Genomic DNA, 144,179 nt, shown 5'->3' on the forward strand with positions numbered 1-144,179 from the left:
CAGTAAATATTTAATTGACATGGATAAAGCATGTCTTAACACTAACACTTTCAGACAAAAACAGGCATTTGTTAAAAGAAATGTTTATTATAAATATTTTCTATCTTATATTTTAACTACATTTTCATAAAGAATGTATTTAAAAGTGCTGAATATGGTAGGATAGTCAGCAACGCCAGTGTAAACAGAATGCTTTGTTTTCTACTCTGCAAACTTTTTTTTTTTAATCCCATTTTGTCAAACACTGCAACAGTTAAAATATTTGCATAGGGAATAGATTATAGCCCTTTTAATCATGTCTCCTGAATGCTATACAAATTAGAAAATCAAATTCACATAAAAAAATTCTTGAAATGTTTAACTTTATGGAAAAAGAAAATTACGATGCCAACCTTTCAAGTAAAGTAAATTTTAAAAAGAAAATCCCAAAGTTGTTTTTCTTAAAAAAAGTTTAATAAATTAAAAAAATGAGAGGTAGTTAAAAAATGACAAAGGAAACTTATAATTTTAATATCATCCTTAATATAAGGCCAGTATTCTTAGTGGATATAAATATTTTTAAAAGTTTCATTTTAGGTTACTCAATATTATACTTATTAAGTTTAAGATTAAAAAAATAGCCTCCAGGGGATATTAATATTCAAATCTAACACTTTGATATAAATATGACACTGTTGTTTGTGTGTGCATGATAGGATACTGTTTCCTTGAATGTCAAAAGTACATGCCAAGGTCAGGCAAGTATTTTTTGTCTTAAAAGATTTAGTGGTACTTATAAAAAAATAATATGGCAGCTAAAACATTTGAGCACTGTTCTGCCTTTCAATTAGGGATGAGAAGTAATAGTTTGGTTTTAACGTATTTTAAATAAGTTATTTTTAAGATACTATGTGAAAACAGTTAAGGTCTGAAGTAGAGAATTATCTTCTAAAGAACCCCTATAAAACTTTTCTTCGTTAAAAACGTTAGCTTTTACTGGATTTCACTTTCAACGAAAATATGCCACAGTCCAGATGCTATTCATCCAAAGTTTTAAGATGCTACATATAGGCATTCCTTTATTAAATCTTTTCTTTATATTCCAAAACTAAGTTATCAAGCTTTTTTCTTTCTTGCTAAAGTACATACTTTATGCAACCATTTTAGAACTGGAGAGCCAGTCTTTAATAAATTAATTACAGTATTGGACATCTGATATATACATAGATTCATTTTCTTCTATTACAACTAAAAACAATATCACTCTTTGATTTGTCATTGAGATAGAATATCTTCAAATTGTTTTGTGCTTTTTCTTTTTTCCTCATATATTTATATATATTATTTTTTACATAGCAAACTCTTCTGTAATGAAAATGCCACAGTTTTGGCAGTGAACAACCAGAGGAATTCCCCATGAGGATTTTCCAACAAACAGAGATAAATAGCTCTTTTTTTCATGAACAGAAATATTGGCTTCAAAATTAGTGTACTGAACACAGTATATAGCATGTTGACTATCAGAGTTACAATTTTAAAATTGGCTTTTTCTGTCTTAGATTATATTTAAAAATGCAAACCACAGCCAACTTTTGGGCAATTATTTCTATAAGACCATATTGCACAAAAGTCCTTAAATACAGATATAAGTTATGCCATTTGGATTTAAGTGTTGCGACAACTATGTGGCAAATGAAGCGGGTTTACTTGGCACATGCAGTCTCTGGGTACACTAGGAGACTGTTCATAGGACTACAAGTACAGTTTGCTTGCAAGTAGAATGCGTGTTCAACAAAATAAACTTAATTTGGCAATTCATTGTTTCATGTGGTATTTTCTCCAAAGTAACCACGGATAAACCTTGATAAAAATGGAGACAAAGACCATATGGTTGTATTTTCACAGTAGCCTGAGGAATGCTAAACTGTAGTTCTCCAGGAACTCAGCTTCAGGTGTTACATAATTACTTTTATTTTTCATTGCAGCCCTCCAAAATGATTTTCTTTATTAAAAATTAAGATTCAGAAGTAGAGCTGGCAGTACTTTCAACAAATGACTTATAAATTTGAGAGTTCAAAAACCTGGGGAAAGAATCTCTGTGCATTAAGGTATATATCTGGAGTTGGGCATCTTCATACATGTGAGGATTAGGATCCAACAGATTTCTATTGATCACCTCTCTAACTCGAGAATCGAGACTGACCTAAAAAGAAATAAGAGCAGATACATTAAATAATATTTTTTCAAAAGATCTCAATCAAGTAACTATACGCTCATGACATTTCAGAGAAAGCTTAAAGAGTAAATCTAAAAATCATGAGGTTATGTTTTCAAAGGTTTCATAACCCTGCAGACTTTTCTCCTTCAAAAATGGAATTATACAAAAACCAACTTTTAAAGCAAAATTTGAGCTCAGATATCTTGGCTTACTTGGATATACCTCTTCTATGCATTCATTCAGGAGTTTTTGACAATTTCTCTCGTGTTACAGTGCTAGAGAGTCCCCTAGCTAGAATACAAAGTTTAGCGTGTGTGTGTGTAAGTTGCTCGAATGTGTCCGACTCTTTGTGACCCCCATGGACTGTAGTCCACCAGGCTCCTCTGTCCATAGAATTCTCCAGACAAGAATACTGGAGTGGGTTGCCATTCCCGTCTCCAGGGCACCTTCCTGATCTTCTCCTGGGTTTCCTGGACTGCGGGCAGATTCTTTACGGTCTGAGCCACCTAGGAAGCCCCTAACCAGAACAGAAAGTTACCTCCTCCTATTATGTGACTGTGGGCTGACTCTATTCTTTGAGCAAGATAAAAATCTAGCAGAGAGTAGTTCTCTGTCAAAGCAACATGTAAATTACGTACCGATGCCTGACAGTTTCACGTCCCAGCAAGTCCTGTTCTGTCAGGAGGACACTGGGGACGTGGAAGGGCTGAGCAGAGCAGACCAGAGCACACACTCTTCAGGTCTTACGACTATAGACCTGTCCACACAGAACACGCTATAGTCCTTCCCTAGGAATACATCCACATAACTGTACTAAAGATTAGAAGAACAGTTTCTTGCAACGCCATCTTTGAAAGGAGAAATGTCAGTAGGAACTCAGAGTACCCATTAAAGTAGCCATACAGTGTTATTTGAAAATTGTAAAGAAATTTTAAGAAATTAAATTCTGCAAGTGATTCAGGTTTTTTCTTTTTTTTCTCCCTGAATGCTAATCCTGTTGGAACTGGTAGGGTAAATTGGAAAAGGAATGGGGAGGATTAAACAGCAATAAAGGCATGCCTTGGGGAACAGAACTAAGCTCTTTCCTGAAACGAAAGAAGAAAACCCTCCAAGAGGCAAAACACCTCTGAGTCTGATTAGTGTCTGACGTCCTCACTGTTGAACAAAGGCTAAGGCATGGTAAGCCATAGTTAACCTGTTTCATGATGTACTTCTATGCAAACCCTTCCTATTTATAACTAAGGTTTTGTCACAAGCATCTTGCAAACGCTTTTTTGGTTCTGGCTTCATTTTCCACCCATTCTTTGGACTAAGCCTGGGATCTGAGACAGTCCCAATGAGAAAGCCACTCATATTCTCTCTGATGTCCCCGGATTCCTAAGCTTTATAGCTCATGTGGAGTTGAGTTCATAGGAACACCCCAGGATGACAGTGGGGGAAGATGTATCAGGAAGTGGTGACCCAGAGTAAATTTCTGTGGGTTTGCTAGACTAAGTTACACAAAGACAAAATTAAATGTTTCTTGGCTGAACTATGTAATACTCTCTAAATTCTAAGAAAAAAAATGTTCTGGAAATGGATCAAGTTTTATTCTCTGTGTTACTGCCACAAGGATCATCATCAAGTACAAAGTAAAAAAGTACAGAATTTTTAGCTAAACTTCTTATTTAAAAATATTTCTGTCTCTTGCTCAACAGGAGAATGTTGATACTGAAGCTTAAACTGATAGGTCTTGTTCTGAAATGTGGTATTATGGTAAAGTGAATCTTAACAAACATATTCTACTATTTTTTGCAAATGGTGCTCTTACTTTCAAACTTGCATACTTTTTGCTTCGTTGGAGAAAGGAACACTAGATTAGTGATAAAGAGATAAAAGAGGTCTTTATTTCGTAAATAATAGCATATTGAATATATGCTATTTAACACATATGTTCCCTAAACATATATATTTAACATATGATAAACTGACAACAGTTTATCAGTTGCTGGAATGATATTTGTTATCTTAAGACAGAAAGCAAAATAATTTGAATTATTAAATGTGTTGAGTCTTCATTGTATGATTTAAATTTTATTTTCAAACTAAAAACAGTAGTGAAATATCATAGAGAAGGTAGTACCATTCAACATTTAGTAATCAGTAACAAAAACACATTTGCTATTTCCATTTAAAAAATAAAATATTTACCTTAATATCTGGTGGTTTGTTTGAAAAGGTTGTCTGTCAGTCAAAAGACGTGTAGAGAGGTCAAATAACAAGGATAAAGCCCATGAGTGTGACAATCTATAGTTTCATCTTGTGGCATCTTTGGGCTTCGATTGTGGAACATCTATAATACAAATTAGTGCGGGTGGATCCCAGCATGGGCCTGAGCCTAGGCCCCTAGGATTCACCCCTGAGTAGCGCCATCTCATCTGGGGTCCAGTGCCTAAAGCACCGGCGAGTTTCCTGTACAGACTTATCTTAAGAGAAAAGAAAGTAGCTCTGAGGCAACCACTATTCTCAGGTAATGCAAACTCTTCTCTTACTCAATCTTCCCAGGCTCCCGTTTAGGTGGGCGAAGGAAGCAATGTGTGCTCAGTGGAGCCCCACTCTGCAGGACCCTTTGGGCTGTAGGATTTTTCAGGCAAGAATATTGGAGTGGTTCGCCATTTCCTGCTCCAGGGCATCTTCCCGACCCAGGGATCGAACCCATGTCTCCTGCATCTCCTGAACTGCAGACAGATTCTTTACCACTGAGCCACAGGGCAAGGGGCCAAAGCAGGGCTGCGATGCCAGAGTTAAAAGACGATCTGCTCCTGTGGGGCCGGGCACGAGACAGCCCTGATAGACCTGGCAGCCCTGACCTGGCCGTCTTAGCAGTACTGGAGAGGCTGGCAGTGTTGAGAGGTGGTAAGTGAAGCTAATGAACTTGGAACCCTCCATTGCCACAGGGAGGAGACAGGGAAGAAGAAAAGCACGTGGCTTACAAACATAAAAATGTCCACCAGCAACTCCATAAACTAGCTGGGAGGAAAATGAAATGACAGCTAAAGGTTCAACAAGAGTGTGGGGGTAAAATGGGGAGAATGAAAACAGAAATCTTGTTTGTGTGGCTGGGGGAAACCTGGGTCAAACTGAATTATATGCTATGCATGGAGCCAATTCAAGAGAAGTAGGTGGATATTGCCAAAAGCCAGCATACCAAGGGCCTGACTTCCCCTTCTTGCCATAAATATGCAATGAAAATTTTGATTCTTTGGACATTGTTTTGTGTCAAATTATACTGAAAATGATGAATTACCACTGAAAGTCTTTCATCCTCATAAAGACCCTCCTAGGTCAACTTAATTCCTTGAACATTTTTTTTTACATACCATGATTTAATTTTCCTCCATTTTTTCATTTTATTTTTAGTTTTACTGAAGCTGCTTTATTTACAATTTTTTCCTAAGTAAAATGCTTATTAATTTTTTTCCTTTATAAGTCCATGTTAAATTTTTACCAATTATAGTTTCTGCTACTGGAGATGTTCTTTATAATTTTAACTAACTTTGGTCTTCTCATGTAAAATTTTGTAGATCTGAAGGCTATCTGGTTCTCCTGTCTGTTTTAAAACACTTTTTACCACGTCCATTTTTTGTTGTATTACTTTCTGTCAGTTAGTTCTATGGAAAATAATTATAAATTACAAATAAGACTGATTATTGGGATGCATTTCTTGAAGCAAAGGTCATTGATACCATAAAGTGTAGTAACCATATTCCTGGTGACACTTAAGTGATGGGAAAGTTTATCTTGCTTCTGAGGGACAGTTCAGACATGTGGTTAAGTTGCTAGTTCTCATTGTGTCTTAAGTTTGGGTTCACAGAAGTCCAGAGTTGTGTCATGAATACAATACTAGACAATGGAATGACTAACGAGCATATTGTAGTTGCAAGAGCCGCACTTGGAATCAGAAGATCTTGGGTTTGTGTTCTCTCTCTACCAGATATAAATTTACTGTCCTTGCTTCACTTCTTCGAATCAATTGGTTTTGCTATCAAATGGTGCCATCTGTCCTAGAGGCTAAAGGATTATTGGATCATACGTATAACAACACTTTTTTGGTCAAACCCAATGCCTTTAGACTTCATATCAGCTTGAATTTTACCTTCTCAGAGTGACCTTACTAGACTAACCTTATTCTAATGACATCACTTGACCTCCACGCCATCATAATGCTTATCACGATTTTTAATTACCTATCTTTGACATGATTTGTCTGTCTTCCTAAAATGAAAGCTCCAGAAGGTTCACCATCATATCCCTAACATCTAGGCCAGTACCTGGCTCACAGGAAGTACTCAATGCATATTTTTGAATGATAACATGCACGCACAAAGAAAACTAGGAAGATATAATCAAATGAGCCCTGTTAGGAAAAACTGATTTAAATATCAAAACTGTTAAATTCACATAATTTTGCGTGAAGAGGCATCTGTCTGTGTGCACACATGGGACCATATGTCTATCACATATACAATATTTTTAGATAATTTTGGTTTTTAAATAGGCTTTCTGCTTCCTCCTCCTAGATAGCAACTATTAATAGAAGGCATTTAGGTGAAATCAGAAGAAAACAGTTTCTACTACTATATAAACTGTCACTCAGCAGAGCCTGAAAGTCATAGATTTAGTGGGTTTTAGAGCTTTTCCCATGCCATCATTCTCTAAAACGAGGAAGCTGAGGCCACAGAACACTGGAGTGAGTTGGTTAGTGTTCGACGGTTAAGTGGCAGGCCTAGATTACAGCATGGTTAAGGATAGCAGCATCGCTAGATATCCGAACACACATGGTTTTCTGTAATTCTGATAGGTCTTACACTTGTTGCAGGATTTACAATTATCTCTTTGTTCAATAGCTCAATGCTGCTTCAGTTGGTTACAACTTTTAATCAGACTGTTTTATTAGAGTGATTCTGCTGAGCTTGTCTTTTCAGTACTTAATATGAGCTGCCACTGGCAACTGCAGTGCTTAGCAAGGCTGCTATTCGTCTGCTGTTCCTCGCGGTTACTTCCCTTTGAGGTACCTTTGAGGACCTCACATAAAAAGAAAACTTACTTTTGAAAGAAGCGGCATTTTTTTTGTTTTTAGATTTTTTAAAACCTAAAATGTGGTCATTTCGCCTCTTGAAATGGATGCTACACCAAGAATGAGAGATTTATTGACTCCCGATTGTCAACATCTATCACATAATGTTTAAGTTGTTAAAAATGCATATAACATAATCTTAAAACCACAAAATGTAATTTTCAGCACACTGGCTTCATGAAGGAAATATGCCATGTTGATAACATTTTAAGAATGGAGGCCTCTACATTTAATAGGCTTTCCTGAAGACTCTTGAGAGCCCCTTGGACTGCAAGGAGATCCAACCAGTTCATCCTAAAGGAGGTCAGTCCTGAGTGTTCATCGGAAGGACTGATGTTGAAGCTGAAACCAATACTTTGACCACCTGATGCGAAGAACTGACTCATTGGAAAGACCCTCATGCTGGGAAAGATTGAAGGCGGGAGGAGAAGGGGACGACAGAGGATGAGATGGTTGGATGGCATCACCAACTCAATGGAGATGAGTTTGGTTAAACTCCAGGAGTTGGTGATGGACAGGGAGGCCTGGTGTGCTGCCGTCCATGGGGTCGCAAAGAGTCAGACACACTGAGCGACTGAACATGACTGATGGCTCAATCGGTAAAGAAACGTCGGCAGTGCTGGAGACCCAGGTTCTATCCCTGGGTTGAGAAGATCCCCTGGAGAAGGAAATGGCAACCCACTCCAATAATCCTGCCTGAAAAATCCCATCAACAGAAAAGCCTGGCAGGTTACAGTCCATGGGGTTGCAGAGTTGGATATGACTGAGCAGCTAACACTTTCCTACATTTAACAAAGGAGAACATGATGACCCAATCAAATGACAGTAAAATGAAAGTCTGGTGACGAAAACTGAGGTTCTGGTTAAGAATAAAGTCCTGACAACTTGCAGCTATTTAGTTACTGCCATTTTACAAATGATTCAAATGTTCACGTTCTTTAAAAATATTCCAAGTAGAAACCGTTTTAGAGTTTTAGAGGTAGAAAGGCCTGATTATCTAGCTTAAAAAATTCTTAGAAAAGGGAACTAAAGAATTAGGGCAATTTATCTAGCAATTATCTAGCTCCAACTCCATCTGGTTCGCAGTGGCTGCTGTGTGGATTGTGTTAAGAGAGATTCTGAGGTTGAATCTGGGTGCAACAGGGAGGATCATGGTATGTATGGGTTAGTCTCACAGTCGTGTCTGACTCTTTGTGACCCCATGGACTATAGTCCACCAGGCTCCTCTGTCCATGGGGTTCCCCAGGCAAGAATACTGGAGTGGGCTGCCATTTCCTTCTCCAGGGGAGCTTCTTCACCCAGAGATCGAACCTGGGTCTCCTGAATTGCAGGCAGATTCATCACCACCTGAGGCACCAGGGATGCTCAATGATGAGTAACTGACCATGTCATTTGCTGGGAGAATGCAGTGGTACCATAAGGGCCTGTCATTCTGGACTTGGTTCACGATCCTCTGTGTCCCTTTATACTTTCATTTTTGTGAACAAATCAGCTGAATACAGAGGCCCAGATAAAAGTGAATTAATTTATCCCAGGCCACGCAATGAAGTTGGAGCTGCGTCAGGACTAGAATCCTCTCCACCTGAGTGTTAATTTAGTCTTTTCACTACTCTATAGTCAGGGATTTCTGAAGTTGAAATTAATATGCTAGTAAAATTCAAGTAGAACTGATGAGATGCTGAGGTTCTAAAGAGACCAGAAACCTGGAGAATGTATTTTTTAGGATGCAGAATTTTAATGGTGTTAGAAATACAAAGTAATACATGTATTGAGGCTATAGAAAAAATTATCCCCACCTTGTTTCTATGAATACCTTTTTTTTATGTTAATGCAGGAAATAAAAAAAAAAAAGACAACCTTTTGGGTGTCCAATCCAAGATTTCTCATTTTGCAGAGACAATACTAGGGTACTCTGGAATACCAACGGCACTTATAGAATGACTGATACATTAAAAAAAAATTACTTAGGTATATTTGATTGGAAGTGAAATGCCTTATATAGCATTCTAAATAGAGAGTCAATAGAGTAGACACAGTAAAAGTGAAGGTTGCTCAGTGGTGTCTGAATCTTTGCGACCCCATGGACTGTACCATGGAATTCTCCAGGCCAGAATACTGCACTGGGTAACCTTTCCCTTCTCCAGGGGATCTTCCCAACCCAGGGGTTGAACCGGGGTCTCCTGCATTGCAGGCAGATTCTTTACCAGCTTAGCTATGAGGGAAGCCCAGAGTAGACATGAACTCATCTTACAGATTCCAAGGTAAGGTGTGTGAGACAGGTTGGGGCCACGTCCAGTGTGGCAGCAGGTAGATGCACGTGGCCTGTTTCCAGGGAACGTAATAAATGTCTGTGTGCAGGAGAGGGGAGTGAAGGATAGAGTCTGGGGGCAGAAAGTACCAGGTCAGAACGTTTACATGGACAGGTGAAATCACCGTGGATTAAGAGAGACAGAAAAGACAAGAAGAGGGTGACGCGCAGAAGAGAAGGCATTCCAGGAAACTCTAAATTCGTATTCTTAAAAGCCCTGGTGGAACTCACTTACTCAGCACTTCAGAGGCTGGGCAACTATGAGCTGCTCCCCCTCCAAGTGCTTGTAACTCTGGGAGCTGGACCCTTTCTCAGGAGCAAGTTGATTTTTTAAGTTAAGGGAAAGGTATTAAACTGGTTGCTTGAAATATTCCTTATTTATTGGGAACATTCTGGCAATGGGAAGAAGAGCTTGCACTTAACAGTAACAGGAAAACTAGAACAAGGTAAATGATTGCCATTACACATCTCTCCCCCAAGAAGAGCATCAGTCACTCACTCGTGTCTTACTCTTTTCAACCCCGTGGGCTGTAGCCTGCCAGGCTACTCTGCCCATGGGATTTCCCAGGCAAGAATACTGGAGTGGGTTGCCATTTCCTCCTCCAGGGGATCTTCTTGACCCAGCGACCGACCCTGCGTTTCCTGTGTCTCCTGAATTGCAGGAGGACTCTTTACTGCTGGGCCACCAGGGAAGCCCAGTGGGTCATAAAGGGTCATTTTTCAGTTCTATAAAAATTCTAATATAAGCATCTCATACAAGCATCAACACCAACGTGCTTTTTTGAAGCATCAACATTCCCCTCCCTCCCCAAACCAGAGGTTTTCAAACCAGTAGGAAACTGATTAAAGGTACAGATTTCTGGGCTCTATTTTCCAAAATTCAGGTTCAGAAGTTCTGAGTCAGCCTCGAGAACTTGCTTTTCAAACAAATGCTCTAGGAGATTCTCAGACAGGTGATCTGAGGACCACACTTTGAGACACATTGCCCCAATGTAAGCTCTTTTCCATTTTAGTTGAACTCTTGGCCAATTGTATTTACCAGGCTTCCTAAGGTTAGTTCTGAAAAGCAAGTAGACTATCACAGGAGTCAGCCAGAGATAAACAATCAAAGCAAAGTGGGGAAACCTAACCTTGAAACACTTGCTCAGGTAGATTCTTAGAATGGAATCTAGATTATCTACCCAGATAAATCTTCTAGCCTCTCCACACCCAATGCATTACTCAATTTGGACAGAGGTCCTTTTAGGTTCATCCTTTGTCTTAAGAAGCCCACATCAATCCTTTCCAGATTTTTACCTCTTTTGGTGAGAGTATAGAAATGTAATCGTCGTATATCATCCTGGCCTTCTCTTCAATTACTTTTTTGTTCTGCTCTTTCTTTAAGTCTTCACAGGCAAGCCAGAAAAGTAGGTTCTCTTCACTGTATTCCGTTCGCAGGAACTCCCTGAAGAGGTTTCTTCCTGCCGGGGCCTTCATCATCTTGTCAAAATTTTGAGACCAGGACAAGACTTCATCTGAAGTGGGGTTTTGGCTGCAGAGACAGAAGGGGGCCATTATCAAAAGCAGCTTGGGTGCAGGGATGAGAAGTAGATAGAAATGCTGCCATCTAGTGGTCATGTAGACTCAGTCCAGCCTGACCTGGCAAACATCTGCCAGGACAGGGCTAGTTATTTCTGCGTCATGACAAAAATTCTTGTAGGTATAAGCTATGTGTCTGGGAGCCAAGCATTCAAATAGCAAGGTGTGATACACACTTTGCACATGGTCATCATCAGTTCAGTTCAGTTCAGTTCAGTTGCTCAGTCATGACTGACTGTGACCCCAAGGACTGCAGCATGCCAGGCTTCCCTGTCCATCACCAACTCCCAGAGCTTGCTCAAACTCATGTCCATCGAGTCAGTGATGCCATCCAACCATCTCATCCTCTGTCATCCCCTTCTGCTCTTGCCTTCAATCCTTCCCAGCATCAGGGTCTTTTCCAATGAGTCAGTTCTTCCCATCAGGTGGCCCAAGTATTAGAGCTTCAGCTTCAGCATCAGTCTTTCCAATAAATACTCAGGACTGATTTCCTTTAGAATGGTCATCAAAGATTCCTAATGAAGCTTGGACATTTTTGAACTGTAACAATCTACTGCAAGTCTATTACATTACTTTGAAAGGCAAACTGAACTTTTTTGTTTGCATCTGATGTAGATTTTAGTTTCCAGGCCATAAGATACAGTTTCTCTTTTCATCTCTGGTCACTGCATTTTCACTTTTCACTGAATCAAAAATAAGAACACATTGTGTGCCCTTTCACATATTTACCTAAACTTTAAGAATTATTCTGGTAAACATTATGAGTGAATTGTTACCACTGAATGGAGTTACCACAGCTTTTGAACTGTGGTGCTGGAGAAGACTCTTGAGAGTCCCTTGGACTGCAAGGAGATCAAACCAGTCCATCCTAAAGGAAATCAGTCCTGAATGGTCACTGGAAGGACTGATGCTGAAGCTGAAGCTCCAATGCTTTGGCCACCTGATGGGAAGAACTGACTCATTAGACAAGACCCTGATGCTGGGAAAGATTGAGGGCAGGAGAAGAAGGGGACAACAGAGGATGAGATGGTTGGATGGTATCACCGACTCAATGGACATGAGTTTGAGCAAGCTCCGGGAGATGGTGATGGACAGGGAGGCCTGGCGTGCTGCAGTCCATGGGGTTTGCAAAGAGTCAGACATCACTGAGCGACTGAACAACAGCAATGACAATTAAAAACATAGACCATTTACAATGACACAAGGGACTTTTTAGATATCTGTATTCAGGTTTTTTAGCAACTATTCCCCTGCAGAACCTCATTTGCCTATACATCAAAGAAGTAAAGGAGAGAAGAAAGGAGAATTTTATGACTAAATTGATCCTGATTTTGCTTTCCTATGCATTGGTATGTTTAATAATTTTCCAACCTAAAATACATTTGGTCAAAAAAGTAGTCATATTTATTTTTTCCTTACTTTTTAGACCAAACATTTTAAGTTGGTTTGCTATTATTCCAAGATATCTGAACTTCCTCATTTGTTTAAAAAAATTTTAAAAGACAGAAAAATCACTATGAAGCCTCAGCATTAAAACCTTCTCCTGAGCAGCAGAAAAAGAAGGCAACTATCATTATACAAATAATCTACTTGCATTTTAATTCTATCCTGTAGATGCTGCATTTCAACTTCTCATTTTGGAGAAAATACTTGGTTAGAGTCTGTTCCAATGGAAATGGGACCAAGGACCAGCCAGGTGCCTTTTCTGACTTAGGTAATTTCACATATCATTTTTGTTTTAGACTCTACACCTATAAAGAGAATGACTTAAAAAATTCTTAGAAAAGGGAACTAAAGAATTAGGGCAATTTGCAGGGGTGGGGGGTAGTTAATTCATGTAGCAATCATTATTTTTGGAAAGAGAAGGATAAACTCAAGCAATGTTTTAGCCAATAGTTGAACAGAGCTAACAGAAAGAGTGATAAAAAGGAGTTGCAATCTCAAAACAAGATCTCCCAGACGGAGTGAGCATTCATTTCCCAAAACCGTTTTGAGAAGTACCGGGAAGTACCGGGAAGCAAGAGACGATGGTTAAGCCCTGGGCAGAGGTAAACAGTACAGACACACAAGACACAATTATAGCGCAACTCACTCACCATTCCTCTAGGACCTGGATACTCTCCATCTTTGTGGTGTGCGTGGGTCTTCCTGCATTTTCCCCTCTTTCTTCATTCCTAACAGTGAGGCTGTAATGTAGTATAACACTTTATTTTGTCAAGGGAAAACCAATTATTTAAAGAAAAGAAAAAAAAATGTTCTAGGAAAACACTTCATGGAAGAATTTTATTGTCAACTATGTGAGCGTATTCAGAGTGCAAAAGAAACAGCACCATTTTTAAATGAGAGCTAAGCCCACGTCAATGAAGGGAAAGAGAATTATCACTTAATAAAGCAAACCACAATCTCAAGAATGGGTGCTGTTACACCTTCTGACTTCATCCTTGCAAAATTTGAATTACTTAAAAGCTTTGTGACACCCTATGTGATTATATGCTTCAAAATTTGATGTATATCATTATGTTACTCTTTGGAGTAATGCTATTTTGACTTGTGGTTAGTTCTATTCTTGGTTTGATTTCAGCTGATTCTCCCCCCTTGACAGCTCTGCAGACCAGACTTTTTGTGATTCTTCCCATCATCACTCCATCCACTCAAGTTTGAGTGACAGCATTTGTATTTGACATTTTCTTTGCCCTTTCATCTCTTCAAGTAAAGCTACAATAATCCTAGAGGAAAAGCTGGTTACTCTGAGGGTCTGAATAGGAGAGCATTGGGTGGGAGGCCTTTCTGTGTCTCTGGGACATAAATTTGGGAATTCTATAGGATTATAGGAACTAGGTTATTGATATTTCTCCCAGAAATCTTGATTCCAGCTTGTGCTTCATCCAGCCCGACATTTCGCATAATGTACTCTGCATATACGTTAAATAAGCAGGGTGACAATATACAGCCTTGATGTACTCCTTTCCCAATTTGGAACCAGTCCATTGTTCCGTGTCCAGTTCTAACTGTTGCTTCTTGACCTGCATACAGATTTCTCAGAAGGCAGGTCAGGTGGTCTGGTATTCCCATCTCTTGAAGAATTTTCCAGAGTTTGTTGTGATCCACACAGTCAACTGAGCTGAACTGATAGGAACTAGGATAATCCCAGGGGCTTTACTAACCCAGAACAAGAATAAGAATTCTCTGATTCAGGTAAACTAGCCAAGCAGCGTCATGGTTCAAGGTGTAGACAATGTGATGGGGAGGTTATGGGCAAACAGGAAGAAGCAGGGTGGAGAGAATAACTCAGCGGCCTTGGAAAAGTCAAGCTACTGAATCAGCCAATTGATCCCCTCTGTCTAGAAGCCAAGAAGCTTCTCAGGAGCCTATTAGAGAGCAAAGGAAGTTGGGATGACACCTCATTCAGTCGTTCAGTCATTATTTACTCAATATGGGGAAAGAGAAACCATTATTTTCTAGTGCTTATTATGTGCCAGGCACTGTCTTTTTACCTTTAATTTTACTCTCCCCATTTTATAGATGATCAACGAGAGGCACAGAGTTGTCTGTTAGTCGCTCCGTAGTCTCCGATTCTTTGTGACCCCACGGACTGTAGCCCGCCAGGCTCCTCTGTCCATGGAATTCTCCAGGCAAGAATACTGGAGTGGGTTGCCATTCCCTTCTCTAGGGGATCTTCCTGACTCAGAGAACGAAGCTGGGTCTCCTGCATTGCAGGCAAGCTCTTAACCACCAGTGAAGTCCAGCTGGCTCAAAGGCAGGCACTAAATAGGCAGTATGATTGGAATTTGAACCCAATTCTCCTGAACAACCCTATAACTGTTACTGAGTGCCTGTATCTGTTATTATGAATCATGCTCTCTGATAGACACTACGGCAATAGACAAGTGAATGTAGAAAAGTGTCACTAAATACGGTTGTCGCTTAGTGCACAAAGGCTTCCAGTAATTAGCTGTTGTTCATCTGGAACATCTGGGAAAGGAAATTGAGACAATGTCTCATTAATTCATTCTCAGCTGCCAGGGTGAGGATGGGAGAAGGTAGCAAAGATTTGAAGGCAAAGGAGTCAATCTACAACTGAAAGTGAGACTAGATGGAAAATTGAGTCAGAGAGAACTTTCAATACCCTGAGATAAACGATAATGGAAAAGAATATAAAAAAGAATGTATATGTACAAGCTTACGTGGATGATCAGTCACTCAGTCGTGCCCAACTCTTTGCAACCTCATGGACTATAGCCCGCCAAGCTCCTCTGTCCATGGAATTTTCCAGGCAAGAATACTGGAGTGGGTTGCCATTTCCTTCTCCAGGGGATCTTCCTGACCCAGGGATCGAATCCATGTCTCCTGCGTCTGCGTGTGTGCGTGTGTGTGTATACATAAATCACTTTGCTCTATAGCAAAAATTAGCACATTGTGAATCAAATACAATTTAAAAATGTAATCCTCAAAAAAAAAAAAAAAAAAAGTGGACAATCTGGAGAAAAGAGAAACCTTATAGGAATTAGAAAGGACAGTCAGGAAAAGGACACCTCAATGAAAACAGTCATAATGAAATAAATTCAGTTCTTCTCTATCAATTTCTAGGGAAAGTGGCAGATTTTACAGGTGTAGAAAACCTCCTACAAAGGTAGTGTGGCCCAAGGAATTCTAGCCGATTGTCACTCAAACGTCCAGAAAACTGAGGCATGCCCTGCAGGGAGGCAGCAATTCTTGACAGATCTCAGCCTTCAATGTAGGGGAGCCCGAGGAAGTGGTGAGGTGGGATTCAGAGAGCCCCCCAGTTGGTTGGGGGCTGCCTGTGGGGGCTGTGAACAGGCCTGCAGGTCAGGAATGTGTTGGAGGAGAGAGTCATTCACTTCTCCAAGCGTCTTTGAGGAAGAGTGCCTCTCTGGAATTTGACAAATTTCCAGCAATGATGGGAAAGTGGGTGGGGGAGGTAGGAATACACCATCGGCAATATTACGTGGAATTTCCTGGGAGAAGCTAATGATGGGAAATGCATAAAATATGCAACTTAGGGTGAAAGTGAAGGTCGCTGTTGTGTCTGACTCTTTGCAACCCCATGGACTACACAGTCCATGGAATTCTCCAGGCCGGAATACTGGAGTGGGTAGCCTTCCCCTTCTCCAGGGGATCTTCCCAACCCAGGGATCGAACCCAGGTCTCCCGCCATTGCAGGGGGTTTCTCTACCAGCTGAGCTACAAGAGGAGCCCACAACTTAGGAGGTAAATTCTAAATAGAAAGATCACATTTAAATAGAAAACTAGTACTCATTCTGCCAAGCTTCACCGAGCTCTGACGTATGTGTGCACACATGGGGGGGGGGACTATAAAAATATCAGGACATGAGGTTGCTTTGCTGATTAAATAGTAAACCCCTTAAGAAGTTATTTTGGTTACATTTCCACACCGTGTCTTATGGAGTGTGCTACACCGATGCAGATATCCTTAATTTCCACAACATCTGTGAAAAAAAAACGTGTTCTCCATTGTGTCTTTGCTGTAGAGCAAAAAATCTGGACTCCACACACATGATTCACAAGTTTTTGAACATGAATTCTGGCTCCTGTGTCTGTTTCTGTGATATTTACAAACATCCCAAATGCCAGCATATTAAAGTGATCATTATGAAATATTGGGTGGTGTGTGTATCTTTTATTTCCACAGATGGTAAAATATGGACACACATTTATACTAAAACTACTTATAACAGACATTCCGTAAGTGCCTAACTGTTCACCATTTGCTCCGTATCTTTTTTTTCATTTTTATTTTAGTTTTGGCTGTGTCAGATCTTAGTTGCAGCAAGTGGGATCTTCCGTTGCGGCACTTGGGTTTAGATCCCTGGCATGTGGGATCCTAGTTTCCTGACCAGGAATCAAACCTGTGTCCTTGCATTGCAAGACATATTTCTAACCCTGGACCACCAGGGAAGCCCCTTGCTCCATTTCTTGATCTTGTATTGGACACAACATAGCCCTGCAGAAAGAAATTGACTTTTAGCAATCAACGTGTCCTTTTTAATCAACTGCCTTTTAGGACCGTTCTCTAAAAATTGGTTTCAAAGTTTCAATTATCAAGAACTACTGATAATGCCATTTTAAAAGATGAACAGAAATGGAGAAAATGGCAGAACTTGGTACTAGACTGTTTTCCATCTATGTCTTAGACATGTCTGTCCCAAATTTCACTAGGTCCTGCTCTAAGTAATACAGCCAGTGGTTTTTTTTTTTATTAAAGTAATAAAATACAGGGCATATTTGCTCTGAATAAACCATATGCGTATAATATGTGCTTAAAAAAGCTCTAAAAAGAAAAAAAAAAAAAACAAAAAAATACCAGTCATGAGGGGTCACATGGAGACATGTTCTTTTTCACTTTTACACTGCTTTTCACGTTTTAAACTAACATTTCCACTTTTTAAAACAACTTAAAGCCATTGAAGAGAACAGAATGCATAAACGATGCTCACCCCGGGAGTCTTGATCAAAGCTTAAATATTTTATGGGAGAAAATGCCGACAGTCTATGCTAAGAATGTTAAAATAAGCATATAAAATCCCGTTAAGAGATTTTTTCAAACAGTGACTTTAGGAAGAGAAATACATTTGGTATATTTTAGAAAATAAGGAAATATGTCCTTTTTATGTGTGGGTGGGTTTTTTGTTTGTTTACAGAGGCGTTTGGATGGTGGGGTGGAGAAAATATTACATCCTGCCCTTGATCCAGTTTACCTACTTGTTCTTCATCACGGCTATGTGTGGGGCCTATTTTGGAAGAGGATCTACTTTTTTTTAAAGAAAAACAACTGGTTCTTAGGGAGAATCCTTGAAATGGTTGTAAATAAGATGAAAACTTTATAGTAGCTCTGTTAACTCTGAGATAAAGGCTGACGACAAAACCACATACGTCTTTATACAAACCATCCACTGAGGAATTGATCAGATGTTTCAACTTTATAGCATGACATCAAGGCTCAAGAAAGAATCAGTCATTGGTAAAAGGAGCTCATTATTTTGATGTTCTTACACTGTGCTATCAGCTTTTTCTTTATGTGTAACACTTCTACCTGAAATTTCCTAGTGCAAAAAGGGAATCAACTTTCTTCAGGTTCTGGAAAAGAATTGGTAAGTTATTCTTTAAACATTTCATTTTTCTCCGTCAAAACATCAGGGTAAACCAATACTACAGCTTTCCTCAGGAGTCAAAGACGATTTACAAATGTCTATGAGACACCTGATTTATGCAAGAGCGTCTGAGTTGGAAAGTCAAGAAAGAGACACAGGATCTGAAACTGAGGAATCCGCCAGGTAAATGGGCATCACAGAGCACTGTAATGAGGGCTGGGATACAGGTGTTTGCCAGATGGAGACCGAGACGAAGGGAAGTCCAAGCAGAGGGGGAAGCGTTGTGCAGAGCTGTGGAAAGGCATGACATCAACACAGAATAAAGTCACAGATCAGGTGTTTCAAGACGGGAGCGATAAATTAGAACAGGCAGTGAGGCGTGATTAGGTGATGAGCCAAGAAAACAATGAGGTGGAATCCCAATCTCAGATAGATCTCCTTTAAGATGATTTTGGCTTTCCCAGCTTTATTTTCCCTACTCACAATGGGAACAAAGACTAACCACTTGCAGCACAAAGGCAAATTATTACACGTGCTTAATTCAGTTCAGTTCAGTTCAGTTGCTCAGTCACATCCGACTCTTTGTGACCCCGTGGACTGCAGCACGCCAGGATTCCCTGTCCATCAAGGGAAAGGCAAATTGACTGCATATTTAAATGACAATTAAAATGACCGCATATTTAAATGACAAGTGTATCCGAGTTTTTCCTTTCAACTTGAGAGAATAAACCCTTACTCTTTGCTGTCATTATACAACCCTTTCTCATGCAACACCTTACCATTTCTTCCTCACAATGGTCCTGGGAAGTAAGCAGGGATTTTTTTTTTTTTTTTTTTAATTAATCCTTCCCATACAAGTCAAGGGGGACTTACTGAATACCCACAACTAAAACATATCAAGCCTAGCGCTGGAGCTCAAGCCATCCACCCTGTTTCACACTCATTCTTGCTGTACAGAGTTTCTTCCCTTGATATGGAGGAATGAATCGTGGTATTTTACCTTTTCAGGTATTTACAAAATGGGTTGCTCTTCAATGTTTGGAAGGGGTAAAACCTCTTATCGCACACCCTCTCATCACAGCTCTCAGTCTCTAGGAGGTATTGCCCAGAGAACTGAATATGCAATAGATGTTGGCAAGGAGTAACTTCTCAGTTCCCTGGAACTTGAGACTGCCAGGGAGAAAGGAGCTGTTCTAGAAGCTCTGACAACAAAGCCTGACGAAGGAAAGAAGAGGTGACACCACTCGTGACTACAGAACAGGGGCTGCTCCTGCAAGGAGCCTCCCTGGGATGTATTGATACAACTCACTCCCAGCAGCAAAGACAATTTTGGGGAGAAGTAGATTGGGAAGGGAGAAAGGCACTGATGCATTGCTTAGAAAAGACTATTCAAAGGAAGAAAACTAATAAAAATAAATGGGAAAAAAAATGTAATTTCGGGGGGGGGGGGAGGAAGAAAAACGGGAGCCGAAGGTGCATAATAACCATGTACCCTCTACCACTTCAGACAAATACTAATCCAGTTGTGATCAAACCCATGACTTGAACCCTATCTCCTTCCTTTCTGTATTCTGGTGAAACAACTTGTTTTGAAAGGGGTGCGTGAGGATGGGAATGGTGGTTAGAAATGTGTGTCTGGAAAGGTTATACAAGACTTGTCCCCAAAAAACACTGCCCCTAGAATTACTCCTCCTATTTTTCATAATGAGGTATCATATATTATAAAACAAATGTTTCATCTGGCTTAACCTTTTATTTCATTGAGTTAAAAACCTCTCGAAAGTAAAATAATCTGCTACTAACACTCTGTCCGCTAGAGGGCAGTGTTGCCTTTATAAACAATGTTTTCATCAACTCAATAAAAAAGAAAAAAAAATGAGAAAGTTTCTGAGTTTACCCTTATTTGGGAAAAAAAAAATCTATCCTTATATGTATGAGGTTTTCATAATTACATCTTTCTAAGGATTTGAAAAGAGTCATCAAATTTTCTGTGAGTGAAATAAACTCAAAAGCGGTAAATTTAATCTTGGGAGGTGTGTATAATTACACCTAGTTTTCTTTTTTGCTACTTAGGAAGTGTTCTGGATATTTCCCACCCTAAGTCATTTAACTTAGGAGTATTTTAGTCTTAAAAAAGGGTAAGGCATAATGCTATTAACACTGTAGTTATTCTTCCCAATGATAAGCTGTTTGAACTCTTAATATGTCTCTTGCTGGGGTAAAATGGCCTGAAGATACATTCTTAGAATAAATTAATTAGAAAAGATCTTAAACTACCACCAGGCCAGAAATATTTTTTTTCCTTAAAATGTGTTCAAAGAACCATTGTGAAAGTGGATCCCAAAGGATTTCAATGCCAGTTTGGGCTGTATGTTCATCACTTCTTTTGCTGGTGTTTTAACTAAAGACAAAATCACTTCATCTTCTCACACTTGGTCTCTTTGTTACCAATTTCTCTCTACACCTGCTTCTGCTTGAAAAGATAGGTTTCCAAAATTCTCTTTTTCTATTGGTATTAAATTTTTGTTTCTATCGGTATTAAATATTTATTTCTATTAGTATTAAATTTTTATTTTATTTATTCTTATTGGTATTACATTTTTATTTCCATGTATTTTAGGTTTATGGACATTCAATTGGTTTAGGATGCCAACTGCATTTAACAAGTTATAACCTGGGTAAAATCTGGATCTATTATGTCAGCTTATGTTTAGTTAAATAACTGAAGCCTCCTATTTGGCATATATATATAGTTTCTTTTTTATCCCCCTTGAAATGAAGAGAATTACAGGACTGAATATTTAGGTGTATTTTATATAATATATGCCGATCATTAGAATCCTTGCCTTCAGTTCTCAGGTTGACTGAAACCCTATTTTAAGTTCTTCCTTCAGCCCACTGTAATTTTCGCTGTAAGTCATAATTAAGTTAGTGGATGCTTCTGTGGGAAAGCAAGTATCTAGGATGTGAAAATACCAACTGGACTTTTATTGAGTTAGTAGACCCTGTTATTAAAATGGCATGTAATCACCCATGTCCTTAAATGCTTCAGTTAAGTTGGAGTCAGGCTTCTCGTTTTAGTTAACGCGTGTGTCTATTATAAAAAGCAGAATGAAAAGGTTAAAACACCAGCTGATACTCAGAAAAACATCTGCTAGCTGTCACTTACCCATCCATGGCATTCATTCCTTCCCAGGGATTTTCCAATTACTGTGTGTGTGACTATGTGCGGGATGAGCATCCCTGAGAACAATTATGATTGAAGGTGAAAATCCTGATTTTGGGGAGACTTACTTAATCTCAGGATACGATAAATTTAGAACACTCTGGGTATCAGTGAGTGTGGGGTCCCTGCTCCATAGAACTCAGGGAATGCTGAGTTCTATCTGTACTCCTTTCTACGAAAGTTGGGGAGAAAGGACCAGGGATACCCAATGTAGAAAATAGATTCTGTTGCATTAACTGAGACACAAACAGAACATGCTAAGCACACAGTGGCCAAATTCTACGAAATCTGAAAATTTCCTGTCAGCTTGAGACTTGCAACTAATATCTATCAATAAACGATTACTCAGGGGTTCCCTAGAAAGTACTGAACCCTAAAGTAACAGGTATAGGTATGTTGTGAATCCCGTCTTAACAGATGAAGAAACTGAAGTTCAGAGACTGAAGTGAAAGTCGCTCAGTCGTGTCAGACTCTGCAACATTATGGACTGTACAGTCCATGGAATTCTCCAGGCCAGAACACTGGAGTGGGTAGCCTTTCCCTTCTCCAGGGGATCTTCCCAACCCAGGGATCGAACCCAGGTCTCCCGCATTGCAGGTGGATTCTTTACCGGCTGAGCCACAAGGGAAACCCCAGAGAGACTGAGAAACTTGCCCAATATTTCATAGTCACATGTTATAAAACCAGGATTCTTCCAGGTCTAATTCCAGGGTGGTTTTCTTCCTACTCCCATGCTGCTTCTTGAAAGTAGGCTTTATATGAGGAAGGCATGTTATTAGACTTCATGTGTCATCTTTATAAATATGGCCAGGCAACATCTATTTCGAATGAAGCACATGAAGTTATTATTAGACTATTACTTATGAAATTGGTCAATTAAAAGTTTCTGTGCTTTTTTTTCTTTATACAAAAAAGTAGCGATGAAATATACTTTCTGCTTAGGAGCACATGCTCCCAGGCATGAAAGTGAAAGTGTTAGTCGCTAAGTCGTGTCAGACTCCTTGCGACTCCACGGACTGTAGCCTGCCAAGCTCCTCTGTCCATGGAATTCTCCAGGCCAGAATACTGGAGTGGGTAGCCATTCCCTTCTCCAGGGGACCTTCCCAACCCAGGGATCAAACCCAGGTCTCACACACTGCAGGAGAATTTTTTACCATCTGAGTCACCAGGGAAGGCCCCCAGGCATGAGATGTATTTTAATAAAGACAGGAATTTTGTGGTATCGAAAATGATCAAATTTATGAAACCCAATGAAGCAGAATTATTACACAATCAACTTCATATGGGCAAGAGGTGGATTTTATTGTCTGACAAGTAATTAGGAATTCTTTTTCTTAGATTATTTTTTATGTGGACCATTTAAAAAATCTTGATTGAATTTGTTACAATATTGCTTCTGTTTTACATTTTGGTTTCTTGGCCTTGAGGCATGTGGGTAGGATCCTAGCTCCCTGACCAGGGATCAAACCTGCATCTCTTTCATTGAAAGGCAAAGTCTTAACCACTGGACTGCAGGGAGGTCCCCATTAGTCATTCTTGAGTGATGTCCTGAGACAGCAGGCAGATTTTAGTAGGTTTACCAGGCCTAGACCTAAAGAAGCTAAACCTAAAAGGAATAAGAAAGAGTTCCATTGAGAGAGACGAAAATAATATTAATTTCAATCAGATGTAGGGAAACTACAACATTTTCCAGATAAGCAAGGGGTAGCAAAAATGTCATGACTTTAATTTTCATATTATTATTGATTTGAAGAGGCTGGGGTGGGGTGGAGGAGACAATTCTTAAATATCGTCCAGGTAGCTAATAATATTTGGCTAGGATTTACAAGGGCTGGATTTCACCTTGTTTTAGAAATTGAATAATTTGATTAAGTCAGAAAGGGAACCCCGGCTTCCCTCAACTTGAGTCTTCACTCCAAAAGATTGGGGTGCCTCAGAGCCTTTGAAAAGGGGTGCACTTGGCAGCTTTTTTCTCCAAACGCTTCCTCCTCGTGCACCTTAAGGAGAAGTTTGATTCTCAGAGTTCACTGGTCACCTCCGGTCGACCAGACAAGATGTGTTACGATCCTTAACCCTTTAGACCGCCCTGCTGTGTTTGTAGCATCCGTCATCCCCCTCTGTGTGAAACTCCCCATTCTCTGGGCGGCTGTGCCGGCCCCGGGGCCGTGTGTTGTATGTTACCTCCCCGACCATCTCTTCTGTCTTCTGTGTTTACAGAGCTGCACTGCTCTTCCCCAAAAGGCTGGCTGGTCTTTCCCGAGGTTTCAGCCTGTAGCTCATCGCTCTTCATGCTAGGTCATCTTATCTCCTGTCTACTGTGTGCCAATGACTCCCTGCTCGTTCTATCTAATCAAGACCTGCCCTGTAAGCTTCAGCATCATTTCCACAAAGAATCCTCGGGTACCACCCATGGAGTGAGTCCAGCTGGGCCTAACCACCTCCTCTTCCAACATGCTCCCCATTCTCTGAAGGCTCCGTCTCTCTACACCGGCTAAGGCAGCTCCCCTCTACCACCACCACGGGGCCAGGTCAGGGTTGGCAGCCCCCACCACAAGCTCTGAGGCTTCTACCCTCTGACCCTTCCCACCCCACCCCCTCTTCTCCTCACTCCCCTCTGTGATTCCTCACCAGCTTCTCACACTTGGGCTCTCCCCTCTCCATCTTCCCTTCCCCATGACGGGAACCATAACCCAGGTGACCCCGCAGGCATCCTCAAGGCACCCAGCAGGACGCCTGTCTCTGGTTCCTCCCTGGCCTCAGGCTGTGAGCGCCTGACCTTTCTGGCTGGCTCTTGCCTTCTTCTAGCTGGAATTAATTTAATCTTTCTCCATTCTTTTTTGGTTCATGCTTTCTACTCTTTTCAACAAGACTGGGTATAATATTTTCATCAAGTATTTTATTTTCTCCATACCCATCTTTCCACTGACGGTCTAAGCACTGCAAATGTGACTCAGAAAAAAAATATACATTTATATTAAAGAAAGAGTTGAAAAGGAATGGATAAAGAAGATGTGGTTCATCTATATATTGGAATATTACTCGGCCATAGAAAATAAAAAAAGCATGCCATTTGCGGCTACATGGATGAACCTAGAGACTACCATGCTAAGTCAAGTCAGACAGAGAAACACAAATATTGTATGATACCACTTATTTGGAGAAATTAATTTAAAAAAATGATATAAATGAATTTATTTATAGAATAGAAACAAACTCACAGATTTTGAAAACAAACTTACCAAAGAGGGAATGAATGTTGGGGGAGGGAAAAAAATAGAGGAGTTTGGAATTAACATACACACAACTACTGTTAATATATATAAAATAGATAATCAACAAGGATCTACTGGATAGCACAGGGAATGCTATTCAATATTCCCTAATAACCTATATGGAAATAGAATCTGAAAAAGAATGAATAGATGCATATGTATAACTGAATCACTATGCCTCACACCCAAACTAATACAGCATTGTAAATTAACTACGCTCCAGTACAAAAAAAAAAAAGAAAAGAAAAGAATGGAATGCCTTCAATGGCAAAGGATCAAGGAATCCTGATTTGGGCAGTTTTCCAATAGATAGCACTCAGAGGTAACACAGATTGGGCAGAGGCAGCCTCAATACTGAATTTTTCTGGAGGGTGACCTGAGGAGTAAAACCAAATATTCATGTCTAGATTCAATTGCTTATTGAGAGTCTGTTCCCTGTCACATTGAGGCAGGGAAAGTCCCGTGAAAGCTAATGACGTCAACAGTACCAGGCAATAATCAGCCTTCAACTTTAAATGAGTGAATGAACAGGGGCATGACTTAGAGAAGGTCTATAACCCCAGTGCCCAATTTTTGGTTTTGTGTATATGACCTGGGAAACCTGGGTTCATTTTGGTACAAGTCTTTTGACTGTGTGTGTTTAAAGATCATGATAAGTTATAGAAATTTACTGATAAAATGTACCCACAACATGGTGAGACAGAGTCTCAAAACGAGAATTCTTTGCAAGTGATGCTTTTGACAGTCTGGTTACCAGTCCTTTGGAGGTCCTATGCAGTAAACCTGTGCTCCCATGGGAGATGAATCAGGTCTTTGGGGGTGACAGGCAGAGAAAAGGCTGCTTTTTCACTGGGGCCTCAGATGAAATGACTCAACTGGCATGTGTGAGCGGATTTATTTCCAGGGGGATGGTTTCTTTACCATGGAGCAGACATGGATTTTGTTTTTCCTTTCAAAAAATATCCTTTGGCTTTTAAAGCATGCTTTTTAGTATTTCCACTGGCAAAGAGCTAACGTGTGACAGCGCCAGAGGATAAAATAGGACATTATTTTTGCACTGTTTTGAATTATACAGGCTGTGGTACTTGTTAAAAATGGAGGGAGGGGTGACCAAAAGTATGTTGATGAAGTGTTTAAGGTTCCCTTAGTCAGATTTGTTCCATGGTCTGGAAACCAGCGTGTCAAATGGGATATAATTTTAACTTTCACAGGGCTATTTAACACATTCATGTTTTGACCAATTTCTCCTGAGAAGAGTGGAGAATATCCAATGCAGTGGACCAAATATTGTAGGCACTATACAGGGATTGTGAACTTCATTTGAAAAGTTTTAGTTAATATAATTCTTGAAGAGTTTACAAGGTAAAAAGCTTTGGAACTAGTTCATATCCAGCCTGGAAATGAAAAGTTTAGAAGTGTCATCTTAAAGTGGACAGTTTTAAACAATGGATTGGGATACGAAGAGACTTGCATTTTAGTTCCCCTGCTGGCAAGAATGGGGCTTCCCTGGTGGCTCAGAGGGTAAAGTGTCTGCCTACAATGCGGGAGACCTGGGTTCGATCCCTAGGTCGGGAAGATCCCCTGGAGAAGGAAATGGCAACCCACTCCAGTACTCTTGCCTGAAAAATCCCATTGACGGCAAAGCCTGATAGGCTACAGTCCATGGGGTCACAAAGAGTTGGACATGAGTGAGTGACTTCACTTTCACTTGCAAGAATACACAGAAGAACTGTACAAAAAAAGATCTTCACGACCCAGATAATCATGATGGTGTGATCACTCACCTAGAGCCAGACATCCTGGAATGTGAAGTCAAGTGGGCCTTAGAAAGCATCACTACAAACAAAGCTAGTGGAGGTGATGGAATTCCAGTTGAGCTATTTCAAATCCTGAAAGATGATGCTGTGAAAGTGTTGCACTCAATATGCCAGCAAATTTGGAAAACTCAGCAGTGGCCACAGGACTGGAAAAGGTCAGTTTTCATTCCAGTCCCAAAAAAAGGCAATGCCAAAGAATGCTCAAACTACAGCACAATTGTACTCATCTCACACGCTAGTAAAGTAATACTGCAAATTCTCCAAGCCAGGCTTCAGCAATATGTGAACCGAGAACTTCTAGATGTTCAAGCTAGTTTTAGAAAAGGATCATCGAAAAAAGAAGAGAGTTCCAGAAAAACATCTATTTCTACTTTATTGACTATGCCAAAGCCTTTGACTGTGTGGATCACAATAAACCGGAAAATTCTGAAAGAGATGGGAATACCAGACCACCTGCCTGCCTCTTGAGAAACCTGTATGCTGGTCAGGAAGCAACATTTAGAACTGGATATGGAACAACAGACTGGTTCCAAACAGGAAAAGGAGTATGTCAAGGCTGTATATTGTCACCCTGCTTATTTAAGTTCTATGCAGAGTACATCCTGAGAAATGCTGGGCTGGAAGAAGCACAAGCCAGTATCAAGATTGCTGGGAGAAATATCAATAACCTCAGATATGCAGACGACACCACCCTTATGGCAGAAAGTGAAGAGGAACTAAAAAGCCTCTTGATGAAAGTGAAAGAGGAGAGTGAAAAAGTTGGCTTAAAGCTCAACAGTCAGAAAACTAAGATCATGGCATCTGGTCCCATCACTTCATGGCAAATAGATGGGGAGACAGTGGAAACAGTGGCTGACTTTATTTTTTGGGGCTCCAAAATCACTGCAGATGCTGATTGCAGCCATGAAATTAAAAGACGCTTACTCCTTGGAAGGAATGTTATGACCAACCTAGATAGCATATTAAAAAGCAGAGACATTACTTTGCCAGCAAAGGTCCATCTGGTCAAAGCTATGGTTTTTCCAGTGGTCATGTATGGATGTGAGAGTTGGACTGTGAAGAAGGCTGAGTGCCGAAAAATTGATGCTTTTGAACTGTGGTGTTGGAGAAGACTCTTGAGAGTCCCTTGGACTGCAAGGAGATCCAACCAGTCCATCCTAAAGGAGATCAGTCCTGGGTGTTCATTGGAAGGACTGATGCTGAAGCTGAAACTCCAATACTTTGGCCACCTCATGCGAAGAGTTGACTCATTGGAAAAGACCCTGATGCTGGGAGGGATTGGGGGCAGGAGGAGAAGGGGACGACAGAGGATGAGATGGCTGGATGGCATCACTGACTCAATGGACATGAGTTTGGGTAAACTCTGGGAATTAGTGATGGATAGGGAGGCCTGGCGTGCTGCGATTCATGGGGTCGCAGAGTCAGACACGACTGGGTGACTGAACTGAACTGCACTGTCCTTAAGGAGCTTAGTAACAGCAAGCAAGTCCTCAGTTGCCTTATCTGTCAAATCAGACATGGAATTGTCCAAATACTAGTTTTTAGCAAGGCCATTTTTCTTTCAAACAAAATCTTGTATTTTAATCTGATGAGTGAAAAAGCTAAATAGAGAACCATTCCCTTGGATACTGTCAGTGGGGAGCTTGGAACCATAGCCAGCGACACTCCTCACCCAAACCCCCGGAATCATTGTCCCACCATCACACAGAAGCAGGAGGAGTCAATGGAACATTCTGGACACATCGTATCTGAAACCTGTGGAGTTCTCATCTTTTAGGAGTAAACACAGAAATCAGTGTTGCTTGCAAGGACACCCCCGGGAGTAAAGGAGAATTAAAACAGAAGTGGATTAGCACCTAGAGATTTCCTTCAAAAAAAAAAACAGTCTGGGTTATTTTAGTGTAGCCTCTGGAGTTGGGGGAGAGTTCATGGAACAGTTTGGAGGTTTACGCTTGCAGTGCATTCTGGAAGCTCTCCCTTTCTGCCTCCTTTTTGAGGTACCTCATTTTTTTAGCATGCTGCAACACACTTTCACAGGTGTCTGCATGATCTCATGGATTCACACTGTGAGTGGTTTCGTAATGAGTCCACATCTTTAAAAGGATTCTTTCTCATCAAGAAAAGGGAAGGGGGTTAACTACTGGAAGAGGCAGGTCGCTCTTTTTGAATCCTGATAAGGGGAAACATTGTTTTGAGAAATCTGAACCTCTAGACGTGTGGTCCTGACAACACTGTCCTGGCTGGGAACAGCTTGGTCTCCCGTGCAGAAGGGCTTGCAAGTTTATAGGCTGGCCGCGTGATGGCCAAGACTCGGACGTCTGTGACTTATTTGTGTAACACAGCTTCAAGGGGCTAAAGCTCATTCCTTTGGTTTCTCTTCTTGAAATGGTGGGCACTGGGGAGAAGAGGGAGATAGGTGGATTTGAGGAAGGAACTGAAGTGGTTCTCTGACAAGGACAGAGGACATTGTGAAGTAGTCCTAATTTTTGAGATTTTTGAAGGAAAATATGGGAATATTCAGTAGTCATGTATTTATTCTCTTGATCATTGCCCCAAACAAAACACAGTGGTAATTTATAAGGACAAAAATAAATTTAAATGTGAGAGAGGAGCTGATGATGAAACGCGAAAGAGAAATGCAAATCTGAGGAAAATACTAAGTTGTTTCAAAAAGCTATAACATGAAAAGCTCGAGTGAGGTATTTATATTTATTACTAGACAGAGAAATTTATTTTCTTGGCACTCTATTTCCTTAAAAGGAGGTAAAATCAGCTACATGACAACTGTTTCTACTTAAGAATGATGGTTACGTCAGACTTTGATTTCTAACCTTTTTGTACCTAAATTACATTTTTTAGTGTTTCTTTTTGTTCTACTCCTTTGACCTAGCCTGGAAAACTTAAAGAACATTTCTATTTTCCCTCTCTAATAAGCTTTGACAATTTCTTGCCCTAAACTCAAAGTATAAAAGTTATGATGTTTAAAGAATGGATGGGTAAAGGACATCTCCATTTGTGAAGAGATAACAGTTCCAATTAACATCCAGTTTAACTGTCATTCTTTTTTTTTTTTAAATAGTTTCTTACATTAGAAACTACCTGTGTGTGCTCAGTCACTCATTCATGTCCGACTCTTTGTGACCCCACGGACTGTAGCCTGCCAGGCTCCTCTGTCCATAGAATATTTTAGGCAAGAATACTGGAGTAGGTTGGCATTTGCTATTGGAGTGGGTTGCCATTTCCTACTCCAGGGGATCTTCCTGATATAGGGAATTAACCTGTGTCTCTGGCATTGGCAGGTGAATTCTTTACCACTGTGTCACCTGGGAAGCCTCCTTACTACCTTGATCTTAGCCAAAAGGCTGAGAAGCGATTACATCAAAAAAAGGAGACTTGTATGCTTATGGACTGTGCATTTTATGACCTAAAATTGGGTATCCGTGACTCACTGATAGCAAATACAGTTCTTGACAACAATGCTCTCTCATCTAAAACTGATAGAATGCTCATCCAAGGCACCATAGGTTTAGGGTCCAAATATCAGGTTGGCCAAAAGATTGCTCAGGTTTTCTATAAAAACCCAAAAGAACTTTTTGGCCAATCCACTACTTGTCACCCTAGAAGTGTGGAGAGTTATTACAGCTTCCAAAAACTAATTTGTTCTCCATCCACAGTCTGTGTTCTGAGATAATCTGATGCTCACAAGCTCTCATTGACTATTTTGCTTAATGTGCACCTGAAGAATTAATAAAAGCAAGTCTTGCTAAATATCTGAAGGACAGATAAAAGCAAACTGCACGAAACACCTGTTTGACAACAAAGATTATAAAACTTCAGTGTTTGGTATTTTAATCCTGAAGCAATTCAGAAATGAGTTCCTGCAGGCAAATACACTCAATTACTAATTAGTGGAACATGGCATAGAGCAAGTGAGAAACAGAAGTCTAATTCTCAACAGGATGTAATAAAATATTTGCAATGTTTTATACAGACTTTAAAACAGTTTTCCTATCCAAAATAATTTTTTGTGGTATTATATCCACAAGCTGACATTAAAAAAAAAACAATGCATTATTTGAAGCTAGGTCTTCTTTAAAGAGTTTTTATTCTTCCAATATGAAATGTTCCATAGCCCAGTAACCAACTCTTATTAAATGCACACTATGGGTTAAGCACTGTTCTCAGCTAGTATGTGTTTTATCTCATTGAATGTTTAAAAGGACCTTATTAGGTAGGGATTCTTATCACTGTCATCTGATAGATGAGAAATCTGAAGACACTAAGCAACTTGTTAAAGGTCAAACAGACAGTAAGAGATGAAGAGCTTGAACCCAGCCAGGCTAACTGATGCTTTTGAATGGTGGTGCTGAAGAAGACTCCTGAGAGTCCCCTGGACAGCAAAGAGATCAAACTAGTCAATCCTAAAGGAAATCAATCTTGAATATTCATTGGAAGGACTGACGCTGAAGCTGAAGCTCTAATGCTTTAGTCACCTGATAGAACGAGCCGACTCATTGGAAAAGACCCTGATGATGGGGAAGATTGAGGGAAGGAGGAGAAGGGGATGACAGAGGATGAGATGGTTGGATGGCATCACCGACTCAATGGACATGAGTTTGAGCAAGCTCTAGGAGATAGTGAAGGACTGGAACGTCTGGTGTGCTGCAGTTCATGGGGTCACAAAGAGTCAAACATGACTGAGCGACTGAACAACAAGTCTGACTTCAGAACCACCATGTTAAGTCACTCCCCCATAATTCATGGATTAAGGCCAGAGCTAGATGATCTCTTGAGGAACGAGACAGAAAAAAAAAATTACACAATTGCATTGAAATACTTTTCTCTTCTAGAACTCTCTTTCTTCTATCTGAAATACTTAATTTAAGGCTTAAGGATGAAAGAAAAAGGAATCGTAGCATGACTTTTCCCAACAAGGAATCATCATCTGGGAAGCAATTTTGATATTTATAAAAACTATTTTAAACCTTCTAGATTGCTGCAGTATCGGATAGTTTTCTGGAAATGAAGTCTCCTAGAGAGCTGGGCAATGGCACCCCACTCCAGTACTCTTGCCTGGAAAATCCCATGGACAGAGGAGCCTGGTAGGCTGCAGACCATGGGATTGCTGAAAGTTGGACATGATTGAGCGACTTCACTTTCACTTTTCACTTTCATGCATTGGAGAAGGAAATGGCAACCCACTCCAGTGTTCTTGCCTGGAGAATCCCAGGGACGGGGAATCTGGTGGGCTGCCATCTATGGGGTTGCACAGAGTCGGACACGACTGCAGTGACTTAGCAGCAGCAGAGAGCTGAGAGTGTGTTCAACACCAAGGCTGCCACTGGAGCATCACATGTTTCATCTTCTGTTTTGGCCACTGTGATAGATTCTATGCCACTAGATTACAGGACCAACCTCCAAGGATGTTGGGAAACTGTAGCGATCATGCACAAGATGAGTCCAGCAGCTGGGCCTTGCTTTGTGGTTTTGAAACAGGTCGGGGAGATCCAGAAGACCACTGCTAACCCAGAAGATCCAGCTATGAACTGGATCTTACAGGACCCTGAAACGTGTGGTTCTATGGAAATATGCGGTTTTATGAAAATTAAGTCTAGCATGACCCCTCCGACCTCCCAAGGGATCTCATCTTTGTAAATCTCGGAATTCTGGGTCCCACTGATTTTCTTATTTGAAGACACTTTGTGGATTTGGAATGGAAACAGGTTTTCTGAAGTGCCCAAATCATGGACATTTAGCACTTGACAGTACCTTGAGAATCAACTTTAACTCTTCATCACTTTGCTAGTGAGGAAACCACAAACCAGAGATTACAACTTGAATGTCCAAGAAGCTGTCAGTGACAACATTCAATGGTAGCAGTTTCTCTGGCTCTAAGTTCAGAGATTTTAACAAAATGGCTTGACCTTCATACCCATCATAGCCCCTGGCCTTTTAGATTTGTGGGCATGAGTCTGTGGCACTTCTTTCTCTATCCTTTTTAGTAGTCTGTGGCTGAGGTTGCTACTCAAATCTGCGACAGAACAGTCAATCTCTCATGAAAGAACATAGAACGAAAACACTACACGGAATACAATACTGCTAGAGATTACCTTAGTGTTCTGGCACCTTCTATAATATGGGAGAATGTTGTTTACTGTTCAACAAATACATAGCCACACATCTGATTTTTACCCATACCTTTAAGAAGCATGGGTGGAAAAAGTCATGATGCAAAACAATTTTTCATTCTTTACTACCAATTTCAGTGTAGATTCCGAGGAAGTATTCTGTTTTGCTTAGGGAAGGGTGTGCATTAAACCAACGATCATCTCCCATAACTGCTGCTTGTAAAAGGAATAAACAGACAGATCGAGAAGCGTCTGTGGTTCCAGGGGCTGACACGTGTGTTCGGGCCAGGTATGACGCAGCTCAGGTGTGGCGTCACCCAGGTAAGAGGACGTACCAGGAGCAGCTGCAGCAACAGCACCAGCAAAAGCAACACGTGTTGTTGGGCCTCTGGTTTCCAGGTGCCTGAGACACGGCAGGTGTTTCTTCATTCTGCGACTGCTGCCTTTTTCGCATTGCCGCTACTGCAGCGCCCAGTTGGCTGAAAGAAGAGAGAAAACATGAGATCGGAAAAAATCACAAGGGTAAACTGCCTCTGCTGAAGGAAGCAGACTTTAGTTAAGGGGTCGGGGAGAAGACAGTTTGAGAAAAGGTAAACACGAATAAGCTTTCGCAGTCACGTTGCCAATTCTCCAGACATTTTTTTAGGCGAATGTTCTAAAAACTCTGGGGACAGACTACTATCATTATTGGCTGCGTACAATCACAGTAAGTGTTGCCACGTAATCCAAATCAGTTGGGAAGGTAAATATGATAAGGTTTGAAAATGTATTTTTCACTTCCTTCTTTACTCAAGGATGACTACACCTGCTTTCCTTTATGGACACCTTTACATGGTTATAGTGGGTGTGAGTAACTCTTTTCTCCATTGACGTTTACAGTAAGGTTATATAAGTTTACGAATCATTGTGGCAAGGTTTCTAACTCTATAACATAGTGAAGAACAGTTTGATTTTGGCCCTCCCTTACCTTCCCCCCGCCCCCATCTCTTTTTAAAACATACAAACTCCTTTGTGGCACTTCTGGCTCACCATCCAGGGACTTGATAACACTGGCAAAATTTCTTATTCTGGTAGGCGTCCCTGTTGCAAATGCATCAGCTCCCCTTCCTCCAGCATTCAAAATTTATTTTCATTTAGTAGATACTTGTGGAAAAATAAAAAGTTATCAAACCCACAAGAATCATTTTAGTGGAATTTATATATCAAGGCAGATGAGAAAAATGCTGGGGTACAGACTGTCCTACCAGTGACCTTACTGGGTAGGGTGAGTGGCCACATATTATAAGCCAAGTGACCTGCCACATATTTATAAGGCCAACTCTAATCCAAAAGTTATTTATGATAAAAAATAAGTGAAGTCACTCAGTCGTGTCCGACTCTTTGTGACCCCATGGACTGTAGCCTACCAGGATCCTCAGTCCATGGGATTTTCCAGGCAAGAATACTGGAGTGGGTTGCCATTTCCTTCTCCAGGGGATCTTCCCGACCCAGGGATCGAACCCAGGTCTCCTGCATTGTAGGCAGATGCTTTACTGTCTGAGCTACCAGGGAAGCCCATGATAAAAAATAAAGTTTCATTTTATTAGACTAAAATAAAAGATAGCATAAACTTCTAGACAAGGGAATGATTCTACTGAATAGTATTTTCACAAATATATAATGTATGCAAACCACGCATATATATTATCATACGTATGACTGTGAACAATACTTGTTAATAACATAAAATACTTTGGACTTCTTTAGCATTGTGATCTCACGCTTTAAAAAACATTTCCAGGTCTCAATACAATGATAGATACTTTAGAAAATACCATATTCTTTTTTTATTTTATTATGTTTTATTGGGGGATAATTGTTTTACAATATTCTGATAGTCTCTGTCATACATCCATATGAATAAGTTATATAGATATAGATATAGATATCCCTCCCCTCTCGAGTCTCCCCGTCCCCACCCCACCCCTCTAGGTGATCTCGGAGCACCCGGCCTGGCTCCCTGTGTTACACTAGCTGCCTGCTAGTTACCTACTTTACACGTGATAGTGTATATATGCCAGCGCTACTTTCTCAGGAGCAGCCCTCTCCTTAGACCAGAAACAGACCAGAGAACCACACTAGTAGATCAACAGGGGTAAAGTCGCAATCATTTTGTAATTCAACTGTGGGAACAGAAAGGGGCAAAGGCTCCATATTCTACTGGGGTAAAAAATGCTCCACTGTTGAGTAGTGGAAGACCAGAGTTCAGGTCACCTGAATAAAATCAGGGGTGGTGGGGCTGTCACTCATAAAAAGATGCTTAAAAAACTATCTGTGCTATCAAGGGTACCTAGCTTCGGGAGTGAGAGGATGCACAGAGAAACCACCTGACCTGACCTAGGCCAAGCAGCCCACAGGGTCTGTGACGGGGTTAAGGATATCTCCAAAGCCACTGCTGGATGAGAGAAAATCCTGAGACGCCAATGAAAGAGCTACTTTGGAACTGAAGGCCTTGAGGGACTATAGGAGATAACTGAGGAGCATTATAAAGAATGAGAGTGAGGAATACACCTCTTAGTGTGTTGCCTGAAAGCAAAAAATCCAATTAACACTAAAACCCAGAAAGTCACTCAACAATCATGAGATGACTATACTCCTGATCAAAGGCAAATAATAGAATCATCTAAAATTAGTTTAATGAGCATATGTCTAACATAAACAATATGACAAAGGAAAAAGCTGTTCATAGAAGAGAACAAGAAATTATAAAAACAAATATAGGCAAAAGTGAAACAAGAATAGACAAAATGAAAAATGGAAAATGTAGAAACAAACAACATAGCCATGAAAAAGATTCAAATGAAATAATCTCTTCCCATAGCAACCCCCAGAAGAATAAGTGTCAAGGACTATACTCAGAATTCAACAAAAAGAGAAAAGATGAAATATATAAAAGGGATTTGAGACAAGTATAGCAGTAACACTGAAAGATTCCAGTATGTGCCCAACAAGATTTTTATCATAAGGAAAGAATGAACAGAATGTCAGGGAAGTATTTTCAAGGAAGTTTTATTGGAAGAAAAAACAAAAAACAAAACCAAAAAGACTTACAATGAAAGAGCATACCACATGCTTTAGCAGTATTAATAAAATCCATACATATATGCATTAATATATAATCCTAGAACTCTAAGATAAAGATAGAAGCTGAGTTACCCACAGAGGAGTAACAAGGACTGACAGAAGAATAGCCACAGCAATCAGACACGAAAAATAAAAGACTGAAATTGGGGACTTACCTGGTGGTCCACTGGTTAAGAATTTGCCTGCCAATGCAGGGAACATGGATTCGATCCCTGGTCTGGGAACATTCCACATGACATGGAGCAACTAAGCCCATGAGCCACAACTACTGAGTCTGTGCTCCACAATGATTGAACCTGTGCTCTAAAGTCTGTGAGCCACAGCTACTGAGCCGTGTGCTACAATTACTGAAGTGTGTCTAGAGCCCGTGCATTGCAACAAAGAGTAGCCCTCACTCACCGCAACTCGTGAGACAGCCTGGGCAGCGACGAAGACCCAGGGCAACCAAAAATGAAATTCAAATTGGAAGAGAAGAGGTAAAATGTCATTGTATGCAGACGCTATGATACTATATATAGAAAACCCTAAAGACTACACATGAAAACTACCAGAACTAATAAACAAATTCAGCAAGGTAAGAATCTGCCTGGAATGTAGGAGACCTGGGTTCGATTCCTGGGATGGGAAGATCCCCTGGAGGAGGGCATGGCAACCCACTCCAATATTCTTGCATGGAGAATCCCCATGGTCAGAAGAGTCTGGCGGGCTACAGTCCATAGTGTTGCAGAGTCGGACATGACTATGCAACTAAGCATGACACAGTACACAGCAGGATACAAGATTAACATGCAGAAATCTATTGCATTTCTTTATGCTAACAATGAAATATCAGGAAAAAAACCCTTAGGTGCATTTCCTTCCTGTGTGTCATGATAAACAGTGATGCTAAAGGTAATTCACTGTGATTTACCTATAAATACAGAAAGAAAAACTTGTATGTCTGTTGTATTTTTCTTTTCTAGAGTTCACCAATCAAGTCTTAAGCAAAACAAATCTTAATGTTATACAAGTGAAAAAAGGCAAAAAAAAAAAAAATGTTTTGCAAAACGATCATATCTGCGGACTGAAACTGTCAAATACTTTTGAATAGGTGGAGGTCAATCCTTCTTCCTTCTCTTCAACTCCATAGGGAGAAAGACTGTCAAGAGATCACTTACTTTTAAAGATAGAGGAGAATGAAGTAGGAGAAACTCTCCTTTACAAACAAGAACACACCTGTGCACAAAATTGGGACTCCAGGCTTTGTGAAGTGTGCAACCCCAGGAGGACGCAGGATCCAGGGGCAGAGCAGGGCTGGGAGCAGGCGTGGTGGGATCTCAGACTGCTCCCCTCACACTGGCCGACTTGAAAACACTTCATTTAGGGCTTTCCTGGCTGCTCAGTAGTAAGGAATCTGCCTGACAATGCAGGAGACGTAGGTTTGATCCCTGGTCTGGGAAGATAATACATGCAGAGCAACCGAGCTCATATGTCACAACTATTGAGCTTGTGCTCTAGAGCCCAGGAGCCACAACTATTCAAGCCCTCGGGCCCTTAAGCTCAGCAACAAGAGAAGCCACTGCAATGAGAAGCCTGCGTACAACTACAGAGTAGCCCCTGCTCTCCGCAATAAGAGAAAGCCCATGAAGCGACAAAGACCCAGCACAGCTGAAAGTAAATAAATTAAAAAACAAAAATACTTCATTTAGTTCTCACTGAGGTTCTGGGAATGCTGTTATGGAATAAGATTAATGGCTCTAGCATCTTCATTTCCCCCTCCAAGGCTTAGGCAAATTTATTAACAAGCAAAACCCATAAATCTAGATCGTGATCAGAGAGGGCTTTCCTTCTGTTGTGAATTAATTGTATCTTCCAAGAAACGAAGAGAAAATTCTGATCTCACTTCCAGTTGTATACAATTTTATCCCATGTTGTGCCTTCCATTTTTTTCTGGATGAGATACAATGATCAAAACCATCTTTATGCAAAAAAAAAAAAAATGCAAAAATCAACATGCAGAACTACAGCAAACCAAAAAGTTTCTGCACATCAAAATGAAAAGTCAGTCTACAGAATGAGGGAAGTATTGGGGGACAACAGGTCTGATATGGTCCCCAAATATTTCCCCCATCCTGTAGATTGACTTAGTGGTAAAGACCCCACCAGCAAGGCAGGAGTCATCAGAGTTGTGGGTTCGATCCCTGGGTTAGGAAGATCCCCTGGAGGAGGAAATGGCAACCCACTCCAGTATTCTTGCCAGGAAAATCCCATGGACAGAAGAGCCTGGTGGGTTACAGTCCATAGGGTGGCAAAGAATCAGACATGACTGAACGACTGAGAACATATGTCTGATAAAAGGTTAATTTGCAAAATATACAAAGAATTCCTACCATTCAATAACAAAAAGACAAAAAAATCTGATTTGAAAATGGGCAGAGGAATTGAACAGACATTTTTCCAAAGGAGACATACAAATGGCCAAACAGATGGCAAGATGCTCAGCATCACTAATCATCAGGGAAGTGCAAATCTAAACCATAATGAGATTATCACCTCAGACTTATTAGAAGGGTTATCATCAAAAAGACGAGAGATAGCAAGTATTGTCCAAAAATGTAGAGAAAGGGAACCCTTGTGCAGTATCGGTGGGAATGTAAATTGGTTCAGCCGCTAGGGAAAACAGTACGGAGGTTCCTAAAAAAATTAAAAAGATTACCATATGATACAGCAATCCCACTTCTGAATATATGTCCAAAGGAAATAAAAACTGGATATCAAAAAGATATTTGCATTCCCATGTTTACTGAAGCATTATTCACAAAAGCCAGGATATGGAGATGAGCTAAGTGTCCATCGATGGATGAATGAATAAAGATGTGATATACATATACACATACAAACAATGGAATATTATTCATGGACAGTTCTTGAGGGCATTATGTTAAAGACAGTAAAGCATACAGAGAACAAATATTGTATGGCATCACTTATATGCGGGCTTCCCAGGTGGTTCAGTGGTAACAGAATCTGTCTGCCAGTGCAGGAGAGGCAGGAGACACAGGTTTGATCCCTGGGTTGGGAAGATTCCCCAGAGGAGGAAATGGCAATCCACTCCAGTATTCTTGTTGGAAACTTTTATGGATGGAGGAGCCTGGTGGGGTACAGTCCATGAGGTCACAGAGAGTTGGACAGGACTGAGCGACTGAGCAGGCATGCATTACTTATATGTAGAATTTAAAAAAGTTGAATTCATAAAAACAGAGAAAAAAATCATAGGTACCAGAAACTGGGGTGTGGGGGAACTGGGAAGATGTTGATCAAAGGGTACAAACTTGAAGTTAGAAGATGAATAAGTTCTTCTTCTTCATAGAACATGAAGAGCTAATGCATGGCACTGTGGTTATAGTTAACACTACTACATTGCCTATTTTGAAGTTGTTAAGAGACCCAAGGATGAGATGTTTGGATGGCATCACCGACTCACTGGACATGAGTTTGAGCAAACTCCAGGAGATGGTGAAGGACAGGAAACCCGGTGTGCTGCAGTCCACAGGGTCACAAAGAGCCAGACACGACTGAACAACTGACAATGACAAAGAGACTTGATCTTAAACATTCTCACCATAAAAAAAATGATAATTATGTGATGGGATGAAGGTGTCAGCTAATACTACTGAGGTAGTCATATTGCAATATATGCATCTGATCAACACATTTTACACCTTGAATTACCATTGTTATATGTCAATGAGATATGTCAAATTATATGTCAATTTAAAGAACATCTTTACAGTTTGAATAATGAGTCAAATAAAACAATATAAAATTTAAAAGGATAAGTACAAGCATCTAAAAAACTGCATATGATAAGGATGGGAGAAATATGGCTTAATAGGACCATACAAGGTAATTTATTGGACAATAAATTCATTATTAATCAACAGTATGCTATAAACAAAATCATTTAGAATGCATTAATAAGAATATGGTTTGTAATACAAACTGGTGATAGGTCTTCTCTGGGCTGGTTAAATTATTACGTTCAGTTTTGGCCCCCACAACTTAAGAAGGGAAGTGGAATTTGCTCAGAAAATCAGGAAAGTTAAAAAAAACAAAACTTAAAAAAATCTCATGAGAATATTATATGTAGAACACAAGTGTTTAAAGAAGATTCAGATAATCAGAATCAAAATTACCTAGTATTTGAAGTAACATCCAGTAGAAGAAAATGTCCATCTGCTTGTAAGATCCCTAATGTTAGAAGATGGACTGATACATAGAAGCAACCAAAAGAGACTTGCTTTCATAAATAGAAAGCCTATCTGATATTCAGGTAAGACCTTAATTTACCTGTGAGGTTAGTATCAAGTCAAGCTTTCTTGAACTTATTCAAGCTAAGGCTGGACATTCTGACAGAGGTTGATGTACAAGGGCCTTAAGTTTACATGGATGGTTAGACTGAGAAAACTGTTCTTAGTTCTGAAGTTGTTATTCTTTTTTTTTAATTTTTTTTAATTTTTTTTATTATTATTTTTTTTTCCAGTGGGTTTTGTCATACATTGATATGAATCAGCCATGGATTTACATGTATTCCCAATCCCGATCCCCCCTCCCACCTCCCTCTCCACCCGATTCCATGGGCTGCCCAAGCCAAGAACTGTCTTTAAAAATACAGTTGGGAGGGAGATGAAGAACCATTTTTCTTTTAAATTTGTTCTCTTGTAGATAGCACTGTCAATTCTTGAGTATGCCCTGATATTATTCTTTATCATTTTTGCTTATATATTGTTTCCCAATTGAATGACAAAACTCTTATGGGGAAGGAGAGAAAAATATATTTAATATATATTGGTTTTCCTGGAATTTAGCAGTGTTTTCTGTTAAATAGAAAGATGCTCATGATACTGTATCAGCTATATCTCAATAAAAAACAGTGGATTTTTTACAATAAAAATACAATGCAATAGTAAAATAAAATAAAAATGTGTATTTTATCCTCTTAGAAACATTCCTATCTTATCTTAGGAACACGACTCAGGGATTGAAGCTGGGTCTCCTGCCTTGCAGGTGGGTTCTTTACTGTCTGATCCACCAGGGCAGCCCATATAAAACTTCAGTTCAGTTCAGTTCAATCGCTCAGTCATGTCCAACTCTTTGCGACCCCATGAACCGCAGCACGCCAGGCCTACCTGTCCGTCACCAACTCCCAGAGTCCACCCAAACTTAGAAATATACAAATGACAATATCCTCCATCCCTCCTGCTAAGCTGCAGTCCAATATGGTGATTAAACCATCTTTGGAGTTGGGCTGTGTCCAGATCTTCCCTCTTGTCATCAACTGGATGCCCTTTGGATAGTTATTTAATCTCCTTGTGTCCAACATCCATATCTGAAGATATTTATTGATAATTACAGAATATATCAGTATATCATTACTACTATAAGGGTTAGGTGGATTGAAAATTTAAAATACTTGGAAAAAAGTCATTATACCTACAGTAATATTTAAGTACTTACTTAAGTACATTGTACTCAAGTACAACGCTTGAGAGCATTATGCATAATGTCACCAACAAGCTGGTGTGGTAAATATTTTCAGGCTACAGATGCTGAAGATTTCTATCACTTCCTTCCTACTGAGAGATCACTCCACTTTATACCGGGTGGACTGTACTGTTCTTGTGTCCATTGGCTAGACTCTTCCTAGATCAGAGATCTACACAAAAGCTTGCTCAGGGAAGAAAGAAAACTAATGGTTTGAATTTTCACTTCACCACGAACACTGTAATTTTTATCACATGTAAATGAACTGAGTCTGAAGTGACTCATAGCATCCACAATCAACTCCTTACCCCACAATCACACTTCATTATAATTGAAGCCATCCTGTCATGTTTAGTGAAAGCATTCAGTTTTGTCATATAGTTGTTGATTCACTGTTGAGCCCCAAAAAGGTATTTGCTAAGTAAGCCAGATTTGTGAGGCCCGTTTCAGCATGAGGGTGGACAGGAGGCAATTCACCATATTTATTGATATATTTTCCCTGTGAAGGAAAACAACCCATTCCTCAATTGAAAACTTCTGATAACTACCCTGCTTCAGCTAAGCCAGCACATATCTATGTAATGGAGCAAGCTTTCAGTGCCACTGCCTCTTTCACGACTTATTCTTCTAAAAACGGTGGTATCCAAAACAGCTTTTCCCCTTTTTTTTGAGGGGGGGAGAGTTTTTGGTATGCTTTTTTCAAAACTCCCCATTTGGAAAAATCACCATTTTATGATTACATTAAACTATGAAACACTTAAGAAGTAAACTCTTCATGCATTCAGAGCGAATAACCACTGAGAACAGGATTTGGTCCACTCTTGGCAGTTAGAATCTGGTTCCATCAGTCAATCCATCCATTCGATTCCTTTTCCTTAGTGATATACGAAGCTTGCCAAAATGCCACATTATGTTGAGTCAGCAATTCTCTCATGTTCATATTTTCATACATATTTATAAATACATAAATATGTATCAAATCATATAAATCTATAAAAAGACTAGAAAATTTTTCCTCCTGTGCTCTCCTCTACCATTAGAGACCCAGAACATTGTCAGTCCTCTTCCTCTTTCGGCTCATGAGCATTTTTCAGACACACTGAAAAGCATTACTTGATGGAGCTATCTAAAACAGCACCTTAGGCAGCTCAGCTGCTAATTTTTGTCCCCAAAAGATTCAATCATTTCCATCTGACAGAACACCACAATTTCTACTCTTGTGATTCTGCACTTCTATCAACTTTCTATTTTCTTCTTTTGACTATGATTTTTGGAGTATAGCGTCTTTGGAGTAAGAGAGATCTAGACTGGAGTCTCAAAGAGCTGCCTTGTACTGGCTACATGGCATTAAGGTACTTAATCTCTGCCTGTTGGTAAAATGGAGTATACCCGCTTCACAGGTAGTGCAGTGGTAAAAAATCTGCCTGCAATACAGGAGACGCAGATTCAATCCCCAGGCGGGGAAGATCCCCTGGAGGAGAAAATGATAACCCACTCTAGAATCCTTGCCTGGAAAATTCCATGGAGAGAGAAGCCTAGTGGGCTACAGTCTATGGGATCACAAAGAGTCAGACATGACTGAGCATACGCAGAGACACACACACACGTATCTAGAATTACAATAATAATAATTGCTCCACTTTTATTACCTTTAGACAAATTACTGTCCTCATATTTATTTATACAAAATACTGTCCTATTTATACATATTTATACATACAAAATACTGTCCTATTTATTTACAAACATACTCCTGATGATTCCCTTCAAAATTGTATGATGGGTTTTTAAATATAACCTCAAGGATGAGAGATTTACTTAGCAGTTGCCAAGGTTTTCATACAAAGAGTTAAAAGTTGGGTGCTTGCCATTCAAAGTGTAGTCTATGGACCAGAAGCATCACACCCCCAGGGAGGTTTTTAGTAAAGAGGATTTCACGTCCCACATCAGACATGCTGGATCTGATTTTGCATTTTAACAATACAAAACAATATGGAGATACAAATGATGGGTATACTCAGAGCCTGGGAAGCACTGGTTCAGGCCACGCTAAGCTGTGAACTTGAAGCATCGTGGTTGTCGTGTAGAGGAAGTATATTCACGAGAGTCGGAAAGACATCGTGTGTTTGAGTGAAGGACCAGCTGGAAGGAAAGATCACCGAAGGCTTGTTCAATTGCTCCCTGTCAGGCTCATTCACTTGTTTTCCTCTCTCTAGGGCTTTCTTCCCAAAAGACTCTGATGCTGTCGAAGACTGAAGGCAGGAGGAGAAGGGGACGCCAGAGGATGAGATGGCTGGATGGCATCACCGACTCAACGGACATGAGTTTGAGCAAACTCTGGGAGATAGTGAAGGACATAGAAGCCTGGTGTGCTGCAGTCCATGGCGTCACAGAGAGTCAGACGTGACTGAGCAACTGAACAACGGAGCCTTCTGCTCAGTGTCACAAAGAACTGTGTGCCTTCCTCTTGGAGCTGTGACTTGTCTACAAGCCTGTTTATATAAGAACTGGACTCTGACACCCTAAAGGGTCTCACTTGTTTTGGTATCTCCAGCACTTGGTGGAGGTACTTCCTCCAGACACCTTTGCAGAACTTCCCAGCCTGTGGGAAGGTGCCGGGCACTGCTTACACTTCTCTGACCTGTAATTCCATGTTGTTCTAGAGCTTTGCCATTTGAGAGCTTTTCTTACAAGACAGTGAGCTCTTTTAGGGCACAGTCTAGACCATTCACCTCAGTACTTTTGATACACATGAAGTAATACTAGTGTGTCTCAATTAAGCTTCCACTAAGAACTGGTATTTTGCGAGCTGATGGAGGTCATAGAACCAACCCTCTATTTTACTCTCAGCGAAAAGAGTTAACTTGATGGGGAGAAATTTCTCTCATAAAGTTTATCCCCTTTTTTTCCTTCTTCACATGTTGGTACCTGCTCATGTTTGTGTATTTTGGAATCTAATATAAGTGAAAGTATTAGTCACTCAGTTGTGTCTGACTTTTGGGACCCTGTGTACTGTAGCCCACCAGGCTTCTCTATCCATGGGATTCTCCAGGGAAGAATACTGGGGTGGGTTGCCATTTCCTTCTCCAGGGGATCCTCCTTGACCCAGGGTTTGAACCCTGGTTTCTTGCATTGCAAGTAGGTTCTTTACTGTCTGAGGCGCCAGGGAAGCCCATGCAAAATTTAGTTATTTGGATGCTAATATCATCAAAATGATATGTGGTAAAAGCACTGTGTTTTCCAGGAATTTCACCACACACAAAAGCTTGAGAACCAGTGAGGTCGTCAGTGTTTATTAAATGAGTGAAACAGAGAAAGACAAGGCTCTTCTAGTGCAAGTGAGTAGGCAGATGCTCTAACAGAGGCCAGAGTTGCAGAGTTAAAATGAATGGAAAGGTTATTCAATTACTGGGTAATTTCAGAAAGTCTAGAAGACCAATACAGACAAAGCAGCACTTTGAAAGGCCCAATTTTTACCTGACTCATTCAGGCTTTGCTTTAGTTTAAAACAGCAGCATTAGCTTAGGGTGAATGTTTTCAAAATGGGACCAAAAATACATCACAGTAAGAGCAATTCTGTCATAAACACTGCCTGGTGACAATGAGACTCCTGAACATGGCCTATTACTGTCAATGTGCCATTCGAGAAAATACCAGTGATTAATATGGAGTCATAATGTATTTACTTAGGAAAGAACTGATAGCTCTTTCATCTTTGTGACATATTCATTTTGAGATTCATCAAACTGCTTTTCAAAGAGCAGACATGCTCATTATTTCAATTCACATAAAGAAGATAAGCAAGTTCACATGAGGAAAGGGAAAAAAGACTGAAAATGTGAAAAGGAAAAAGAATGCAGTAGAGAAAACAAAATCACAACATTTGGGAAATGGGTGTGCCACAGACAGTGTCTCCAAGTAGAAATTATTCATATAATTATTTAAGATGCTTACACAAGCAGGGATAATTACTATGGAAATTCAACATAGGGTACTGTTTATATAAACATGTTAAACGAGAATAGAGATTAATACCCTGTGGAAGCATTACCCAAAAGGATCTAAAACATACAAAATATATCCCATTTATGTTTGTGTTTCATGTCATATCTCTGTATGCTATTCAAGTTCTTTCCCACAATTAAGCCGACGTGGGTTCCCTCTGATTCTCTCTTGCATTTTGTAACACACCCATATGGGACAATAGTCAACTCAGACATACTCAGCATATGAGGTAGTATGTTATCTGTTCGTCCAGAAGCTACATTCTGTATGTTTTGCCTTATACTCATAAACATCTAAAAAAGAACTTTTAAAGATATAATCAGGTAACCAGTAAACTTGCTCAAAAGCCCGTGTTCTACTCAAGGTGAAAATTTGTCAAAGAGAGTGATTTGTGGTCATCATTCCCTTCAGCACATTTGCTCAGTCGCTAAATCGTGTCTGACTCTTTGTGACCCCATAGGCTACAGCATGCCAGGCTTCCCCGTCCTTCACTATCTCCTGGAGTTTGTTCAAACCCATGGCCATTGAGTCGGTGATGCCATCCAACCATCTCATCCTCTGTCGCTCCCTTCTCCTGCCCTCAGTCTTTCTGAGCATCAGGGAATCTTCCAGTGAGTCAGCTCTTTGCATCAGGTGGCCAAAGGAATGGAGCTTCAGCATCAATCCTTTCAATGAATATTCAGGGTTGATTTCCTTTAGGATTGACTGGTTTGATCTCCTTGCAGTCCAAGGGACTCTCAGCACATCGCATCTATTTAATCAAAATAATGACTTCCCTTTACTCCGTCTTTAATATAAGTAATTTCAGCAAACGGATGCCTATTATAAAGTTCATTTCAGTTCAGTCTTTTTTTTTTTTTTAATAAGAACACTGACCTCCAGGAAGTACACAAGTGATGGAATCAATTCAATCAGCTCTCTTCAGTTACACAGCAAAACATTTTTACTCATTGCAGGAAGAGTGGGCAGCAGCTATTAGAAAGGCTGAGTACAAGGATGAGGCTCTACTCAGAAGCCCCTGACCTGGCTACCTCCAGCCGCCCACCAAGGACCCTCCGAGATACAGAAAAGAGACAAGAAATAACAGGTTTTATTTTGGCGGGGGGTGGGGAGGTGAGGAACCATAATTATTCTTCACCCTTGTATATCCATGGAAGAGCACTGGTAATGAGAGAAACTGTTAAATCAATTTTCAACGAAGACTAAATCTGGGGGGAAAAGTGAACACTGGCAGTAATATCCCGAACAAATCAGGGTCAGGTCTAAATGGGCAATGATAAATGATATTGACTTCAAAGTTCTAGAGTTATTATGAAGATATTTAATGCTCTCTATACACAGATATATACATAGATGGTATATATATATAGATGCATATATATACATATGTATATAATAAGTATTTTAATATGTACATCAAGATATATATGCATATAAGTATATAACATTGGTTGTTCAGTCACTAAGTCGTGTCTGATTCTTTGCAACACCCCTGGACTACAGCATGCCATGTTTCCTTGCCCTTCACTATTTCCCCAAGTTTGCTCAAACTCATGTCCATTGAGTCAGTGATGCCATTCAATCATCTCATCCTCTGTTGTGCACTTCTCCTCCTGCCCTCAACCTTTCCCAGCATCAGGGTCTTTTCCAATGAGTCAGCTCTTTGCATCAGCTGGCCAAAGTATTAGAGCTTTAGCTTCAGCCTCAGTCCATCCAATGAATATTCAGGGTTCATTTCCTGTAGGATTGACTGGTTTGATCTCCTTGTAGTCCAAGGGACTCTCAAGAGTCTTCTCCAGCAGCACAATTTGAAAGCCTCAATTCTTAGGCACTCCGTCTTCTTTATGGTATAACTCTCACATCCGTATATGACTACTGGAAAAACCATAGCTTTTACTATATGGATCTTTGTCGGCAAAGTGATCTCTCTGCTTTTTAATATGCTGTCTAAGTTTGTCATAGCTTTTCTTCACATACACTCACACACACACACACACACACACACACAGACATATACAGAGAGATAGATACAGTAGTAAGCAGTCAATTATCATTAGCTAGTTACACTGCCATCATAATTACCACTTTATTGGTGACACTTTCCTAGCTTGCTAATCCTCTGGTTTAGAAGAGGGACTCTCGGAACTTCCCTGGTGGTCGAGTGGTAAAGAATCTGCCTTGCAATGCAGAGGACATGGGTTCCATCCTGGTTGAGGAACTGTGATTCCACACGCGGTGGAGCAACTAAGCCTGCATGCCACAACTAAGACCTGACATAATCAAAGAAAAATATATTAAAAAAGAAAAAGAGTAACTCTTATATTATTGAAGGTAAAGAACCAGGGTGTTTTTTGCTGTTGTTGTTTTGTTACTCTGTTTTTAAATTTTCAAATCAGTCTTATAGCAATACTTTGGTCAAATATAATAAAAAATAAATAATAAAATGAGAAAAAAACGTACAAGCCCCAATTAGTCTTTGCTATTAGATTTGTGTGTGCGTTAGTTTCTCAGTCGTGTCTGACTCTTTGTGACCCCCGTGGACTATAGCCCACCAGGCTCCTCTGTCCTTGGGATTTTTCAGGCAAGAATATTGGGGTGGGTTGCCATTTCCTTCTCCAGGGGATCGTCCCAACCACGGGATCGAACCCAGGTTTTCTGCTTTGCAGGCAGATTCTTTACCATCTGAGCCACCAGGGAAGCCCTACTATTAGATTTAATAGATATAAACTCACTCTGTTAAATTGCTGTAAACATTTCTAAATGCTTCCTTTCCATTCCATCAGTTACTTTGTTGGGAACCAATAAGAAATGTTTTGCAAGTCAGCACATGGATCACACACGGCCACGCACTGGGTAGCAATGTTCTAACACTTACTGTCTGTACCAGTGTGAAAACTAGCTTTGTTGCAGGAAGACATTGGGCAAATGATGGCTATCGAGCAGTGAGGGTTGCTCTGTTGGCTCATGGGTGTCCTGTGTGCTGATTGACTGATGATAAAATGTACTGAAGTAGTTCACTTATCTTCGCTAAGGATGATACCCAGATCTTGCTGGGAAAGATTGAGGGCAGGAGGAGAAGAGGGTGACAGAGGATGAGATGGTTGGATGGCATCACCAACTCAATGGACAGGAGTTTGAGCAAGCTCTGGGAGATGGTGATGGACAGGGAAGCCTGGCCTGCTGCAGTCCATGGGGTTGCCAAGAGTCGGGCACAACTTAGTGAATGAACAACACAACAAGGTAAGATGGAAGTGAAACTCAGATATACCTTAAGAGGTGTGTTAGAATTCAGATGTATTTTGTGATAAGTGTATTAACAGAAATGTTTCATGTCATTCTTGAGATATACAAATAAGGAATTTTTTTTCAGCATTTAGAACATTTTTGAGGAGGAAATGAACTCTGCTATCTTCAAGAAAAGAGCTGCCTCTATGTATAAGACAAATTTACACAATTTCTTATGTTTCCAAAACTGATAGTGTTTTCTATATAATTGTTACTGTATAGCAATTTACTCCTGTCTGTTCAATGACACACAGCTCAAACAGCCAAAAGTCAGCAGAGTTCTGCTGCTTGCAAGTCAGCAATTCTGAGTTTTAACACACAGACCAAATTAATTCAACATGAGTGGCATTTCTACTAATAATACATCCCTCTCATTGTGTTTGGCTCTGTGCCCTTTTTTTCAACTAGTCACATAAAATGTGTTAAAAACACTACTCACTTTCAACAGCTTCTGCACAACAAAACTCCCTGTTAAAGCAGAATGGATGTCAGAAATACTTGAAGCTCTCTAGTAACCATATTGAATTGACTGTGGAGTAGAATGAAAAAAAAACCTCCTTAATTCTGTAATTGGGAGGAAAAAGGCTGCCTTCCTGGTTGCCAGGTATATAGATGTTATAAACAGGATGCACTTGATTAGAAACTTCTTCTGCGGCTTAGTTAATTGGATGTTGTGATCAATCTTTGGTCTCCTCATTAAGTGCATTGGCAGAACTTTAAAAAGGATTTCTGTACAGGCAGTCATCTATGGTTTATATCAAAGATAGATTTTATTGATTGCCTTTCCTATGGAAACCTCAGGTTGGGAAAGGAACTAAGATCCATTCTTTGAACTTTTCTTTTGGAGCATACAATAAGAGAGAGAAAGGGCTTCCCAGGTGGCGCTAGTGGTAAAGAACCCACCTGCCAATGCAGGAGACATAAGAGATATGGGCTCCATCCCTGGCTTGGGAAGATCACCTGGAGGAGGGCAGGGCAACCCATTCCAGCATGCTTACCTGGAGAATCCCATGGACAGAGAAGCCTGGTGTGCTACAGTTCACAGGGTTGCCAAGAGTCAGACATGACTGAAGCGACTTAGCACACAGGCATATTAAGAGAAAAAGGCTTGGCAAGGCAGAGATCATCACCTGTTCCCCTGTTAGTGCAATTCAGCATGAAACCACGAGCTGCCCTGCCTGGGTGCTGATCAGAATAAAGAACAAAACTGGGCTGATCATTTAAACTAGATGAATTTACAAAATGATGGGTAAGTAACAACATAAAGAAACACATCTATACATTTCATTCTGTGCTGTATTTGAAATGACTTACACGGATCAAATTAGGTGACCTAGCTTTAAATAAGCTGAAAATAATTTGATTTGTTATTTTGTAAAGTCCATTCTTATTTGTCATTCACAGGTAAACCTAGCTCAACATTGATCCCATGTACAGAGGAAAAAAAAATAGAAATTTAGTATAAAGCAAAAATGAAAAGGATGCTTTCAAATAGTATTAGAAGAAGTTAATTATCATTTGGAAAGAGATAAAATTAATTAAGAGGTTTACATGAAGTGAAAGTGAAGTTGCTCAGTCGTGTCTGACTCTTTGTGACCCCACGGACTGTAGCCTACCACACTCCTCCGTCCATGGGATTTTCCAGGCAAGAATACTGGAGTGGGTTGCCATTTCCTTCTCTAGAGGATCTTCCCAACCCAGGGATCGAACCTGGGTCTCCTGCATTGTGGGCAGAACCTTTACCATCCGAGCCACCAGGAAGTTCAGGAGGTTTACATACGGGGTCACAAAAGAGCAGGACACGACTTAGTGACTAACAACTATAAAGACGACCGTGTTAGCTGGGTACCCAGGCTAACTTTGTTGGACTTATAAACAAGTGGGAGTTACAAACACACTCTTGGAATGAAATTTGTTTGTATGTAGGGAAATTAGTGCACATAGTGAAAGTGTTAGTTGCTCAGTTGTGTCTGACTTTTGTGACCCCATGGACTGTGCCCACCAGGCTCCTCTGTCCATGAAATTCACCAGGCAAGAATACTGGGGTGAGTTGCCATTTCCCACTCTGGGGGATCTTCCCAACCCAGGGATCAAACCTGCCTTCTGTAATTTTGAGTTGAGATGTTTCAGACAGGAGCAATGAAAGCTGTTAAATTTCACCTATACACTGCTTTAGTTGCATTATAAAAGTTATGCTTTTATTTCCATTTAGCTCCAAACATTTCCTACTTCTCTTGTGGTTTTTTGACCCACAGTTTGTTTAGAAGTGTGTTAATTACTAAGTATTTGAATATTTTTCAGATATTTCTCTTTTGTTAATTTCTAATTTAACTCCATTTTGTACTGAGAACATTTTGTGTATATTTTAAAATTTTACTTTAATTTTTAAATTTAATAACTACTTATGGTTCAGCAAACTCTCCATCGTAAAGATTTCGTGTGTACTTGAAAAGAATATGTGTTGTGTTACACTTGAACGCAGTGCTTGTAAATTTCAACTGTTTGACAGTGCCATAGAGTCTTTTATATCCTTTCCAATTTTCTATTTGTTCCACCAATTACTTACAGAAGACTGATGAAACCTCCAATTATTATTGCCAATTTTTTCTTTCTCCTGTCAGTTCTATTAGCTTCTGTCTAGTATTGTGAAGTTTTCTTATTGTGGCTATACACATTTATCATTGTTATTTCTTCTTGATGAAATGTCCCTTTTTATTTCCAATTATACTCTTTATTCTAAAGTCTAGGTCTCTGATAGTAACATAGATTTCTTGTAGTTACTTATTTGATAATATATCTTTGTCTATCCTTTTGCTCTTCATCTACTTGTACCTTTAAATTTAAAGTGAGAGTTTTGTGGTAATATATATAGCTGAGTCTTGCTTTTTTATGCAACCTGAGGATATCTTCTAAGTGGGATATTTAGACCATTAATATTTAAAGTAATTATTGACATGGTTAGTTTTAAATCTGTCATATTGCTCTGTTTTCTGTCTCATCTCTTCTTTCTCCTTTTTCTCCCTTGAGTATATGTCCCTTTCATATGCCTCCATTCTTTGTGTTATTATTGTTATTTTTTACATATGTTTTAAACCCCATAATACACTGCTAATATTTTTGCTTCAACCAATCAAAAAATATTTAAAGGAAGTGAAAAATAAGAAAAAAGTATTTCATATCCACACACATATTCACCATGTCTGGCCAACTTCACTTCTTTATTCTGGCTGAATGACTGTCCTTAACACTTCATGTAGCACACTTTTGTATGGCACACGTTTTCTCAGCTATTGATTATCAGATTGAATTTTAATTTAGATGTCAATCTTGGAAGATAGTTGGGGAGTGTAAAAATTCTAAGTTGACTTTCTTTCGGTATTTTAAAATGTCATTCTATTATCTTCTGACTTGAATAAGGTTTGAAAAAGTTTGAAGTCATACTTATCTTTGTTTCTCTGTATATGGTGTGAGTGTACGTGTGTGTATCCTGGAAGCTGTTGTGTGTGTGTGCTAAGTCACTTCAGTTGTGTCCGACTCTTTGGGACCCAGAGGGCTGTAGCCCAACCCTGTAGCCCAATCCTCTTCTCCAGGCAAGAATACTGGAGTGGGTTGCCAGGCCCTCCTCCAGGTGATCTTCCCGACCTAGGGATCAAAAAATCTATCTCTTGCATCTCCTGTTTTGGCAGGTGGGTTCTTTAACACTAGCACCACCTGGGAAGCTACTATTAGGAGATCTATTTATTACTAGCTTTCATATTATTGTGTCTGTTAGTGCAGTTTATTTGGCTTGAGGTTCACTGAATTTTTTCTGTGAATTTATACAAATTCATCAAATTTGGAAACTTTTAGTTATTATTTCTTCAAACATCTTTTGTGCACTGTCTCTTCCAAACTCTGGAACTCCAGTTATATATATATATATTACATAGTTTGGCATGGAGGTCTGTTCCTTTTTATTTACTGTATGGGAGACATTGTATTTTTCATCTGTGAGTTCCATTTTGTTTTTTTTTTTTTTTTCTATCTCCACTTCTCATTATGTTCATGTTTTCCTTTAATTATTCTGAATACAACAAAATAGCTATCTTAACATTTTATACGAGTTCCATCATCTATGCCCTTTTAAAATCCCCATTCTGATAGCTCTGATATTTCTCTGGGTTATGAGTCATGTCTCACTGTGTCTTTGCGCATCTAGTAAGTTTCTCCTGGATACTGAACATGGTAATTTTATACTGTTTGATGCCTACGTTTTGTTTTCCTTCTTTAATGGGAGCTGGACTTTGTTCTGGCAGGCTATTAAGCTACTTGCAGATCATCATAATCCTTTCAAGGCCCCTTTTAAAGCTGTGCTAGTGTAGGTTTATCATTCTAGGGGCAGTTCATCCCTGCTACTAACGCCTGACCCAACTGAGGTCCCCACTGAATGCTCCACGTGACTACTGTGGACTATCCATCTACTCTGGCTGGTTCAAGCTGGAGCGGCTTCCTGCCTTGTTGTAAGCTCTGGGAACTGTTTACAATTCTTCCCTCCTTTGCTTGACTGTGGAGTATCACCTTAAGCATATATGGCCTCGTACCCAGCAACCTAAGAAGTCCTCTGCAGGTTTCTGAAGTTCTTCACCTGAAAAGTTACTTCCTCTATGAAACTCACAAATTCCAGTCTCTGTCTCCTCCAAGATAAGAACCGTATCTCCAATTGGATGTTTATATAAATTCTGCGTCTCATTTCCAAAGAATACATTATGAGACTGAGAAAGTTAGCTTTTGTCACTAGTTTTTCAGGAAAAAAATAGATGAAGAAATAGTTATTAGAGCTGTCAGCACAGCTGGATCTAAAAAAATCCTCTTTTGGGAAAATGCTGAAACAGATTAAGGTCTATGCCATGGCCAGCTTTATAGGAGGCAAACGTTTTCTAATTTCTTTTAATTTTTAAACAAATGGATCATTTCCTACAGGCAAGCTTGCAAAAGGAAAAGCTGGCAAAGTGTGAGTCTATTTTTATGGAAATAAGGTCATTAGTACTAATATTTGATGCACACAATTCATTAATTCTTGGACAGTCTTGACGGAGGACCAGAGAAAAGAGAAACAAGCAAGAAACAGAACCAGTAAATATTATTCCATGGTTAGAGTTTGGAACTGAAATATAAAAACTGCTACAAAATAAATAAAGTTTAAACCCATAGCGCCACCCTTGAACAATGAAAAATCTGAATCACAAGCTAAAGTCACTTGAGTATGTTGATACTGGAACCTATAAAATCTAGTACCAGTTTTACCATATTAAAAACTGTAATATTTATTTCCAGATAAAGGGTTTATATTTTTAAACATGTGCACACACACATATTAAAAAATATCATGTTAAACCTTATTATCATGAACTAGGAACGTTGACAGTATTCATGCATAACATTCAGGTATGATGTGTGATCTTGGGTTGTGAGAATGTAATGATAAATAAACCACTGAACATGTATGAATGACTAGTCTATTTAGCAGAGGGCGGAGATGACTGCATTGAAAAGACTTGGTCTTCTGGCATGAAGGTGGTAGGAGGATCTGGCAATTCACGAATGGGAGGAGCAGAGTTTCTATCATCAGCTGGAAGTTCTGCTGCTGTTGCCTCAGCTGGGCCTTCCTCCTGGATATTTAGCTAGAGTCTGTCTCACTGGCCCTCTTAGAAATCTGTGTGCTACTTAAACTCCCTTAACAAATTTGCTTTCTCTTTTATTGTAGAGTGAATCCTATCCCTGAAACCAAGAAAATTTACTGAATTTAGCTACATGGTGGGGGGTCAATGACAATCAGATGACAGGCCGTTTGCGTATAGTCCTAGGATGTTGGATTGATTGGAGGAGTGTTAATCGCTCAGTCATGTCTGACTCTTTTGTGACCCTATGGACTGTAGCCCACCAGGCCCCCGTGTCCCTGGAATTCTCCAGGCAAGAATCCTGGAGTGGATAGCCATTCCCTTCTCCAGATCTTCCTGACTCCTGGAGGGACTGAACCCAGGTCTCCCGCATTGTGGGCAGATTCTTTATCACTTGAGCCACCAGGGTGAGGTACAAACCCTAGGTAAAGAAAGGAAGTCAGTCAGCTTAAACAACTCTTTCAAAAGTTTGGTTGCATTAACCCCATGATCCTAACTTGACCTGCCTTGCCTCTCTCCTTTGGTAACAAGTTTGTCTTCTATGTCTGTGAGTCTGTTTCTGTTTTGCATATACATTCATTTGTATAATTTTTCAGATCCCACATATAAGTGACACATACAGTGTTCGTTTTTTTCTGATATATTTCACTAAGCATAATATTCTCAAGTCCATCCATTTTGCTGCAAGTTGTAAATCAACTAAACTTCAATTTTAGAAGTTTGGTTGTGCAGAGGAGAGGAATGGGAGAGAATAGTTGGAAAAGGATATAGAGTCAAGGGAGGGGATTGTAATTTCTAGAGATGGAAATGATTAAGTCTTCTGAGAAAGCTGGAATGTAATATAAAGAACAGTTGGAGGCAGTCTTAGCTAGAAGAAGCTGGGCCTCCTTTAATACAATAGAAGGCTGGAAATATTGAAGGTAGGAGGAGAAGGGGATGACAGAGGATGAGATGGTTGGATGGCATCACTGACTCAACAGACATGAATTTGAGCAAACTCTAGGTCAGAGAAGTCTGGCATGCTGCAGTCCATGGGTTGCAAAGAGTTGGACACAACTTGGAGACTGAACAATAACAGCATAGGTACTGCCCAGGGGAAAGCTTCTTTGACTCCAGAGTGGCTGGAAATATACAAATATTTGCTCTGGAAGAGCCTCAGCTAGTATAGGAAGGAGGAACTAAGAAGTGCTGTAGGAACATTCATTAAAAGAAATCAGTCCTGAATATTCATTGGAAGGACTGATGCTAAAGCTAAAACTTCAACATTTTGGCCACCTGATGTGAAAAACTGACTCACTGGAAAAGACCCTGATGCTGGGAAAGATTGAGGGCAGGAGGAGAAGGGGATGACAGAGGATGAGATGGTTGGATGGCGTCACTGACTAGGTGGACATGAGTTTGAACAACCTCCGGGAGTTGGTGATGGACAGGGCAGCCTGGCGTGCTGCAGTCCATGGGGTCGCAAAGTCAGACACGACTGAGAGACTGAACTGAACTGAACTGATACGGAGAAAAACTCAAAATGTTGTAGCTGTATAACATTTAATTGACTGCATTTGCATACTATTCGTCATTTATATTTGTGAACAATATAACCATGTTATAAAAATTTAGGTAACAGAGGGGAAAAAAAGTCAATGTACAGGCCTCATAGTTTCATGATGTTTTTAAAATTGTGTTTTTAAAAGTTTACACTTGGTCTTTTGCTTGTTTCCATCTTAAGCAGTATTCATAGTCATTATTCTAATATTATACTATTTAATTGCTGTAATTTACGTAGTCTTTATTGCTAGTCATGACTATATCTAAACTTAATCAATGCATAAATATAAATTATAGCTCTAAGAAGAAGTTCGGGGATTATCAGATGCCACATCCTCTTCATATAGAGGAGAAAATGAAGATACAAAGTAACTGACTATATTCCATCAGAATCACACAGCAAATGAGCAGCCAAATCAGGACCAGACACCTAACCCATAACACAGACAGAAGGCAGGCTAGCAGAACTGATTGGACCTGCTATCCTCTTGCTCAGCGCTTTCCAAAATTCTAGCCTGGAAAGTGTTCACTATTGGTCACACTGAGGTAAGGGGCTTATGAAAGAGTATGGAAAGAAGAGCGTTGATTTATATTTTGTCACTGGTCAGTTACCATCAGCTCCCATATCAGCATTAATCTCTATATCAGCCTTTGAGTAGGACAGTGCTAACTGAAAAATCACTCACAAAATCTCTGGTTCTTTCTCTATCTATCACTAGCATTAGTAAACATTATGTTGGAGTTTCATAGCCACATTTCATTTATATCTTTCCTTACAAAATCAAAACAAGTGTCCAAAGACTGATGTTTTGAAAATAAAGCACTCATATTTGGTCTGTAAGTATGAGCATGAAGTGTTTACTATGCAGTTTACATGACTTTAGCTGAAGAGATTCACATATGAACAAGGAGGGTACAGGAGATGGACTGTCCTTTTAATCTGGTCCATTTTCTTATTTGATAATTCAGCAGGGTTCTTGGGATTCATCTTCTCCTGTGTTGCTGAGAGAAGAATATGTGTATTCCTGATAACGCATAGGCTTCATTCATCCCTGACCACTAAAGAAATAAATATTTCAAGAAATGTTTTATGTATTTAAACACCAAATGCACATGATAACTGTAACCTTCCCCCCTTCCCAACAGCAGAAAATGACAATACTAAGAACAAACAAACAAAAACCAAAATAAACAAAAAACTCAGGATGGCATGATGCCGTGATTCATCAAACATGATGTCAACTGATTTGCAGAACGAATGATGAATTTGGATACAGTGCTTTTAAAAGTAACGTAGAGGTTACACCTTATAGGTATAACCAGTGCTTTTAATGTTATAACTTATGTTATCTGGAAGTTAATTCTAAGCCTGAGAATAATTACTACCAAATTACCAGGGTAACAGAACTCCAGTGGTCATCGATTTCACTTCTCACTTTATAACTCAGTATGCACATCAATTACATGAAAAGAAATTATGAATTTTCTTTCTAAAGATCTCTAAAGTGATGCCACTCTGGCTGTGGTAGATAACATATTTATAGCTATCCTGATTCCTACAGCTCCTTCCAAACTAGGTTGGTTATCTGTTTTCAGTTCAGAATGCTTAAGCATTATTATTACTACCGTTAAAGGCAGCACACTGAATATTCTAAATCATTTAATTGTCACAAACATCCTAAGAGGTAGGCACTATTCTTTAACTCTATCATATAAAGGAGAATGGGCTCCAAAATCACTGCAGGAGTGACTGCAGCCATGAAATTAAAAGACACTTGTTCCTTGGAAGAAAAGCTATGACAAACCTAGACAGCATATTAAAAAGCAGAGACACCACTTTGCCAACAAAGGTCTGTAGAGTCAGAACTCCAGTATTCATGTGCTGATGTGAGAACTGGGCCATAAAAAAGGCTGAGCACTGAAGAATTGAGGCTTTCGAATTGTGGTGCTGGAGAAGATGCTTGAGAGTCCCTTGGATTGCAAGGAGATCAAACCAGTCAATCCTAAAGGAAATCAACCTTGAATATTCATTGGAAGGCCTGATGCTGAAGCTGAAGCTCCAATACTTTGGCCACCTGATGCAAAGAGCAGACTCACTGGAAAAGACCCTGATGCTGGGAAAAATTAAGGGCAGGAGAAGGAGGGGAAGACAGAGGATGAGATGGCTGGATGGCATCACCAACTTAGTAGACATGAGTTTGGGCAAACTCCAGGAGACAGTGAAGATCAGGGAAGCCTACCGTGCTGCAGTCCAGGGGGTCACAAAGAGTCAGACACGACTCAGTGACTGAACAACAACGATAAAGGAGGAAACTAAATAAGAGAGGCTTGTAACATAACTTGCTCTAGACCAGCCATACAGATGTCAGATGTGAACCCAGATATCTGGCCTGAGAGCCTGTGCTCTTAACTACTAACTAATTGTTTCTCAATGATTTAGGATGAGTTAATTCACGTTCACTGGAAGGACTGGTGCTGAAGCTGAAACTCCAGTACTTTGGCCACCTCATGCAAAGAGCTGACTCATTGGAAAAGACCCTGATGCTGGGAGGGATTGGGGGCAGGAGGAGAAGAGGACGACAGAGGATGAGATGGCTGGATGGCATCACTGACTCGATGGACATGAGTTTGAGTAAAGTCCGGGAGTTGGTGATGGACAGGGAGGCCTGGTGTGCTGTGATTTATGGGGTCGCAAAGAGTCAGACATGACTGAGTGACTGAACTGAACTGAATTGAATTCATGACAGTACCTGGAAGGGCAATTGAGCAAATCCATGGTTCTTTTGATCTTAATAGTCTTCTGAGCTGTCCAGAATGGTAGCTACAAGCCACATGTGACTACTTAAAATTAAACTAATTAAAACCAAATACTATTAAAAATTGACTTCTCCAGTCACACAGTTAGTCGTTACTGGGTCAGCCCATTTCCATCACAAAGAGTTTCACTGGATGGCACTGGTCTATAGTAACACCAAAATTCTCAACAATGGACTATCTGCTTTGCTTTTATATATCTTTTTCTTTTGTAATGCCCTCTGCAAATAAAGATGGTAGGTAGAAGTGGCAGGGTTTATAGAGGAATAAAAGTCTACTAATGTCTAAGTGACTAAAATGTCTAAACAGTAATTTAGGAAGTGCAACCAAAATATTTTTAGTAGGTATATGAGAGGTAACAATAAAGTAACTCAGAACTCAGAGTAAAATTAGTCAAAATATAAACATAAAAGTATTCATTATTTGTAAGAATGAACCCCCATTTTTTTATAAACATGGGGACAGACTGGTTTAGGAGATGATACAAACGCAATTGCATTGTTAAAAAATGTTTATTTATTTGGCTGCACTACGTGGCTTGTGGGGTCTTAGTTCACCAATCAGGGATCAAACCTGTGCCCCTTGCAGTGGAAGTGTGGAGTCTTAACCACTGGACTACCAGGGAATCCCTGAAATTGTATTTTAAAGGACGGTAATATAACCTACTGAATTTCATTCTGTGAGGAAAACTGTAATAACAATCAGGAGACAGTTTCTTTACCCCCAAAAAAGTATATTTGAAAGGCAAAATCAGCCCAGTTCAAGTAAGTGTATGGCTTGATGAACTGACTCAAAATAATAAAACTTTCCACAGCAGAAAGATTTATCACCTTAGCATGAGGACACGAGTCACTTATCCACTCTCTTGTTCTAATTCAGTGTTCACCAAGCAGTTATCATAATCAAGAGTGCTTATTTCTACAAGAGGTAGAGGAAAAAAGTTCACATTTCACTCTTGGATTTTAACGCCTACCATAAGACCGTTTAATAATTAATAAAATAATAAATAAATAATTTAAGCAGTAATTTAAGCAAAATGTAAGTATTTATAAAGACTAAATAATTTAAATATTTTAAAGAAAAATTTAGTATTTAAAATGATCTAATTCTACTTAGTATGATAATCTCTAGGTCAATTGATCATTCTTTTTTATGGCTGAGTAACATTCCATTATATGTATATAATGGAATACACATACACAACTCATATGTGTGTGTGTGTGTGTGTGCATGCACGCTCAGTCTCTCAGTCTTGACCAACTCTTTGCAATCCCATGGATTGTAGCCTGCCAGGCTCCTCTGTCCACAGAATTTTCCAGGCAACAATACTGGAGTCGATTGCCATTTCCTTCTCCAGGAGATCTTCCTGACCCAGGGATGGAACCTGAGCCTCCTGCATTGGCAGGCAGATTCTTTACCACTGGGCCACCTGGGAAGCTGTGTGTGTGTGTGTGTGTGTGTGTGTGTGTGTGTGTGTGTGACATCTTCTTTATCCATTCATATGGTACTGGCACAACAACAGAAATACAGATCAACGTAACAGAATAGAAAGCCCAGAAATAAACCCGTGCACCTATGGTCAATTAATCTACAATAAAAGAGGCAAGAATACACAATGGAGAAAAGACAGTCTCTTGAATAAGTGCTGCTAGGAAAACTATATGTAAAATAATGAAATCAGAACATTCTCTAACACCATACACAAAAATAAATTCAAAATGGATTAAAGATCTAAATGTAAAACCAGATACTATAAAACTTCTAGAGGAAAACATAGGCAGAACACTCTTTAACATAAATTACAACAATATCTGTTTGAATCGCTGTCTTACAGTAATGGAAATAAAAACAAAAATAAACAAAGGGGACCAAATTAAATTTAAAAGCTTTTGCATAGCAAAGGAAACCATAAGGACAACCTACAGGATAGGAAAAAATATTTGCAAAATGATGCAGCTGACAAGGGATTAATCTCCAAAATATACAAACAGCTCACATAGTTAAAAAAAAAACAAACAACCCAATCAAAAAATGGGCAGAAGGTCTATAGAGACATTTCTGTAAGGACATACTGATGTCCAAAAAGCACATGAAATTGCTAATTATCATAAAAATGCAAAGCCAAACTACAGTGAGGTACCACCTCACCCCGGTCAAAATGGCCATTATCAAAAGCGTACAAATAATAAATGTTGGAAAGGGAATGGAAAAAAGGTATCCTCCTACACTGTTGATTGGAATGCAAACTGGTACAGCCACATGACAGCAGTGTGGAAGTTTGTGAAAAAACTAAAAAGAGAACTACCATATGATCCAGCAAACCCAGTCCTGGTCATATATCCAGAGAAAAACATAGCTCGAAAGCATACATGTACTCCAACGTTCATTACAGCACTATTTACAATAGCTGAGACATGGAAGCAACGTAACAGATTATCATACCAAATGAAATAAGCCAGAAAGAGAAAGACAAATATCATATGAAATAACTTACATGTGGAATCTAAAAAAGAAATGATACAAAGGAACTTATTTCCAAAAAGAAAGAGACTCACAGGTATAGAAAACACAATCATGGTTACCAAATGGGATGAGATAAATTAGGAGGTTGGGATTAACACACACACACACGTGTGTGTGTGTGTGTGTGTGTGTGAGTCACTCAGTCATGTCTAACTCTTTGAGACCCCATGGACTGTAGCCCGCCAGGCTCCTGTGTCCATGGGATTCTTCAGGCAAGAATACTGGTGTGGGTAGCCATTCCCTCTCCAGGTGATCTTCCTGACCCAAGGATCAAACCCCCAGGTTTTGCACCAGAGAAGTGCAACATATACATACTATCCCTTATGAGACAGACAAAAAACAAGGGCCTACTGTATAGCACATATTATTACTCAATATTTTGTAATACTCTATAAGGGAAAAGAATCTGAAATATATATATACCTATGTAACTGAATTGCTATGCTGCATGCCTGAAATTAACATGATATTATAAATCAACTATATTTCAATAAAACCATAAAAAAAGAAAGTTACCTGATTTTATAGGTCAAAAAGTCTTTAGGAAAAGAGTTTGGTTTAGAAATAGCATGAATCTGGGATAGATTTCTACTAATTAATCTCACTGTAAAATAATATTCTCATGTTGCTGACTAGCAATACAACCCAAAAGCACAACTGATTATAAGTGTGCTCCATTGGTTTATTGAGACACTGTATTCTACTCTTGAACATGAAAAAAAAATGGCTGTTTTGGAGGACTGTCATATGGTTTTGTCAAGTGCAAATCCATGAATATTTTTGAGGAAACACCTTCGTTAATAGTCATGGTGCTATCAGAGCCCTGTAATTACATATTAAGCAAAGACACAACTCTGAAAAAACCAACTTCAAGTATAGTTATTCTAATGCAAACATTTGACTTCAAAATGCTGTTTCCATCGACTCTGGTCAATTTGGGGGAACCAAAAAATGAAAATCAATTTTCAATCAGTATTTGACAAGACACATATTTTTAGATCAAGCTATGAAAGTTTTAGACCAAAAAAAAAAAAAAAAAGTGTTTTAGAGAAACTTGCTGAAATACAATGTTCAACTGGAAGTACCCTAAGATGGATGGTCACTACTACAGTATGTAAAAATCTTAATTTGAGCCAATCATTAAAAAATTTCCCCCAAATTACTGGATTTAGTTTTTGCATATTTTTATTTTAAAAAGTCCAGACACAATTTATCTTCTTTTAACCCACAGTATATGATTATCCACTCTGGATAATTCTTCTTGCCTTGAAGAAAACATTCTCTTTTTGATACAGCTAAACATTAAAGTATAATTTTAACTTTCTGATTTTCATGGCACTAGCTAGGTAAGACTAAGGTAACATTTCTGTAGGATGGCCAAAGGGTCTTGCTGTTCATTTTTTGACACTGAAGCATTTATCAATATCTGTTTTATTAAGATCTCTCCAAGAAACTACAGAATTTTGGTATCAGCATTCTAAAGTAATGCCCCATTAGTTTGGTTGTTTTGTCAGTCTTCACTCACCTTCAACCCCATCTTTACTTATTCTGCCTTTTGAATAAAAAATGTACAATTATACATGGCCTGGAGCAAAATGGGCTTGGGCTATCACAAAATTAAAGTGACACAGTCCTCTTAAAAAAATACCTCTCAGCTACAAAGTCAAGTGAGACTTGGAAATGCTAGAGGTCAGAACATTGCTCACAAATTATCCCAGTACAATTTAGCTTCTCAATGTTTTAGAATTAGACAAACAGCATCTGATGACTCACATAACTTGTACCTTAAATGTGTTTTGCTGGTGTGCATTCCTTTTAGTCCAAGTACCCCCTGAGGAACAGAGTGTAACAGAAGCGGTTATGGCTTCAATTTCCCCTGTATGATTTGCTTTCATTTGAAAACCAGTAAAAAGTTGGGAGGAGGTTAGGGGAAATGGACTGGCTAACTCTTGACATTATCAGGGCTTCAGAGTACCAAGTTTCCACTTTCCTTTTATCAGGGGAGAGAGCCCTTCCAATGACAATAAATAACATGGGGAAATCAAGAAATATGAAGGCGTTACTTAGGAAAAGTTATTATCAACAGTGATTAATTAGTCTGACCAGGTTCTATGTACTTGAGACATTAGTTTTTAGTTTTAAAACTATTGCACATCTAGTGTTTCATTTGATTCCAGATTTGGGGTTGGTGTCCTTCAACTTGGATATTTTTATGGTATGCTCAGACTACCTACAGGCAGAGGAACTACATTTTAGATTATCAGGGTAATCTGACCCCATTCCTTCTGTATCTCTGAAACTTACTGTTCTCCAGGGAGATCTTCCTCTGACATCCAGCATGGTGATTCCTTTTCTAAGTTAATAAAGCGTGTGTGACTCAAGTGCCGGCTTGGTTCTTCTTTTTTCTACCAGGAGAAAGTTTACTTTATCTTTCACAAACTCCTTAACTAACAACTCCTGATTATGATCATTCTTCAGCTTTCTCCAAGGATGAGGAGTAATACAAGGGGACAAGTGGTAGAGATGCTGAGACACATTTGGAGAAGGTAATTAAAGGGTAGGATACATGGTGGGTATATTTACAGAGTCTACAGAGATGGAGAGAGCAGAGAGGTACCCAGAAGGGCACCTACCCTATGCAGTCTTGACTTAGAAGGTAAGGGGATAAACATAAAACAAATTTCCGTTTATAGCTTTCTGGGGACTCAAAATGATCTAGAAAAAGATCACTGGTCTTGGAGCCAGAAGACATACTAAATCACTGGGTAACATTTGACAAGTCTCTTAATGTTACCGTGCCTTGGTTTCTCCATCTGTGAAATAAGGACAAAATCCTCTAGTACCTACAGGGTTGTTCTCAGGGTCAGATGTCACAATGTGTATGAAAATACATTATATAAGTATGATTATGTCATATCTGGCTTCATCAAGGGATGAGATCTCCAGTGTGTGTGTGTGTGTGTGTGTGCGCGCGCGCGTGCGTGCGTGCTCAGTTGTGTCCGACTCTTTGCGACCCCCATGGATTGTAGTCCGCCAGGCTCCTCTGTCCATGGGACTTCCAAGGCAAGAATACTGGAGTGTGGGTTGCCATTTCCTTCTCCAGGCGAATCTTTCCGACCCAGGGATTGAATCCGCATCTTTCATTTCCTGCATTGGCAGGTGGATTCTTTACCACTGTGACACCTGGGAAGCCCTGACTTCACTGTATGTACTCGTCGACAATGTTATACACATCCATGAATTGGAAGGTACGTTGAACTATCTATGTGATACCCATTTATAATTGATGATTAGAGAAAAAACAAATCCCTGTTTTACTACGGACAACTCCCAGTTCTCTGCGTTTCTGTACCTAATTTCTATGCTTTCATCATGATACTTACTCTGAAAACGAAATAAAGAAAATTCAGAGTGCTGAACACAATTAAGGAGGCTGGCTCCTTGTTACTAGAATATAGATGAGCTTCAGCTTAATTACTTTAATTCTTTGTCACATATTTTTTGTGGCTCTTTGAGATGATTTCAATATATTGGTAACTTGGATTATATAAGCAATCAATGGGAGAAGGGAAGATGTCTCACAATAATTTTCCAGCCTTCTTTCTTCTTTTCCATTCTTTATCTACTCACAGCTGTATATTTTTAGTGAGGGCTTGTATATCTCTCCCAAATAAAATATACAATTTTGTCGTCAATTAAAGATCTGTTAAAATTTTTGAATTAGGATGTTCAATTAAAAAAAAATTAGCCTTTTTAACAATCACATTTACATATGAATATGATTTTTCTTTTATTTTTAATTGGAGGACAATTGGTTTACAATGTTGTGTTGGTTTCTGCCAAACATCGACATGAATCAGCCACAGGTATACATATGTCCCCTCTTCTTAAACCTCCCTCTCACTTCCCACCCCACCCCACCCTTCTAGGTTATCATACAGCACTGGGTTGACCTTCCTGTGTCATATAGCAAAGTCCCACTGGCTGTCTGTTTTATATATGGTAATGTATATGTTTCCAAGCTATTATTTGTCCCACCCTCTTTCCTTCCCCTGCTGTGTCCACAAGACTGTTTTCTCTGCCTGCATCTGAATTCCTGCCCTACAAATAGGTTCATCAGTACCATTTTTCTAGCTATCATATGTATGCATCAATATACTATATTTATTTTTCTCTTTCTGGCTTACTTCACTCTGTATAACAGGCTCTAGGTTCATCCACCTCACTAGAACTGACTCAAATTAGTTTCTTTTCCTGGTTGAGTAATACAAATATGAGTGAGCTTCCCTGGTAGCTAAGCTGGTAGAGAATCTGCCTGCAATGCAGGAGACCCTGGCTTCATTCCTAGGTTGGAAAGTTCCCCTGGAGAAGGGATAGGCTACCCACTCCAGTATTCTTGGGCTTCCCTGGTGGCTCAGATGGTAAAGAATCTGCCTGCAATGCAGGAGACCTGGGTTTGATTCCTGGGTTGGGAAGATCCCCTGAAGCCTCCTTCAGGCTTCATGGCAACCCACTCCAGTATTCTTGCCTGGAGGATCCCCATGGACAAAGGAGCCCGGCAGGCTATGGGGTCGCAAAGTCAGACACAACTGAATGACTAAACACATAATACATATATGAATATAATTTTGTGGTTAATATAATCTTTATAAATAAAAAATACAGTAAGTATATCCAAAAATAGAAATAATAACATAGTATCTAAGATATGTCCATTAATAGTTTGATATTTGTTTGGTATGCTTTTGTGGAAATTAAAGAGTCATCCTACTTTTTAAAGTATGCCTATCATTTTTATCATTCCATCATGGATATGCTATTTATTTTTGTATATGGATTCCTATGAGGAGGGCATGGCAACCCACTCCAGTATTCTTGCCTGGAGAATCCCCACGGACAGAGGAGTCTGGCGGGATACAGTCCATGGGGTTGCAAAGAGTCGGACATGACTGACAACACAACACGTGGATTCCTCTCTTCTCAGTAGCATGTCTGTGGTGGAGTGTGAAATCAATAATGCAGTTAACATTTTTTTTGATTAGACTATTATCTAAGAGCTAAGCAGAAAGCTGGACATAAAGCACGCGATCAATAAATAAACTGAGTTAATGATGGGCAGAGTTGAAATTAGAGCACCATATTTTTGAACTGTTTTCAATAAAGTTCTGACAAAATTTTGGAGAAATGCTGAGCAACTCCGATTTCATGTTAAACTTTTCCAGAAGGTGAACAAACTTTCAGGTGATCTTACAACTTTATTTTTTCCTCAATTTTTTTTTTATTGTGGTAAAGTACACAAACATAAAATTTACCATCTTAACTATTTTCAGTATCAGTTCAATGGCATTAAATAACATTCATAATGTGCTAGCCTTACCACCATTCTCCTCCAGAACTCTTTCATCTTGAAAAGCTGCAACTCCATGCCCTTAAATAATTATTCTCCATTCTCCCCTCCTCCCTAACCCCTGGCAACTACCATTATACTTATTGCCTTTATTATTTTGACCTATTGTAATTATTGTATTTTTTTCAGAAAAACAATGAAAACAGTTTGGGGAAAATAGAGATTTAATTGACTTGTTCTCTGAGGGAACATAATATTTATGAAATTTAGTCTTGTTCAATTACTGGCAAATTATTCAGAGATCCTGAGTAGCAGAGAAAGAAAATTGTTATGTTTGATAATGAAGTATATTTTGATACTAAAGAGTCTATTAAAAGGAATTTAAGGGGATATATCTTAACTATTCTGTGATAGGTATTTAAAAAACAACAACAAGCAAACAGAATAGCAAAAAAGACATGAATAAAATAGGAGAAATATTTCACATTTTTGAAATAGTATTGTTATATTAATAATTTTAAATATTTCTACTTTGTGTTCTGGAAAAATGTTACAATTCAATAAATAATTTTGAAACTGAATACCAGATGTATTTACTCTAGAAAAATCTATTTCAATATTTAATAACTGAATATATAGAACAGCAGGCTTTCAAATTATATACACTATTCTATAGAAATATAAAAATAACATTCTAAAACTATTCCAAATAACTCTCTGAAATAAGCATTTTAAGAGGAAGGATCTCAAAGTGTTTTTTATTTACCAGAAAGCCATTTCTTCCATTTTATTGGAAGATTATGAAAAATGATCTAATTATATTATATATTATTTGTATTTCCTGAGTCAAAAAAGGAGATGCATAACTCTCCAAATGGAAAGGCACTTGATTTAGTCTATGAGAAAGACTTGTAGCTTGGTGTGCAAATAATTACAAACAATACTTAAGGTCCAAATTGTTTCAAGCCCCTGAAAATCTGCATATATCAGTTCAGGTCTTTAAAACACATAGTTTGTCTTAGAATTTAGTTATCCAACCGACAACTGTAAGACATCTTCTACATCTTCAGTTCAGTTCAGTTCAGTCCCTCAGTCGTGTCTGACTCTTTGTGACCCCATGAATCACAGTACGCCAGGCCTCCCTATCCATTACCAACTCCCAGAGTTTACCCAAAATCATGTCCATCCAGTCGGTGATGCCATCCAGTCATCTCATCCTCTGTCGTCCCCTTCTCCTCCTGCCCCCAATCCCTCCCAGCATCAGGGTCTTTTTCCAATGAGTCAACTCTTCGCATGAGGTGGCCAAAGGACTGGAGTTTCAGCTTCAGCATCAGTCCTTCCAATGAACACCCAGGACTGATCTCCTTCAGGATGGACTGGTTGGATCTCCTTGCAGTCCAAGGGACTCTCAAGAGTCTTCTCCAACACCACAGTTCAAAAGCATCAATTTTTCGGCACTCAGCTTTCCTCACAGTCCAACTCTCACATCCATACATGACCACTGGAAAAACCATAGCTTTGACCAGATGGACCTTTGCTGGCAAAGTAATGTCTCTGCTTTTTAATATGCTATCTAGGTTGGTCATAACATTCCTTCCAAGGAGTAAGCGTCTTTTAATTTCATGGCTGCAAACAGCATCTGCAGTGATTTTGGAGCTCAAAAAAATAAAGTCAGCCACTGTTTCCACTGTCTCCCCATCTATTTGCCATGAAGTGATGGGACCAGATGCCATGATCTTAGTTTTCTGACTGTTGAGCTTTAAGCCAACTTTTTCACTCTCCTCTTTCACTTTCATCAAGAGGCTCTTTAGTTCTTCTTCACTTTCTGCCATAAGGGTGGTGTCATCTGCATATCTGAGGTTATTGATATTTCTCCTGGCAATCTTGATTCCAGCTTGTGCTTCCTCCAGCCCAGCATTTCTCATGTTGTACTCTGCATATAAGTTAAATAAGCAGGGTGACAATATACAGCCTTGATGTACTCCTTTTCCTATTTGGAACCAGTCTGCTCTTCCATGTCCAGTTCTAACTGTTGCTTCCTGACCTGCATACAGATTTCTCAAGAGGCACGTCAGGTGGTCTGGTATTCCCATCTCTTTCAGAATTTTCCACAGTTTATTGTGATCCACACAGTCAAAGGCCTTGGCGTAGTCAATAAAGCATAAATAGATGTTTTTCTGGAACTCTCTTGCTTTTTCGATGATCCAACGGATGTTGGCAACTTGATCTCTAGTTCCTCTGCCTTTTCTAAAATCATCTTGAACATATGGAAGTTCACGGTTCACATATTGCTGAAGCCTGCCTTGGAGAATTTTGAGCATTACTTTGCTAGCATGTGAGATGAGTGCAATTGTGCAGTAGTTTGAGCATTCTGTGGCATTGCCTTTCTTTGGGATTGGAATGAAAACTGACCTTTTCCAGTCCTGTGGCCACTGCTGAGTTTTCCAAATTTGCTGGCATATTGAGTGCAACACTTTCACAGCATCATCTTTCAGGATTTGAAATAGCTCAACTGGAATTCCATCACCTCCACCAGCTTTGTTCGTAGTGATGCTTTCTAAGGCCCACTTGACTTCACATTCCAGGATGTCTGGTTCTAGGTGAGTGATCACACCATTGTGATTATCTGGGTTGTGAAGATCTTTTTTGTACAGTTCTTCTGTGTATTCTTGCCACCTCTTCTTAATATCTTCTGCTTCTGTCCATACCATACCATTTGATCCATACCATTTCTGTCCTTTATCAAACCCATGTTTGCATGAAATGTTCCCCTGGTATCTGTAATTTTCTTGAATTTTAGATAACTGTTAAATCCAAGAAATATAAATAAGGCAGTCTTAAAGGAGCTAATAGTCTTCTGAGAAGAAAGACACATGAAAAGATAATTTATAATGCTACAAAATAAGGGCTTTGATAGAAGGATGAACAAAGTGTTACTGGAATCCAGAGGAGGTGGCTGGAATGGCTTGTGAAAAGTACTGACATTTCAGTTAGGTTTTTTTTTAATCTTTTAAAAAATTTATTTATTTATTTTAATTGGAGGCTACTTACTTTACAATGTTGTATTGGTTTTGCCATATAGTGACATGAATCTGCCATTGGTGTACATGTGTTTCCCATCCTGAACCCCTCCCACCTCCCTCCCCATCCCATCCCTCAGGGTCATCCCAGTGCACCAGCCCTGAGCGCCCTGTCTCATGCATGGAACCTGGACTGGCCATCTATTTCACATATGGTAATATACATGTTTCAATTTAAGGATGGGGGAAAGAGACCTACACCAACAGGACATCCAGGCAGAAGAAACATGAGCAAAGGCACAGAGATGGGAAAGGCATAAAGTGCTGGGGAATGAGAATTCAGTGTGGCTGACCCTCACTTGCTGTGTAATAGTGAAATGTTATTTAGCCTCTCTGAGCTGCTTCCTCATTTGAAAAACAAATAGGGCTGGTGGTAATAAGACTTACCTCACTACCTTGTTGTGAGGATTTGGTGACGCATGTAAAATGCTTGGCAAAGTGTTTGCTCCCCACTTACATGCTCAGTAAGCATTAGAGGCTGTAAACAGGAGATCCTGGGTGTCAACCTGGGTTCATTTCCTTATCACATTAAGCTGGCCATTTAATCTCATTGGGTTGCCCCTTCCTTTCTTTAACAGCAGAAGGATCAAACTAGATGATAGACATTGACCTCTAGTTTTTTCCACGTCACAGACGACCACAGTTATATGGCCACTGCCACATAAATAATAGTCCACTTAACATCTCAAACTTAAAATTCTGTTTCTATAAGGAAAATTTTCCTTTATAAAAATTTGACAAGTAAATGGATGCAGAATTGGCTTTCAAGTCCTCAGGTTGCATTGATTAAAACTGAAAACCTCTGATTTTCATGTTTATTTCAGATAAATTTAATTTTTTAATTCTATATTAGAGAATAGTTGATAACAATTTTGTGTTGGTTTCAGTTGTACAGTAAAGTGATTCAGGTATATATACATACATCTATTTTTTTCTAATTCTTTTCCCATTAACTTTTTCTTGAAGGATTTCAGAAAGATGATAGAAAGCATCTGAAAAATATGGCCAGAGGTATAGACTGTCCCTTTATAATATGGTCTCTTTCTCTATATATAACACTGATGATAGGGGAACAATCTAGAATCTGTTTGTTTTGTGACTGTTTCAACTTAGTATCTTGTTGGATTTTAACTTAAGAATGAAATGTAACTGCTTAACGGGCACTCTGACTTATTTGTTCCTTGACAAATCATGGAAAAAGCAGTGAACAAGTCAACTGTAATTTGTGGCTTTAGATAAAACATGCATTGTAACTGCATGAGAGAATGGTCAAATGTTTCTTTTTTCTTCATGGAAAATGGTTTTTATTACTCTTGGTCAAAGCTGCATGATACCTGATGGGTTTGTTTGTAAGATTAAGAACAAAACTAGCTTTAGTATCAAACAATATACTGTTGCAAAACTAAATTTTGGTTTTCTCTCTCTTAAAATGACATTTTTTGGATTATTGGTCTGTTATATTATCTATGTATTTATTTTTTTAATTAATTTTTATTGAAGTATCTTCTTTACAATGTTGTTAGCTTCTACTGCATAGCAAAATTAATCACAAATGTTTCTTAAAAGCAAAAGCAGAAGAGGTGGTACAAATACACAGAAGAACTATACAAAAAAGGTCTTCAGTTCAGTTCAGTTCAGTCGCTCAGTCGTGTCCGACTCTTTGCGACCCCATGAACCACAGTAGTGACCCAGAAAACCACAGTGGTGTGGTCACTCACCTAAAGACAGACATCCTGGAGTGTGAAGTCAAGTGGGCCTTAGAAAGCATTACTACAATATCAAAGCTAGTGGAGGTGATGAAATTCAGCTGAGTTACTTCAAATCCTAAAAGATGATGCTGTTAAAGTGCTACACTCAACATGTCCACAAATTTGGAAAACTCAGCAGTGGCCATAGGACTGGGAAAGGCCAGTTTTCATTCAGATCCCAATGAAGGGCAGTGCCAAGGAATGTTTAAACTACTGTACAATTGTGCTCATTTCACATGCTGGCAAGGTAATGCTCAAAATCCTTCAAGCTAGGCTTCAGCAGTATGTGAACAGAGAACTTCCAGAGGTACATACTGGGTTTAGAAAAGGCAGAAGAACCAGAGATCAAATTGCCAACATTTGGATCACAACAGACTGTGGAAAATTCTTAAAGAGATGGGAGCACCAAGCCACCTTACTGTCTCCTGAGAAACCTATGTGTGGATCAAGAAACACCAGTTAGAAGCAGACATGGAACAACTGACTGATTCAAAATTTGGAAAGAAGTTATGATAAGACTGTATGTTGTTATCCTGTTTATTTAACGTATATACAGAGTACATCATGCAGAATGTAGGGCTGGATGAAGCATAAGCTGGAATCAAGATTGTTGGGAGAAATATCAACAACATCAGACAAGCAGATGATACCCCTCTAATGGCAGAAAGTGAAGAGGAGGGAGAAAGTGATGAGGGTGAAAGAGGAGAGTGAAAACCTGGCTTGAAACTCAATATTATAAAAACTAAGATCATGACATTGGGTCACATCACTTCATGGTACATAAAGGGGAAACATGGAAGCAGTGACAAATTTTATTTTCTTGGGCTCCAAAATCACTGCAGATGGTGACTGCAGCCATGAAATTAAAAGACACTTACTTCTTGGAAGAAAAGCTATGACCAACCTAGACAGCATATTAAAAAGTGGAGATATTACTTTGCCAACAAAGTTCTCACTAGTCAAAGCTATGGTTTTTTCAGTAGTCATGTATGGATGTGACAGCTGGACTATAAAGAAAGCTGAGCACTGAAGAATTGATGCTTTTGAACTGTGGTGTTGGAGAAGACTCTTGAGAGTCCTTGGAATGCAACGAGATCCAACCAGTCCATCCTAAAGGAGATCAGTCCTGAATATTCATTGGAAGGACCAATGTTGAACCTGAAACTCTAATCCTGTGGCCACTTGATGAGAAGAACTGACTCATTTGAAAAGACCCTGATGCTGGGAAAGATTGAAGTGGGGAGGAGAAGGGGATGACAGAGGATGAGGTGGTTGGATGGCATCACCGACTCGATGGGCATGAGTTTGAGCAAGCTCTGAGGGCTGGTGATGGTCAGGGAAGCCTGGTGTTCTGCAGTCCATGGGGTCACAGAGAGTCGGACACAACTGAGCGGGTGAACTAAACTTAACTGAACCCAGTGATGATTTTTTTTTAAAGCTTCAGCAACCAGGAGTGAGAGGACATTAAGGGGATGAAGGACAGTGAATCAACCAAGTTGTAGCCCCCACGTGGTCAAAAGGTTGCTGAAATCTGGGAGACGAATGAGCACATGATGCAGGCAATGCAGTCAGAGAAGATGATGCCCAACATTGAGATTATGGAGGAGGTGCAGAAATTTGCCACTTGTCAGTTTAAGTAGGGATGACATGAAGGTGAGTGTCTAGCACAGGATGGAAAACAAGATCACAGGGGAAAAGGAGGGCAAGGAACTCAAGGAGGAATCTTTAAAATTATTAAGATGAGAAGTAAGGCTGTGAGAGGGATAGTACGCCAACAGTGACCCGGGGTGAGAAATGAGGGGGAATGATCCAGGAGTTAAGTGGATGAGAGTAATGAGTGGTAGAGGGTTATGTTATTTGATTATATGAGGATTAACTCTGGAGATTTTTAGGGAGGAGGGGGAGAGACTGGTCTGGAAGGCAAAATGGTGAGCTAGAAGGATGACCCAGGTATAATGTTCCTAGGAATAATTATAAGGAAGTGCATCAAAGGAGTGAAAGAAGGGCCAAAAACACCAGAGTGGGAGATGGTTAGGGTCACTGTTAGGGGACCCATTCATTCTGATTTGCATGGAACTAATCATATTCACATCTCAGTTCAAGGTGAGAGACTTTCCAAAATGAAACTAACCTGGATGATAAATTTTATGATATGATCTAGACATAGTAGATCACAGAATGAAGGTGAACCCACACACATCCATGTGGCATTTAGTTGAAATAAAAATTTAATTCACCCACTCCCTTGAACACACTTTTCAAATGAAACCAAGGTTTTTGGAACTTTCCTTCTCCTTCTAGCAGAGTTTAATGAAAAGTGACTTTGTTTTCAATATTTAATGTTTATTGATTTACATTTAGATACTCTCAGAACTTTTAATTAATCTATCTTTTAACATTGAATGGAGAAGATTTGGCCTAAATTTTAAATAGCTCTTGGCGGGGGATGAAGTTAAAATAAGTATAATCTGACTTAATTTGAATTATTTTTCCACCCTCTTATTAGAGAAGCACATTATGAGAAAACTCTTCTAAAACAGCTGTATCTGTCCTCAGGAAAGGGCGCTATTCTGGCCACATCAAATTTCTCTATCACTGGAATCTAAGTTACTTCGTATTTTATAAGTCACTTCATAAAGAAAAATAAATATGAGATTGGGTGGGGAAAAAAAAAGATTAGGCTTTCGAACCAGAAGTCCTGAATTCAAATTCTGCTTACACCAAATATTACTTCAATAACTGTAAGCAGATTACCTAAATTCTCAACACTTTAGTTTCCTCATCTGTCCAATTATTACTCCACAAGGGGAATATGCATGAAAGGACCCATCATAGCACTTGGCACTCAGGTCCTCAAATGTTATTGGGCTCCAGGTGGCTCAGTGGTAAAGAATCCACCTGCCAAGGTGGGAGATGCAGGAGACGCAGGTTCAATCCCTGGATCAGGAAGATCCCATGGAGCAGGAAGTGGCAACCCACTCCAGTATTCTTGCCTGGGAAATCCCATGGACAGAGGAGCCTGCTGGGCTACAGTCCATAGGGTCATAAATAGTCAGACACGACTGAATGACTGAGCACTCTACCTTCAGCTTCTTCTGTTTAAATCTATAACCCTTTAAATGAGAACTGGTTTTAATATTTTTGAGATGCTACCAGTCCCCATTTATATTCAGGACATTCTTTCTGAGAGGGCAAAAAAGTGAATGAATACATTTTCTATTTGACAGGACCTTTCCCCAAGAAATTAAAAGAAACTTGTTGAGTCTTAATTAACCTAGATCGTTTACCTAGAGGCTTCTTTCCCTTGACTGTTCTGATTAATCAAATTTTTATGTAAAAGTAGTATCAGATAATTTGTGTATTTAAAGACAAAATACTTTTGTATGTCATATACTGCCATGCTCAGTTGTTCAGTCGTGTCCAAATCTTTGTGATCCCCTGGACTGTTACAACCCCACCTCCAGGCTCCTCTCCATGGGAATATAATATTCCTCTCCATGGGAAGAATAATGGAGTGGGTTGCCATTTCCTACTCCAGGGGATCTTACCAACCCAGGGATCAAACCCAGGTCTCCCGCATTGCAGGCAGATTCTTTACCAGCTGAGCCACAAGGGAAGCCCAAGAATACTGGAATGGGTAGGCTATTCCTTCTCCAGCGAATCGTCCTGACCCAGGAATCGAACTGGGGTCTTCTGAATTACAGGTGAATTCTTCACCAACTGAACTATCAGGGAAGCCGTCTTGTTTATATTCTGATGTAATTCTCCATATCAACTTTTCTCTAGAATCAAATGTTATAACTGGGGTTAGAATTCAGAGAGCAAAAAGAAATGGAAATAATAGTTTAAGTACAAACACATATGGGACATTATTGCCTGATGCTTTAATTGACCTACTTTATTCCTTTTAATTCTATCACATAAATAGTCTCTCCACTTTATAAGTGAAAACTTGAGCTTCAAAAATAATCTAAGCAATTTTTCCATATTCTAAATACTGGAATTAATATTCAAACATAGTCTTGTAGGCTTTAAAGTTCATGCTTTACTCTATATGTGACTATATTGTACACTCTTGCTTTAAAGGTAATGGCAGATGCTATTTCTATTTACAGCAGAATCCCTTCATAAAATAGAAATGGAGACTATAGGATTGACCTTACCAGTTAGTAGTATATGCCACCCTTGGTGATAATTTATGTTGGATGGTTGTGAAGTGGTAACTACCAGTGGAATACCAAATTCATTGTCTGGTTTCCATCAACACAGTCGCCTGCCTTTGTACTTGAAGACATTTTGCTCCTTTGCAGTTTCCTATTAAGGTGAGTGATAACACTTATCACCTAAGTCCTCCAGTAAGTCCTAACAGTGGACAGTAGATGATGCTGTGAAATGTCCAATGGGACACAAGTAGGGAGGACAGGAAATATAATAATGCCAGAGACACATTCTGTCATCTTCTAGACGGGTAGAGCTGGCAAAACTCAGACATCTCCCAAGTTAAGCAGAATTACAAATACAATGTGTGTGTGTACAAACATATGTGAACAAACAGGAAGTCTAGTTCTAAGTTCTAGAGTTGTTATATTCCTAGAGATATGATTTGGGCTATGAAGAAGTAGTATAATGAACCACACTGGAGTTTTTTACTGGGTACAAATATTTAGCCTTTTCTCATCAAAGAAAAAAATGTCTTTAGCTTCCTCGCTGAAGTCATATCCACATCATTCTGTAATCTATTTTCATTTTTGTTTAGGGAAGAAGCATACCCAAAGGGCAGCTAACACTCTCATTTTTAACGTACAGATTAAAGGGGGAAAAGAATGGAAGAATCAGTTGGCATGGGCTCATGATTTAGAAGGGTTTCCTACATGTTGCTCTGGTTAGTCACGTCTTCAGAGAAATGAAACACGAAAGTAGCTGAATTATAAAGCCTTTGCAACTAGACTAATGGAATCAGATGTTCCTGAGTCTAAAAATGTAGAAATAGAATCTAATACATGTACACTTGAGTTTGGACTTTGTCCATAACCTATTGATAAGCACATAGTCAAACCATTAGGATGGACAACAGTTCGAGTCCCCTTGAAATGATTCAGGGGTAGTTGATTGACATTTTTTCAGTCCATCCCATTCCTGTGGCTATAACCCAACGTCACAGACAGCAGTGCCCCTTAAGGTCCCTCCAGACACTCTGCCTGTGGAGGAATCTAATCACAGTTGTCACCCAAGGGCTGGCTTATGTAGATAGATGCCCAAATATTTATCTTTCTGAATATTAACGTTTTTTCAAATGCTAATAAGGGCTAAGCCCAAAACATTTTGGTGCTCTCCACACATAAAGGAAAAGTACAATGCAAACATTAAGCATTCTATTTTCATTGTGTATGTGTCTTGTTTCATGTGTTCTAAAATATTTAATTTTAGCCGCAGCCCTGACACTTACTGGCTGGTACTTGGTAGAATTTCAACCATAATGAATGAATACAATGAATTGTACAATGAGTTTTTCTCGATTGAAAGTCATTATGGAAGTTTATTACATCCATCTCAGAATTTTTATGGCTTGTTGGTGATTGCAGCCATGAAATTAAAAGACGCTTGCTCCTTGGAAGGAAAGTTATGACCAACCTAGACAGCATATTAAAAAGCAGAGACAGGGGGCACTCTCCATCCCCTTCTGATGTCTATGTCAGAAGCTTTCGCTGTCCCTTTTTATACTTTAATAAAAACTCTGCTACACAAAAGCTCTTGATCAAGCCTGGTCCCTGGTCCCGAAGCTAAATCATCTTCTTCGGAGATCAGGAATCTGAAGCTATTTACTGTAAGCTATCAGTATGGGAACAGAAATTTGAATGCAAGTCAGCTGATGAAATGCCTTTGAGTTTTTCACATAGAAGGTAATATTTAAGTATCCTAATAATTTTGTAAATCTACACAATTAAGATTACATAGAATTTGGGTTTTGTTTGGGCTCAGTCATTAGAAGATATGGGATCCCAGGAAGTCATTTCCTATCTATGAAATTCCGTTTTCTGAGAGTAGGGCCCAGTGCCTTCTAAGTTCATATTTTGCTTTCAAAAACTTATGAAATTTTGTGTTCTGGTTATGGAATTGTGAAGTCTTGATAATAATCAAAATGACTTTATACTTTTTTTCAGTAATGTAATTGATAACTAAGACATACAGTGAAATGAAGACTTTGCTTAGGTATTTCCTGATGCTCAACTTATTTTTCCTAGTAATTCTCAATACAGGTGCCTAGTGACTATATTCAGTTTATTGACTATTCAAGATATTTCACACTTTACTCTTTGGTTCAAGTGATTGTGCGTGTGTATGTGTGCTCAGTCCCTCAGCCGTGCCCGATTCTTTGGGGCCACATGGACTGTTCCCTCTAGGTTCCTCTGCCCATGGAATTTTCCAAGCAGGAATACCGGAATGGGTTGCCATTTCCTACTTCAGAGGATCTTACTGACCCAGGGATAAAACTGGCATCTCTTGCATCTCCTGCATTGACAGGTGGACACTTTACCACTAGCACTACCTGGGAAGCCTGTAGAAGTGATTATTTTCACTTAAAAACGAGTTCCTTTCTACTTGGGAGAAAATGTTAACATATTTGAAGTGTTACAGCAAAGCGTATCCTTTGACCTGGCACTATTATGATTAGATATGTATTTTATTACATGGATGGGGGGAAAAGAAAAGAAAAAAAAAAGAGAAAAAAAAGCAGAGACATTACTTGGCCAACAAGGGTCCGTCTACTCAAGGCTATGGTTTTTCCAATAGTCATGTATGGATGTGAGAGTTGGACTATAAAGAAAGCTGAGCACTGAAGAATTGATGCTTTTGAACTGTGGTGTTGGAGAAGACTCTTGAGAGTCCCTTGGACTGCAAGGAGATCCAACCAGTCCATCCTGAAGGAGATCAGTCCTGGGTGTTCATTGGAGGGACTGATGTTGAAGCTGAAACTCCAGTACTTTGGCCACCTGATGTGGAGAGCTGACTCATTTGAAGAGACCCTGATGCTGGGAAAGATTGGGGGCAGGAAGAGAAGGGGACGACAGAGAATGAGATGGTTGGATGGCATCACTGGCTCGATGGACATGAATTTGAGTAAACTCCAGGAGTTGATGATGGACAGGGAGGCCTGGCGTGCTGCGGTTCATGGGGTTGCAAAGAGTAGGACACAACTGAGCAACTGAACTGAACTGAACAAAGAATATGGCTAATGTGTACAGAATTTCTTGCAATAACCCATATAGCACTCCTCTCTTCCAATTCTGTTCACTGGAAACAAGGACACTACACAAGCCCCAAGATATATAGGAGGATATAACATTTGAGGAATGACCTACTGCTGGATAAGAAACCTGGATGAGTTGTTTTGGTTTAAAAAAAATGTATGAGGAATAATGGGCTGAAATGTTGCATATCTTTTGATGACATCTTCAGTAGTAACTTTTTCATTCCCTTTGTGTTTATATTTTATTTAAAGTAAGGTATAAAATATTGCTGCCATTGATGGAGGGCAGTTATGATAAAAGTGTTCTATTTCCATGCCCTTCCGCAGAAGGCGTGGTGGAGAATGCTGCTTCGCTCTGTGGGTTTCTGCCACAGCCCACTGGCTCCTCTGGGATGACAGAGCCACGTGTGCTTTTCAAGTGCAGCTACTACCCTTTTCTCCTAGCAACCATATTATGTTAAAGTGTGGTTACCGGGGTTGCTAGGATATTCTTCTATTCTTGTCCTCCATGACCAAACCAAAGGGAAGAGAAAGTGTAAACCAAACCAGAGTTGAAGATATAGGGGGAGAGACTCAGGAAAATAAAGTGCCCTCCTCTTATTTTGAAGAAAAAAAAAAAAACCGAGCAAATTACTTTGTGGTTAATGCCTTAAGTAAATTAATAATTTCTTTTCTTGGGGTAAAATCAGAAAAAGTTTAAAGACAACCTACAAAATAATGGCTATTAAATATTTTAGGGTGATACGACCACTTTAACATTATTTATTGAAGGCCACTTTTTTCCAGTAGAGGAAGAGAGGAAAGCATCTGTTTTTTTAAAACTTTTGTTTGTTTGTTTGGGGAAGGCTGAGCACCGAAGAACTGATGGTTTTGAACTGTAGTGCTGGAGAAGATTCCTGAGAGTCTCTTGGACTGCAAGGAGATCAAACCAGTCAATCTTAAGGGAAATCAACTCTGATTACTCTTTGGAAGGACTGACGCTGAAGCTGACACTCCAATACTTTGGTCACCTGAGGCAAAGAGCCAGCTCACTGGAAAAGACCTTGATGCTGGGAAAGATTGAGGGCATGAGGAAAAGGGGGTGACAGAATATGAGATGGTTGGATGGTATCATTGACTCAATGGATATGAGTCCGAGTGAACTCCTGGAGATAGTGAAGGACAGGGAAGTCTGGCGTGGAGCAGCCCTAAGGTTGCAAAGAGTCAGACACGACTGAATGACAACAACAAATAGCCAATTAGGGCTTACCTGATAGCTCAGTTGGTAAAGAATCTCCCTTGAGTTCAGGAGATCACCTGCAATGCAGAAGACCTGGGTTCAATCCCTGGGTCAGGAAGACCTCCTGGAGAAGAAAATGGCAACCCAACTCCGGTATTCTTCCCTGGGAAATCCCATGGAGAGGAGCCTAGGAGGCTACAGTCTATGGGGTTGCAAAGAGTTAGATATGACTTACCAACCAAACCACCACCACTGCAGATTAACAATGGTATGATCGTTTCAGGTGAAGAGCGAAGGAACTCAGCCATACATAAACATATAGAGAGGAAAATATCTTAAAATTCTCAGAGCGATCTGAAAGATTCTGAACTATTATTACCATCATGTTTCACATATGAAAGGTTTGAAATACACACCATGCATCACTGAACTGAAGACATCATCAGCTATATAGTGCATACTGATTTCTGAAATGTTAAAATGTGAAAAAGCGTGCATCTTAGAACTGTTGAAACATGGCATACTATGCTACTTCATTTGATATTTCAATCTATTCTGAGATAAAACATCTTCCTTATTTATGGAAAAAGAGGCAAATTTTCTCAAGCATCATACGCTAATAAGTGCTAGAGCCAGAACTCAAATCCCTATCTGTTTAACTGTTCTGTTCAAACTCTTCATTATGCCATGCTGCCTCTTTGGCTTTTCACACAGATAATAAATAAAAATAGTTATCAACTAGCATGCTTATAGAAGTTTATAGTTTGTCATATTCCTAGTAATTCATTAGGTATTATTAGCCCCGTTTTTAAAAAATGAGACAGACTGGACCCCACAAAATGGAATGAGTTGTTCAATGTCACATAATTAGAAAGTGACAGAGCCAGGAGTGAAACCCAAGCTAAATCCCTCTTAATCCAAACCATGTTTGACTAAGGTCAGACATTAACTAACCATGAGGCCTGAAATTGGATCATGGACATAAAGCTTATTCAAAGAGAAATATATTTGTTAGATATACAAGAAGAGCTGTTGCACATATCAAATGGCTTCATTGGTTTATTCAATGAATATTTCTTGAACAGCTACTTTGAGATTGACTCTGTTTGAAAGCTGGTATACAGTAGTGAATAGATGACATAAAAATCACACAGAACTTCTGAGAACTATCGACAGAAACAAGGTGAACGAAAGGAGGAGCTTGCAGTTTTACACAGGGGCATAAGAAGGTGTCCCTGAAACGTGACATTTGAACAAAGAAAGAGAAAGGAGGTAAGGGAGTGAGCCACATGGATGTCTGTGGGAAGAACATTCCAGGCAAGAGGAGCACAGGGTCTGAGCTGGGAATAGTCTGGCCCACTGCATGAACAGACAAAAAGCTGTATGGTTGGGCCAGGGCCTTCCTGGTGGCTCAGTAGTAAAGAATCCGCCTGCCAATGCAGGAGACCAGGGTTGAGGAGATCCCCTGGAGAAGGAAATGGCAACCCACTCCAGTATTCTTGCCGGGAGAATTCCATGGACAGAGGAGCCTGGCACAAGAGTCAGCTGTGACTTAGTGACTAAACAACAGCAAAAACAATATGGCTGGGCCAAGCAGCAAGGGTGGAGAGTGGAAGGTGATGGATTCTGAGAAATGGGGTGGGTGGGGGATGAGTTGGTGAGGGAGATGTGGACAGATCACACAGGGCCTTGTGAACCAATATAAGGATTTGGGGATTTGCTCAGAACAAGATAATAAAACTTACACAGAGGAGCATCATGGAATTTGGAATCTGATCAACCTCAACCTTGATCCTAGGCATCCCAAGGATGTCTACTTCATCAGGCCATATAATCTTGGGCTACTTGGCAAACAGATGTTACTGTGTCTACCTTGCTACTGGATTACAAAGCATGGCTTATTTCAAAGAGGGTCAACAGATAAGCTTCCAGCTTCACGGACAGTTACTACATAAATACTTATTAGAGACCTATTATTTGTGTGGGACATTTAAAGAAAAGCTTCTGCACCCCTCTAAAAAATTGATCCCTGTTTTCAATAAGCTTATAACCTGGTTGTGAGATCATAAAAGTCTCTACCAAGTTTTCATTTGTGGAGGAGTAAGCACAGAATTATGCTGGGGGTAACCAGAAACGGTTCTATTGAAAGCAATGTGTGAGATTTTCCAAGTAGATAAAGGCAGGTAAAACATTCCTTCTAGAGGTAATACTATAAGCAAACCCCAGGAGACTTATAATAGCCTGGCCTGTCTTTTAAAGATAGATTCATTCATTGATTCAATGTGACTGGGGTATTAGGTGCCTGAGAAGAAAAAAGCAATCGGGGACAGACAGGCAGGCAGGGAGGAATCAGGGAGACAGACATTTGAATTTTATCTGTAGGTGATAGGAGACAGTGGGTGCTTCCTAAGTCTAGGGCAGGATCAGGAGTAATATGCTTGTCATCCTGGCACTGGTGTGGAGCACAGGTGGACAGAGAATGCTGCCAAGGAGTCCAGGCAAGATGTGGACAGTGAACTGGAAGAGCAGAAATGGGGAAATGGGGCAGAGGTAAGAAGTGCCCAAGAGGTAGAGTAAGCCTTGGTTGGGGACAGTTAGATATAAGCAGGGTGTGATGGTTGTTGGCGGGGAGGATCAGTCAAGGTTGATTGTTGGAATTCCAGTGTGGGTGACTGTGTAGATGCCACCCTTGGATAAGAATGTGGAAATGGAAAGGGTTTGCTCATGGAGAAGACAATACATGTGTTTAAATTAAAACAATAAACTATGGAGAAAAAAAGAAAGAACATGTGTCATTGTTATGATACAGGCAGTTTCCAAAGAAAGAGAGGCCACTTGGAGGTGGCCAGGTGAGGGTTCATGAAGGTCTTCGGACTTGAGCTTAGACCTTCAAAGATGGTCAGGATTTAGAAATGTGAAGGGACCCATGTACAGCGATCCAGGCAGAAAAATGTCTGAGCAAAGGCACATAAGTGGCAGAGTAGAAACTATTTTCTGGAAGTAAGCATATATATTGGTCTTTGCAGGTAGAAGTGTGGTGTAAGAAAGAAAATGAAGACATTCATCCTCAAACAGTGCAGAGTCTGCCTCTGAAATCTTCCTTTAGGAGGGAGCATTCACTACATTGTAAAGCATCCAGATCCACGGTTGATCAGCAATCCCAGATGACTAGTGGGAACCAATATAAATATCATGATGACATGACAGTGATCTCATCTGAATATTACAGTTCTTAGGCATGCTAGGATCCAGGAGTTCATTAATTAGCTTTATGGCCATAACTAGGATTCGGTTCTCCAAAATCCCATCTCAAGATTAAACACACATTTTAGCAGTATAGTATTAAATACTATAAGCATTGGCATGTCGAGTTTTTTGCAAACACCTCTTAACAGTATTACAGTTATATTTAAAGTGTCAAAAAACAAGTTTAAACACACATGCAATAATTTATTTAAATTGAGTTCATTTTACTATGAAGTCTTTAATTGTTCTTTTAAATTAAACTAGATAAATTATATAATACAATTTTCACATTGTACAAAACAATTACTGGTAAAAATAACCTTAAAGTCTCTGTCATATTTTCTATCCCATCAGGCACTACGACAATTACATTTTAATTCCTTCCCCAAACACATAACTTTAAAACTTATTATTTTAAAGTCTCAGCTGTAAAAATATCCCTTGTTCTATTGTAGTCCAGTCACTCAGTCATGTCCAACTCTGTGACCCCATGGACTGCAGCATGCCAGGCTTCTCTGTCCTTCACTATCTTGCAAGTGGATATGGAATACTCATACATTTGTAAAGTCCATCATTGCAAAAAAAAAAAAAAACAACAAAAAAACCAACCAAAGCATTTGCTATAGTTACTTATTTTCTTGGAATACATTCAGATGTCTTTCTTTCATTTCCCCTTGGTAACAATCAAATCCCTAACAGCTCTTGATAAGTCTTCATTTCTTGCTTCAATGCTATCCTTGAAAACAAAGGCATTCTATGATTCTGTATATGTCATTATGAACCAAAATAAATCACAGATAAAAGAGGAGGTCAGATTGCTCCACTTTAGGAAATATTGTTTCTCCTATAATTGGAAACTTTGCATACATGTTGGTTACAGGGAGATCTGCTAAACATCTGTCAAAAAAAAAAAAAAAAAAAAGAGTACCATATCCTTCCTTGTAATTTTAAGCTGCCTTTGCTTCTTCTCTCTTACACCTTTATTCATTTTTATTCACTTCACTTCCATTCTGGCTCCACACACTATACAGTTACCATAAATAATTTTTCCAGGAGCTTAAACACAGTAAAACTGCATTTCTATCTTGTTACCTAAATATGCACTTCAGGAACATATTTCTTTTGGTCTTCTACCTCTGTTAAATGTGATCTAAATTTTCCAATGCTCCTCAAAATTCTCTATCAGTTAATTCTGCTCTCAATTCTCTGAAATGTACCTTGGAGCCCAGAACACAGGGAAGCAAGAGCAAATGCGAGACAGAGCGGCTCATTCCTGGGGAATCCCTGGAGGGAAGTCAGATTTCTTGCCTAAGAAAAATAGGCTTGCTTCTCCCCCTGGTGCTTGGAACTTGGGATGCTATCAGCTCTATCTCCTTGAACAAGGGAAGGCAGGAGCATGGACTCTTCTTCCTCTGACCTCTCATTCCAGTATTTTCTGAACTGCAACTAATGTATTTGGAGTACTACAATACATTGGTTTGAAATGGACTGATGTCATGTCAGTTTAGAAAGAATTAAATGCAGAAAATTCCCTTTATATTTCAGTCTGATACGGCTATTATGCCTTTGGCACTTCCTTATTTAGCCTTATTTATTTGCAATTAATGGAGGAGTAAAATAAAGTATTAATATACATAAACATGTGTATACATTCTTTGGGATTGAATATATTACATATTATTAGCGATACATTATACACACACATATATATACATATATATTTGATAGCCCAGCTTTGCAAAGGACCCTGAGTGCCTTACAAAGGACTCCCTTTATGAGTCAATTTAAAAAAATCAAAGATCAAACATATACGCCTCCTGGAGGCAGGCATTTTTGTCTGTTTTGTTCTCTAATAAATCTGAATCTCCCAGAACTGAGCCTGTCACTTAACAGATACTCAGTTAGTTTGGCCACCTGATGCAAAGAGCTGATTCACTGGAAAAGACCCTGATGCTAGGAAAGATTGAGGGCAGGAGGAGAAGGGGGTGACAGAGAATGAGATGGTTGGATGCCATTACTGACTCAATGGATGTGAGTTTGAGCAAACTCTGGGAGGCAGTGAAGGACAGGGAAGCCTGGCGTGCTGCAGTCCATGGGGTTGCAAAGAGTCAGACACGACTGAACAACATTGACAAAGTATTAGGTAAAACAGAAACTTCACTGCGTGAGCCACATAGAAAAAGTCTGCTTCTCATTCAGCATTAATCCTCTTCTACGTTACAATTTTTTTTTCCAAAATCACTTGTTCTCCATCCCCAGATTATTCCTATAGAAGCCAGATGCAATGGGACATTAGAAACACCAACCACAAGACATTACACAAAGTGAATTTGATTTCTGCTTTGTGGTTTGCAAGATCTGCAGTTAAACACTGATTTCTTCCTTTCGTTTTTATGATCTGAACTTTAGTTTTTTGCTTATTTCTCTACTTTTGAATGACAGTTCACTACTCTGCTCTCAAATAAGAGAATGAACATAAACGAAAATTAACCTTATTTCATATCACATTCAAAAGACTGCTTTCCCAGTGAATTTGTGACTTTTAGCACTCATTTTCATTTTGAAATTTGTATTCATAGCTGGTCAAAACTATGGTAATTTACTTTTGCTCATTACACAAGGCAGCACTTATTAGATTGACAGCCCCTTGTGAAACAAGTTAACAAAATACAAGTAGGAAATTCTTTGCTCACTTTTTTACAAACTTTTTCAACAGCCAAACATTTGGTCAATTGACGAAATAATACAGTTAATATTATGATCAAAATTCCTCATTCAGCATGCAAGGAAAACTAGATTATTATTTTTATTTTGTCTTCTAAGCTGAAAAAACTTTTTGTCATTTTGGATGTTTCCAGTAAAACCATTGGGAAAAAAAGCAAATTCTAACATTTGTTCCAGGACACCTTTATTCTATCTATGAGCTAAAATATTAGAGATGAGGAGATGGTAGAAAAAAGAATCCATTATTTTTGTGGACTCAGATAGTTTCAAGGTACCTTTTGAGCTTATTATGCTCCGTGATTCTAAACTTCCTTGTCTGTCTATAACCTTGGGGAAATTCCACTACTTCTAAAATGCTATACTTGTACCCTAGAGTCTGGAAGCAAAGCCCAAAACGGGGTTCAAATAATCACAATTTCTTTCAAGGATTAGGTCTAACCTTGAATGAATGAATGATGAATATTGTATGCTATTTCCCAATATTTGCTTCTATTTTCATATAGAAACATTTTAGATTTCTCAGGGATGAATAAAAGCAATGCTCCAGGAAATTTCATAGCATTCCCCCAGAACTTTCTCCAATGATGATTTTGCTTCTCACAACCAGCAAACCTAGTCCTCTCTAAACCTAAAATAAATGTTGAAAAACTCTTTTCCTGGGTTCTGCTACCCTCCGCAGGCTGCCATGACCTCTTCTCTGTTCAGTCCTCACCTCTCCATAGTTCATTCAAACAACTAGTCTACATTCCAAGTGTTCTCAGGTTCACCTTCTGTTCTGGCTTCAGTCTTAACATCAGTTGGGTTCAGCTTCTTCTCCAACACACAGGTGCTTGCTTCTTTCAAAGGGCACCTCTGCTTTTCTATTTGGATGTCAGTGAACTGATTTATACCTGAGACAATTTTTATGCATTTCTTGGATCACCCACATACACTTCCCCCAACAATGACACTACCCAACACAATAGGGGTTTTATTGTTAACTGTCTGGAGAGACCATAAAAAAAAGTATAACTAATAGCAAAGTACTTTTAAAAAGAGTCCTGCAATGTTATTTATGCTCAAATAGCAAACAATATTTTTGAAAGATATTCTTCAAAAGTTAAGTGGGTAAAGTTAAACAGTCTCATCTCAAAGGAGAAAAAAAGAGAATTTGCCACAATGTAGGGCCCTTTGTGGGCTAAAGTATCACCTGCTAATGCAGGAGGCGCAAGAGACATGGGTTCAATCCCTGGGTCTGGAAGATCCCCCGGAGAAGGAAATGGCAATTCTCCAATACACTTGCCTGGAAAATTCCATGGACAGAGGAACCTGGAGGGCTCCAGTCCATGGGGTGGCAAAGAATCAGACATGAATGAGTACGTGTGTGTGCGCGCCCCACCCCCCCCCCCCGCCCCCACACACACACAAAGGGCCCTTTGTGCTCTTCCCACTCAAGCTCCTCCCCTTAGAACCTTGATTAATGAATGAATATTCACGAACATAGCATTCATATTAGTACCCCTGCTTCTTATGAGTGGAAAGGAAAGTGTACAGAGAATCTGTGCTCTTCTTCCAAGTCTGAGTGTTCTTAAAATTCCCAGAACAAAATCTGTCATGATGATAATCATCCTTCTCAGCTAGCACTTTAGGGAGAATTTATTCCATTCCCAGAACCACCATTCATTTAGTTTATCCCATCAATACTGAGCTGAGTTCCTCCCCATCCACAAATCATTCATTCCTTCCACACATGGTGCACCTACTCTGTTCTTGGCATTTACAGGTGTACTAATTTGCATTCTCTTTGGCGGAAGGAGGGAGACATGATAAATAAAATAACAGTACAGTATATGCTGTGGGTTAAATAAAACAGGCTATTATTAAAGAATAACAGACAAAGGGAGGAATAGGGATGGGCCAATGTTAGAGAGTGCAGAAAAGGTCTTTAAAGAGGTGACACTTGAACTGAAGTGCGGGTGATGAGAAAGATCAAGAGGAGAGTTGTTTAGGTCGAGGGAGTGGACGTGCAAAGGACCCGAGACTTCAGAGCACGTAGTGTCTTCTCTCCCCTGTGTTCCTGGAACTACCCTAGAGTCTCCTAGTGAGAATGCCCTTTCTTCTAATGCTGCCTTAAACATGCTGATTTTTTAGACTCAGGAGTAACCAGACTCCTGGCTCGTCTAAAATTATCACTGCCTTACTGGCTTTTACAGACTTCATCTTAATACTACATACTTGACCTTCAAGGGCTTAAAAAAGAAACTAATTCAAAGCAAGCCAGCATCTGATTCAGCAGCACCATGGTAGTATAATATGCTACCGTTCCTTATCTGAGAATCCATAGGATATACAATTCACAGAAATTCATGCCAGGAAAAAAAAAAAAGACTTCTGAAAGACTGTTTTCTTCATTTACCAGTGGGTTCCAGGTAACCTGTCCCGTTAAACCCTATTACTTTGGTGGCTGGAACTTGAGAGCTGAAACTGAGTGCTTCTGTTATGACAACATGCCCATCCATGTTCTGGGGCATGTTCACCAACCCCCACCTCCCCCCACCATTTATTTCTCTCTGTGGCTTCTTACCTATATATTGTTTAATTTTCATTGCCATCTGTGAAAGTGCTTTTGTTTAAGCTGCCCCAAACCTCTTGGAAACAGAAAGTGTATAAATCATTAATCACAAGTGCTTTCTAGACAATCCCAAGGAATTTCCTGATCTTACCCTCTCTGCCACATGACATAACCAGCTGCTCTTCCTTCCCTAACCTGTCTCTTTTCCAACCTTTTCTGGGAGAGAGCTATAAATATGAATGAAACTGGCTAAGAGTAATTCCACTTTCTTGATTTCATGGTATACTACCGTGTCTTCACTCTCTTTTTTAAATTAAATTTTACTGGATTATATTGTTGCTTCACAATGTCATGTGAGTTTCGACCATACAGCAAAGTGAATCAGCCATTTGTATACATACCTCCCCTCTTTTTTGGATATCCTTCTCATGGAGGTCACCACAAAGCCCTGGGTAGGGTTCCTTGAGCTACACAGTAGGGTCTCATTATCTATTTTATACTCAGCCATAAAAAGAAATGAAGTTGGGTCATTTGAAAAGACATGGATGGACCTAGAGTCTCTCATACAGAGTAAAGCAAGTCAGAAAGAGAAAAACGAGTATCATTTTCTTTTTAACACATTTTTCTCCCATTCTGACCATCTTACGTATGATATATATATGCATGTATTTTAGTTTCCTTCTTTTCCCATATGCCCGTTCAACATAGATACTCTCCAGGATTCTATTCCAAGGTCCTGCTACTCCCTAAACATTTTCCTTTGGTAATCACTTACTACCACCACCTCTTAAAAAAAGAGTTTCAAGGTTTATCTCTAGCTGAAACATCTCTCCTGAGTCTATATTCCAAATTCCCTGGAGCCAATTGAACTGCAGAGTCAGAATGAGGCCTTGCAGATCTTTTACCCTCCAAACCCTTAACTCATCTCCACAACATCTCTGCCAACTGTTTATCCACTAAGCATTTGTCAGTAAACTCATCACTTTTCAAGGCAGCCCATCTACCAAGCCGGCTCGGACTGTTAAACGGTTCTTCTCAATAGGACAGTAAAATCTATCTCAACCACATGTCCCCACTGGTTCTAATGCTATTTTTAAGACAGTGGTAAAGACAGTTGGTGATGGAAGCCAGGTGTACTGCAGTCCATGGGGTCGCAAAGGGTCGGACATGACTGAGCAACTGAACTGAACAGAGACAGTGGTTGGTAAAGCGTCTGCCTGCAGCGCAGGAGATGCGGGTTCGATCCCTGCGTCAGGAAGATCCCCTGGAGAAGGGAATGGCAACCCACTCCAGTATTCTTGCCTGGAGAATCCCACAGACAGAGGAGCCTGGCAGGCTACGGTCCATGGGGTGGCAAAGAGTCAGGCAAGACCAAACGACTAAGCAACAACAGCAAACAGCTAAGTTACATTAAATGCCAAATTTACATTTGACACAGGGCAATGTCTGTACTATCTCCTCACTACTCTGCCATGTGGTTCTGTTATTCCTGTTATGTCACTGGGGCAATTTAAAATGAGCCTAATCATTTCACATGGCTCTTCTCCAAATGGAGAAACACACATATTCTCTAGGCAAACCACTCTACTCCAGGTTAAAAAAGTACAAATGCCTCCAATAATCACTTCTCCCATGAATGACCGGTGTCTGTTCATTTTACTATTCTTATCACAAAACTCTAACCAGGGTGTCCAGAAGGAAAGAAATTCAAAACAGCACACTAGTTGTGGTTTGAAAAATGCAGAACAGTACAGAAGTGTCCTCAACTTCCTTCTAGACGCTCTGTGCCTCTACTGACATAGCTAAGAGCAGACTTCTTGCTTCCTACTGAATCAATTGGGTTTTTAATCAACAACCCTGATGGATCTGGCAAAGCCTTCCCCAGGCTGAACTCAGCCTCTTCATCAGTTTGGTTTCTCCAGGTCTTAATGGCATCTGCATTACCTAGATACACAGGCTCAAATCTATGTTGGGTTTAAGGGTCTTTTCACATCTTCTAAATCTCAATGGTGACCAAGTCTTGAAAGCTCTGAGTGGAACAGGTTTTCATGATATCATCTTCCCAACTGCCTTCAGTTAGCCTTTGGATGTTTTCCCAGTTAAGGCCTCATCTTCTCTCACCTGAAGAGCTGAAATCGTGTTCCTGCTGCCTTCTCCTCCCCTCTGCCCAGATCTGACATGTACAGTCTTCATCCTGTAATGTCCTATTTATTCGACACCCACGGCACTCTGCCCCTAGCAGGGACGATGTTAGCTTTTCACTTGGATGTTAACACCCACCAGTATCTGTCTCCTCCTTAGCTTTATCCTGTGATTTCCTGCCTGTACTTTGTACTTCTGGAAAACTGTGCCACAAAGTATTTTTCGACTTTCCCTAGTTCTGTGCCTTTCTTTCTTTACATTGTCTCTGAGCCTGGAAGGCCATTCCTTGTCAAATTTTCATCTTTTAGTACTTTGAAAAAATGTTACCGCTTCTAAGAAATGTCTACCAGATTCTGGTCTGACCACCTAAAATGAATTGAAAATTCCTCACAGCATTTTATTTTTCTCCTAGAACTGCTTCTGCTGCTAAGTCACTTCAGTCATGTCCAACTCTGTGTGACCCCATAGACGGCAGGCAGTCCACCAGGCTCCCCCATCCCTGGGATTCTCCAGGCAAGAACACTGGAGTGGGTTGCCATGTCCTTCTCCAATGCATGAAAGTGAAAAGTGAAAGTGAAGTCGCTCAGTCGTGTCTGACTCTTAGCAACCCCATGGACTGCAGCCTACCAGGCTCCTCTGTCCATGAGATTTTCCAGGCAAGAGTACTGGAGTGGGGTGCCATTGCCTTCTCCATAGAACAGAACAGTGATAGCAATTTACACACCCATTTTCTTTCTTCAACTAGTCTTTAGGTTCTTTAAGGCTTGGCTATGATTTATTTAATGATACTGCTCCCAATTCTCAGTGGTAAAAAACCTGTCTGCCAACGCAGAAGATGCAGGAGACTCAGGTTTGATCCCTGGGCCGGGAAGATCCCCTGGAGGAGGACAAGGCAACAAACTCCAGTATTCTTGCCTGAGAAGTCCCATGAACAGAGGAACTTGGCAGGAGGGTACAGTCCATGGGGTTGCAAAGAGTCGATCACGACTTAGCGACTGACCACATGTATTCCCAATTACAGAGTAAGGCTCCAGTGAGTTGCATTAACTGTGAATAAGGAGGCAGGAAATGAAAATGGTGAGAGGGCTGAGTAGCTGAATCAGAAGGCTAGTTGGGAACAGAATGCAAACACTTGGAAAACCAGACCCACGTGGGCCATTAACAGGTGCACCAAAAGACCACTCTTCTTCCATCATTTCTGCCTATTCATAATTTAATTTTTTAGATTGTAGGGTCCAATTTCAAGCACAGTTCCTCCTTCTTTTTCCCTGAGATCTAACCAGACTTGACCAGACTTGGACTTTCCTGGGACTAGTGGTCAGGGGTCAGGGCACTCAGTGCAACATAGATTTTGGTTGTAATCAGCAGCTTCACCAAGTAATTACTTTCAGTGTTTTTGCTAAGCCATAAATCCACATTCCCTTAAAAATAATCTCCTCCAAACACACTTGTCACTCCTTCAAAGTCTTAATAAATAGTTTGGATGTTAAGTCATTGTACCGTCTACTGCTCAATAAAACAATGTGCATTTATTCATTGCTGGTATTTTAAAGCAAAATGTAAAGATCTCCTTGTCACACAAAAACATAAAATTAATTTTATGCAAGATGGACTTAGGAATAGTGACATTTAAAAAGAAAATTTGGAGCAGATTTTCTATCAATGCAGTTGAATTTGAGTGTCACCTACAAGAATTTTTAACTATTAACATAACTTATGTCAAGTCAAGAAAAGTGCTCTACATTTTTTTCCATCCTGGAATTAACACTTATTTAATGAAATTCTACCTCATGAAATACCACTTGTATTACTCAGATCTTCAATCAATGAAAAAACTGAATTGGGGGGGAAAAATTACCTTCTTAAGATTAGATCACATGAATTTACAAAACTGGAGGTGGTTACATAATACAGTGGAGTTACATAATAATGTACTGAATGACATTATACCTTAAGAAGTAAGTTTGTAGCTAATAGTCTCCTTTTCTGGGCCCAGTCTTTCTGTTTTTTACTTGACTTTCATTCTTACCTCAATGTACCTCCCCCTGGATTTTCAAGTATGTATCTTCTCCTCCCAGCATTTGGTTATGACTGCATAAGCATCAGGTCAGTTGTTTCCTGCTCTCAACTCATAAGCAAAAAGTATGCCCATATACTCAGACACTGACACATAAAATCATCTTTTTAAAATATTAAACTTTGGGGACAATTCCAATGCATAAGAATTTCTCTATCCCTTGGTTTTCAGCATAAAAAATTAAACAGAAATATATAGCATAGCTATGCCTTAGTGCTTTCAAAAAAGATACTCATTTTCCTTCGCTTTTATCTAGTGAGTCTTGGCCATACTAAACTCATAGGTCACCAGAAAAATGTTGTATAGTAGTTCTGAGTGAAATAAATTGAGAAATATGTTCAACTCCCAAATTAATACAAATGGTTACTTATTAGCAGCCCAATTAAAGTTTTAAAGATAAGCAAGTTAAATCTGGTGGCTGAAATGAGGGTTCAGCTTATTTTCCAGTTAATTCATTCATAATGCCAATTCTTTCATTACTATATACGGCTAAATTAACTGTACATTCATAACATTTTGCTAGGAAGGACTTGAAGCCTTCTGGTTTTACAAATGATATCAAATCATCCTAGATCAGGAAAAATCTAGTTGCTAGACTTAGACATCACGTTAGTGATTTCAACAAGTAGGTGCTGAAGACGTTTTCTTCAAAAACAAATTTCTTTTTTTTCATATCTGAAAAGAATATTCTGGATTTCTGGTCAATCGTGTTGTTGTTTTAGTTGCTGCGTCATGTCCAACTCTTTTGTGACCCCCATGGCCTGCAGCCCACCAGGCTCCTCTGTCCGTGGGATTTCCGAGGCAAGAATACCGGAGTGGGTTGCCATTCCCTTCTCCGGGGATCTTCCCAACCCAGGGACTGAACCCAAGTATCCGCCATTGGCAGGAGGATTCTTTATCACTGAACCACCAGGAAGCCCCTTCTGGTCAATTTACTATATTACAAAAAGACTGTTATCAGTGCAAGAACTGCAATCATACTGGGAGAAAAAAATGACAATATATTTATTTTATGGGAAATGTGGGTCCTCAGGAAGGGTGGGGTATTCATTTTCTCTGTCTCCCTTTACTTACGCCCTCCCCCAACATACCTGAAATAACATCCCAATGATCACCCAGGGTAGTCTTTAAGTGAAGGGGAGAGGGGTAGGCACAGTACACCCGTTTGCAGACAAAGGTGGCCACTTTGAAGAGGGAGATTTGGGAGTTGGGGTGCGTCCACAGAGACGGCTGAGCCTCAGGTCTGTGGTTTGGACCTGGGGGCTGGTAAATCATCCACTGAGCTCCAGCGAACCACTTCCTATTTTCCCTTCCCCTTATCTGAGCCTCTGCTTAGAGCTTTCTTTAGGAGCAGAGATTGCTACACTTGGAAGTCAATGAGCCTAAAATTTCTAAATCCTCAGGAGATCTTTTCTCATTACTTCCACACCATCTCTAGTTATGACTTGTAAACTCAGAACAACCAGGGCTCAACTGATGCAAACAAAATAATACTAAGTTGAAGAAGCTTCTGTGTGAACTTGCAGAAAGGGGCCATGTTTAATCTTTTTTTTTTTTTTTTTGCATCCAAAATCATATCGCAGGGCCTGGCACATAATATGTGCTTGAGAATGTTTATGAATGAATGACTGTTCACTTAACAGGTTGGTTAAACAAGCTGGTCAGGAAAGAATAACACGGCAACACGGCAGACACTAGGAGAACGGCTTCCACATTAATTCAGGATCCATTAATCAAGAAAAATCCTGGCAAGAAACAAAAATGTCTTTCAGCACTTAGGATCTACTGATGTTTCTTGGGTTTATCTTAATTATTTTAATTATTCCTGGGTTTATTTTTCATTGTTTAACTCTAGGACAGTATCTAACAATTGCATGTGTATCCTAAGTCACTTCAGTCATGGCCGACTCTGAGACCTTATGGTTGTAACCTTATGGACCGCAGCCCACCAAGCCACCCTGTCTATGGGATTCTTCAGGCAAGAATACTGGAGTGGTCTGCCAGGCCCTCCTCCAGGGATCTTCCCAATCAAGGGATCAAACCCGTGTCTCTTAAGTCTCCTGAATTGGCAGGCAGGTTCTTTACCAGTAGCGCTGCCCGGGAAGTCCCATAACAGCGGCATAGTGATTGTCAATAGATGACAAATTATGGACATCATTTCATTTAATCACTCAGCATTTTTAAGATACATAACAATCAGTCTTCAATTTACAGATAATGATACTAAGACTCAACAATGTTAAGGCTAAATCTCTGGCTATTTGAATCCAAAGTTTGAACTCTTTCTACCAAATTGCATTCCCTGCTTCTAAAGTCTCTTTGACATATGCTTTTTCACATCCTCTAAATTAAATCGCACAGTTGCCATTGTTACAGCAGACTTTCAAATCTTTGTTGATTTTGATTAATTGAAGCCTGAAAAAGGAAAAGAGTTGAGGGAAATAGGGTGGAGATATGAGGTAGTTTTCCAAGAACCAAAATGGATTCGTAAAATCTCTAGATTAGATAGCCTGTCATAATATGCCAAAAAACAAAAAAAAACTAAGCCCTGACCATTTATTGAAATACAGTCTGTTGTCAACTTTCACAAAAGAGTTTTCCTTGAATTTAACTCATGATGCCACTGGGAAGACCCAAGATAATTAAAGAAATGAAATAAACACTTACCTGCTCATTTCATTTATGTCATAATTTCCCCTGGGTTGTGTCTGTTTAATGTAATGCCATGGCTCTTGAATTATAACCTTTGTATTTCAACAGCCAATCAGAAGTTCCTTGAAAAGCCTGTGACCGAATCCAAGGAAGTAAATATTTGCTTTGTGAACCACATTCATTGTCTATAATAAAATTATATTTATTGACACAGAGCTTTTTTTTTAATCTCAAACACAAAGTTTAAGGAATTCAGAGAGATTTTAGATGTTTATTACTCATGTTAGAATTTCAAGTATAAAGCATTTACAGAGTTTAGCAAAAAAAAGCCTGCACATCTAGTAAACAGTAGAGCAAGAATGCAAATCCAGTTCTATTTCAAACAAGCGTTTCTGTTCCACCAGACCTCACTGTTCCTCCTACAGGGGCCTCTTATTCATTATAAATTCCAGGCTTACACATTCTGTATTACTGAGGTTTTACAATATTTGATAAACTGGAACCAGTAATAATTATAAAAAATTTTACACTTTCTAGGTAGTTTAACAGCTGAGGGGCTTTATAGATTTTCCAAGCTAAATATTTAAGCTTTTGAAACCAACTGTCTATAGTCACAGAATTTAAAAATTCAAAACCAGGAACTTATCAGAGCACTAAATCACATGAAACACCACTCATTAAGGTACCAGATTAGCCTCAACTTTTAAAGATTTAAGTTTCACCTCCAGCTAAAAAATGAGGTAAGTTAGGATTCTAATATGACATGGCCTTATGAAACTTACTTGATTTCATTCTGATGAGAAACTTCAATTAATGTTCTGGAGGACCCCCATCGACTTGCCTATTTCCTTTCAATCTCACTTATCTCGGGAAATCTCAAAAGTTTACCCTGGCAACTGGCAGAAACAGTTAATGAAAATCTGAGAACTGGTCATGTCATGTGTTGGGTTGGCCAGAAAGTTGAAGTTCTTCTGTAAGATACATCCTTCTTGTTAGTAAGGTGTGAGTGTACGTGCATAGCACACAAAAATGATAGACCTCAACGAGTAAGAGGACATGTGTGCTTTGGAAGGACCAAGCGTGGTGGCAAGTGGCAGTAAGTTATGGACACCACAGCAGCCCTAATCCCATGGCTGATCCTTCTCCAGCCGTGTCTCTTAAAATTAACATTAGCATTTCAAATAAATAAAATCATTCAGAATACAGTGGACAAGGTGGCAGAAGACTTGAACAAATGATCCTCAAGACAAAAAAAAAAAAAAAAAGCTGCTGTAAGCATAGCAAATAAAAATTATAAGCATTCTTAGTAACCAAAGAAATAAAAGTTTGAAAATATCATTTCAACATATCAAATTAGTAATGATTTTTTAAAAGATGATATTATTTTGCAGAGATCTAGATATCCTAAGTATCAAGCCTAAAGGGAAAAAAAAAGCCATAAAAACCTATGCCTAAGAATGCACATCACTTAAAACAGTAAAATACTGGAAATAACATAAACATTGAAAGATTACCTAATAAACTGAAATGCATAAGGTGAACTATTTTGCAATCACTAAATTATATTAAAAATACTGATTTCAGTTTCTTGGAAAATACCAACAAAGTAATATCTGTTGTTTGAAAAGGCAAGTATGAAGCTCTATAATGTGATTCTAATTCTTTAAAAAAAAAATGCCTGTTGATTCATAGGAAATGAACTGGTCGTAAACTGCCCCATATATTCAGTAGCAGTTTTTTAGGCTTTGGAAGACACGCTAGGCACATACCCAGCACTTTATATACACTGCACTATATTTATGCTTGCAAACATCTCAGGAAGTGGGTGTTTATCCCTATTGTTATATCGGAAGAAACCGAGGCTCAAAGCAGGTAACTGACTTGACCACGGTGACAAAGCTATTACACAGAGGAGCCAGGAAAAAAACTAAAGTCAACCGGCCCCAAAGCTTGTGTTCATCATGCCCATGCCTGCCTACAGGTAATTTAAACTTTAATTAAAGTTTGAAACATATCAACAATAGCAGTATTATGGCAAAAACATGAATATTCACAAAGTGACAATTCTAAAAATGGCTTCCTGCAAAGATGTAGGACTATGAACATGATCTTTAGAATCTCAAACTAGTATATTTGGTAATGAACGTGAGCATTCTTCTAAACAAATGTAAAAATCAAGAAAGTCTTTTGTGATCCATGCCCACTCTGCAAAATTCATTTATTGAATAAGTTCTTATTTAATATTTGCCTGTTGCCAGATATTGTGCTAGGTATTGGCACAGCAGCAAGAATAACAAGAGAAAGAAATTTTTCTGGATATTAGGGAAGTCTTTGGGGGGGAAGTGGAGATGGGAAGAGATGGTGAGGGTAAATATAATCTAACATTAAAAGACCTGGCTACCTAAATCTAAGGACTGTTTCATTTCTTTAACACTTCCATAAACATTTATCGTATTTCTGAGGATCCAGGTCACTCCCTGGAAATAGCATGTGATTTTAAACCTCTATAATGAATTCACACTTATACTCTACCTGTAATAATCAAATGAAATAAAATACTTTTTACTATCATGGAACCTGATGGCTCAGTGGGTAAAGAATCCAGCTGCAATGCAGGAGACACAGGAGATATGGTTTTGATCCCTAGGTCGGGAAGATCCCCCTGGAGAAGGAAATGGCAACCCACTCCAGTATTCGTGCCTGAAAAATCTCACAGACAGAGGAGCCTGGTAGGCTACAATCCGAAGGGCTAAAGAGTTGGACATGTTAAGCAGAAGCATAGCACATAAGCAACTTTATTCTCATCCATTGTGTGTACAGTGGTCCTTGTATTTGCCCTTCTGGGTGGTGCAATGTATTTTCATTGTTAAGTAAGCAGAGTTGGGCTATCAGAAAAAAACTTCTCAGCAGAAATGCAGTTGGATAGGCTCCCATCTCTCTTGGCTCCATATTTCCTTATCCATGCCCACCTTTCACTTTTCCAGAAAAGCCCATGTCTTTTAGCAAACGGATTTCTAATGTGAAGGCCACGATCTCTACAACTGCAAATTAACAGGTAAATGCTTTCTTACTTTTAATTCTTGAGTCAATCAGAATTTTTATCAATTTACTTTTGGATTTGGCTGTTATAATAAGGTCAAATGGGTGAGGATATAAACATTTCTCCTTTTATTCAAAGGCCCTGGCCTTAGTGGTAAGAAGTGTTAAGGAATTTTTTTTTTCATTATTTTAAAAAGTCTGAGACATCCACAGGAATGATAATGAATTAGACTCTCAACATTATGAGTTCAAATAATTTAGGACACTGTAGTGAAGTGTTAGTCGCTCAGTTGTGCCCAACTCTTCATGAGCCCATGGACTGTAGCCCACCAGGCTCCTCTGTCCTTAGAATTCTCCATGCAAGAATACTGGAGTGGGTAGCCATTCCCTTCTCCAGGGGATCTTCCCCACCCAGGGATTGAACCTGGGTCTCCTGCATTGCAGGCAGATTCTTTACCATCTGAGCCCACAGGGAAGCCCAGATCTCTGTAGAAAGATTCCCTGAAGGCAGAGAGATATCTATTTGAGCAGGAAAAGCTGGATGCCTTATTAATGATCAGGAATAGCAAATTAACTCTTTTTGTTAATTCTCTTTGGTAGGGACTAAAAACCAAGGAATAGTTGAGGAGCCAGAGCAAGAGGGTAGAGTTTAGCACATCAGACACCTTCTGTTGCTTGTTCTGTAAATTAGGTGGGTCTCTTAATCTTTCAGACTACAAATTCAGGAAGAAGGATAAGTGCCCAGGGCTCTGAGATCAGGTGGCATTGTCATGGAGATTCATCTCATTTAATAAATGATACCATCCAATCCTTTGTAAATAAACACTTTTCTCATCTCCAAAAACTGTAAATAAACTACCCTACCATGACTTCTTTAAATACGGTTTTTTAGATTATTAAAACAGTGAATGTCTACTCTCCCATGAGTGTGCTAATTATTGTTTTAGTTCATGCTAACAGAAAAAACAGCTTAATAATAGTAACTTAGTTGGAGGAGGTCAAACGGCTCATTCATTTGAATTAATGAATACAAATCAGCTTTTCATCAGATACTAGTGCAAAATGTATGTTTCACAGATAACTGCTATTGTTGTCACAAGAAGCAATACAATTTACCCAAAGTGTTTCACAGTTTTCGAAAGTATTTAATACAAATAATGTCTAGAAGCTATGAAACCCGGACGGAAAGATTATTACTCATTACAAGAGTGAAAACCGTTTCTCATTTCTCCAATTAAATGATTTTCAGAGGGTTCATCACCCGGAAAACCAGTGTATGTGAATGCCGGAAATGCAGACGACAGTCTCAGAAACGCGTATTTTAATCGGGAATCAAACTGCAAGATTGCTCTCATTATTATTTGTGACAACCATCCCATGATGGAAAGAGTCTGGCTGTATAACAATTTTTAAAAAGAAAAAGAAAAACTGTGGGAAGACTGCAAAGTTCTCTAGACAAACCTTCGAGTACCTCTTTTTAAAGAAGGAAACGTTTATGGAAAGGTCAGAGTGATTAGGAAAACTACTATGCCAGGAGCCAGGGTCATTCTTGCCAGAGCGACCGAGACTGTCCCAGGTGAGTGGGTGTCCCTTCAGGGGTTCCGGATGGAGGCGGAGGGCGCAGGGCGTGTCTCCCGCACGGTGGGCATCGTTTTTGGCCAAGGCCACCCTTGCTCTGTACCCAGGAGCCCAGAGACTCCTGAGGCTGGCGCGGGCTGCTGGGGAAGCCCTGCCAGCAGCCTCCCGCTCGCCAGGAGCATCTCCCCATCCGTGGTTTCCGAGACCAGCTCTGTCTCTCCGCCATCCTCAAGTCCTCCGACATTTTTCAGAGACAGGGAGGTAGGGAGTAGAGGAAACGGCCGAGTGTCTGCACCCAGCCTCTGCCGCAGCACAAGAAGAGGCAGGGGAGGAGGAAGGCTGGCGAGTCAGCCGCTATTAAACGGGAATTCTAGCGACATTATAAAGAATCAGCACCACCTATAGTAAGAGTCCCGGATACACCCACCCGGGCAGCGGCTAGGGGTTTGGTGGGCGTTCCACCTCCTCGCCCCTGGATGGCTGTGAAATCTACCCCAAGCAGTGCACACTGGAACTCCCTTCCCTCCGACCTAAAGGAGGGGAAAGAACAAAAGAGAGGCCCCCATCCCCTACACACACACACACACACACACACCCCTCAGCTATTTTACCGACGCTCAAGGTATGCATTTTTGCACCGACCCCACCCCCCTCCCCTGACATCTTCCCCACCTGCATTTTCCCAAAGGTAAAGAAAGAAGAAAATACCACCCCGAGGTGCCCGTTCGATTGAACACTGTTAATTTCACATTCGGTTTGCTAACAAGCAGCCGACCAAATCGGCGGGACCTTGAGCCCCCGCGGGGTCTCCCGCCGCCGCCGCCGCCGCCCCCCCCCCCGGCCCTAGCTCTGATCCCCAAGGCGCCCGGCTCTCCGCTGGGGGAACCCGACCCGAGGTTCCCGGGGCGGGCAGGACACTCGCCCAGCGGGTCCGCAGCAACCGGAGGGCGACGAGCGCACCGCGCCGAGGCTGCAACGCGGGATTTAACTTCTCAAACCCGCGGCGCGGCCCCCGCTTCCTCCCGCGGTCTCTGGGGCGGCCCAGAGGACCCCCCACCCGCCTCGGCAGACTCCCCCGCCGGCGCATAGACAGTTGCACTCTCCGCCCCCTCTTTCCTTCCCCTCCGCACCCACGCACTACTACCTTAAAAAAAAAAAATGCACCCATCGGTGCAAAGCAGACATTTTGATGTCATTGACTTAGCACCGCTCAGGATCGGAGGCAACATCTTACCCAGTCGCCTGGAGGTGTGGGCAGCGCAGCGATGGGTCCGGGGGCGCGGGGCTGAGCGGCTCGGTCCTCTAGCGGAGCCGGTTTGCTGCCATCCGCCCAACTTCAGCACCCGGCGGGCGAGGAGAGAGGGAGCCAGGCGGGGATGAAGGGGCGGGGGGAGGGGGAGGAGGGAGAGGTGGGCGGGGAGGGAGCGGGCGCCGCTCGGCAGCGCGCATGCGCCCCGCGGGCGGGCGCAGCCCCTCGCCCGGCTCGGCCGGAGGTGCCGCCGCGGCCCCCGGCCGCGTGAGTCACCGCCCGCCCCTCCCGGGCCGCCGGCCCCCGCGCGCCCGCCTCGCCTCGGCGCCCGCTGCGCTCGGGGGCTCGGTGGGGAGCTCCGGGTCGCCGCCCCTGGGGTCCGCGGCTTCGCGGGCACCTTGGAGACCTGGGAGCCTCCCTGGATGAGACAGGCTCTCGCGCCTAGGCGCCTTCCAACTTCAGGTTCCCTGGCAGCCCGCGTTCATCTTGCGGTTTAGGAGATGATGTGAAAGCAGAAGCAGAAGCCTGTCTTTTAAGAAACAAAACAGGTGCAAGAAGGGGTGTGTGTGTGGGGGGGGAATGTCCCATTGGAAGCCGTCCCTGGGGGTTCAGAGAAGTATGAGGTTAAATTAAGCAAGTGTTGCTTCCCAGGGGACTCTACTTTTACCAAGGGTTCTTTATTTTACTGAAGTCCTCAGCCCCGAATCTGACCCTCTTCCCTAAGAATGATCTTATATGCTCTCTCTCTCTCTCTCTCTCTCTCGGGCCTGGGCATATGTCTTGTCTCGGACATCAGGACCCCTGGAGCCAGAGTTTTGAGTGAGAGAAGCTGATGACAGGGCAAGAGTCCTGGATTACTAGGTGAGGTGTTGATGCTCGGGCTGGAAGCAGCCTTCCAGGTCAGCTCCATAGCGATCAGGTCTGATAATTGTGCACTTCGCAAGCGGAGCCCAGCTTGATAGTGAAGGAGCTTTGGATATTTACTGCATCCTGAGCGTTAGATTGCATCTCCGATGATTAGATTGAAGTGTTTGTGAGGGTGAATTAGGGAAGCGGGTGTCTCTCTCTTCAGATGTGACATCTGTGGGAAGAGAAGTGAGTTCCTGGCAGGAATGATTGGCTCTTTTCCCCCTCGTTCTTATTTAAAACTGATTGCCTGTAAATATGGGCTTCCCAGGTAAATCAGCCCGTAAAGAAGCCGCCTGCAAGTGCAGATAAGAGACCCGGGTTCATCCCTGGGTGGGGAAGATCCCCTGGAGTAGGACATGGCAACCCACTCCAGTATTCTTGCTTGAAAAATTCCATGGGTGGAGAAGCCTGGCAGATTACAGTCCATGAGGTTGTAGAGTTAGACTGGACTGAGCAGCGTGCACGCTTGTAAGTCTATATGGTTTCCCATTGCTGTGTGTTCATACATTCAAACACTGCTATCATTATTTCAGGCTCCTTTACTGAACACCCACCTAGACTTCCCCACCCACCCCCTTCTCCACTGAATTGTGTCTCTGCTTGCTCCAGGGCCTTCCTCTCTAGCTAACCCTGACTTTGAGGACCAGTGTTATTCACAGGGTACTCCCTGGGCCTGGGCTGGTCTGCTGATTGTTCCATATTCATCTGTAGCCAGAGATACCTAGAGAGACTGAGAGGAAGAGAAGAAATTGAGAAGAAAGTGATAGCAATTTGGTATTGCCTTGGCATCCAAGCACATTAGTTAGTTGGACTTTGTTTTATTTTATTTGTAAAGGTTTCTGTTGAATTTTACTAGAATATTGGTCCACACAGGGTACATCGAAAATAAAAAAGTCCTCCTCCAAAAAATGGTTTGAGCAACACTACATTCTATATAACCTGCAGATTTATATCTCCACCTGACCTCTCACAGAGCTCTTTTACATCCTCAACTACTTTTCCATCTCTGTATTTGTGCTTAGTCGCTCAGTTGTGTCCGACTCTTTGCAGCCCCATGGACTGTAGGCCGCCAGGCTCCTCTGTCCATGGGGATTCTCCGGGCAAGAATCCTGGGGAGGGTTGCCATGCCCTCCTCCTTTTAAGTCCCTACTTGAAGATAATTATGATAGTTTAATGAACAATTACTATGTGCTAGGTACTGAGTAAATGTTTAGGGGATACATTTCTTATTTTCTCTACAAGATTGATATTCTTACTATGTTTAATAAGGCTCTCAGAAGCAGAACTCCGAATATCCACCCCCTTCCAAACCTATTGCTCTTCGAATTGTTTCTACCTAATCACTCCAGCCGAAAATTTAGAAATCATCTTTGTTTTGTCCTCTTTACCCCTCAGTTCAGTTCAGTCGCCTAGTCATGTTCAATTCTTTGCAACCCCATTTACTACCACACGCCAGGCTTCCTTTTCCATCACCAACTCCTGGAGCTTGCTCAAACTCATGTCTATCAAGTCAGTGATGCCATCCAACCATCTCATCCTCTGTCGTCCCCTTCTCCTCCTGCCTTCAATCTTTCCCAGCATCAGGGTCTTTTCAAATGAGTCAGTACTTCACATTAGGTGGCCAAATTATTGGACCTTCAGCTTCAGCATCAGTCCTTCCAATGAATATTCAGGACTGATCTCCTTTAGGATTGACTGGTTGAATATCCTTGCAGTCCAAGGGACTCTCAAGAGTCTTCTCCAACGCCACAGTTCAAAAGCATCGATTCTTCGTCACTCAGCTTTCTTTATGGTCCAATTCTCACATCTAATTTTTTACTCCTAGATCCAATTAATTAGCAAGTCCTGTCGTCTCCAAAAAGTGTCCCCAATCCATCTAGTTCTCTCCCTTCCCATCGCTGTAACCTCAGTCTAAGCCTCTGTCAACCCATTCTCCAAACAGTAGCCAGGTAATTTTTAAAAAATATAACCAGGTTACATCATGCTTCTCTTTAAACTCTCCAGTGAGATTTTGTTGCACTTTAAATACAAACCCCAATCCTTCCCACAGCAGAGAGGTTCCTGTTTAATCTTTCCCCAACCTGGTCTCTTATACCATGCTCCCATAGGCCATAGCTTTGAGTGCTTGAGCCACGTTGTGACTTATACTTTCCTGAATAAGTCTACTTGCTGTTCCTTTTGTCTGGATGCCTCTGCCCCTCCCCTCGACCCCTTTTCATAGTGAAGTGAAGTCGCTCAGTTGTGTCTGACTCTTTGCGACCCCCTGGACTGTAGCCTACCAGGCTACTCCATCCATGGGATTCTCCAGGCAAGAATACTGGAGTGGGTTACCATTTCCTTCTCCAGGGGATCTTCCCGACTCAGGGATTGAACCCAGGTCTCCCGCATTGGAGGCAGGTGCTTTAACCTCTGAGCCACCAGGGAAGCCCCCCAGAGGTCTCTGCTGAGATACCACCTACTCCAATAGGCTTTATCTAACCAACCACCCAGTGTAATCTACCCCGGCATTGGATCCCCTTGCTTTGTTATTTTCCACACATTATTCACTCTCTGAATCAGCTTGCATTTGTTTACTTGTGTATTATCTCCTCATTCCCCTCTAGAAGAGAGTCTTTCATTGTTTTAACAAGATTTGACACATCCTACATACTCAGTATTTAGTGAATGAGTACATGATTGAATGAATAAATAACACACTGAGGAAGAATATTCTGTTTTTCCTGACACTTCGTCTTGGGTCCTCCTTGCCGCTGGTCAGAATCTCTTGGGTCCCAGGAGTGCACAGATAGACTGTTCTGTTTCCCCTGCTCCCTCATCAAAGACAGCTCCATGGAACGACATGCGTTTTAACTTGATGCTGGAGTAGCATTCCTAGAACCAACTTTAAAGCAAATATACTTGGTAAGAAAGAGATCCTTGCTTCTGTGAACTTTCCTAAATTGTAATCATGGCTGTTTGGGCAGTCGTTTGCGCCTAGGACAACTTGACTCTTCTGCTGATCATTTACTTGCTGAATCCTATTACCGCTTGGTGACTTCCTTTCTTAGTTGTTGCGTGTTATGTCATCCTTTATATGTTAGCCAGAAGCTTCTGTGACAGCACTCTAGGAACTGGATGAGTTGCCACATTCTGAGTGGTAGAGAAATGAGTGGAACCAGCCACTTCTTAATGACTTTCATCACTTGCAGCCTCTTGTGTGTATATCTGGGTCTTAAGAACTATCCAGAGCGCTGATGATAGCAAATGATGGCCAAGTCAATATTTCAATTCAATAAACTTTATTAAGGCCTATGATAACCTGGAATTATGTTTTCAAGTTTATTTCACAAAATGTTATGTAGAATGATTATACATGACTCAGAAATGGATTTCAGTTCATTTTGGACATAGAGATGCCTTCTCTTCTTTTTATATGGAATTTCAGAGCTCCCTTGGCTTAGCATCATTAAACAGCTGTGTGGTAAATATGAAAAGCAGCATTTGATCTTGAATATTTCCATGACATTCTGCACGTGTTTTTCAATGAATCTGGGTTCAGCAGCAGATTTGGTTTAGGAGGCAACAGGAGATTTGAACGCAAGGTATTTGCAGACAGGAGGAATTGGAAAAGTACAGAGCATCAGACTATTTACAGTACATTTACTCATAATTAGGAATCTATCTCAGTTAATTTGGTATCCTTCAAAGGTTATTTCAGAAGGAAATTATGCAGCATGTTTACATTTTGTTCTGTCTTTTCTCCCATGCTTGTCTATTTAATGGTTGCTTTTCTTTTGAAAATGGAGGGAAGAGGGAGAAGTTTTGCTTGAATCTAGGAAACCCTGATTGTTCCATCCAGACAAACTTCTCCAGAGTAGATTGTTTCATCCAGACAAAATTCTCCAGAGTGGAATGTGGAAGGATAGTTTGACTGTTTAAACACATTTTTTTTTCTTTATTTTTAGTAAATGGGGCTCATTATGCTTCTTCAATTGGTTTTGATCAATCTTCAGAGACAGGCTTTCCTTAGGGAACTTATTTAGGATGGAAACCGAGTCGCTGTGCTATACACCTGAAACTAACACACCATTGTAAATCTACTATACTTCAATGGAAAAAAAATGAAGTCATAAAGTTAAAAAAAATGAAGTGTGTAGAATGAATCAGAGAAGACAAAAAAATACAAGTATTTGGAGATGAGAAAAAGGAAAGAAGACAGTCTGCCTCCCAAATGTATAAGTGAGATGTAGAGTTACACATTTCACATATATTTTATTTTTTAAATAAATCATTGGTTGTTAATATCCCTTTAATTGTTTAACTGACCGTTATTGAACTTAGAAGGCTCAATAATATTCTTTCAGAGTAGCATGAGTGAATTTATATTTCAGTGCCATTGAATGAGTCCACAGAAGTAGATATAAATACCTTCATGTGGTTTTTTATCAGTTATGCCCAACTGTGCACACCATACATTCCCACAACGACTTGGCAATATAGAGTTGTTTTTGAGTCATACTAAGTACTTCATAGAAGTTCTCAGTAGATGAAGCCCGCATACTCACGTTCTGTTTGGTACAACACATCTCTCGTGTAACGTCGGACAACAGTCCCCTGCTCCACCATGGAAAAATAGTAAAATGTTTTTCTCACTTAGAGCACGTGATGGTCATCAATTATTACAGTTAGATTCTTTGCGGATGGAGAAAAGTTCCAGAACTTAATAGCCAATGTTGTATTGTTGTGAGATTTTAAAAGGTCTCTAGATAATGATTACCTGATTGGGGAATAGGCTTCTGCTTTGGAGGACCTACTTCCAGAACTTGATGAAGGAAGATGGGAGAGAGGCAGTGACTTAATTTCTCACCATCTTTTCTATGTTTGGCTCATGGCAGGACAAGATCAGAGATGCATAAAGTCAACACAGATCTTTGTATTTATGTGTATGGGGAGGACTAGTTTTCTAAAGGTGTCTAGTATTCAAAAGGGTCCAAGTGATTAACTTTTGAGCCCCATATTGAAATATACTTCAGTTGCAGATCAGAAAATCTGTACTCACATTGCAAAAAGCTTCTTAAAGTCTCCATGATTTCTTTGATTTTCTTTGAACTAGTTTTATAGTGTGGATATGTTGATATAGTATTGAAAATCCGGTACAGTCTCACCTGTCTTCACATTTGAATATTAATATCTTTTACCTCATACTAAATGATTGCCTATTCAAGTTTCTTCCATCTAATCATTCATTCATTCATTCACCCATTCACTCAAAATGCTCTTAGGAAGCATCTGTACTGGCATCATGGGGGATAAAAATACAGTGGAAAATATTATAGTGCTCATTGAGAATCTATAATTCAAGTGAGATAGGCTTTACTTCCATGAAGTTACCAGAGGAAATCAATGAAAACACTTAATTTGTTTTTATCTTTTTTCCAGGAGGGAGACAAGAGAATGATGAAAAAGGAAATTATATGTTTTACAATCAGAACTCTCAACCTGCACAGCATAGATATGACACAGGATCAAAGTAACCCATTGAAATGCACACGGAGAACTTCCTTTGTATTGCCCGGGACTGGTTTTGAATGGTTTTCATATTTGCAGTAAGAATCCAAAGAAGAGATTGAGAATATAGCATACTTAAATAGAAAGTTACTTGATATACTTTTGGTTGACAGCCATTTAGAAAATATTAAGCACCTTCAATACGCGAGGCCTTGTGCAAGGCTTTGTGAAGTTTGCATAGATGAATCAGAACATAAGAAATGAAGCGGTGATCATGCTGGGGAGCTCAAGGGTGACTCTGGCCCTTTGAATGACTAGGAAAAACCAGAGACCATTGGTAATATACGCTGAGATGTCCAGAAGGGACTTTGGGTTAGAAATCACAGTATGGTGAGAGGGGTTAAAATCTCAGATGTGGCAAATTCATTTTATCTCCACACCAACTCTAATTAACATCTGCTAGTATTGTGTTGAGTAGAATTCTGAGGTCACACCTAAGATTAAGGAAGAAATATGATGGTAATTGTTAGCAATATCTGGTGTGTTTCTAATATGTTACATCTGTCTGGTGTTTGAAATCCCTGTTCTAGTCAATAGGGAGTCCGGTGAATCTGAAAAAGGGGCAGCTCTCTATATTCAGGACAATAGGTCTTGAAACTCTCAAATTGTTGTTTTCCCTTTAACATTGGTACTTGGGAAACAATGAATTCACTTGATAAGTAAACTAGGATAATGGAAATTGATCTCTAAATTTCTTTCTTGGGATTTGGCAAATGCATATTAAGGGCTTTGAAAAGTTCCTTAACAAGGGGAAAAAAAAAACCGGAAATCCCTAACCACATGGAGCTTATATTCATAATGATGGAGACAAACAAAAATCAAAGTTAATAAATAAAATGTATGGTAAGTTAGACATACATACATACACAAGGGGAAAGCTAAATCAGTAAAAAGAGGACCTGTGATTGTGTGAGGAGATTTGAGTTGAAAAGGATTCTGAAATTGTACACTGGGTAACAAAAAGGCCTCACTAAGTAAGTGATATTTGAGTAAAGACATGAAGAGAGCAAGAAGTTGAGTTAGTGGATCCCTGGAGAAAGAACATTCCAGCAGAGCTATCAACCAGCGCAAAGGCCCTGAGGTGAGAGTGTCTGTCACCGTCACAATAGCAGCGAACACCCAGGGGAGGGCGGGTTCGGGGTTGTGAGAGATAAGGTAAGAGAGAGAAAGAGAAGGTAATCATCTTCTGCCTTGTAGCTCAGGATGTTGGCTTATACTTTTGAAGAATTGAAGAGCCATCAAAGGATTTTGAATCGTGGAGTGCCGTGAAAGAAGGCAGAGCCTCTGAGAAGATTGTTTGCAGTGTGTATCTCATACAACATGCTAAAAGATTGTTGTTGTTCAGTCACTAAGTCGTGCCCGGCTCCTTGTGACCCCATGGACTGCAGCACGCCAGGCTTCCCTGTCCTTCACTTTCTCCCGGAGTTTGCTCAAACTCCTGTCCACTGAGTCGGTGATGTCATCCAACCATCTCATCCTCTGTCTCCCTCTTCTCCTCCTGTCCTCAATCTTGCCCAGTATCAAAGGATTGCTAGTTATCAATAAGAAAATGATAACAACCAAAAAAAAGAAAAGAAAAAGACAACAGAATAGAAAATGGGGCGAAATGAAAATAGGACCACTCTGGCTATGATCTAGGGAGGGAGGACAAGAGCAGAAGCCAGGAGTGGGGTTAGGGAACAATTGTAATGAACTCCATGAGGGATGATGGTGACGTGGACCAGAGTCGTAGCAGTGGAAGTCTTCAGGGGTAGACTGATACATTTTCAAAGCAGCGCTTACGGGATTTGCTGACCGCTTGGATGTGTGGTATAAAAGAATTTGAGGAATCAAAGATGACTCCACTGGGTTTGGCCCGGTCACAGAAACTTTCCTTTAATAATGATGTGCCCAACGTCCTGCTTCCACAGCCCGCCTCTCCCCACAGCTGAGACCAATAAATTGCTATAAGCAGGCTTAACCAACAGTTCCTGCAAGGCCTCTTGGTCCAAAGAGCAGAACGGATTCCAGAAGGAGGCAATCCAGAGAGACGTGTAGGCACAGCCCGTGGGTTCTGCACCTATCAGAGCTCCCCAAGGTGGATCTCTGACCTTGGATCCTGGCTTCAGATTGCCTCCTTTTGTTTTGCTCCTGTCGCCTCTGAATGCCTGCTTTGGTTGTCTGGAGTAGGAAGGCCATTCTATTACCCGAGGGCTTAAAAGCAATGAGGTCCTGCTTTAGTGCTGCATGACCGGCTACCTGCTTCCAAAGTCCTTATTGCCAACCACCTGCCTGCCTGCTTGTCCATCCGTTTCCCATTGCCAAATCCTTGACACCGAGATCTGCCTAGCTGCCAGGACATCTGCCTGTTGCCTACTGTTGGACCTCTCTGGCACTGGCATCTTGCCATTCTGGCCTGGACCTTTGCCTGCTCCCCGCTGTCCCCAGCTCCTAAAGCTCTGTGGCTTTTCCTGTGTGTTCACTTCTTTCCGGTTCTTAAGAGAATTCATTCATTTAAGGATTTGTTCATTCATGTCTGCATTCATGCATTCAAATTAACATTTAATCAGTGCTAACTCTGAGTCATCTATCTGTTGGAGACTGTAGGTAATAAGTGAATAATACATAGGCTTTATTTCCTATGTTGTAGAGGATCTCCCGGAGTCTAGGAGAATGTGGACTGATGAGGGAGATAGACAGGTAAACCATATTTATAGAACATTGTGATAACTGCCCTCCATCTACCATCATCTTTTAAAAAATGGGATCATTTTGCTGCTATCCAAGAGTGTCATGGGGCTTCCCCTGGCTCAGTAAAGAATCCGCCTGCAATGTGGGAGACCTGGGTTCGATCCCTGGATTGGGAAGATACCCTGGAGAAGGGATTGGCTCCAGTATTCTGGCCTGGAGAATTCCATGGAGTGTATAGCCCATGGGGTTGCAAAAGAGTCAGACATGACTGAGCGACTTTCACTGTCACTTTCAAGAGCATCTTGCAGTGTTTTACATCCTGGGGTTCAAGTTCATCTGATGGAGACTGGGGTTTTTGCTCTCCCCATCGTTAGCTGGATGACACGGGCCAGTAGATTTACCTATGTTACTTGAGTTTTTTCATCTTTGAAATGGGAATAATAACTAGATGTCTTACAGGGTTGTCGTGAGGATTATATAAGACCTTCTTGGAAAGTGCTTTATCATAAAGCACAGTCACTTTTATCACGTCTTCCTATTTTTCTCTTCCTTCTCTTGCCTCTCCTAGGAATCTAAGTGGGAGTGACAGGAACCAGGAAGAGAATCCTTGGCTCGAGGGAAACATTCTCTGATCCCACAGGTTTGGATTAGAAGTCTAGGACTCTCAGGGCACCCTGTACTGATCTGAGTCCTAATACTGTTTAGTCATTACCTATTTATTTGGCCATCTCCCTCAAAGACTTTCACTCTTGTGGGCATGGACTTTGCTTCCTCAGCATCTTGTTCAGTGCCATGTATGAAGAAGGACCAGTAAATATTCGTTGACCTTGAATGAAAGAATGCCAAGTCTTCCTATTGGTGGTGCCAATTGCATTAAATTTGAAAGAAGGCATTTATCACATGAAAGAGGAATAAGACTGTTTCAAGCATTAAGAATAATGTGAGCAGAGCTCTGTGACAGGGCACCTCTAATGTATTCGGGAAATCTCAGGTCATGCTGGAGTCATCTATCTATCTGTCTGTGCATGCCATATGCTTTTGAATTTTGAAAAGTGGGCAGAAGCCAGATCTAAAAGTACTTGTATGTATAATAACTGAAAAGTCTGGACCTTTTACTGGGATGCAGAACAAGGAAGGATATAAAGAAGGGCCCTTGAGGCTTTTTGTCATCTAGTCCTCATCTGTCTTTTTCAGACTTGTCTCCTTGACTGACGCCTTAAACATGAAAATGTTTGTACACCATCCCTTCCCCACCGCTGAAACATCACAATGCTTCTGTTTTCTACTTTCTTTGCTTATACTGTATTCACTGCCTGGAATCTCCTTCTCCTCCTGTTCACCAAGGCTTCCAGGGGCCCCTCTCTGCAGGCTAACCATCATTCATCCTGTAGCCCAGAGATCACCATTTCCAGAAAGTCTTGTGAAGTTCTGAGTTCCATAACTCTCAGGCAGTCACTAAAGTTCACCTTCAATGAGCACACACTACATGTCAAACACACTGGTGTTTACTTGGTATCTATAATTTGATTTAATCCTTACTAAACACCCTAAATACTATAAAATAGATGCTATTACCTTTTGTTATAAAACTGAGCAAACTGATATACTTTTGGGTGGATTTAGTCTACATTTTTAGATGAGTTAAAAAAAAAAAGCTTAGATAAATTATCTAGGGTTCAAGAGTAGCTGAGCCACAACACTAGATGTAAGGGCTATAATCCCCACTGTCTCTGAACTTGAACATGACACTTTGCTACCTATGTATTTTTTAAAGCAGTATCAGTTTGGCAGAATATTCAGTTGACACAGCTTTCTTTTTTCAGTTACAGTCTTAGAACTTTCTGTGTCAAATCCCTTTCCCCATTCCTTGATGATATCTTGGGCAGGTTCTATAATTATCTGGTCACTTTCCATTATTAAACTGACCTCCGCCCAGTTTAAGTTTTCCATTTATCTCTTTCAAAATCTTTTTTTTCCCCATTACAGAACAGGCTCTTGGCACAAAGGACCTGGAATGAAGATTGGGCACGGTCTGCTCAGTCACTTTCTCCCCACTTCCTCTAAGACCCAACCTCACTGGGTTGGAGGGAGTCAGGGAGGAGAAGAGTAGAGACAAGGCTCACATCTCTTGACTGCTGGTCTTGGCTGCTGGCCTCTCCTTGTTGACTGTATGTGCTTTGGAGACAGACACTGATGGGCTGGCATTTGCCTTTGTATGGCACATGTCCAGTCCCTGGTTGTCTGTGAGCACGCATGTGGGTTCTTAGGAGGTCCATGCAGGGACACCCACATAGAGTTCCCTTACATTTGCTCCAACACTTCCACAAGTCCTCTAACACCAAATCCTGCCACTCATGGTCTCCCCACAGGCTCATGTGGATAGAATGTTCTCACCGAGTGGGCAGTCCTCTTAGCTGGGATGCCAGCAAGTTGGCTCAAACACAGGTAAGTTTCCCAATGTCTACATGACCATGAGAAATTCCCACAACCTTGTTACCCTCAAGGGCAGACCGTGCAGAAAGTTATCCTGGCAATAACTCAGACTCTCATCCATCTAGTCATGGGATTGATGAGCAAATCTACCACCTTGGCAGGTGTCTGCTCAGGGTGTGAAGTGATGCCCCACCTGTAGCATCACCCCTCGTCAATGGCTTTGCCTTTAAAAACATTCTTTTTTTTTTTTTTGGAGAATGTTCTCTCTTCTTTTTGTAAATTTATTTTTAATTGGAGGATAATTGTTTTACAGTACTGTGTTGGGTTTTGCTATACAACAAATATATATTTATTGAATTCCTTCTATATGCCTAGTACTACTCTGGGCATTAGGGAGATAATGATAAACTAGCAAAGGTTGTGTTTGTTTGTTATTATGGAAAAATGTAAATATATACAAAGCTAGAGGAGATAGTGGGTTTCTCTGGTGGCTCAGTGGTAAAGAATCTACCTGTCAATGCATGGGACATGAGTTCCATCACTAGGTCGGCAAGATCCCCTAGAGAAGGAAAAAATCTAAAAACATTCTTACATATAAAATATATCATTCATAATAAGGTGTCTGCACAAATTAGTGAACAATAGTAAAAATAATGACTGCCTTGGCATTTACCATTTTGAGAATTAAAACATGGCCTAGTACCTCAGTTGTCCCTGAGTACCCACTCTGATTGTGGGGTTTTGTTAATTCATTCTTACAGATTAAAAAAAAAATCTTAGCACAGGCATATTGTATTCATTTTGTTTTGCTGACATAGTAAATTAGCACAAACTCACTTGTGGCTTAAAAAATGTCATCTGTAGGTCTGGAGTCTGACATGGGTCTCGCTGGCTATAAAATCAAAGTGTTGACAAGGCTGCTTTTCTTTCCAGAGGCTCAAGGGGAGCGCCCATTTGGTGCCTTTTCCAGTTTCTAGAGGCCGTTCACATTCCTTGGCTCGTGATCATCTTCCATCTTTAGAGTCAGTGATGTTGCATCTCTCTTTTTTCCTTAGTCACACTCAGCCTCTCCCCAAGTGACTTAGTCACTTTGTCTGCTTCTGACCGCAGTGAGAAGAGACTCTGTCTTTAAGGATCCATGTAATTATTGACTGGGTCAAAAATTTCATTTGGGTTTTTCTGTAAAATGTCGTAGGAGAATCTGAATGAACCTTTCTGGCCAACCCAATAGCTGAATCTACCTGGATGATCCACCCATCTCAAGGTCGTTAACCACATCCTCAAATCTCTTTTCCCAAGTAAGATACATATTACCAGGGATTAAGGATTAAAATGTGGACATCTTTGGAGGGAGCATTATTCTATGTACCACATGAATATATTGCTGAAAAACATTTTGTATGGTTTTGCCTGTTTTCACAATTTATATAAATAGAATTAAACAGTAGGTATTCTTTTATGAGGCTTCTCTGGTAGCTCAGCTGGTAAAGAATCTGCCTGCAATGCAGGAGGCCACGGTTCAGTTGGGAAGGTCCCCTGGAGAAGGGATAGGCTACCCACTCCAGTATTCTGGGGCTTCCCTGGTGGCTCAGATGGTAAAGAATCTGCCTGCAATGCTGGAGACCTAGGTTCGATCCCTGGGTTGCAGAGATCCCCTGGAGGAGGGCATGGCAACCCACTCCAGTATTTTTGCCTGGGGAATCCCCTTGGACAGAGGAGCCTGGTGGGCTATAGTCCATGGAATCAAAAGAATCAGACATGAGTGAGCAGTTAAGCAGAGCACATTTTTTTATGACTTGCTTTTTCACTTAATATTAGATATGAGTTTATCCACCTTGAGTCAAGAGATATAGAACATTTATTTTTGTTACTATGTAGTATTCCATTGTAAGAATATACTATGCCATGATATGACTATAATATACCATTTATGTATCAGTTCTACTGCTAATAGGCATTTTAGTACAGTTGTCCCGCAGTGTCCGTGGGGGATTGATTCCAGAATCCCCACAGATACCATAATCCATAGGTGGGCAAGTTCCTAATGTACAAGCGTATCCCGTTTCTCATTTTGTAGTGCTTTGTTTTATTGCACTTCTCAGATACTGCATTTTTTTTGTTTTTTTTTCAAATTGAAGATTTGTGGCAACCCTGCGTTAACCAGATCTGGATCGGCATTTTCTTGATGTCATTTTCCCAAATAACTTTTGCTTACTTCCTGTCTCTGTGTCACACTTCGGTTTGGTAATTCTTGCAATATTTCAAACACTTTTGTTTTTTACTATGCTTGGTATGGTGATCTGCAATCAGTAATTTTTGATGTTATTATCATAATTGTTTGGGGCCACCACGAACTGTGCACATACAAACTGGGAAACTTAAGTTTCATGGGTGTTATAACTGACCCATTCACCAGCCATCTCCCATCTCCCTCTCTGCAGCACCCCCTATTGCCTAAGACAAATTGCCTAAGTACTAACATTACGCCAATTAATAATCCTATTGTGGCCCCTAAGTGTTTAAGTGAAAGTCACACGTCTCTCACTTTAAATCAAAAGTTAGAAATAATTACGTTTAGAGGGGCAGGCATTTTGAAAGGTGAAATAGGCTGAGAGCTTGTCCTCTTGAGCCTAACAGCCAAGTTGTGAATGCAAAGGAAAAGTTCTTGGAGGAAATTAAAAGTGCTACCCCAGTGAACACACAGGTGATAAGAAAGTGAAACAGCCTCATTGCTGATTCGGAGAAGGTTTTAGTGGTGTGGATAGAAGATTAAACTAGCCACCGCATTCCCTTAAGCCAAAGCCGATCCAGAGCAAGTCCCTCTCTTCAATTATCTGAAGGCTGAAAGAGGTGAAGCAAAGAATGAAGCTGCCAGAGGTGATTCCTGAGATTTAAGGAGAGAAGCCATCTCCATCATGTAAAAGTGCAGAGTGAAGCAGCAAGTGCCGACATAGAAGCTGCAGCAAGTTATACAAAAGATGTAGTAAGATCAGTAATGAAGGTGCCTGTACTGAACAACAGATTTTTAATGTGGCTAAAATAGCCTTCTGTTGGAAGATGTCATCTAGGACTTCCGTAAACAAGAAGTCAATGCACAACTTCAAAGGACAAGCTGACTCTCTTCTTAGGGGCTAGTGTAGCTGGTGACTTTAAGTTGAAGCCAATGCCCATTCGCCATTCCCCAAATCCCAGGGCCCTTAAAAATTATGCTGAATCTGCTCTGTGCCGAGTCATGTCTGACTCATTGCAACCCTATGGACTGTAGCCTGCCAGGCTCCTCTGTCCATGGGATTTTCCAGGCAAGAATACTGGATTGGGTTGCAATTTCCTCCTCCAGGGGATTTTCCTAATCCAGGGATTGAACCTGCGTCTCCTGCATGGAAAGCCCAAATCTGCCCTACTTGTGCTCTAGGAATGGAAGAACAAAACCTGGATGACAACAATCTGTTTACAACGTGGCTTACTGAATATTTTAAGCCCACTGATGAGACCTACTGCTCAGAAAAATAGATCACGTTCAAAATATTACTGCTCATTGACAAAGAACCTGGTCACCCAAGAGTTTTTTTTTTTAAATTTTATTTTTTATTTTTATTTATTTATTTTTTTTTCCAGTGGGTTTTGTCGTACATTGATATGAATCAGCCATGGATTTACATGTATTCCCAATCCCTATCCCCCCTCCCACCTCCCTCTCCACCCGATTCCTCTGGGTCTTCCCAGTGCACCAGGCCCGAGCACTTGTCTCATGCATCCCACCTGGGCTGGTGATCTGTTTCACCATAGATAGTATACATGCTGTTCTTTTGAAATATCCCACCCTCACATTCTCCCACAAAGTTCAAAAGTCTGTTCTGTATTTCTGTGTCTCTTTTTCTGTTTTGCATATAGGGTTATCGTTATCACCTTTCTAAATTCCATATATATGTGTTAGTATGCTGTAATAAGCTGTGGTACATATACACCATGGAATATTACTCAGCCATTAAAAAGAATTCATTTGAACCAGTCCTAATGAGATGGATGAAGCTGGAGCCCATTATACAGAGTGAAGTAAGCCAGAAAGATAAAGAACACCCAAGAGTTTTGATTTAGATGTACAGTGAGGTCAATGTTGCTTTTATCCCTGTTAACGCAACAGCCATTTTGAAGCCCATGGATCAGAGAGTAATGTTGACTTTCAAGTCTTATTATATAAGAAACACATTTTGTAAGGATACAGCTACCATAGGTAGCTACCTCTGGTAGATTTGTTGTTGTTCAGTTGTTAAGTCATGTCCAACTCTTTGTGACCCCATGGACCGAAGCATGCCAGGCTTCCCTGTCCTTCACCATCTCCCAGAGTTTGCTCAAACGTGTGCCCATTGAGTCAGTGATGCCATCCAATCATTTCATCCTCTGTCATCCCCTTCTCCCCCTGCCTTCAATCTTGCCCAATAGATGTAGACAAAGTAAATTGAAAACTTCTGGAAAGAATTCACCATTCTAGATGCAATTAAGAACATTTTTGATTCATAGAAAGAACTCAAAATACCAACATTAACAGTGGTTTGGAAGAAGATGAGTCCAACTCTCCTGGATGACTTTGGAGGATTCAAGACTTTGGTGGAGGAAATTACTGTGGATGTGGTGGAAACAGCAAAGAACTAGAATTAAAAATGGAGCCTGAAGATATGACTGAATTGCTGCAGTATTATGATAAAACTGTAATGGATGAGGAGTTTCTTCTTATGGATAAGCAAAGAAAGTGGTTTCTTGAGATGAAAGCTACTCCTGCTGAAGGTGTTATGAAGACTGTTGAAATGGCAACAAAGACTTTGGAAGATGATATAAAACTTAGTTGATAAAATAGTGGCAGGGGTAAGAGGATTGACTTCAATTTTGAAAGAGGTTTTGAAAGAGTTAAAAAGCTATCAGACAGTGTTGAGTGCTACAGAAAAATTGTTCATGATAGAAAGAATCAATTGATGTGGCAAGCTTCATTGTTGCCTTATTTTAAGAAATTGCTATAGCCACCCCAACCCTCAACAATCACCACCCTGATCAGTCAACAGCCATAAACAATGAGATAAGACCCTTTACCAGCAAAAAAGATTGCAGCTTGCTAAAGGCTCAAATGATGATTAAAGTTTTTTAGCAATAAAGTATTTTTAAAGTATGTATAGTAATTTTTAGATGTATGTGCACTGGGAAGCCAAAAAATTCATGTGACTTGGTTTGTTTCTATACTGACTTTATCGTGGTAATCTAGAACCAATACACAATATCTCTGAGATATGCCTGTAAAATCATGTAATGGTTGGCCCTTTATATCAATGGGTTTTGCATCCACAGATTCAATCAACTGTGGATCTACAACTGTGGATGCAGAGGGCCAACCATATTTTTAAGTTTTCAGCTATCATATACATTACTTGGGCTTGCCTGGTGGCTCAGAGGTTAAGGCATTTGCCTGCAATGTGGGAGACCCGGGTTCGATCCCTGGGTTGGGAAGATCCCCTGGAGAAAGAAATGGCAACCCCCTCCAGCATTCTTCCCTGGAGAATCCCGTGGATGGAAGAGCCTGGTGGGCTACAGTCCACGGGGTCACAAAGAGTCGGACATAACTGAGCTGAATTATTCATTGCTGATATGAATATTCTTATAAATATATCCTGATTTATGTGAACACATATGTCTTTAGGGTTTTATTTATGTGTGAAATTGAAGAAATTTCAAATATGTCTGTTTCATATTTGCTCCTGAGAAGTCAATCATCAGTCTCTTAGTCATTTTTCTTTTATATTATCCAACTTTTTTTCTGGATTCTTTTAAAAATGTCTCTTGTCATTATTTTTCTGCAATTTTACTACAATCTTGCTGTGATTTTTTTTTAATTTACATGTTTGAAATTCATCAGATTTTTGGAGCTAAGAAAGGCTGAAAACAAATGTGTTAATTTTCTCCTTCAAAATGTTATGAAAAAGAACAACATAATCTGAAGAAAAGCAGAGGAAAAAATTACTAAAGAAGTAAGCAGAAATAAGTGAGAACAAATAAAAAGTAAAACAAATGAAAAAACTGATAAAAATCATTAAAAAATCAGAAGTAAAATTAATGAATAAAAATAATGTGCAAATACTAAAAATAAGAAATGACAGGGAGAAAATAAACGTCAAAACAAAATGAAGTTTTATAAATCACAAAAGATGTCTTTGTACAAGTTTATGCAAATAAATTTCAAAGTCTAGCCAATCAAAAAATATTACACAGTTTTTGGCAAAATTATAGATGAGGCACGTTGAATTTATTAAACTGTGCATTTAATCATTTTTAAAATTTGTGATAAATGAAACAATAGCATATATATGTGTGCTTTGACAGTGTAAAAACACCTGAATTGACAAAAAATGCAGGGCTGAAAGGGGAGAGAAGTTGGAAAAGGAGTGAACACACAAACTTCTTCCTAAATAATAACAGAGAATGAAAGAACATCATTTAAAATGACAAATCAAGTAGCAAAGATCTGACCATATTTAAGTGTAGTGCTGAGCAGTAAAAAAGACAATGAGTAGATTTAGATGGTGAAGGAAAGGAGGGAAAGACTAGAAGAGAATTTTATTATTTCTAATTATATAAATGTCCACACACATCAATATACTCAATAAAAACCAAAATTGTATAGCACGTTTGAGACTCAAAAGGGCTTTCATATTAATACACGTCTTGGAATTATCACTCTTATCACAAGAAAAGATTTCAGGTTAGATCATAGTAAACCCCAAATCTGAGATATATGCTAACGACATGACTAAAACAGAGATATTAAAAAGATAAGGAATATATAACAGTAAACTTATTAAAATGAAAGGGGGGTGTCTCAAACTTGTCATTGGACAAAATAGAATTCAAACTACAATGCCCTGACTGAAACAAAGAAGGGCTCTATATAAAGCTAAAGAACAAATTCAAAATAAGTTCAAATAGCACAGTATTATTTTTAATGCTACAGAAATTATAGAAAATGCAAGAAAACTATTTTGGAAAAGACATTAACAATAGTAAATTGTAACTAAACTTGGACCAAGATAGCAATCAAAAAGTAAGCCATAATAGAGATTTATTTTTATTATGAATATTTGAACTCTTAAATTTTATATTCAAGATTGCTGAAGTGATGTCCCAAACATTAGAGCAATTTTTATTATATTTCTTCTATTGTAGCAATTATAGTTTAAATTTCTATTTCCCCTTTGAAAAAAAAGAATTTGTAGGTGAAAAAGCCTTTTTGTACACTAATATTGTTATCGATAGCATCACTGACCCAATGGACATGAGTTTGAGCAAATTCTGGGAGACAGTGAAGGACAAGGAAGCCTGGTATGCTGCAGTCCATAGAGTCACAAAGTCTGACATAATTAACAACTGAACATCTGTCATCAATTGTGTCTTACTGTCTTATGATAAAAGAATTTTTCTATATTAGTCTTCATTTTCAATATATTTTTTATTTATTTTTTTTTCAGTTCTTAAAAGTAATATCTGATTTATATTATCCGAGCTACTGTGTTGATTATGTCATTATAAAATGTCTTTCTTGTCTCTCGTAACAGCTTTTTCAAGTCTATTTTTTTCATGTTACAGCCACACAGGTGGGTTTTTTTGGTTGTTCTTTGCATGGTATTCTTTTACTTTCAAACTATTCATGTTTATAAATCTGAAGTTTGTTTCTTATAGACGGCATTCAGTTGGATTACTTTTGAAAATTTATTTTGCCATCCTCTGCTGTTTAATTGAAGAGTTTAATGCATTTACATTTAAAGTAATTACAGATATGGTAGTGTTTACATCTTCCATTTTGCTATTTCTTTTCTGAATGTCTTATATCTTTGTCGTTCCTTACTTCCTCCATTACTATCTTCATTTAGTGTTAAATAGATACTTACTAATTAAAATTTCCATTTGTTTTAAGTTTCTTTTACTATTTACTTTTGAGTTATTAGTGATTGTCCTGCAGATTACCATTAATATCTTAATTTTCAGCAATCTAGTTCAGATTAATATCAATTTCAATAATATTTCTAAAGTATGTTGTTGTTGTTGAGTTGCTAAGCTGTGTTTGATTCTTTGTGACCCCATAGTCTGCAGCTTGCCAGGCTCCTCTGTACTCCACTGTCTCCTGGAGTTTGTTCAAACTCTTGTCCATTGAGTCAGTGATGTTATCTAATCATCTCATCCTCTGCCACTCCCTTCTTTTTTTAGCCTTCAATCTTTCCCAGCATCAGGGTCTTTTTGAGTGAATTGGCTCTTCACATCAGGTGGCCAAATATTGGAGCTTCAGCTTCAGCATCAGTCCTTCCAGTGAATATTCAGGGTTGATTTTCTTTCAGATTGACTGTTCGGATCTCCTTGCTATTCAAAGAACTCTCAAGAGTCTTCTCCAGCACCACAATTCAAAAGCATCAATTCTTTGGCACTCAGCCTTCTTTATGATTCAACTCTCACATCTGCACATGACTACTGGAAAAATCATAGCTTTGACTATACAGACCTTTGTTGGCAAATTGATGTCTCCGCTTTTTAATATGCTGTCTAGGTTGGTCATAGATTTTCTTCCAAGAAGCAAGTGTCTTAATTTCATAGCTGCAGTCACTATCCACAGTGATTTTGGAGCACAAGAAAATAAAATTTGTCACTATTTCCACAATTTCCCCATCTATTTGCCATGAAATGATGAGATTGGATGCCATGATCTTTTCAAATACTGAGTTTTAAGCTAGCTTTTTCACTCTCCTCTTTCACCCTCATCAAGAGGCTCTTTAGGTCCTCTTCACTTTCTGCCATTAGAATGGTATCATCTGCATATCTCAGGTTGTCAGTGTTTCTTCTGGCAGTCCTGATTCCAGCTTGTGCTTCATCCAGCCTGGCATTTCACATGATGTCCTCATATAAGTTAAATAAGCAGGGAGACAATATATAGCCTTGATCTACTCCTTTCCCAGTTTTGAACTAGTCCGTGGTTCCTTGTCTGGTTCTAACTGTTGCTTCTTGACCTGCATACAAATTTCTCAGGGGACAAGTAAGGTGGTCTGATATTCCCATCTCTTAAGAATTTTCCACAGTTTGTTGTGATCCACGCAAAGACTTTCATGTAGTCAATGAAACAGAAGTTGATGTTTTTCTGGAATTTTCTTGCTTTTTCTCTGACTCAACAGATGTTGGCAATTTGATCTCTGGTTCCTCTGCCTTTTCTAAATTCAGCTTGTACATCTGGAATTTCTCAGTTCCTGTTCTGAAGCCTAGCCTGAAGGATTTTGGGCGTTACCTTGCTATCATGTGAAATGAGCACAGTTGTATTGTAGTTTGAGCATTCTTTGACATTGCCTTTCTTTGGGATTGGAATGAAAACTGACCTTTTCCAGTCCTGTGGCCACTGCTGAGTTTTCCAGATTTGCTGGCATATTAAGTGCAGCATTATAACAGCATCTTTTTAATTTTTTTTTTTTTTTTAGGATTTGAAATAGCTCAACTGGAATTTCATCATTTCCACTAGCTTTGTTAATGGTAATGCTTCCCAAGGCCCACTTGACTTCACACTCCAGAATGTCTGACTGTAGATGAGTGGCTACATCATCATGGCTATCTGGGTCATTAAGTCCATTTTTGTGTAGTTCTGTGTATCCTTGTCACCTCTTCTTAATCTCTTTTGCTTCTGTTAGGTCCTTACCATTTCTGTCCTTTATTGTTGAGACGGGTAACCAATTTTAATAGCATTGGAATTATCTCCTATTAGCCCAACCTCTAGCTTTCACTGAGTGGTTAATCTCCCTGATCTTGCAGTCATTTGGCCACGTTTCACCTTTTGCTTGCAATACTTAGGTTCGAGGCATTGTGAGAATGTCCCAAGTTGCATGTGTCCTAACTTCTCTTTTCTCCAGGGAATTAATAGTTATGGTCAGGAAACATTATCGGCCTAAGAACAGTTACAAAAAATAAAAACAGTGAAATAATCTTCTACTTTAAAATCTAGAAAAATAAGAGTAAAACAAATCAAAAGTTATAAGGAAAGAAATAATAAAGTTTAGAGAGAAAATCTAGAAAAGGGAAAACAACAAAGACCCACAAAAGCAAGAACAAGAATTTTTTTTTTTTTTTTAAATTTTTTATTAGTTGGAGGCTAATTACTTCACAACATTTCAGTGGGTTTTGTCATACATTGATATGAATCAGCCATAGATTTACACGTATTCCCCATCCCGATTCCCCCTCCCACCTCCCTCTCCACCCGATTCCTCTGTGTCTTCCCAGTGCACCAGGCCCGAGCACTTGTCTCATGCATCCCACCTGGGCTGGGGATCTGTTTCACCATAGATAGTATACATGCTGTTCTTTTGAAATATCCCACCCTCACATTCTCCCACAGAGTTCAAAAGTCTGTTCTGTATTTCTGTGTCTCTTTTTCTGTTTTGCATATAGGGTTATCGTTACCATCTTTCTAAATTCCATATATATGTGTTAGTATGCTGTAATGAAGAACAAGAATTTTGAATTCATCAATAATATTGATAAACTTCTTCTTTCATGTCTTAGCAATGAAAAATGAGAGAAAACACAGTTATAAAAATTAAGATGGAAAACCCAGATAATTTTTCAGATGTACAGCAATTAAAAGGATAATGAAGGAATGTAACACGATTTTTTCCCAATAAATTTGATAGCTCAGATGAAATGGACAATATCCTTGAAAGACACAAAATATCTAATCAAACATAAGAAGAAATTTAAAATCAGGACCTTCTTATAATTTCTGAAATTTAATATGTAATTAGAATTTTTCCCCACAATAAAAATCTTTGCCCAAATGGCTTCACTGATTAATTTTACAAAATCTTAAGAAACAAATAATTCCAAATGTTTATCAATGCTTTCAGAAAACAAAGGAAGATTTTCCTCTATTTCAAACTCATTTAAACCTACTGATTTTCCGACTAAAGTTAACCTAGTTTGATACAAAACCACAATTTTATTTAAGAAAAAATACAATTACATGCCAATAACACTCATTACATGTAAAGAAAATATTGTCAGTAACATTATTAATACATCATATTACCAACAAATAAAAAGGATACATAAATCCAAAAGTTTATTTTAGGAAGGTAAATTTGCTTTAACATTAGAAAAATCAATATAATTTACCATATTAACAGAATAAAGAAGAAGAAACAAATAATCATCTAAATAAATTGAGATAAAGTGTTTGAAAAAAATGCAACACTTGTTCATGATAAAAACTCTTAGCCAACAAGACAAAATAAAGAACTTCCTCAGTTTTACAGGAGATTCTGTGACAGTACAAATATTATGCTTAATGGCAAAATTGTAAATGCTTTCCTCCTAAGATTAGGCTTCTCCTTTTCCTCTCTTCTTCTTCAATCTTGTTTTCTTCTTCTTCTTCTTTCTTCTTCTACTCCATTTCATTTTCTTCTTTTCCAGAACCACAAGTGGCATCCATCACTTCTGTCCACATCCATGTGTTACATGGACCCAATCTAAATGCACACAAGCTGAGAAATTCACCTGCTGCACATTTGAGCTTTTTTTTTTTTCAGTGAAATTCTGTTTGAACACTTACTACTTTTTCAATTTTTATGTGTTAAAATTCTTTATATACTCAATGGACGTGAGTTTGAGCAATCTGCAGGAGATGGTGAAGGACAGGGAAGTCTGGCATCCTTCAGTCCATGGGATCACAAAGAGTTGGACACGCCTGAGTGACTGAACAACGATAAATACTTTATTGCATATTATATATATTTCAAACATTCCTCAGTCGATTGTTTGTTTTTTAATCTTGTTTAGAGTTACTTTTGTCATAGGGGTATGCTAATTTTTGTACCGGATTTTTCTCTGTAATTTGCGCTTCCTACGTCTTAAGAAATTTCTTCTTGTCTTGATATCATGAAGATATTCTGCTATATTTTCTTCAAAGAGTTCTAAATTATTTAGTCTGTTTTTACACTTCCTTATTTAAATCCATTAGGGATGATATATTGTTTTATTTTTCCCTGTGACCTAATTTGTGATGCCACTTCTGCCATATGTCAAGTTTCCATATTGTGAGCAGCTTTAGTTTCTATTGTTTTTGAAGTTACTTCCATTGATACATTTGTCTATATCTATGGAATAAAATGTTTAGTTACCATAGTTTCAAAAGAAGTCTGATTCCTCATTTTGCTGTTTATTTTTTAAACTTGTTGGCTACTTTCCTACATTTACTTTCTCAAGTACATTTTAAAAATCTATTTGTCAGTTTTTAGCAAAAATTCTATTAGTATGTTGATTTCAATTACATTGATCTCAAGATAAATTTATAGAGAAGTTAAATACACATCATATTGCATCCTCTCTTTTAGTATATTTTTCTATCTTTCTATTTGTATTTTTGTGTCTTTAATGATATTTACCCATTTTCTCCATGTAGGTGTTATTTATTATTTGTTTGGTTGATCCTAGGCTATTATTCATAAACTTCCCAGGTGATGCTAGTGATAAAGAGCCCGCCTGCTAATGAAGAGATACAGGAGACGTGGGTTTGATCCCTGGGTTGGGAAGTGCCCCTGGAGGAGGGCATGGCAACCCACTTCAGTATTCTTGCCTGGAGAATCCCATGGACAGAGGAGCCTGGGGGCTATAGTCCATAGCGTTACAAAGAGTCAAAGAAGACAGAAGAGACTTAGCAGGCACACACCCACGTGAGCTATTTATGCATTTATATCTGGGACTCAACTTTTAAATTCTGTATTTTCTTCCTGGATTTCAATACTTGCAGGCCCATTATTTTATTGTGTATGTTTTTCATATATCCTATTGTTTCCTGGACTTTTAAAAATATTAAGATTTTATCCCCAAAATTGTTTTCTGGTAAAGGATATGTTTGTTAGTAATCTCTTTTATTAAGATACTTTATATAAACAGCTTAGAAAAGTGACTGATATAGAAGGGGCTTAATAAATGTTAGATAGTATTATAATTGTTTTCATTACTACTGTTTTTTTTGGAACATGAACTTTTCACCTGCAAATAATGACATATTTTTCTGTGACATTTTGTAGTTACATCCCATTTCTTTTTCCTGTTATATTGTGTTAGTTTGGAGTATCCTAAGTGAGAGTAGGAATTCACCTATATTTCAATCTGAGATGATTTTTGCTGTGGTGGTTGGCAGATTGTTTTATCAGGCTAAGGAGGTCAACTTCTATTTCTTGTTGGCTAAAAGCTTTGAAACAATCATGAATACCAGTTGATTTTTGCAGACATTTTTGCATCTATTGAAATGATGTTTTTTTTTTCTCCTTTGGTATGGTAATATACAAATTCCACTGCAATAGAGGAAGATAAGCTTGAGGGAGACTGCAGTGGGTGTTGAGTGAACGTCATTCTCTGCGTGGTACACCTCTTTGGTTTTCAATATTCAACTTCTACCCATCTTCTAATATTTAAAATTGCAAATAACCTCACAGTAAGTCCCAAGTGCTACTGTCTAGCATAATATATTCATTCCTGTACTAACAAAAACAAATCTTCTCTCTGAAAGCAATGGCACAAAGTCTCATCAGTTCCTGCATTAATTTCTGCTTTATGTTCATTCTTCTTTTAGCTCGTAACTTGGCACCATCTTTATATCTTGTGATCTCTGCACTGAGGAATCATTACTCACACATCCTGTATAGTATCATAGGTAAAAGTGAAAGTGGAAAAGGAAAAGACCATATGCAAATATGAACATACCAGAACAAAGGAAAAATATGGGTCATCACTACGGGCTTCATTTACAAAGCAGTGCACAAGGTCATATTTGATACATAATATTGATTTCCCAGGTCACCCTAGTGGCAAAGAACCCACTTGCCAATATAGGAGACATCAGAAACTTGAATTTGATCCCTGGGTCCAGAAGATGCCACGGAGGAGGAATTGGCAATCCACTCCAGTATTCTTGCCTGGAGAATCCCATGGACAGAGGAGCTTGGCGGGCTGCAGTCCACAGCGTAGTTAAGAGTTGGACATGACTGAAGCGACTTAGAACACATTTATTTTCTGAACTACTCCATTTTTTTCCTTCGCTTTTAGCCATTATCTTTACTGGGCAGTTTCTGTAACTGACAGGTGATTTAATTTGTTTTCCTTAGAGACTTGAACTCTTGACGATCCCCTCTGTTATTAGGGTGCTGGATGATTTCTGTCTCTAACTGCATGTGGGTGCATTGTGGGTGGTGGTGGGCCCAACAGAATTCCCTGAGTAATAAAACATATCCCTCTTTATGGTATCTTTAAAAACCCAAAATACATTTAGGTACACTCCTCTTCAGGTTATTTATGTCCATTTATCGAGTGAAGATTAAAGTATTTATATTGATTGATGCTTAGAAACACCTTTATTTTGATTTTCTTTATTTGTGGTAAATGAGAAACTCCAAGTGATGTACAATAACTGACCAAAGAAATCCTGAGCACCTCTCTTTATTAGAGAATGGCTTAAATGTTTACAAGTGAGCTAGTGACTTATCACAGCCATTTTCTTTCAGATGCGCTTTTGAAGGACTCTGTGTGTGTGTGTGTGTGTGTGTATTTGTGTGTGTGTGTGTGGTGTGTGCACGTGTGCATATATTCTTCAGAGTTCCTCAGATACCTCCCACACTTAGCTGAGAGCAGAACCCCTTATCACTTAGATGTTTTCTTTGCAACCAAGAGGCTTGGGAGTTTCCTGCTTTTGTTCCATAGGGCTTGTGGTCAAGCTCAAGAGAAGAACTTGGAGCTTTCTGAGAACAGCCCTTCCTGAGTGTTGGTCGTTCATCAGGTGTTGCATTTTTCTTGGACATGGGCAACTGGTTAGGGGCAGTCTAAGTATATCACTCACTTAGATCCTAAAAGGACCCAAAGGAGAGGTTGTAGGGGGTAGTCTTGCATTCCATCATTCCATTTTCTGCAGTCAGTCTTTCAGATTCAGACATGGCTTAAGCATTTCTTTTAGTATCAAAGACAAATATGACTCTAAGGTTACGTTTTTGTTGCTTATTTTGTTGTTGTTAATAAGACTACACACACTATCAAGGAACTCAAATGTTTATATACTGTCCAGAAAATAATAAATCTCTTCATTGGTAGCAAGTCTAACTGAGAGAAGAGTACAGAGATTGTCAGTTTTTTAGATGAGCTATATCTACCTATTTTCTGTCCTCTTAGTAAATGTTCTGTTAATCACTTCCACTATTTAAAAAATTATTAAGAAGAAGCATTATTAGGGTTTTCTTGGCAATAAATATTCCCAACTTTAATTAATAGCTAGCACACTTAGCTATTTATTAAAAACTATTAATTAAAACTTCCCCTCACCTTATTCAAATTTAGAGCTGTTCAAGAATCCCTCCCCGTATTACTAAAATGACTCGTGTGTGAGTGTATGTTTTGAGAGAGGAGGTTTTTTTCTGTGTATTTTTCAGGATTAGTATCAGTTTAATCCTCCAGAAGGAGATGGAAGTGAAGCAACCCACTCCTGTTTGCATATCACAGGGCATATATCCTTTTCACATTCTCAGCATGTCTATTTCCACGCTTTTGAGTGGGAGAGATTTGTTGGTGAGCATGGCTTGTTGGAAACAGACAAGAGAGAAAACCTTAAAGATAAATTGGCAATCCTTTTCCTAAATGACTCTCATTAAAAAAAGAAATTAGAAAAACTCCCGTTACTCCTTATTTTAGAACATTTTATGAAATGCTGTTTAGAAATGAGAAATGTTTAATAGTCATTGGATATATGAATATAATTTAGTCATAGTACTTACGTGGATCCATTACTCATTTTCCCCTCTACACTAATGTGAGTTAGGAAATAAGAACAGGAAATACCAAATTAATATATACTTTGAATAAATTGTGAAAATAAAATAAAATATCTGAAAAGAACTTAATATTAGGAATAATCTGCAAGTCTTATTTGCAGCTTACAGAGTACAGAATTTAACGCCTCAAAACCACTGGATATCTAAATTACAGGTTAATTACTGATATCATCTTTAAAATCACTTTGCTTATGCTTAAAATATGATAATTAATTCTTGTGTTGTCATATCCAACTGCTCTTAGAAAATAGATTTCAATTTTTACACTGTGAGAAAAAATAACAATATAAAAACAGGAATGAATTAGAACGAGGATTAAGTAAGAAGACAGGCAATATTTTTATTTATATCTTACAAAGTCATGTGGATCAGGTAACATTCTGAAGTTATTTTAAAACAAAGTTATGTTTTCAAAATAAATGGCATATAGTTTGATAAACAGGACTTCCCTGGTAGCTCAGATGGTAAAAAAATCTGCCTGCAATGCAGGAGACCCGGGTTCAGTCTCTAGGTCAGGAAGATCCCCTGGAGAAGGAAAAGGGTACCCACTCCAGTATTTTTGCCTGGATAATTCCATGGACACAGGAGCCTGGCTACAGTCCATGGGGTCACAAAGAGTCAGGCATGGCCGATAAACTTCGATAAACAAATAATTCAAGGGAAAAGTCCTTTACATAATATTTTCAAGAGTCTCTCACAGAACTAGAACAGTTTTATATATTATTTAAATCAAATGAATCAGAACCTTCAAAGAGTTTAAAAATATCTGGACGTTGAATATGTTCTCTGCTGCTATCAACTTTGTTTGAAATGCTCCGTGTTGTTGAGAATACTGCGACACCAGAACCTTCATACATTGCTGGTAGGAATGTAAAATAATGCAGCCACAGTGGGAAAATTTGGTATTTCCTCAGAAAGTTAAACATAGAATTATCAAATGACCCAGGAATTCCACTCCACTTTTGAACAATTGACAAGGACTCGGAATATTGCTACGTGAATAGCAGTATTTGCAGCATTATTCAAAGTAGTCCAAAGGTGGAAACAAGCCAAATGTTCATCAACAGATGGATGGATAAAGAAAACATTATATACATATATAAGGAATATTATTTAGCCATAAAAATGAATTAAATCTTGATATATGCCACAACATGGATGAACCTTGGAAATAATATTAAGTGAAAAAAAAAGGCACAAGATGGCAAAATATTGTATAGTTCCATTCATATGAAATCTTTAGATTAGGCAAATTCATAGAGACAGAAAGCAGACTAGAGGTACCAGGGGATGGAGAAGGGAGGAGTGGAGAGTTATCATTTAAAAAATACTATTTGGGGTGATGGGCTTCCCAGGTGATGCTAGTGGTAAAGAACCTGCCTGCCAACACAGGAGATGTAAGTGATGTGGGTTTGATCCCTGGATTGGGAAGATCCCCTGGAGGAGGGCATGGCAACCCACTCCAGTATTCTTGGCTGGAGAATAATCCCATGGACAGAGAAGCCTGGAGGGCTATAGTCCATAGGGTTGCACAGGGGTGATGGGAAAGTTTTGAAAACAGTGGTAATGGTTACCACATAACACTCTCAGTGTAATTAATGTCACTGAATTATGCATTTTAAAATGGCAAATATTATGTTATGTTTTACCATAATAAAAGTATTTAAAAATAAATTTGCTACACAGGTTTAAATGAGAATATTGTTTTTGTAAATGTTCATTCTCAAAGAAGGAAACAGTATGAGAATGTAAGGATGAAAAATAAGAGTTGACCCCAGCTGAGGTTTAATTTATATTATATAAAGATACTGTTCTTCCTTACATATGACAATATTTCCCTATGCTAGTCTCACATGTAGCATGAAAATTTCCTTGAGACATTTAACTGGATTCTACTGGAAAATATTCTACATGGGAAATGAAAATATGTACCTCTAAAAGTATGTATCTCTAAAGCTGTGCTTATGGTGTTCTTGATCCCCATCCCTTCCAAACTGTTTTCAGAGCATAAGGAAGAATTCATAAAGAGAACTTACATCAACAAACTCTGGTTTTAGTAACTTTAAAAGTAAAGAACATTTATGTGGTATGAAATCCTAAGCATCCGATACTTTGTGAGTCCTTGAAAATTTATGAAATGTAATAACAGGGAAGAGTTGAAAGAAAAAAGTTCAGTCTATTTCAAATTATCTGCATAGTTGGAGCAAGTAACAGAACAGATAATCTTAAATGGATGATAATACACAAATCGATTATCTTTGGTATGGTGTTTCTGAATTTCCCTTTGAATATGAGTGGATCTGGCAGTCTGGAAATGCAACATAATGGAGCCAAGTAAAAGTATGGCACCCAGCTCCCCCATCCCACGCTCTGTAATAAACAGTACACCAGTTATTCAAATTTGCATTGATTTGCAATGATTCTTTCAGCCCACATCATTGCTTATCTGTACTGTTGCTTTCTAAGTTCTCTTCTCTAAGTCTTCTTTTCTGAGATCTTCCTCTTCCACAGCTGAAGTCAGGATATTCTCATGGCCTTGATAAAAAGTGCTCACTGCTAAGGCCTAGAGTGGTGGAAGAGTAAGGAGTGGTGGTGGGTTAGTACACAAATGAAACGACTGGTTCTCTAGTCTTAGGCTCCTATTTACCTGAGTTCATTGAAATAAGCTTTTAAATGATTTTGTGCTCTTTACTCTTGAAGCCACATTCAAATCCCCCTTACCCTTGAAAGGACTTTTCAAAATACCGATGTGATAATGCCCTTTGTTTAAAATTATTTTCATAAATCTCTGTAATGCTATATTGTTATGCATTTTATTTAAGATAATAGGAAAATAATGGAGGGATAAAAATTATCTTTGATGTGTCTGCCATTCTAAACAGAGCCATTTTCTTTCCAAAATTAAGCTGAATGCACTTCAAGATATATTGAAAAGTCAGGTAGACATGCTGGTTACTATGAAGCTACCACTAGGATCAACTATGCTAGACAATCTTAATTTTTATCTTGCACCACCTCTATTTATTGGATGATCAATGTAAATAGAGCAGGGCAAAAGGAGGAAGTTCTGGAATTTTAGGAGAATCTCATGTGATGACGTCAAAGATCCAATTTTAGTAAAATAAGTCAATTTGCATATCCCCATGTGCCTTTGAGAGAAGAATCCTCAGCCAGGTTCCTGAAACTGATACCAGTCTTCTTGCAACATAATGATTTCTGAGGTGACCCACTTGGTTTTCCATGTCTGTTGTTTTTTATTTCTCCTTCCAGAGTTTCAGCAGTTTCTTCACCAATTGTGAAATCTGTAGAGAGACTGGGGCTAGGGTTTCCCCAGTGTACATTTCAGAGAAGAGGCAGTCCTCTTTTGGTTGTAATAGTCCTTCGAAAAATATGTGGCCTACGCTTGCTAATATTTCAGATTCCATAATTATACAGCACTGACTGCGTAGTCTCCTAAAGCCCCCGTCCTCCCCAAAAGACTCTGTTACCTCAGTTTATAGTTCTTTTCACATCACCCCAAGGAAATAAGGCTAGTGTCTGTTTTCAAGCAATATTTTACTTATAAAAATTTGTATTTATAATAGCACTATGACTTTTACCGACATAGATGATAATTTGAGGATTATTTTTCAAATTAATGCACCATCTCTTGGTTTCATTGGTTACAACACATGAAAAAGTACTCATGATCCTGACCCAAACCTTGAACAAGTTGCCTTTAATGGGAAACCATGCAGCCTAATATGAAAACAATGCTTTATTGTACATTCACACTCTCTCCAAGCATGCAGCCAAGGTGAAAAATCCTTTTTGTCTCCTGTCTTGTGAAATGAAGGGGGAAAAAAATCTACGTGGTCCTAAATGGATTAAGGAAAATGGTAAAAAAAAAAAAAAAAAAGACCCCAGTGACTGGTATTATGAAATTGTCCTTTTAAGCTTGGTGACTTAGAGTCCCTGCTGGAAGTCAGAGAGGGAGAGTCTTTAATCATTAGGACTCAAAAATGTTGATGGTCACAGTCATTTTGTGGAGCAAATCTGTACATATTTATAGGAAATGGTTTAGAAATTATAGTAATTTGATGTTGTTGATTTTTTTATCAACATTATAAATTAATATAAATATCTTGTGCTATATGTTTGTTTTGCTGGAAGGCACTTGTTGGAAATTAAGTGCTGAGTCATAGAAACATCTGGGCAAGAGTGTGGATGACTCAGGACAAACTCATCACCATTATTGAAATTTAAAGAGCATGGCTTCCTGACAATGAGTCATGAGCATCAGATTTTCATACAGAGGGCAGGGGTCTCAATTACTTCTTTACACCACCCCACCCACTCTCTGTATCCCATCCCTCCTTGCATTATTAGAATTGATTTGTGGACTTCATTTGTAGAAGGGAAACATGCCATTTTTACAATTTTTTTCTTGCATTCCTTGCATTGATATTTGATGACTTTACAAAGCAGGAATCACAGAAATCATATCACACAAATGATACTGATAAAAAACATAAAATAAAAGAACCATGAATAATAACATGAAATAGTCAGTTTGGATTATTGCTTACCCTAGAAGTTCAAGAAAGAACTGAAAAATGATGAGCCATTCCATTTCAATGAAATTCTAATTTGTGACGCTTGCTAGTCTCAATAAAAATTAATGAAAATCTGTCTTTTACTATAGCTAAGCCATAGCTTTTGATTAATGGTTACACCTGAAGTTAATATGCCATTGTATATCAACTATATACATATATCATATCTCATACATACATATCAACTATATATGTCAACTATATATATGTCAACTATATATATCAACTATATAGCATATCATACATATATTTCAACTACATACATTTAGTATATCAACTATACTTCAACAAAAGAAAGAAATAAAATAATATTACCTACATTCTTTTCAAATTAAGTAAGATAGAGAATTGCATAAATGTATCTTTCAGAGACTCTTGCCTTGAATATGTTTTTAATTATATAGTACTCCTGGGCCTGCAGTGGTCAAACCACATGTTTAAATAAAAGAGTTTCTAGTGAAGGATTAGAGCCACTTATATTCCAAAGAGTGCTGGCTTTTTTCTTTCTTTTCCTTTTAGAGCTTGTCACTATTTGGCACAGGCTGAAACTTTGATGTACATATAAGGTTTGGTTTTTACTTTAATGTTTTAGCTTGTGATCTATTTTGTAGATTGAAGATGACATACTGGGGTTAGAAAAATGGTAAAGTCTTTTCTAGAAAAAACAAAATTCTCCAGCCTGGTGCAGCCATTTGGAAATTATTTAGTCACTTTAAGAATAACCTTAAAAACATTAGGTCATTTGTCAGATGGTATTCCCAGAGGTGAATAGCCAATTTCACAGTAAGAACCACCTCATCTAGGATTGACATTGCCTCAGTATCAGAAACTCAGAGTACTACTGAGCCATGATAGTTCCAACTAACCAATAATTTGGAGAAATCTGAATAGTTTTCCATGTGATGCCTGGCACTGTGAAGGTTGGTTGCTATATGTCCAGATTGAAGTATAAAATAAATTTAGCCAATTTAGTACTGTCAAGGAATTCTAATCAAACAATGTACCATTAATTCCTTTAAAATGTGAGAAAAATAGAAATAAAAATATAAGAAAATTTAGACACTTTGACAAGTCTGCTATTAAAAGTATAGAAAAAATTGCTCAGAATTGTAAAAATAGTACTATATTTAAAAACATGAAAACACTGCAACTGAATTTTGTGTGTGATCATACTTCATTGGCACACAAAGTATTATACATCTATAGTTGCAGTAATTCTCTAGCATTTAATGAGGACTTACCATATGATCACTGTTGTAGTGATTTTGCTGGTATAATTTCCCCGCCATTTAGCATTGGGAGGGGGATCCTGTCAGAGGGTCTGCATATTTTGTCCTCCTGTTCTTTACTTTTTGTAAACTAGTGAACTTATGCAAGTGCTTCCTGGTTCTAACCCGAGGATGTTCAAGGAGTAACATTGCTGTGACCTGGGACACATGGATCACAGATTTCAAACTTTAAATCTTATTTGTATTTGGGATTTCAGTGTCAACTTTTCAAGTTGTCATTATGGTCTTTGACCAACTAACCCAAATATGGATGATCATTGGCATATTCAATGAGAGCAATGGCCAGACTGACCTAGAGAAAAGCTACTATTGAACGCCAGGATTTTTATTTAGTAGCTATTATTTTTATGATCATAATACTTATAATTTATAGCTTATTTATTCATTAAACTTTATTTTAATGAATAAATATTTATACTATGTGAATAAATATTTATTATTTAATAAATAAATATATGAATAAATATTTACACATACAAACAATTAGAATACAAAAATGAGTATTAACATACATGATCTTTGCAATCGCGGAACACGCTGAGGGGTGAGGAAGGTGAAGAGCACAGAGAAGGACAAAACTTAAAAAAAAAACTAATATAAAAGTGCACCTCTGACAAATATCAGAAAATGTTATCCACAATACTAGGACAGTCTTAACTGTGGGAAGTAACCTAGTGACCAAGGACAGGAAAGACTATCTTGAGAAAATGATGAGATCTGAAGGAAGATTAGGAGTTAAGTAGGCAAAATGTGGGACAAATTCACAGAGAAAAACATATGCAAAGGCCCTTTGGCATGGGGTGCATATGGTGGAAGGTACTGAAAGAAGGCTAGAGTAAATAGCTACAGAAGAGCGCCTGGAATAAAGGATGTTAGGTGGAATCTGGATATTGCAAGTCTTCATAGTTCAAGCTAAAGCATTTTGTCTTGGTCTTTAATGAGTATTAAAATGGAACAGTTTTTGCTAGCTGTGAGAGGGTAATGTGATTAGATACACTTTTTTTCCCCACCACAAGATCACATTTGAGGGAGGACAGAGCGGATGCAGGTACGCCTGTCAGTACTTGAAAATAGTCGTCTAATTGAATTTTGTTGGTAGCATTTACATCTAGTTAATGAAAAGGTCTATGCTTCATTAAGCATAAATGTGAAATATAACAGTTTTGTTTTCTCCTCTTATTTTCTTCAAATAAACCCTGTCAGATGCTGATTTTCCATCCTTTAGTGACATCTGAACAGATGCAAACCTTTTGGGCACGTTTCCTTCATTTGGTCCAGTTCACACTGGGCTCATTTAAAGCCTCAATCCGTTGTCATTTGCAGCGTCTCCTCCCGCTTTGCTCTCAGCATCACCCACGCTTTGGTCGGAAGAAGGTCCAGTGATGACGGGGTATTGCCTATGCTTTCACACCGTCATCTCCCCTTTCCATTAGCGATTCTTCTATTGGTATGTTGAGAATCTGGAGATGAGATTAAGAGAAAAGGGACCAAATGCCTTTTCTTTCACCTGATGATGGTGCCATAGTGCCTTGACCGTCATTGATTCTCCAGTGAATTCAAATGGACTGAAGGCATGCCCTTGGGAGCAGACTTCTGAATGCCATTCTCGTTGATGAAATACACGTATCAGTTCTTTACAGAGCGTTTTCAGATCCTCCTCACCACCTAGTTGCTTCACTGTTCTTCTCCCCGTCTGGTGTCCCCTTCACATCTTCCTGCTGCTGGCTTTTTCTTGCCCAACAGCAAGTCCTCCCGCCTAAGGTGCCGGCTAGGTGACTCACACCCACGTCACTTCCATGGTGTTTACTGGACCCTGGGACACTTACTCATCCTTACTCTACGAAATGCGGAAATTCAAAACAAATGTGGCTGCACCTCTGAAATGACATCCCTTTCTGGTTCTTTTTTCTCTTCACTCAAACAGTCAAAAGTAGCATACAAGTCAGAAAGAAAACTACAAATACCGTATATTAATGCATATATGTGGAATCTAGAAAGATGGCACAGATGAACTTATTTGCAGGGAAGGAATAGAGATACAAATGTAGAGAATGGACATGGGGACACGGGGTGGGGGATGAATTGAGAGGTTGAGGTTGAGATATATATCTTATATGATATATATATATATGTAATCTGTTTACTGGTAGGAACCTTCTGTATAGCACAGGGAATTCAACTCAGTGCTCTGTGATGACCTAGATGGGGGGGATGGGTGGGGAGGGAGGGATGACCAAGAGGGAGGGGGTATATGTGTTCATATGGCTGATTCACTGTAACTCAGCATTGTAGAGCGACTGTACCCCGATTAAAGTGAAAGAGAAGCGTATAAACAAGTCTACCAGTAGAAGGGAGGCCAATGAGAAACCATCCTCCAATCTAGTCACCTGACTTTTAGGAGGTGGTGATGGTGTTGGTAGGGCCATCAGTGGTTCACAAGGTTACAGAATTCTCCCTCGCCCTTCTCGTAGCCATCTCTTTTGTAGACTGGAGGGAGACAGTTAAACTCATGGCTATAAGTTCCAACAGGTCTGGATTTTTCTTAATAAACCCCAAGGAGGTATTGGGATCCCATATGTTTTCTGGTGTCTTTTGAATTGGGAGTAACCTTTACTTTGTATTCCCAATTTTAGCTCCTGCTTTGATCTATTCCAGTGGGAACCATCTTATTTGGATTCCCGTATGGTTTCAGTTTTAGGGCCTTCCCAGATATTCAGTGGTAAAGAATCCACCTGCAGTGCAGGAGACACGGGATCAATCCCTGTGTCAGGAAGATCCCCTGGAGAAGGGCATGGCAACCCACTCCAGTGTTCTTGCCTGGAGAATCCCATTGATTCAGCTTGAGAAGATAGCAAACATATAAGCCTAGAACTCAGAGGAGATGTCAGGGCTAGAGATGTACACCTGTGAGCCACCTTTTATAGGTGATAACGGAGGACGAATAGGGATGATGTTGCCAGAGAGAGAATTTAGGGTGAGAAGAGTACATTAAACTATCCATGTATACATATGTATGTACAGATGCACATATACACAGAGGAGGTATGGGAACATAGACATCTACAGGAACACACAGAAGTTAGGATGACTTTTGATGGAGTTTATAAATTGCCGTCATTATGTCATAGTCACATATACCATTGCTCTCTTTCTCTCCATATCAAATGGGATATGGTTTAGCCTATGAAAGAAAGTGTGGTTGCTCAATCTTGTCTGACTCTTTGTGACCCCAGGGACTGTAGCCCGCCAGACTTCTCTGTCCATGGAATTCTCCAGGCAAGAATACTGGAGTGGGTAGCCATTCCCTTCTCCAGGGGATCTTTCCGACCCAGAGATTGAACCCAGGTCTCCTGCATTGCAGGCAGATTCTTTACTGTCTGAGCCACCAGTGGACTCCTGGTTCATTCCATAAACTCATGTAAACTGTTGAGAGGCCCACTTGGTTCCCATAGAAACAAAAGATGCCTACACGTTCATTTGACAAGCAACGACTTCAACTAGATTATTTGCTTCTGAATATAGTGTTTGAAGAGTTGAAGGGGAATGGGAAATATAACTAATTGTCTTGGAAAATATGGCTGGACCATAAATCATAAATCTAGCTTTTCTAAGAGGCTACGCTGCATACATGGGGGTGGGAGAGGCATTCACACCCACCTCAGGACAGAGGCCCTGGTAGGAGCAGTACTGTGCCTGGCTTGGCATGTGGATGGGAATATTAAGGCCAGTGGACACTCTAGAAGGGAGAAGTCCCATGGAAGAGAGAGTGAGAGGGTGAAGCAGAGGCTATGGCCATAACAGGTGAGATTTCAAACACAATTAATGACCCTGCTGGTGAACTCAGGGTAGAAGATTCATCGATTTTGATACAGATCATCCAAAAAACAAAGAGTATTCTGAGAATTGAATTTTTTTTTTTGCCATTGCTAATACACCTTTTCTTCCTGAAATAATTATTTTTTTATCAATGTAGAATCACTGCAAGCACCTTTTAAAAGTTTTAGAAAAATGTGTACAATGAATAATTATGAAAACAATGCACAAAATTAATATTCCTTCTTACTAAGTGCAAGTTTTGCCCTCTTAGCAACTGTGGTACCGTAGGGTGGCCTGGTGGCTCAGATGGTAAAGAATCTGCCTGCAATGCAGGAGACGTGGATTTGATTCTCTAGGTCAGGAAGATCCCCTGGAGGAGGGCATGGCTACCCACTCCAGTATTCTTGCCTGAAGAATCCCATGGATAGAGGAGCCTGGCGGGCCACGGTCCACGGGGTCGCAAAGAGTCAGACATGACTGAGTGACTAACAGAGGTTGGATTTCCCTCATATGTGACTGTGCTTGTCATATTGTAATCCACAGAGGGGATCACCTCTGTGATGGCAATGGCAGGTGATTGATTCTGGACAACCTCTGCAGAGTAGCCACACCTGTGATCTCTCCGGAGCCGTGAAGTTGCTCTGGTGCTAAAGTGTAAATCCCAAGTGCTCCAAAAACAGCCAAGAAATGGCAGCTTTGTCTTGAAAACTCAGGCTGTCCAGAGAAAATTTCCTAATGGGTTATTAATAATCCTCTCTTACTCTGGGAAAGAAACATCTTACTTTAATCAGCCCTGGGTTTAAGTCATCTGAGGCTCTCATAAAGCAGTGTGTGTGGCTGAGGAGAGCATCTGTGCTCTGCTTTGCAAATTTAAGGTATTTTCACACTCTTCGGACCTGGCTGACTCCCTGTTAGAGATCTGTGTTTTTTCTCCCCCTTAGCATTCAAAAACACTCGAGATTGGAAAATAATTACTTGCTCTAGTGGTTTTCACACTGTTTTTCATGAAAACAAGAGTCTAAAAGAGGTCAATTAAATGTTTGGCCAAAAATATCTAAATTAACCAAAGCATGCTAAGTGCTCAGTCGTGTCTGACTCTTTGGGAGAACTGTAGCCCGCTAGGCCCTCTGTCCATGGACTTTTCCAGGCAAGAATACTGGAGTGAGTTGTCATTTCCTCTTCCAGGGGATCTTCCTGACCTAGGAATTGAACCCGTGTCCCCAGTGTCTCCTGCATCAGCAGGCAGATTATTTACCACTGAGCCACCTAGGAAGCCAAACTAATGGATGAGACTTCTTTTTTAAGCCATAGGGCTTTTTTTTTTTGCTTCCTGAGAGGGGGGTGGGTGGAGGAGGGTTATTTTACATTGTTAGAAAATGACTTGATCTTGTCATGCAATAGTTTCACTAAGAGCAGTTCATCCTCCTAAAAATCTGTGACAGTTTTCCTGGCTTCCACTTTATTCAGTGGAGTGAAGCCTCAGCTGTCTTAAAGATCCCTTAAATGTCTAGTGGGGAGAAATGGGCAGGTTGGTGCCAGAGTCTCAGTGGGGTGAGGTTCTTGCACATGGGAGTTTCCAGGTGGCTTTGGTTACCCAGGCAACCAAAGAAAGGTGTGAACCTGTCAAGGCTCCTTCCCTCCTGCCCTCACTGCTCAAATTAGAGAACCTAGGATAGAAATGGAATGCTTTTGGCTCCACGCCTTCAACATTGTTGTTGAGTCACAAAACATCAAAAATTCTTCTAGAGAATATGTTTTCCCAATTCACACAAAATAAGTGGGGACAAATTATTCTATTTCCGGATGGTGTAGAATGAGTTTCCAAATAAATACCACTATCAAGAAGCTTTTCTTTCACTCCACTCCTCAAAATAATAATAATAGTGATAACTGTAATTGCAATGGCTACCATTTAGTGAGCATTTAGTGTATACCAGTCTCTGTGTTAAATGTTTGACCTGCATTATCTCCACTCTTTACAATAACTTTGGAAGGTAGATGTTATTACTATTCTTATCTTCATTCCATTTCACATGAAAAATATGAGACTCAAGAAGGTTCTGTGATTTTTTTTCTTAACATTACACAACAGATGTGTGTAGAACTGGAATTCAGAAACAATTTCATGTGACTTAAAAGTTTGTATTTTCGCTTCAGTGCTAAACTGTGTAGAACCAGTTTATCCTATGGAAATCTACACAGGAAATCTACACTGAACTGAACTGAAATGGTTCATTGCTAATTTTGTCTCAGTCTACTATGTCGCATGGTATTCCAGGAATCAACCATGTTTTCTTTTTCTGAAGGACAATTTCCTTTTGCATTTACACCATCAATGGAGAATAAGGAAGTGTGTTGACATTCCATCACTCATTCTTTATCTACAGCTTTGCTCGGAGCTTACATTCTGGTTTAGACATTCTAAAAACACCATGTTTAAAACTGCACCTCCCACAAGACCATTCCTTACTTTTCTCCATAGTGCTTATTACTGACTGAAACATCTTGTCTTATTTATTGTGTTTGTTATCCATTTATGATCACTGGAATACAAATCCCATGAGGGCAGTATTTTTCTCTGCTTCATTCACAACTATGTCTCAGATCTTAGAGCTATGCCTGCCCCCTAGTAGACGCACAGTAAACATTTGTTCACTCTTTGAGAACAAAGCAAGTAGATTCTTAAGATCAAATCCATGTTACTGAGAACATAGTCAGCAATGGTAAATGGGCTCTAGGTGAGTGATCACACCATCATGGTTATCTGGATCATGAAGATTTTTTTTGTATAGTTCTGTATATTCTTGCCACCTCTTCTTAATATGTTCTGCTTCTATTAGATCCATACCATTTCTGTCCTTTATTGTGCCCATCTGTGCATCACGATGGTGTGATCTTTCACCTAGAGCCAAACATCCTGGAGTGTGAAGTCAAGTGGGTCTTAGGAAACATCAATATGAACAAAGTTAGTGGAAGTGATGGAATTTCAGTTGAACTATTTCAAATCCTAACAGATGATGCTGTGAAAGTGCTGCACTCGATATCCCAGCAAATTTGGAAACTCAGCAGTGGCCACAGAACTAGAAAAGGTCAGTTTTCATTCCACTCCCAAAGAAAGGCAGTGCCAAAGAATGTTCTAACTACTGCACAATCACATTCATCTCACATGCTAGCAAAGTAACACTCAAAATTCTCCAAGTCAGGCTTCAACAGTATGTGAGCTATGACTTCCAGATGTTCAAGCTGGATTTAGAAAGGGCAGAGGAACCAGAGATCAAATTGTCAGCATCCATTGGATCATCCAAAAAGCAAGAGAGTTCGAGAAATACATCTACTTCTGTTTTATTGACTATGCCAAAGCCTTTGACTGTGTGGATCACAACAAATTGTGGAAAATTCTTAAAGAGATGGGAATACCAGATCACCTGACCTGCCTCTTGAGAAATCTGTATGCAGGTCAAGAAACAACAGTTAGAACCGGACATGGAACAACAGACTGGTTCCAAATAGGGAAAGGAGTACGTCAAGGCTGTATATTGTCATCCTGCTTACTTAACTTGTGTGTAGAGTGCATCATGCAAAATGATGGGCTGGATGAAGAACAAGCTGGAATCAAGATTTCTGGGAGAAATATCAATAACATCAGATATGCAGATGACACCACCCTTATGGCAGAAAGCAAAGAACTAAAGAGCCTCTTAATGAAAGTGAAAGAGGAGAGTGAAAAAGTTGCCTTAAAACTCAGCATTCAAAACATTAAGATCATGGCATCCAGTCCCATCACTTCATGGTAAATAGATGGGGAAACAATGGAAACAGTGAGAGACTTTATTTTTGGGGGCTCCAAAATCACTGCAGATGGTGACTGCAGCCATGAAATTAAAAGATGCTTGCTCCTTTGAAGGAAAGTTATGACCAACCTAGACAGTATATTAAAAAGCAGAGATATTACTTTGCTAACAAAGGTCCATCTAGTCAAAGCTATGGTTTTTCCAGTAGTCATGTATGGATGTGAGTGTTGGACTATAGAGAAAGCTGAGCACTGAAGAATTGATGCTTTTGAACCGTGGTGTTGGAGAAGACTCTTGAGAGTTCCTTGGACTGCCAGGAGATCCAACCAATCCATCTTAAAGGAAATCAGTCCTGAATATTCATTGGAAGGACTGATGCTGAATCTAAAACTCCAATCCTTTGGCCATCTGATGTGAAGAGCTGACTCATTTGAAAAGAACCTGATGCTGGGAAAGATTGAAGGCAGGAGGAGAAGGGGATGACAGAGGTTGAGATGGTTGGATGGCATCACCGACTGAATGGGGATGAGTTTTAGCAAACTCTGGGAGTTGGTGATGGACAGGGAGGCCTGGCGTGCTGTGGTTCATGGGGTTGCAAAGAGTCAGACACGACTGAGTGACTGAACTGAACTTGCATGAAATATTCCCTTGGTATCTCTAATTTTCTTGAAGAGATCTCCAGTCTTTCCCATTCTGTTGATTTCCTCTATTTCTTTGCATTGATCACTGAGGAAGGCTTTCTCATCTCTCCTTGCTATTCTTTGGAACTCTGCATTCCAATGAACCATTTAGGAAAGAAGAAAATGCATAAGTGTTTGGTGCTAAATACTAAGCTTGGTGTGAGAAGTACAGGCAGCTGTGAACAAGACTCCAGACCTACTTTTACTTTACTCGTAGAGTGACTCCGAGTAAGTAGATGGTTATGCTAGGGGATGAGGTGCCATTATGGAGCTGACAAGGAAAGATACCTACAGCCATCCAAGGGAGGCTGAGCAGTGACTACTTGCTTAAATGTGATTGCTAAGCAGATAAAGGATGGCCAAAAGGAGGGAAGGGCACTTTAGGTTGTGTGACCACCATATGCAAAGACCAGAGGTGAAGAAAACGTGGCACATTTGAGGAAGTAGAAACATGTTACTATGAGTGGGATATAGAGGTAAGGAGGGGAGAGAGAAGACTTTTTAATGTATTGATAAATCAGTATTTTCCGCATAACATTCTGGGAAATACTGGCCCCCTCTGTTTCACAGGAGGCAGAGGTAGACACCTGGCAACTGGGATCAGCACCCCAAAACATCAGCAGTAACAAAGAGGCTCCTTTTTTTTTTAACTTTTTAATCTCTGTGTTAGCAGTTTAGGTTTATTACATAATATAATTAGAAAGCACTCTTGCATGAATTTGAAGATCTGAGCAAATGAGACAAATAGAAGATTTCAGTTTGGTTAGTAATTTTGGGTGATTTTTTTTTTAAAAGAGAAAAGAGAATATTCTATTAAAACAGAACTTAAAATATTAATTATTGATATCCGAGAACATTCTCTATAGCAGATGGGGCAGTGCTCATCACTCATAATGATGTGCTGGGATTTGGTTATATAAGGCGTCCAGAAGAGCCATTTCTTCTGTTCTCAGGTGAGGTCAGGAGGGGACGGGGACAGCTCCAGCTGCAAACACTGGTCTGCTTCACAATTGTGCTATCCTGTCATTTATGTCTTCCTCCGAAGGCTGTACTGACTCAGTATAGGAACCCAGTCTATACTTCCAAAATACAAATGTTCTACTTTCAGTTCAGTTCAGTTCAGTTGCACAGTCATGTATGACTCTTTGTGACCCCATGGACTGCAGCACGCCAGGCCTCCCTGTCCATCACCAACTCCCGGAGTTTACCCAAACTCATGTCCATTGAGTCAGTGATGCCATCCAACCATCTCATCCTCTGTCGTCCCCTTCTTCTCCCGCCTTCAATCTTTCCCAGCATCAGGGTCTTTTCCAATGAGTCAGTTCTTTGTATCATGTGGCCAAAGGATTGGAGTTTTAGATTCAGCATCAGTCCTTCCAATGAATATTCAGGACTTATTTCCTTTAGGATGGACTGGTTGGAT

General features: G+C 39.6%; 1 protein-coding gene across 4 annotated transcripts; it reads right to left on the minus strand.

Annotated features, from left to right (window-relative positions):
- Positions 1–1,146: 1,146 nt before the first annotated feature.
- Positions 1,147–101,273, minus strand: RGS17 (regulator of G protein signaling 17). 4 transcript variants are annotated; one of them, XM_043888546.1, is made up of 7 exons: positions 101,131–101,273; positions 95,295–95,411; positions 33,108–33,251; positions 13,296–13,385; positions 10,918–11,152; positions 4,388–4,529; positions 2,046–2,182 (listed from the first exon to the last, which is right to left on the minus strand). In XM_043888546.1, the coding sequence occupies exons 2-6, from the start codon at positions 95,300–95,302 to the stop codon at positions 4,428–4,430; spliced, it is 579 nt and encodes a 192-aa protein (XP_043744481.1). In that variant the 5' UTR covers positions 95,303–95,411; positions 101,131–101,273; the 3' UTR covers positions 2,046–2,182; positions 4,388–4,427. The 4 variants fall into 4 exon arrangements, with proteins under 4 accessions (XP_043744479.1, XP_043744478.1, XP_043744480.1 ...); XM_043888544.1 differs by lacking the exon at positions 4,388–4,529 and having other exon boundaries at positions 1,147–2,182; positions 13,296–13,373; XM_043888543.1 differs by lacking the exon at positions 4,388–4,529 and having other exon boundaries at positions 1,147–2,182.
- Positions 101,274–144,179: the final 42,906 nt, after the last annotated feature.

This window comes from Cervus elaphus, chromosome 26 (assembly GCF_910594005.1).
Source record: "Cervus elaphus chromosome 26, mCerEla1.1, whole genome shotgun sequence".
NCBI classification, from domain to species: Eukaryota; Metazoa; Chordata; class Mammalia; order Artiodactyla; family Cervidae; genus Cervus; species Cervus elaphus.

Bases quoted from the DNA above. Each gene is read 5' to 3' on its own strand.
- RGS17 (XM_043888543.1), bottom strand. The intron at 11,153-13,295 runs GTGAGTGAGTTG...CTGTCTCTGCAG, and splicing joins ATCCAGGTCCTAGAGGAATG to CCAAAACCCCACTTCAGATG. The intron at 2,183-10,917 runs GTAAAAATCTGG...ATTTCTTTTTAG, and splicing joins CTATACTCTCACCAAAAGAG to GTCAGTCTCGATTCTCGAGT.